The sequence below is a fragment of the Eucalyptus grandis genome, chromosome 1 (genome assembly GCF_016545825.1).
Source record: "Eucalyptus grandis isolate ANBG69807.140 chromosome 1, ASM1654582v1, whole genome shotgun sequence".
Classification (NCBI taxonomy): Eukaryota; Viridiplantae; Streptophyta; class Magnoliopsida; order Myrtales; family Myrtaceae; genus Eucalyptus; species Eucalyptus grandis.
In genome coordinates, this window is record NC_052612.1 from 3,062,374 (window position 1) to 3,206,552 (window position 144,179).

General features: G+C 39.1%; 10 protein-coding genes and 1 pseudogene across 10 annotated transcripts; 8 read left to right on the forward strand and 3 right to left on the reverse strand.

The window, feature by feature from the left end:
* The first annotated feature begins 10,939 nt into the window (after window positions 1-10,939).
* LOC104428048 (probable phosphoinositide phosphatase SAC9) lies at window positions 10,940-27,897 on the forward strand. The gene is given in 19 exon segments (XM_039311184.1): window positions 10,940-10,985; window positions 12,530-12,833; window positions 12,835-13,123; window positions 13,527-13,659; window positions 15,109-15,318; window positions 15,321-15,527; window positions 15,588-16,081; window positions 16,112-16,219; window positions 17,560-17,667; window positions 17,824-17,994; window positions 19,926-20,168; window positions 22,213-22,455; window positions 23,327-24,124; window positions 25,208-25,405; window positions 26,105-26,288; window positions 26,382-26,569; window positions 26,670-26,897; window positions 27,209-27,271; window positions 27,388-27,897. Coding segments are annotated over 19 exon segments (4,479 nt in total). The 3' UTR covers window positions 27,652-27,897.
* Window positions 27,898-37,025: 9,128 nt separating this feature from the next.
* LOC104428052 (60S ribosomal protein L5) lies at window positions 37,026-40,096 on the forward strand. The gene is made up of 9 exons (XM_018865986.2): window positions 37,026-37,160; window positions 37,697-37,766; window positions 37,870-37,961; window positions 38,199-38,325; window positions 38,497-38,576; window positions 38,656-38,772; window positions 38,896-39,030; window positions 39,133-39,302; window positions 39,670-40,096. Exons 1-9 carry the CDS (start codon window positions 37,158-37,160, stop codon window positions 39,785-39,787), a joined length of 912 nt encoding a protein of 303 aa, XP_018721531.2. The 5' UTR covers window positions 37,026-37,157; the 3' UTR covers window positions 39,788-40,096.
* A 1,007-nt stretch (window positions 40,097-41,103) lies between these two features.
* Window positions 41,104-45,431, forward strand: LOC104428018. Its single transcript, XM_010041028.3, has 7 exons — window positions 41,104-41,282; window positions 42,414-42,483; window positions 42,572-42,731; window positions 43,284-43,365; window positions 43,625-43,841; window positions 44,349-44,413; window positions 44,939-45,431. The coding sequence occupies exons 1-7, from the start codon at window positions 41,184-41,186 to the stop codon at window positions 45,191-45,193; spliced, it is 948 nt and encodes a 315-aa protein (XP_010039330.2). The 5' UTR covers window positions 41,104-41,183; the 3' UTR covers window positions 45,194-45,431.
* A 5,391-nt stretch (window positions 45,432-50,822) lies between these two features.
* On the forward strand, window positions 50,823-53,382 carry LOC104428019 (caltractin-like). The gene is made up of 2 exons (XM_010041029.3): window positions 50,823-51,172; window positions 52,942-53,382. Exons 1-2 carry the CDS (start codon window positions 50,861-50,863, stop codon window positions 53,062-53,064), a joined length of 435 nt encoding a protein of 144 aa, XP_010039331.3. The 5' UTR covers window positions 50,823-50,860; the 3' UTR covers window positions 53,065-53,382.
* A 3,853-nt stretch (window positions 53,383-57,235) lies between these two features.
* Window positions 57,236-64,753, forward strand: LOC104453294 (mitogen-activated protein kinase homolog MMK1). The gene is made up of 6 exons (XM_010067814.3): window positions 57,236-57,813; window positions 57,966-58,095; window positions 59,605-59,742; window positions 60,675-61,007; window positions 61,310-61,490; window positions 64,343-64,753. Exons 1-6 carry the CDS (start codon window positions 57,575-57,577, stop codon window positions 64,513-64,515), a joined length of 1,194 nt encoding a protein of 397 aa, XP_010066116.2. The 5' UTR covers window positions 57,236-57,574; the 3' UTR covers window positions 64,516-64,753.
* An 853-nt stretch (window positions 64,754-65,606) lies between these two features.
* On the reverse strand, window positions 65,607-69,728 carry LOC120288674 (protein FAM133-like). Its single transcript, XM_039302761.1, is given in 6 exon segments — window positions 65,607-66,170; window positions 67,184-67,227; window positions 67,305-67,415; window positions 67,418-67,445; window positions 68,249-68,350; window positions 69,470-69,728. Coding segments are annotated over 6 exon segments (696 nt in total). The 5' UTR covers window positions 69,557-69,728; the 3' UTR covers window positions 65,607-65,846.
* Window positions 69,729-72,380: 2,652 nt separating this feature from the next.
* Window positions 72,381-76,165, forward strand: LOC104428021 (histidinol-phosphate aminotransferase, chloroplastic). Its single transcript, XM_039306396.1, is given in 11 exon segments — window positions 72,381-72,437; window positions 72,529-72,767; window positions 73,335-73,418; window positions 73,688-73,842; window positions 73,931-74,028; window positions 74,197-74,305; window positions 74,689-74,771; window positions 74,774-74,845; window positions 74,958-75,100; window positions 75,226-75,366; window positions 75,678-76,165. Coding segments are annotated over 10 exon segments (1,248 nt in total). The 5' UTR covers window positions 72,381-72,437; window positions 72,529-72,539; the 3' UTR covers window positions 75,813-76,165.
* A 1,690-nt stretch (window positions 76,166-77,855) lies between these two features.
* On the reverse strand, window positions 77,856-80,309 carry LOC104428026 (annotated as a pseudogene).
* Window positions 80,310-81,306: 997 nt separating this feature from the next.
* On the forward strand, window positions 81,307-83,766 carry LOC104453287 (sm-like protein LSM36B). The gene is made up of 4 exons (XM_039313033.1): window positions 81,307-81,408; window positions 81,784-81,929; window positions 83,184-83,265; window positions 83,375-83,766. The coding sequence occupies exons 2-4, from the start codon at window positions 81,815-81,817 to the stop codon at window positions 83,457-83,459; spliced, it is 282 nt and encodes a 93-aa protein (XP_039168967.1). The 5' UTR covers window positions 81,307-81,408; window positions 81,784-81,814; the 3' UTR covers window positions 83,460-83,766.
* A 20,070-nt stretch (window positions 83,767-103,836) lies between these two features.
* LOC104428058 (L-type lectin-domain containing receptor kinase IX.1) lies at window positions 103,837-106,220 on the forward strand. Its single transcript, XM_039313020.1, has one exon. The coding sequence runs from the start codon at window positions 104,013-104,015 to the stop codon at window positions 106,173-106,175; it is 2,163 nt and encodes a 720-aa protein (XP_039168954.1). The 5' UTR covers window positions 103,837-104,012; the 3' UTR covers window positions 106,176-106,220.
* Window positions 106,221-135,657: 29,437 nt separating this feature from the next.
* On the reverse strand, window positions 135,658-138,021 carry LOC104457102. The gene is made up of 2 exons (XM_039313029.1): window positions 137,573-138,021; window positions 135,658-136,324 (listed from the first exon to the last, which is right to left on the reverse strand). The coding sequence occupies exons 1-2, from the start codon at window positions 137,959-137,961 to the stop codon at window positions 136,126-136,128; spliced, it is 588 nt and encodes a 195-aa protein (XP_039168963.1). The 5' UTR covers window positions 137,962-138,021; the 3' UTR covers window positions 135,658-136,125.
* Window positions 138,022-144,179: the final 6,158 nt, after the last annotated feature.

The following is a 144,179-nucleotide window of genomic DNA, read 5'->3' on the forward strand; positions in this document are numbered from 1 at the left end:
GATCTAATGACTTAAGGCACGTTTTGTAACGATTCTATTCCGAGGAACAATTTTTGAATATAAATAGTTGTTTTTTTTTTTTGATCTAGGGAACAATTTTTAGTATAAGAATGTGCTTAATAACTGCAAAAATTTCTACTCTAGGAATAAAAATGCATTTGGTAAACTTGTAAATTTTTTGTTTATTTTAATTTTTCAATATTTTTATTATTTTTATTATTTTCTTCTTTCTTCCTTTTGACCGGTCGACAAGGGCTGGTGACCTCGTCGGCCCTCGGCTAGGTGAGCCTCGCCATGGCTAGGCCGAGGCTCGGCCTTGCTGGGCCACCACCAGGTCGGCGTCGCCCAATGGTGGCTCGGCGAGACTAAGCCTCGCCGGTGGTCGTGTGAGCTCGGCCTCACCCAGCTCACCCAGCCAAGGCGAGGCCAGGGGGAGGCTGACCTCGCGCTGCCTAGGCGAGGTCGAGCCTTGCTAGGGACCTCGCCTAGCCATCGAGGCCACCGACGAGGCTCGGCCTCACCCAGGCAGCATGAGGTTGGCCTTGCCGGAGCTGGTGACGCTCCGGTGAGGTCACCGGCCATGGTTGAGGCCGACGACCGGCCAAAAGGAAGAAGAAGGAAAGAAAAAGAAGAAAAAAGAAGCACTTCTTAGAATCGTTCTCAAGAACAAGAAATAATTTTTTACTTTTTATTTCTGTTATAAATTTGTTCCCGGGAACAAAAAAAATAGGTTTTTGTTGCCGGGAACAAAGTGTAATCAAACGCGTTTTTGTTTTTTGTTTTTGTTTCCCAGAATAAAAGAACATAAATTTTTGTTCGAAGAATAGAAACAAAATAAAACAAACACGCCCTTGATCCCCAAATTCAGCTGCTGGAATGGAGATGTCCTTATAAGTTCACTAATTTATCTTCAAAGACCCCACTTCTCCCTTTCTAATTTTCCCTCCCTCTCTCTCGACACCCAAAAAAGAAAAAAAAAACTATGAAGTTTGACAGCCAGGCTTCCTTTTCTATTCTCATGCCACGAGAGAAAGGTTTTTTTCTTGTAATTAAATAGCAGCGCGTACGTGCAAGATCCTTGTTTTCACAAATTTCCAGAAAACAAAATGAATTTTGTGCGATCATCATTTAATCTGCCAAATATCTATAATATTAATTCATTTTAACAACAAAACATTTTTGGTACGTTGCCTTGATTGAATTAATTGTAGGAGCACTCTTAAGCTAATGGCAACCTTTTGGGAAACAAATCCAATTTGGTAAATATGAGACAACTTAGATAATCTGTTTAGTGTATGTCTCGAAGTATTACATTCGGTTGGAAGGTGATTGATCTGAGACATATTTATTAATTTTTAGAGACAAAGTCGTATTATTACATTAATATCTCATTCTTGAAAACAAATGCTTCGAATGAATATTTACACAGATTCCCCGATATGAAAATCAATCACCTTATCTACACTTCTTTGAGAATTACCAAAACATGCAGGGATCAAACTACATTGTATCAATAAACTGTAAGAATAAGGGAGAAGTAATTCCGTCAAACCAAATAAATCGATGAACTATGTTAAAATCAAAACGTCTAATTTGTTTTGGTTGGTCCTATCCATTTGATTTAAAATGTGTTTAGACTGGACCATTATCTTTGTACGAATCATCACTCATGTCAAAATGGTAGGCACGACTTTAGTGAAAGCCGCCAATAAGTGATGACAAAGCATGTTGGAACAATGCTATCGGGTCATATTAGTGAAGTTATCATCACAAAGAATCAAGATTCAATTTCATTTGTGGTCCGGTCACATTAGTTATCATATTGAGAAAAAGCACAGCTGGCCAAAGCATTTTATATGTGTCCCGTGGTCCAAGGATTCGGGCTAAAGTCTTTAGTCTTTGTCTATCCCATTACTTTGCGCTTCAATTTCTTTACAGACATAGTCCGCAAAACAATTCTTTTTGTCATTATATTCTCCTCGGCTCTAATTTTTTTCTTTTTAGTCAAAACATGTAATGTATATTCACCAATTTAATTTTTTTTTAGTTGAATTAAGAATACAGAACCACTGGGGGTTCGCCCCAGTGGCCACCCTTCCAATTTGGAAGGGGGAGGTGAGGGGTTCAAATCCCCACATTCTCAGGGGAGATGGGGGGTAGGGACGCGTAAGTTTCGAGAGTGGGTTGCGATTCCCACGCCCTGCATGAGGCATGGCACAAGTCTGCGAGTGAGTGTAGAGTAGACATAAAGTAGGACGACAAAAAACAAAAATTAAGAATACAGAAAAGTATGACCCTTTTTTTTTCTAAGTGTTTTGCCCGAGTTCTCGTGACAGAAAATGAATGAATGTGCATTTCTTTGCTGTTGTTACTTCTTGCTGGGGCATGGTGGACGGAGTTCAAGCCTATTCAGCTGCCTAATCGAATCAGACTTCAATAAGAGTATAAGATATTGAATTGTAAGCCAACTAGTAAATTCAGTTGTTCATTTTCACTCTAAAAAATTTCGTGTTGAAATTTGACGATTTGATTGTCTTTTAACTCTTCATATTTTTCTTGTGAGACTGACCATCTTGAAATATATAATTTGATGCTCAAAGGGCTAAAAGGACTTGAAGAGGATGATATCTTCCATTGACATTGGTTGCTTCAAAGTACCTCTCATCAATAATGCAATCAACCACCCTTGGTTTTATGCTTGTGTGATAGAATAGTTATCTAGCGTTCTCTTACACATGATTTTAGAAATTACTTTCCAAGTCAGTCTTATTCACAACACTTATAAGGATTATAAAAGAGAGACTTGTAAAAAAAAGCTTAGGATTTTTTATTACTTGTGAGATGATACAAATAAATGGGAGATGACCTTCATATATATAAAAGCCCCTCTAATTATAATTGTTGAGATACATGTGTGAGTTGTGTTAACAAAGTTTCATATCGTAGAATTGGTGCGCTATGGAGAATTGGTGTGTTGTGAAGCTGTTAGTAAATCTTATTTGACTTATAACTAATTAATTTAAACTTTTGAGTAAAATTGAGTTCTATTGGATATGTTGATGGGTTTGGACTTGAACTTCCTCTTGTTGATCTCCATTGGAGAAGGTATCGGGTTTTTACCGTGAGTTCCCAACAACAATCGTAAATTTCCTCTTAATCCAACGATAGAATACTCAAGAGATCTTTGTCAAGACTCGCTTGGTCATCTTGGATAGTTCCTCCATTCAATCTCTGGACTGGGACACTTGTCTGGCCTCTTTTATCTCTTTGCCGGAGAATTGACCGCAAGATGATGAATACTTAATGAGCTGGTCAGATTTACAGCCACGTATCTCACATTAATTCAAGCGAAAGGAAGTCATATTTACTGGACCAGTACGTCCAAGACATTAAACGGAAGCTAGAAGGATCAGGAGATGAAAGAATGTCAAATTCACACTCATCAACTACCCACTATTGTCCTCTGTTGGCCAATCATTTTGTCGGAGAATCCCTCACTTTCCTGAAAATCTTGGCCTTTTGAAAGAACTTCGTGGACTAATCGTGCACATCATCCGTCAAAGGAGAGGGTAAGGGAAAAAATAAGACCTACCTAACTTCGTGCAAATTTCTTTAGAACTACTTTATGGACTCCTTGCCGAAAGGGAAAAACACAAAGGGGTCCGACCTTGCCCAAGTAATATATATCTTGACTCGACCAAGACTTGGTGATGGTCCATGCTCTTCGTTAAATCAATGCAAAAATTATAGTTGGATTTTTCATATATATGACATTATATAATCTCTATCACATCGTTTTTTGTAAAATAGTTGTGCTTTGTAGGGTGGAACGATAAATTACATGTATTCTAAACTAGGTATCCATTTGTTTTGTGGAAAACATTTTATGATGTTTGGTTCACTTGAAAAAATAAGTCAACAGAAAACGTTTTCCCAATGAACAGAAAGCCTATATTTAAATTCAAGAAAATGATATCCTATTTGAAAATTCGAAGAACATTTTTCAAAATATAACTAAGTATCAACGTTTGGACTTGAAACTCTACGCTTGAACATGAGAACCCCAATGTTGTTTCCCAGGTCCACAATGTTCAAGACTTGGTCTCCGGCTCTCAAGCTCGGGTCCAGGTCCATTATGGCTTGGCTTGGGCTCCTGATGCTCACGCCCAAATTTATTGAGGCAAGGCCCAAAGCCTAGGTGTCATGTTCAATGCCTCGGCACTTGAGCCAGGGTCCATAAAAGTAGTGTTTAGGTCCTCGGTACTCGGGGCCTGGTCCACAAAAGCCGTGTGCTTAGACTCGGGTCCTTTGTTAATGAAACTTCATTCTTAAAAAGATATTTTAAAAAAAATCAAACTTTTAAATTTTTTTTCTTTTACTTTTTCCTTCTTCCGGAGAGAACGGTTTAAGTTATCCTAAAAGCAAAGGCTGATCGTCCATCATTATTAGATAGCCTCTATACGTGTATCCCCACTCATTCATCTACTTTTTGAGAGTAATGTCTCATGATTTTTGGGGCCTAAAAGATTCTTTCTTGTTAATCTTTTTTTTTGGTAAAATACTTTCATGTTAATCTTCGTTTCTTGAAATATGGAAAAACTAGAAAAATAGTCTATAAATTTTGGTTTAATATACAATGTCATTCCTATTTTTTTTTTTTTTTTCAATGTGGTCATTGAACTTATAGTACAAATTTAGTCTCTATATTATATAAAAATATTCAATGTTTTCTGTCCATTAATTCAAGTTCATAAACAACATTGAATATTTTTATATAATCCAATAAATATATTGAATATATACCAAAAATTCACAGATTATATTGAATAAACTATAAGTTCAGAGATTATATTGCATTTTGAACTAAAATTCAGAGATTATATTGCATTTTGAACTAAAATTTAGAGATCATATTGAATAATTAAAAGTTTAGAAATGATATTAATAATTTGAATTGTTTGTGTCATTTATCTCTTGAAATTTTAAAGGAAATAAAAAGGCCGGCTTGCTTATTTGTTTTGTTGGTTTGGTAGGATCGCGTGTGGACAGAATCTCCGGAAGGAGATAGTGGATGGAAAAAGCAGGCCCACTTCATGGAAATCATTTTAGAAGAAGTTTATTGACTTTCCGTTCAAAGGAAACGAAATAAAGAGATATGTGTGCCAGAAACTCTAAAATTTATCATAAAAGTATAATTGAGTCTTAAAATTTATAAAAAATGTAATGAAGTCATAAAACTTCTCAAATTGATGGATAATGATAGGAAAGTCATGAACTTCCACATCTACCGGTAATAAACTTGTACTATGTCCAGCATTTATATGCAAGCGTTCTTTGCTTCGTGATAGAGTTGCTTGCTTTGTCCTAATGCTAGGACAAGGGACTACACACTTGCAAATGCGTCGAGAACTAACGAAGTTCTTATAATGCATCTTTAAGGCGGACATCTTTGAGAAATTTGCTTGGAAGCAATTGATAAGTTGGCATCCTTCATAAGATAATCCATTCAGATTTAGACTGATTTAGACTGGTTGATAATCTAGGGTCGGAACTTGGAGTTCATTGCTACCAGATCTAGTCACATTTATTAGCAATTTATTCGAGACGATTCTCTATGGGACTGCTTATGCTTACCGTGTTTCTAACTTTGAATGTTTGAAAATGGAAAATGTTCGAACAGAGTATTCTTGCAAGCATTTGCAAGAATTTTTTGTTGAAACCCGGCTCACCCAGCCTTCATTTTTATTTCTCCCTAATAAGTTTGCAATGATCTACTATGTCTAATCTGCCCATTCTGACCACTTTCTCTTGAAATTTATTCAGTTGACTCTAACAATCAGAACCAACATTCATATTATGATGTTGGTTCTATACCAATGAGACCTTGCGCAAGGCCATGAAAAGACCCAAAAATAATTCTGGTGAGCAAAGCCTCAAGATTGTCAGCACTTCACGCATACACTAATTCTTGGTTTAATTGACATTCATGAGAATATTTACGTCGCCAACTGTTCTAGTGCTTTCTCTCATGCATAGGCTAGACTTTGGCATGAGCTTAAAGCATGAAATTATGTAATTGTAGAGGCAAATAAGGAGTCTGGTAGATTTGGACTCAAGACCTCATGCTCTAATATCATTTGAGATTTTTATTGGACTACTGCTATCTGTTCTAGTAAAAAGCCCTCTACTAAAAGTTATGTCTTAATTTTTTTTTTTAGAACAAACTTGTATAGCTAGAGTTGTTTATACCATTGTGATTGTGTCTGAACCCATAAGAATAAAGTGGTTTAGGGAATGATAGATTTTAATATGTTAAAAATGCGTTTTGTCTTGTTGATTGAAACTTAGTGAATAGTGAAAACACGCCAATTCGTTGTGTCTTTGAGGAAAAAACCGTATCGGCTATTCTTTAAGCTGCAAGTGAAATAATTAAATTAAAAACATAAACTGGAGAACAATTCTCGCTAAAATCAATTACTGATGTTTGGATTAATACAACATAGAATCTTATTCTTGTCATGTTCTTACCGGTTACCATATATCTCAAGCTCTCGCCACAAGTCAAAAAAGAGAGACATAACTTAGGGCGTTAGCTGCAACCATCAATGTGGGTGACATGAACTGCTCAGATTCACAATAGGTCAGATTCATGTTTTTACATAAGCAACTCTTCCATCTTTAAACAACATTTGTAAGAAGACGATCTTTCATTTATTTCTTCTGTTTCTTCAGATCTCTTAGACGAACTCTTCCATAGTAGCTGATGATTCATTCTCACAAAAATACTAAAAACTTTCTGGATAGTTATCCCGATCAGGAAAATTGTCCAAAATGTAAGAAGATGGAGAATAGAATATGCTTCTATTTCTTGACCTACACAGTCCGTAGACAATTCATTTTGTCATTATATTCTCCTTGACTCTAACTTCTTCCTTTGTGTTTTTATAGAACCATGTAAAACCCCAAGCTCTCGTGATGGACAAAACATCAACGGATTAGATTTCACATGGAGCAGAAGTTATCAAATTGGAAGCCGACTAATTAATTCAGTTGTTCACTTTCACCCTAAAAATCCCAATGTTGAAATTTGACGATGTAATTGCCTCTTACTTTTCATTATCTTTCTAGTGAGACTGATCATCTTGGAAAATAGAATTCATTGCTTAAAGTGAGTTAAAAGACTTGACGAGCACAACATCTTCCATCGACATAGCTTTGAAATTCCTCTCATTAATAATGCCATCAACAACCCCTTGATTGGATTTATGTTTGTTTGGTTTTATATCTTATATTAAAAGACTTGACGAGGAAAACATCTTCCATCGACATAGCTTCGAAATTCCTTTCATCAATAATGCCATCAACAACCCTTGATTGGATTTATGCTTGTCTGGTTTTATATCTTATAGAAACTTGACTACAAAATAACGAATATGTTCGAGCTGATCAGATTGATAAATAGAAATAAAATGAGACCCTCTCTCTGAATTCGCTGGAGGTAGGGATTCAATTTTAATGCTAGTAAAATCAAAAAGAAGAACATGTCAGTAAAATGATTTAGCACCAAAAAACAAAAAGTTAATATCACAAAAAAAAATAAAATCCAAAACTAGTATGTTTATGATAACTTTACTTTTCGTTAGCTTCCGTTAAATTAGATTAATATCGTAAAAAATCCCATACATCTATGACAAATGGAGTGTAATACCCAAATTGATACATCCATCAACTATTCAATGTCATCAAACTTAGTAATTTGATGGTAAAATTTAACAAAAACAAATGGAGAGTAAATTTGTCACAGGTGCATCGATTTAATATTTTTTTTTGATAAATTTGTCACAGATATATCAATTTAGAATATTTCGTGATATTAACTCAAAAGCAAATGCTCGAGTGATTTAAAATCAGCTGAGGAAGTTTCCATTATACGTTAGGGGTTGCATGTGACTGGAAACCGTGCCTTTCTTATCTACTCGGTGATTGTTTTAGAGTGGAAAAGCACATCAAGAGTGGAATTTCTTTCCTTGCCTATGGTGTAGTTGGATGCGGCAAAATGCAGTGTGCAAAAATTAATAGGGCACACCCGCCGATGTCCACATTTGTTGGTTACCTAGCAATTTCACCCATATAACAGAAGAATAATGCCGATGAACGATTATTGGTTGGGAGAGTGATTTGTCTATGGCAAGTGCTGAGGAAGTATGTATGCTTTCTGCGCACTTGGCGAAGAATCATGATTTGCCACACATCATATTCAATTCGTCTTCAACCACTACACCAGTCACATTTTTCAATAGACACCTGTTTTGTGAATATAAAACCCCAGGGAGATGGGCCGCCACCGCTAGGACTCCTTAGAAAACCTTGGGCAATCTCTCATATGTTTAGGAAGAAAGAGGATAAAGCAGTCCAAGCACGTGAAAGCATCTGCACTGACCTGACAATGTCGTCTTTTTCCAATGAGAAAAAGGCGTAGTGGGATTGCTGGTCTTCTATGCGTATCGAATTGAGTGAGGTGGTCGGATTTGCGTAGGACCCACATAATCCAAAGCGCTCTCCTGATCTAGACAAGAAATTTCCTTGGCCCATATATATAAGGGAAAAAGGTAAGCAAACAGAAGGAAAAGAACATTCTGCCCTTTATATGGACAAATCCTATTGAGCACGTACAATCTTAGCTTACAAGTCTTATATTTTCCCGATAAATTATGATATGACAGCTAATCGTGTCTAGTTTAGCCTATGATAATTGATGATTGAGAAGTTAAAAAACAAAACAAATAAAAAAATAAAAGAGATTTCTGGTTTGTAGAGAACCTATCGCTACTTGGATTGTTGGGATACAAACATGCTTTTTGGTCCATTTCTTAGGCTAAAGCACAATTTTTGGTGAACTTTTGTCATGTGAAGCAAGATCATAATGGTTGGATTTTACTATTAATATCCTTATTGCATCTTCCACTTTTGTGGACACATGACCCAATGTAAACGTTTAATCGAATCCACTAGTAGTTAAACCACCTTAAGTTGGTTCACAATCGTTTTACGTTTTAGGATTTTTGCATAGTGCTGTCGATACAGATTAGAGAGGAACGTCTTAGTAAACTAAGCAAAAACATGATTTGTAGATTTGTGGTACAAATGGAACGTTCCAAATTTTGTTGTAGTAAGCGTCTTGCTTCAATTCTTTTTACAACTTCGGCTCCAAAATGTTTATGCTTTTGCTCGTCTCCTAATTGGAACCATGATATTAGTACATCGTTAGTAGAGTTAGGATTAACCTATTCAGGGTGAACCTTCTTGTACGAGTTTTTAAATGTTAAATTGAAACTTCTCTAAGGAATTACTTTAGAGATTTAGTGTTGAATATCAATTATTTCTGATCAGACGACTTTAACAAACTTGAAACTTAAGCATGAAAATGCTTGCAATCATATGATAAATACTCACAATCATAGAAATAGGCTTCAAAATTCCATTTTTAAAGTACAGAAGGAAAGTCCGTATGCAGGATTGCAGATTAGAAGATGATATATGTCACAGGTAGAATAGCACAAATAATCAATTTTTTTTGGCCGGAGAACTATAATCAAATTTCATTTCTGATTATCACCTTTAGATAAATTAATTTAGACAACAAAAGTAAAGGTAAGAAGTAAGAGCGAGGCTACCTTAGAATGAAACCGACTCATGAGTAACTCAAGCTCGGCTTCGAAATTGCTCTCGATCAACTCGCGTAATCTAGAGCTCGAGCTCTAGCTTAAGTTCAAACTCCATTAAACTCAAGCTCGAGTTCACCTACAACTCAATTGTGTCTAAGCCGCGTCAGCAAATTACTCGGGTATCTCAATTTATATTCTAGCTCGAGTGGGAAATTTAAGGGTCAGGTGTGCCGTTCCAGTTCCAAGTGATTTGGAACCTCTTCACATGTTCGAATTTCCCTATCGCTCTTCAGTTCCTGGAAAATTCCGATTCCGCCGTGGCATGGATCAGGCTTGTGCATTAGACATAGGGATATCTTGGCTTTGCTCCAACTCGCACTTAATGGTGCGGTGATGACCTACTTGCTCGAGTAAGTCTCGAAATGAACGGATCAGGAATGTGAAACCCTTATGTTAATGTACCGGCAACGTGAAGAGGGCGGTGCTTCTTTCTTCTTCTGTCTCCACACTCTCCTCTATATTAATTCTATTGAAATTTAAACATTTTTACTGGGAAAATCGAAAAAAAGAAAAGAATTTTATATGTGAAATTTTGTGGCATCATTGCCAAGTATTTTAAAAGTTTAAACTATTAGATGAAGACATAGATTATTATTTAAATATTCTAACACTTCCCCTCATGTGTAGTCTGGACTTTTAGATTGAGATATATATAACATTTAAACATTTTTATTGGGAAAATAGGAAAAATAGAATTTTATATGTGAAATTTTGTGGTGCCATTAGTTAAATGCATTGTTTATTATTCTAACATTGTCCCTCACGCGTAAGCTAGACTTTTAGTCTTAACCTAAAGGGCAAAAATATGCAATTGGAGAGGTAATTTAAAATTTAGGCTATTAGATTAATGTATGGTTTTTCTATATAGAGGGAGATTTGATCTCCACATTCCACATCAAGCAGACGATTCAATCTCTCTTGCATCTTCCGTAGACTTCTCCATTCGTCCTTCAGTTCTGTTCAACTATCATCCTCTTCGTTCTCGACTCGTGTGGTTCCATTCTTTTCAAAAGTTCTTAAGGTGAGCTTTCTCTCTCTCTGCCAGTTATGAGTTCACATGCTCTATTAATTCATTGTGGCGTGTTTGCTCGTTGATAGATTGATCACGCCTCCATTCTTGTTTATCGTATGCTTAGCATAGAGCTCCTTCTCTTTCTTCGCTGCTTTGACTTTGGGCCTCTCTAGTCGCTTGCGTGTTTGGCTAATCGGCGATTATGAGTGGTGGAGCTCGAGACGCCTCCTCTTCTGGCCAATCACCAGGTGAGTCACTCAACTTACGTATCTGTTATTTGCTGTGATCAGCTGCGATTTACTGCGATTTGAAGATATTGGTCCTGAATTCTGAATGTGGGCCTTATTATCATGCCATTCCCTATAATGTTGATGTTGAGGTATGAGAGCTATCAGAAGAACTATGCTTCTGACCATTTTATCTGGCTATAATCTACGAACCACGAGAGCGAAACCTTTCATTGGTCTTATACTCTATTTCAACTACCTAAAATCTCTTCATTCTCAGCTTAATACTTGCAGTTGTTGCCAGACATGATCAATATAGGCACTCAATTCTTGTTAGCCTTTTTAAAGTTTATCACCTCTTTCAGGGGGTTTATATGTTGGAACTCGTGGATAGAAATAATTATAAACATAGAAACTGGTGAAATGCTAGTTAATACGAATTGATGATAAGTGGTGTCCGCGAGCCGAGACATGCATTTCTTCTTGAAGTATGGCTGCATCCTTGGCTCCAGCTCAACATCGAGTCTAGAAAACGTGTTTAAGCTCGAGGCCTACTTGATGTGAATTTTGATCCAAACATGAATGGATCTCGAGCTCAACTCTGAGCTTCAAAAGTACAACAAAACTTGCAAAGTATTTCTAGTTAGCCAGGAATTTTAAACTGCACGGGCTGTTTTCCCACTTCAAATTCTTCAAAATGTTTCAAATATGGATTATCCCGGATCTATGGTGTACTTTCTGAAACTAGATGTTGATTTAGTTATATATTGGAGCTCTTTGAACTCAACTCGACTCTGAAAATTATCGAACTGGTCTCAAACATTCTGGTAGTCGAGTTCGAGCAACTTGTGAGTCTTTGGACTCATTTTTCTTTCTTTTCATGTATGCTAATCCTTACTAATCCTCAGTAGTGTTTACTTACTGTACCTTAAAATTTGTTTGTCTTTTCTTTTTGGGATAAGTGTATTGAAAATTATAAAACTTGTCACAAAAATAAAATCAAGTCTTTAAATTTTCAAAAAACACAACAAAGTTCTAAAACTTGTCAAGATTTTTAATCAGGTTTTTCCGTTAACTCCATTCGATTAACATAAATGCTAACGTGGTTTTTTTATTTTATTTTTTATAATTACTTTTTCTGCCTAACATGATAATTCTATCATTTTCTCTTTCAAATTTTACTTAAATTAGATTAAATAAATTAAAAGGATAATTTAAAAAAAGTTCTAAAAAGAAAGAAAGAAAGAGGAATAGGCCCTTGCCGGTCCTTTCCAGCGATGGGCGGGGGCAGTAGCCACCGGCAAGACCTCAGTTTGTGTATTTTTTTATTATTATTTTAACTTTGAGCTTTTTCTCTTTTCAATGGATCTTAGTCTATATTTCTTTTTAATTTTTAATATTTTCTGACGTGGCGCTTGGTGGATGCCACATCGTCACCACGTGTATTAAGAAAGTATAGTTGAGTTCTGGGAAGGACTTGACCTTGTATTGCTAAATAAGCATTCTGTATCGGTAGATGTCTTTTAATTTACTAATCTCTTTCCTGGCATGACATTGTCCCGCAGTAGGTGGTTCGAGGGACACGTCTGTGGTTGTGGTGACTCTGTCTAGTGGTGAAGTATGCATAATTGTCAGCTTGTCAACGAGGGTTGACACTCAGGTCATCTCCATCGATCCAACTACAGGCGCTCTTTGCTACAAGGGAAAACCGGGTTTAGACATTTTTGAATCCGAGGAACAAGCTTTAGATTACGTCTCAAAAGGTGGTGGTTTTAGTCGCGAGAGCACAACTGGTAGGGCAATACTGGGCTATGCTCCGTTGGGAGGCTCCGGCCTACTTCTTATTGCAAAGAAGTATCTCCCACCATTCAGATTTACCTGGTGGGGGATGTGTATATACGGTGACCAAGAGCGAGTGGATCAAGGTTTCACTTCGAAACCCTCAGCCCCAAGGAAAAGATGAACTGCAAAATATTGAGAATTTAATGGGGCTTAACATAGACGGGAAGCACTACTTTTGCGAGACAAGGGACATCACCAGGCCCTTTCCAAGTAGGATGCCTTTGGAGAGTCCCGACGATGAATTTGTCTGGAATGGATGGTTCTCGATGTCATTTAAAACTATCGGGCTGCCACACCATTGCGCGACCCTTCTGCAGGTTTTTCTTCAGACTTGGTTTTCTCCGTATCGATGCTCGTCGTCTTCTTCGAGTTATCTTCTATCATAGTAATTTTGTCTAATACGCTCGTTCTAATTGCTCTCCTTAATTCTACTCTCACCTTATCTATCATTCTTATCTATCATTCGCTCATTTAACTTATATTGACCTATTCATTTTTTATACATTTTACATGGCCCGTGGACTAGTTGGTTAACGGAAGTGATATTTTTTATTAACATTACCAATTTACTGACTTATCAAAAGTAAACTAGCTTGATTTGATCTGTGGCTTGGAGAGGCAAGTCGAGAATCATGAAGCGACACTTCTTTTGCTCTTCTTACTGTGGTTAAAAATGTTCATCTAGTCAGTGCTGTTCTCTTACACAATCCTAATCTACAGGGGTTTGCTGAATGCCGAAGTTTTCAAAGCGCAGGACCAGTACAAGGGATTGTTGCGCTCACAGCTCGCTGTAGCAGATTGCATCCAGGCACTCGTTTTCTGGCTAAAGGGTTAAACTCGTGTTTTAGTACAGGTAAAATAATGCACGAACATGGCAAAGTATTTTGTTTCTTAATGCCTGGTCGCTTGCGCTGTCCTATATTGCTTACTGGGTCCACCAAGACTACCTGATATTGCCAGTGTTATTTTGCTGATGGCTCCAACCAACCTTTCCTGTTTGATATGCGCCGCGCCGATATTCTTCACTGAATTTATCTGACTTATATTATAATATAAGGCAAAATTCACCAAAAACTTCAAACTTTGTCTATTATGATATATTTACTTTAAACTTTTTTCTATGATACAAAAAATCCTAAACTTGTATATTAAGATACATTTACTCCCATCAAGATTCCATCAATGAGGGCCGTCAAATGCGAAAAAGCAAACAGTGTTAAGATAGTACTCATGTGGTTTAAGTGAAATTAAAAAAAAAACATTATTTTGACTGAAAAATCATTTGACAAAGTAAATGTGTCACATAGGTACAAATTTAAGTTTTTTTTTTATTACTAAAATTTTTTTAGGGTAAATGTGTCACGGTGCCATAGTTTGGGGTGTTTGATGTTGAAAAAGTTTCAAGGTAAATATGTTACGGTCGACATAATTTAGGATCTTTGATGGCTTCTTCCCCATAATATATTGCAATGCCTGGTTATTGTAGGGATGGTTATTTTTCATTTCCAATCGATTAATGTCTATGGTCTGTTCTGATTAGATGCTGTAATTTGTTTGATTATTACTTTTTTTTTTTTGTCTATTATTCATTTGACTGCCTTTCTGTTTAAATCCTTAAAATTCTTGATCATGGGAATGAGATGCTGGCATGGAATTCAGCAATACTTTTAGAGTTGCAAATACCCACTGCTTGATGCTTATCATTAGAGTATCCCATGTCGCCTAACTGTGGGTTCAATGGCCCTTATATTCATGAAGTTTTCTTGCAACTAGTCTAAAATTTTGGGTGGATAACTTAACATGGTATTGAAGCTAGGCTATCGTTTTGAGTCTGGTTTGTACGTGAGAGGCTGTGAAGAAGTACATACTTGTATATGGAGTTTTAATGAGCCTTATATTCATACGGGTTCCCTTCACCTATCAGTTGGGCATTTCAACACTTATGAAAGATAATTTCTACATTATGTCTTCATCTGAATATGCATAAGTTGGTTTTAGTTAGTTTTAGAAAGTGGTAGCTGCAAAAAGATTTGTGTCAGTGATGGGGCTCATAATTATAACCTAGGAATTATTGAATAGCCAATATGATGTGACGCGTTTCCAGTTGTCTGGCTTCTGATTTTTATTGGCATGCCCCGGCTGTCGTTAATCGGAAACACATGACCGCCCAATGGGATTCCAAAACTTTGGTCTTTTCTCTTAACCTTGATGGTGTGCAATCAATTTCACTGCTTTAATACGTAGATTCCTTATAAGTGTGGGTGAGTTTCACCTGAAATAGTGCAGAAATATTATATGACAGGAAATGAAGTAGAGTGCGAGCAGCTTGTCTGGGTACCCAAGGAGGCAGGTCAAAGTGTTACCTTCAACACATACGTTTGGCGACGGGGCACAGTCCCGATCTGGTGGCGTGCGGAGTTAAAGTTAGAGGCTACACAAGCAGATATATATGTTTCTGATCAAGATCCGTATAAAGGAAGTCCACAGTACTTTCAGAGGTTGAGTAAGAGATACGTCGCACTGTTGGTGGGAATCAGAGCAAGAATGCTTCTGTCCCAGTTTTTTGTGTGAACTTGGTTAGGAATGGACAATGGGAGTCTGAATCAATTTTAGTTCAGCATTTTGTCACATGTATCAATTACATTACATCAACTGGAGAACTCCCAAGTACTCGAATACAACTAATTAATTTTGACTGGGCTGCCAGTACAGAACCAAAAGGTGGACAGCATTTTTCTAGTAAAATGTGGAATCTTCTTCATGTATCTCCAGTGTCCACAGATGAACGGCAAACTATTCATAAACTGTGGAAACTTCTCAAAGAACCTACAATGTCCGTAGGCATTTCCGAAGGAGATTATTTGCCTTCGCAACAACGTACTAGGGATTGCTTAAGATCACATCAAAATGGTGTAATTCGCTACAATTGTGCTGATTCAGTGGATGGAACTAACACAGCTACTTACTTTGGTGCCCTTCAAGTTCTTGTGGAGCAGTGTAGGCGGCTGGGAATATCACTTGACAGGAACGGGTCACGTCCATGTCCAGCTTGGAAGAGATTTGACGAGAACGTTGATGAATTTAAGCAATCTACAATATTGTCACCCGTTTCTCAGTTAGCTGATCTTTTCCGGCTGGCTGGTGATATCCATTCATTACTTTATACTGGGACCAATGCAATGCCCAGCCAAATGCTCAGCATATTCAATGAAGAAGCAGGGAATGGAGAAGGAGGGAATTTATTAATAAGGAACTTTAAGCGGGCTGCTAACCAGGTTTGTCAGGATTGGGCAACCCACGCAGAGAGAAAATTCAAGGCATTTGTAGATGGTTCCCGCCAGAGGCAACTGGAGATGTTTCTTGGAAGGAGACTTTTTAAGCATCTTCCATCTATTCCAGTCCAACCTCTCAGTGTACGTATATTTAACATTCTTCATTTATTGAACCAAAGCTCAGATTACTTTTCATTTCTGTCCCATTGCTGTTTTTGTCACACGTTCTTTGTTATGCCCACTTCCTCTTCATTTTCTTCAAATCTTCTTTCACACTTTACTTCTTGGATCTCTTAAGCCCCTGAGATTTTTTCCTAAATTGTAATTCCAAATTGTTTCTGGCTGAAATGCCAAATTTCGGGTGCCAAACACGTATGATCTACAAAAGAGAGTCTAGTAACTGGCAAAGAGATGATGTAGAACATAGGTGTGAAAGCTGACAGGATAATTCGCTATGCCTACATTGTCCTGTGAAGGCACAGCTGACGGCACACGTGTATGATCACCCCAAAATGTGTACAATAATCTCTTTTAATCTGTCTAAAAGATCTCATTCGATAAACTCTTCAATCAACACGGGTGCTTTGGGGGCGTTTCGTTTCTTACTCCCTAGTTTCTGTTTGACGAGCTCTTTTCCCAAAAGTTTGAGCTTTCACAAGTGGGCCATTCTGTATGTCAGCTATATTTCATACTACTCCCCTTCGCTGAGGCTGTTATTTGCATGGGAAACACGTGATGTGGACCTAAGTACATAGAGAAGACAATCAAGGCGAAAACACAACAACAGAAATAGGAAACAATAGAACTCTTCTGTGCTTTGATATTTTGTTGAAAATGAGCATTTCATAGCCTTAATGGCACTATCTTGATTGGAGAAAATGAAAAAGTCTAAAAGTTTGTTTGGAGCGTTGTATTAGTTATGGGATTGAAGCTCTGCTTTTGATATCCCTATTGACGATTTTTAAATTTTCACCCTTTTAATAAATTCTAAAAACTAGTTATGCAAAAGGTTCAACTTCTGGGTTTGAAAGGCATCTTCTTCTATACTTCGCCATGTCCTCGCTTGATCGCTTTGCCTTCTGATGGAACCTTTCTGTCCAGCCACAATCCTCAGCTGCTAGTAAGTCACCATTGCTTGGATTTTACGTGACTTTGTTGCACATTTCTACGACAATTCACCGTGATAGTTGGAATTTAGTTTGCCTTCTAGAATTATTGTAGTATAATTCCCTCTCGGAATCCTTATTTATAAAGTACCCAGATGACGTTCATATTAATTGGTTGTGCTGACTTCGACATATGGAAGTTCATATTGTGGCATTCAGATTTTTATGATCTGTCTTGAAGTATCAAGTGAAGTGTTCGGTTGTAAAGAGAAAAACCATTGAGTCAAGCTGATCAACCGTTGGAAAGAAATGGCTTCTATAGAAAGCATATTCACGTATTCATATCTCCATCTACTTCATTTGTGATGATTGCAGGTTCTTTCTCGTCCATCGGGATTCTTTCTCAAGCCAATTGCCAACATTTTCCCGGACTGTGTTGGTAGCGCGAATCTCCTAAGTTTCAAGGACAAAGATGTAATCTGGGTATAAAATTACTTCTCTTTCCTTTGCTTATAATTTCACAAGTAAACGAGTCTCGATGGCTCGTAATGGACAAGGAAGACTTGAAAAAGTATTGACGGTAAAAAAGTGTCGGTTTAATACTTTCTCACTGAAGAAACTTCCCTTCTTTTTTCACAGGTTTGCCCGCAGGCTACAGGTGCAGTTGAACTTCTTGTCTATCTTGCTGAGCCTTGCCATGTCTGCCAGCTTCTTCTTACCATATCACATGGTAAAGATGATTCGACATATCCATCGACAGTTGATGTAAAGACTGGACAGTACCTTAATAGTCTCAAACTGGTGCTGGAGGTATGTCTCATCTTCATCACTCTGTAGTTTAACCTCTTGACTTTTTATCACTATGATGGCTGAACAGATGAAGAAACTACTCTTTCATCACAAATGTATGGGAAGTAGATTTTGATGCTATTGATAGTCCTTGACTGCAGTTATTATTATGATGTTTTGTAAGAAGCATTAACTTTTTTGTAGTCCTTAATGGTTATTTGATGGGAAACACTTGAGAGGATATAACAACTGTGCCGCACATTTAGAAGTAGCAGAGCGATCGAGATTCTGTAAAAGGAGTTTATTATTGGTCTAGACTTGTGTACATTTCCTGCTTAGCATGCTAACTAATGATTAGATTGGGCCCAAGAATACAAGTCCTTGCACGAAGTCTTTTTGGTCTATAAAATACAAGGATTACCTTCTTTCCAGTTCAAACGCCAAAGATGTTTTATCTTCACTCTACTTTTTAATTTATTTATCCAAATGGTCTGAAAGTAATATTTCTGCTATGAAACTGCACCAAGAGTGTTTTCCTTCTCAACAATGTAAAAGAACAGGTTCATGAATGGAAAACAGGGTTCTTTTAACATTTGATCCTTGCAGCCTTTATGCACCCTATACATGCTTGTGCCTCTATCAACTTGTTCATTAATGTTCCCCACTGACCGGCCAAATGGTCCAGTACTTTTATTTTTAATGCACAAAATTATATCATTGAAACTTATATATTGGTAGTTTCCATGCCTATAGTTGTTTATGGCCTGAAGAAGTTAGAATCACCAAATCATCCGAAAACCAGTTGTGGCAAGAGAAACTAGGGCTGCCTTTTTCATGCTCAGTTGAGTACCAAATGGGAACTCACTCACAAAAACCATACTCTTTTATTATAAGAACAAACTCGCACCACTCACGCCGTAGGATATTTCTCTAGACTCTCTACTCTACTCGTGGCATGGAGGCGATGGTAGAGAGAAATAAATGTTGGGGTGGAGGCAGCGGATCTGAGCTCGGGATGGCGGCCGTGAGCCTTGGAAAAAAGAAGGAAAGCAAGTGAAGCACAGAGAAGGGAAAGAAGGACGTGAGAGACAGAGAAGGTGGGACCCAGAGGAGGATGGAGAGGACGAAGAAGTTTCAATGGGGAGAGAGAAAGAGAGTGGGAGAGGGGGAGGGTACCCGGACCATACGTGGCGCCAAATGTCGTGCACTGAATGGTCCCGCCTCATGGTGATGTGGAGGGGCTGATCTACACTATATTTTCTCACGTGCTAGAGTCTTATAGCCGTTGCTAGAAATGTCAAGAAATAATATGGGAAAAAGGAGAGAGAGAGAGAGAGAGAGCAGCGGTTTGCAAAGCGAGAGAGATTAGGTGAAGAACACGATAATATTGGGAAAAAGAGTTGTAATAGTGAGTTAGCTATCCAGGAAGGACATTAATCTCTTCAGCAGCGAGGAACTTTTCCTTAATGGCTGTGTAATCCCACCGCCAACGTGGTTAGTCTCTAGTCCAGCTTATGCCCTCTCATGTAAATGTAAATGGGGAAGTAGAAGGCACGATGGTCAAAAAGACATAGGCGTGGGCACTAATGAAGCTAACACGAGGACATAAGCTAGAAAATTTTTCTGTAGTGCAAGCAAGAGCGGAGGGGATTGTGTGATTAAGTAAGGTCAAACAATTTGTTCTTGTTAAATGCTTGACCAAGACCGCGAAACTGAACCGTACTAGAGAAAAGTAAACCACCTGCAAGCCGAACTGGACTTGACATAACCAAAGTTTTTTGTTTGGTTTGGGTTTTTGGGCGATACCAAGTCCATTAATATGCCTCTTTTATGGCCTTATCAGAAACATACATGTAACATGGCTTGAAAACAAATTTTTTTTTTTTTTTTATCAGAGGCTTGGAATTTGATCATATTCATAGTATGATTATTTCTTGATTTCCTGTTCCCAGGGCGCTGATATTCCTATGTGTGCAAAAGGGACAAATCTTTTGATCCCCTTACCAGGACCAATTAGTGTAGAAGATACGGCTACTAAAAAAGCAGGGGCACGACATCATTCTCAAGATGCACGATCTCTTTCACTACTATATGACTTTGAAGAAGTTGAAGGAGAACTGGACTTTCTTACTCGAGTGGTTGCACTGACTTTTCGTCCTGCTCTCTCGGAGAGAAGCCCTGTGACGCTTGGTGAGGTAGGAAAATCAGTACATTTGCTTAGATTTATTGCATCTGTTCTTGTAAATAACTATTTAAACAATAAAACTAAGCAGGTGTACTGTACGTAATAGTGGTTTTAATTTCCAATGGAGGACTTAATGGTGTTTTGGTATCTCTTTTATTGTTCTTCTGTCATATGGTGGAATGCATTTGCTTAGATAGATCTTCGAATTGACAATGCTGCATGATTTTTCTCTTTGGTTGTGTGGTGAAAATATCTGTCAATTCAAAAGCATGAGAAAGTTCAACTTATAATCTTAACCCATTAGGCAGAGGAGGTGTAGAAACTGTTGATAAATTCCAGGTTCTGTCGCCTAATACCACATCTTGTTTCATTCTCACTTGTAATTAGAACTACTTCTTTTCTTGATCAGGAACTTATAAAAGCAATATCGAACATAGGGCACTGTATTACTGTTGTTAGGCACCATGTGAAGTTTAACTTGTGCATTTGTTGGAATTTGTGATCCAATTCTAGAAACTTCAAGATAGATTTGAGCTAGAAGATTCAAGAAAAATTCTAGAATTGTCTACAAGCTTATGTGTCTAAGAAAATGTAGAAATCTCTAGAAGAACTTCAATCTAGAATTACCTAGATGAAGCCTACATGGACAACATTCTATAGAAATCTAGAATGTTGTACTAAGGTGTGACTCATGCCTATAAATAGGCTTGTAGTTCATTCATTTTAGTGAGTGAGAGGTAAACCCTCCACCTTGTGTGTGAGGTGAACCCTCCACCATGAGAGGTCAAGATCTCTATTGTACCTCCATCAAACTATTTTGTTCAACTAATGAAACTATTTTCCCCATGTCCTATATCCTTCAATTATCATATATTGTCCCTTGTCCATCCTCTACAAACTATACCATACACTTGCACACCTCACTAACCAAAAACTATCATCAATACCAACACTTGCACACCTCACTAATAAAAAACTATCATCCATAACTAAAACCATGCTTCCGCGCACGTTTAAATTTTAACATGGTATCAGAGCCAAGGTTACCGGATGGTTATGGGCGTTTGTCCTCACCATCCTCAACTAAAAGGCCGAGCCAGTGAGAGCCAACGGAGCCGGGCCGGAGCGGAGGCCAAAACAAAAGCCGGAGCCGAGAGCCAGAGCCTACGAGCGAGCCGAGCCCGAGCTAACAACTACAACTAAGAACAATTTGATGCCCCGAGACATATGGGTCATCGTTGAAGAAAAGACATGCACATTTGAAGGCGGGTGCAAGTGTTCCGACAAGAGAATGCAAGGGATTGTGAAAGGAAGACAACTTCCAAAGGCATGGGACAAATTAGAAGAAAAATCTCAAGGTATGTCCGAGACTTTACAACACAAGTCTGGATTATCCCAAAATTGGATCAAGGGGGAGTGTTGGAATTTGTGATCCAATTCTAGAAACTTCAAGATAGATTTGAGCTAGAAGATTCAAGAAAAATTCTAGAATTGTCTACAAGCTTATGTGTCTAAGAAAATGTAGAAATCTCTAGAAGAACTACAATCTAGAATTACCTAGATGAAGCCTACATGGACAACATTCTATAGAAATCTAGAATGTTGTACTAAAGGTGTGACTCATGCCTATAAATAGGCTTGTAGTTCATTCATTTTAGTGAGTGAGAGGTAAACCCTCCACCTTGTGTGTGAGGTGAACCCTCCACCATGAGAGGTCAAGATCTCTATTGTACCTCCATCAAACTATTTTGTTCAATTAATGAAACTATTTTCCCATGTCCTATATCCTTCAATTATCATATATTGTCCCTTGTCCATCCTCTACAAACTATACCGTACACTTGCACACCTCACTAACCAAAAACTATCATCAATACCAACACTTGCACACCTCACTAATAAAAAACTATCATCCATAACTAAAACCATGCTTCCGCGCACGTTTAAATTTTAACAGCATCCCTTTTCCTCCTTCATCTGCCTTTCTTGCGAGTTCCCCTTACTCTCTTCCGTGTATTATGGTGGATATGAATTTCTCATAAATTATTTCACAGATTGAAATTCTCGGAGCTTCCCTCCCTTGGTCTGGAGCTTTCACTGGGATTGGCAGTGGTGCTAAACCTATCGAGCTCAGCAAAAAGTTTGAAAAGGAGAGTAATCCTTTTATGTCTAAGCCCGAGTCTAATCCGTTCTCTGGATCTTGTTCGTCCAATGACAATGTGTTGACCGGTGGGGTTACATCTAATGGTAGCCATCAGTACATCAGTCATCTGAAGAACCTTGCAGGGGCTGACTTGGTACGTTGGGATCTCCTCGTGTTATATCATGGTTCATGTTCCCCTCCTGGTCTTTTCAATATATAATTTTAGAGAGATTCATCTTTCTTTTCCCTTGAAGTAGAGCGCATTCCACCAACGTGGTAAATTTGATGTTTTAATGCACAATCTATATGATTTTACATGTCGATTTTATTTTTTATACTTTTGGTTCTTTATCTAGCTTTAGTTCTCTTTAACCTCGGGAAGCATAGAAGGCATCCGTAGTTTAATCTTTCTAACAAGAAACCAAATTGTTCATTGGAAACTGCCAGTTTCTTTCATGAATTTGTACACTTTTTACGATCTCATTGGATGACTCACTAGTTTTGTATACAATTGGCATATCTTCCCTTGATACTTTTCTTCAAGCCAAGGTCCTAAAACATACTTTCTACGCTAATCTGGCGTTCTTATTGTTTGTAATATTTTATCCAAAATTTTGGTGAGCCAAGGGATGCGTACGGCAAATGTCCTTCCGCATTATGGAGACACCATCAAGTGTAACTGCTTCTCTGTTTCATTTTTAATCTCTTTACGTCTTAACTAATTCTAGTTCATCTATCAAAACAATGTTTATAACATCCTTCCAAGTTACCCACCTTTTTCGAAATGCTTAACTAGCTTAATAAGTTTTTCAGAAAAATGGCTCCAAGTACAATTTGCCTCTTATCCTTTTAGCTTTCACAGTCACCTCATTTATCTTTAGGTTTGTCACAGGTAGATACCCTAAATCCATAGATGCCAGAAATATTCTCACATATTAGTTTAAATATCCCCTTAACAAGTGATTTGTTGCACTTTCTTGTAACCTTATTGAGTTTGTGAGTTGACAACCGATGCATTTTAACAGCAAAAGGAGCTTGACTTCACGGAAGCCATGAAGCTTGAAATAGAACGCCTTCGACTAAATCTTTCAGCTGCTGAAAGGGACAGAGCTCTTTCGTCAGTTGGGATTGATCCTGCTTCAATAAACCCCAATCTGCTGCGTGACGAATCTTACATGAAAAGATTATGCAGAATTGCCAATTCGCTTGCATCGCTTAGGCAAGCTTCATTTGAAGACAGAATCACTGCTGCAATAGGTCTTGAGAATACTGATAATGACATCATAGATTTCTGGAATATAGCTGGGTTAGGGGAAAAATGCTTGTGTGGTATGTGTGAAGCTGAGGTTCCTGCGACTCCATCTTCAACAGTTCCACCAACTTCCGTACAACTTCCTCTGGTATGCTCTCGTTGTAAAAGGAAGGTCTGTAAGGTTTGTTGTGCTGGTAAAGGAGCTCTTCTCCTTGTGAATTATGGTATTGTTCAGAGTCAGGGTGGATCGAGCCCTGGTGGTCAAGTTGATGTCTCAACAAACGGAATGACAGCAATTGACGGCATTATCTGCAAAAGTTGTTGCCAAGGCATTGAGCTTGAGGTGTTGATGTTGGACTATATCAGGGCATTGACTAGCTTAAGAAGAAGTACTCGTGCTGGTGATGCTGCTCATACAGCCTTGGATCAGGTGATGGGATCTTCCTTAATGGATTTTCCATCTGAAAGAAATAGACTTTCTGATCCTAAGACAGCTGTTGAAGTTCAAAGACAACTACTTAAAGGAAAGAAATCACTTGCTGAATTCCCTTTTGCCAGCTTTTTGTATCCGGTAATTTCTTGCATCTTACATATTTCAGAGCTCTCCTCATATTTTCCCTTATTGCTACCATTTTCAGCTTTTGGTGCCTTCATTTTGAGGAGAACTTTTGTGAACTAAAAGTGGGTCTTCTTTGAAAAATATTTATGACGGACCAGCTCCTGTCAGCTGCCTAACTGCTGGAACATGGTAGATGTGCGCGCAATGAACCAAACAGAACCTCCAACAAGTAACTCCTAAACATGCCTACTCGGAGCTGTCATTAATCTGAACTCACAAGACTGTCTCTCTGAAGCAATAGTCATGCATGCTCTACGAGAGTTTTTCTTTATCGTGTCTAGATGAAGCTACTTTGAGGTGCTCAAGACCTGGATCTCACTCTCTCTCTCTCTCTTGTGACAGTATTGAGCTTGGCCTAAACCAGTGTTCATATCACAAACTATCCTGATGCCCCTGATTGTCTAAATTCCAGGCGGAAGTACTTGTATATTATAGAAGTAAAGTCCTTTAGGAAGTAACAGGGATTCATGTTTGAGGTATCCTGAAGCTTCTTTTAATAGCATCCAGTTAAGTTTCCTCTCACTGGTTAGAGGAAAAAGGACGCACCAATTGCTGAACTTCCAACCTGAACATGTAACTCCAGGAATCTTCAATCCCAATAACTATCCACATGGAGCAGGAAATTAACATCAAACTGGGGTGCTTTATTTCATTTGAGAGGATATGTTCATGCTTCCTAGAGCTTGTATTCGAGTGCTTGCAGCTTTGATTATGCTTTTGCTATTGTAGCGTATGGGAGTCATAATTCGTCCAATTGTTAATTTTGGGACTTGAAAGATAAAAAAAAAAAAAAAACATCTGAGCGTGCCGTGTTCCTATTTTTTCTGAACATGCCGTTTGCAAGAAGGTTGGGAAAGCAGTTTCTGCTTCTAGATTCTATAGGTTGACTTTTAAATGGCTTTTACTACCAAGCGTTTGGTGGTTAACATCCAGAAGGAGAAGCTGGAAGCAAAAAGCCCTCCATTACCATCAAATTGTTTCGTTTGGCATTTATATTGTTTAAATTTATTGGTCTTTACTTGTGTGTGATTTTAGGTCCCAACAGCAGTGGGTTCTGCTCCACCATTATCATTGCTTGCTCCACTCGCTTCTGGGTCAGAGCATTCGTATTGGAAGGCTCCTACCAGTGATACCTCTGTTGAACTGGTCATTGCTCTGGGAACCCTTTCCAATGTCAGTGGAGTGATCATGCTCGTTAGTCCATGTGGCTATTCTGCGGAGGATGTTCCCAATGTAAGTGAAGTTATAAGATGTCAATAATCTATTTTATACATAAAAAATCTGCTGGATTCCATCTGTTGGATATATCCTATCTGCCTGAATTGTGATTTCATTTGTTGATGGATTGACCATCCATATTTTCCCCTGAATCAAATTACATTTTTTGCATTGTATGCAAACAAACAGTTGAAGTATGACCCGAAAAAAGGGGAAAAAAAGAACAGTTGAAGAGAAATAATGTAGTGGATAGGTGATTTTAATTCTTCCTGGACTCCTGTGCTCTTCTAGAGAGGAATTGTAGGAGATGAGCATAAGCCATATAAATCTCATGAGCGGCTGCGATAAAGTCTTGTGGAAATGGTGCCGGTCTAGTACAGGAATTTGTTACATCTGTTTGTGCTTATATATGCTTCTAAGTGCATGTGGGCTATGCTAATCATGTGAGGAACGATATTACGAATGAATATATGGTTGGTAAAACTGAAGTGAACTTTCAGATAGAAGAGGACGAGATAACTTATTTGATTTCACTCCCGAGTGGGTTCTTTCCTCCCTCCCTTGAGGTACCATTTTAAAACGAGTGGTTATGAGAATAAATCGCTGTCTGACGAGTTCGGGTGTTTTGGCCATACCAAGTAAGTTCACGTCATTAGCACATGAATAGAAAGTTCATTGCTTACTTTGGGTAGAACTCTTCTGATGCAATGACAGGTGCAATTCTGGGTTAGTAATGAGATACAAAAAGAAGAAAGGTCATCAATATCATCTTCCTCAGAATTCTATGGACAAGAAAATTTGGCTGCGGAAGATGGAGTCCCCAGGCATATAAGATTTACTTTCAGAAATCCTGTCCGGTGCCGCATTCTATGGATTACTCTGAGCCTACAGCACCCTGGTTCCTATTCTGTTAATCTTGAGAAAGATCTCAATCTTTTTTCTCTGGAAAAGAATCCCATCTCACAGCTTGACCAGCGTGCTTCCTCTGCAGGCTCAACTAAGAGGAAACCCTGTATTCATGCCAAAAGAATATTAGTCGTTGGAAGCATGGTAAAAAAAGAGACGAGAGTGCCACGGTCCTTGATTCGGCCAACGAACTGCCGGCCTGTGACACAAGGCTCTGACCAGACAAATTCGAGAAACTGGTCGGACAGAGATCCTCAGTTACAAAGGTTCAAGGTACTACTGATTTCCGAGCATTTCTTTACTCGGCTTCATGTCGAACTTCAAATCGTGCAATTCGCCGATGACCATATTATCCTTCAACGACTTTTTACAGGTTACTTTCCAAGCTGCGAGGCTCAAGGACAATGGTCTTACCTTGGAGCAGGACCTTTCTTCTCTCTCACCTTTGATTGCAGGATTTCGTTTAGACGCTTTTCGTGCATTTAAGCCACGGATCACCCATTCGCCGCTTCCTGACGCATATACGCAGGATGGATTGACATTAATGGACGAGAGATACATCTCTCCAGCTGTGCTATATATAGAAGTTACCGCCCTTGAGGTACCTTTAAAATTTAAAATTGCCATTCCACACCCTTGATGTACACTTTCTTCTCCATTTCATGCGGCATGCTTATGTTTCTTATGTGCTTTACCGTTCGGATTGGCCTGCATTTGGCGGATCTCCTTTTTTTCATACTAGTCTTCAATTTGTGTCCAATTTGTTTACGTGCTTGTTTGGTTCAAAATATTCTTATCTCTCTCTCATGCACACGCTTTTGCTGAGAGATAAAGATTTTTTATTTTTTTTTAATCTGGTCCCATCTTATATCTTTTTTACAAGCCATTGTATGTGCTATGTACTGTGCACAGGTTGCGAAACCTTACTTCCTCAGCTCCCTCACTCACGAGTCGCCACTCCAGCCTCCCGAGAAGGTAGGGAATCCAACTTTTCAGATGATGTCTTCCTTGTACTTTTGTGTACATGTATTTTCCTTTTGTAGATCTACTTCCCCATACTTTCGTTTTAACTAGAGAACGACTTGTTCCAGGAATCCCAAAAAGAGGTGACTGTAGGAAAATATCGGTTGCCTGAGGCAAAACCGGACACTGCCATGTACTTCGACTTCCCTAGAAAGATAGATGCGCGCCGAGTAACCTTCAGACTCCTCGGCGATGTCGCGGCATTTGTTGATGACCCTGCCAAGCAGCAAGACTCGAACTCTATGACTGCCCGACTGGCCACCGGCTTGTCGTTGTGGAATAGAGTAAACTTGTATCACTATATGGCCTTGGGCGACCATTCGGCTGTTTGAATCACGTCATATCTTTATCCAGATTTGTGGTTCCGCTTGCAATTGGTATTCTATTATCAGTTTTCTTGTAAGATTTGGATGCATCAGTGGATTATTCATCGACTAAACGAGATTGTGGGGTCATTTCTGTTGTATGGTCTTTCTTGTATAAGCTGAACATGGTTAAGGATTATTTGTTTCTCTTGAATATTTGACGGGGAGTCTGAAACTTACCGGACGAAGAATATTTAAGTATATTTTGATGAATGCGAGTGTTGTAGGCTTGGCTTGTTTTTCAGCTTCTTGAATATGATGCAAAAGCTATTATGCGCCGGGCACTTCTACAAATGTTCGAGGATCCGGTGACCGATGGATCACCGACCACGTTAGTCGATGTGCTCCATGGTCGCCATGGGCTCGCGCCAGCACGAAGCATGGCCTCACCAGGCTCGTGCGAGCTCTGTGATAGAACTCGTAGTGGTCCGAGCTCGATCTAAACCACATTGGAGGTGGCAACCACCGGCGGCCTCAAACCCGAGGTTGACGACGGTTGTAAAGGCGGTTGGCTCAGCAGATGGTGGAGAAGAGGGCAGGGCCGGTTAGGGTTCGTGGGTAATATTTTAGGTCAAGGCTAGTTTGATTAAAAAAAAAATGAAAATCGATAAACAAGTCAACATTATAGCATAATGCAACTTGAAAGGATGTTGCAATCCAAGATGCGTATTGTAAGTTTTCAAAGGATAGGTGGATATCAAAGAGAGTGAGAAACTCGAGATGGTTTTTGCAATTTTCTCCATAAAATATTATCACTAAAATATTTAAAGTTACTTTTCTGTATAGGGAGTTACGGCGGAATTTTTTAAATTACTACCTATAGGTTGGAAATTACCTTCAATAATTTAAAGTCGCTTATCAATAAAAGAAATACCAAGATACTAATAATGCATATGCCGACATTTTTTATAGAAAAAGTTATTAACTAGGGAAAAGCTACTTATAATTATGAACACAGTGTTACTTGAGTTGTAATAAATTTAAAGTTATTTCTTTGAGCTGATGGTTGCAAACACCCAGCATTTAGCTCTCTAACCATAAAGTTTTTCTCTCCCCCCTCCTTTCTCTGTCCATAGTCTTCTTCAACCTCTAGCCACAGGAGGATTTGAGCTAATCTCCCTCTACCCTTTTCTCTTGTCGATTTTGTTTGTGTTTTATTGTTCTTTTGTTATTTTTTCTTCTCTCCTAATTTAAATTCTGAAGTTCTCTTTTCCCAATCTAATTCTAAATATGAGAATTTAAAATCTCCCAATATAATTCCAGATTTGAGAGTTATCATCTCTCGATCTAAATCTCTAATTTGGAAGTTTAATAAATATACTTTTGAGATTCGATGCCCCTCCGTTGTATACAGATCTTTTGCCTCCATCTTCAATAGTGATTGCAGGAGCTCTGAAGCATTTAATTACACCACGAATATTTGCTTTTCCAAATATTAGATCTATTTTGTTAAACCTGGTTCGGTTGTCAATGCACGACAATTGTATAGAGGAAGCCGAACCTAAGTGTATACTATAAACTAGCAACATTGTAGTTATTGAAAAAGGAATTTTCAACATATGTTCATCACTAATAAAGATAGAAGATCTAATAATCGGCTGCCAATTATTTTGCTTAACATATCCTTTCTTGTGGAATAAGTACGTGCTTAACCTACTGGTGCTCCATTGATACTTTTTTTTTTGAATTTGGCTTTGTTATTTTGGGACTTACTTTGTTTTCGATTTGCTTTGCCACGAAATTGATGTACTTCTCCAAATACAATTTTCTTTCGATTAAAAAAACTACAATAATTGTCACATTATATCCTTAGCCATCACTTTAGCGATTTCTTTCGCCCATTTACTTTAGTTAAACACTAATAGCACCATTGTGTGTGAACATAAATTTCTTTCTCTTGTGTAGAATTGAAATCTATATTTTAGCATAAATTACTCGTTAATTTGTACCTTAATTTACATGAATCTCTCTATTTTGAACAAAATAAAGGTAAAATTTTAACTATATTAAACTAGCCTTCACTCGCATGCTATACGTGCATGCGCGATTTTATATTCACTACTTATTCCATTGAACTCAGGTGATGCAGATATTATTAAAATATAAATTCAGAGAGTGTCACTTTGTTGCACCTTTTTTAAGAAACCGTAATGAAGATGAATTCTATTCACTGGGGCTTTCTAGACAAATTGACATATCCGGTAAATAGGAAAAAAAAAAAAAAAAAAAAAGACGCGTGGAATTGCCATTTAGTGATGCACTAAATTAATGTTTATTATTTACACTCGAAATTAATTATTGTTTACTATTTACCCTCCTTAATTCAAGTTAATAGAGAAGAGACACAAGTAGATTCCGCAGGGAAGAGTTCTTATGATGCAACTTCCTTAAATGCGGCCAAATTTTGAACTCCTGTTTTGTAAATTCACTTTTCTAACATGACCTCTAATTCCTTTTTCTCTACAAGTAGGGGTTCGATTTGGAAATCTGAGAAGGAGAGATGAACGGTGGTTTAGGCAGGAATAAATACATACGAATGTAAGATACATGCCAAAGAGTTAATTTTGAGCAAAGAAAAGTTAATAGGAAGAGTTACTAAAGAATTCTTAGCTTTTTCAATAATTATTACATTTAAAGTTCATTAAAGTAATGTTTTCTTATTGAACAAAACTTAAGGGAAAATTACCCAAAAAGTCCTAAACCTATAGCAATTATGCCAATTCAGTTCTAAATTTATTTTTTGGCCAATTAAGTCCTAAATATTGCAATCGTGTCGGTTTAGTCTTTTTGGCCACAATTGGCTCCAAAAGCATTGACATGGTCGTTGGTCGGTGCCATCGACAATTTTTCAATATTATTTTATTTTTTCAAATTATTTTATTCATTTTTTTCTCCTCCCTCTTTCTTCCTTTGGCTACGATGACCGGCCAAAGGGGGGAGGGTTAGTCGGTCGATCGGATTGAGTGGTCGGGTGAGCTCGCCTTGTTGTTCTTTGGGTGAGCGCCCTCGCCAAATCCGATTAAGGGGGCCTTGCTGCTACTTGGTTTGGCGAGGCGTGCCTTGCCGTCACCGGGCGAGGACTCGCTTCGCCGTCTTTAGGCGGGCAACTCACCCAACCATTGGTGAGGCAAGCCCTTGCTAGATCCAGCGAGGGGGCCCTCGTTGTCGCGAGGCCTAGCGACGGCGAGGTGAGCTCACTCGACTGCCTCAGTTCGGCCACCGGCCAACCCTCCCCTTTGGCCGGTCGTTGGAGCCAAAGGAAGAATGAGGGAGAAGGAGGAGGGAGGAGAAATAAAAAAGAGAAACAAAAAAAGATAAAAGATTAATAAAATAAGTCGAAAAAATTGTCGCTGGCGCCAGACTAGTCAATTTTGGTCGAAGGACTAAACGACACAATTAGAAAAGGTTTAGCGCTCAATTGGCCAAAAAAATAAGTTTATGACTAAATTAGTTTAATTGCAATAGGTTTAGGACTTTTTGGTAATTTTCCCAAAACTTAAGCTACTTAGTTCGAAGCAAAGTGAGTGGAGAGTGTAAAGAGAATATTTTTGCATGGAGAGTAGTCAATCTTTTGCAATTTAGAGTTCTTATATGTCACTTTTAAGAATTTTTTATTATAGATTTGTATAAATTATCAACAACAAAAAACGTGTGCTTATAAAAAAGCAAAATAAGGGTTTCAATGGAAAGTAAATTTAAATGGTTACGAGATAAAAGAAAGATATTTAAATTAAAATTTCAGATGTGAAATATTTATGTGATGAATTGGTAAATAACTTGGATTACTTTTTCTTTGTCAGAAACTACTTTGATTTACTTAAATTACTACTTTTTGATACAATTTTTTCATTTTATCATAAAATGTCATTGTAATATATGTTGATGTAAGGCATAGACAAGAATGAAAATTTGAGTAAAAGTTTAAGGTTGAAAAGTCTCGGTACGTTTGTTTTATGGTAAAAATTGATAAAAAAAAATGTTGATAAAAAAATTGCAGTAATTTTATGATAATCCTTCAACGTACTAAAGTTACCAAAATGACCTCATCATATATCTTCAATTACACCAATGATAAAAACCCTTGCTACTGAATCAATCTCAGCCGTCCATCTAATTTCAAGCGAGATCTTCCTAGGATTCGCTATTGCAGCGGTTTTATACGACTCTCTAACCTTCCTAAACAATCTCTTGTCATTTAGAATTCTATGTCACTCTTAGAAGCAATTCTTAAGAAAAACTTGTTATTACATATTTATATAGATTAGCAAACAAATCTGAAAAATACCCAAACAGTCTTAAATCAATTGTAATTGTGTCAATTCGGTCTAATTTTTTTTTTGCCAATTCAATAATAAATCTTTTATTTTTGTGCCAATTCAATAATAAATATTTTATTTTTGTGTCAATTTGGTCTATCCGACCAAATCGGCATTTGGTATTGATGTGGATGCCGGTTGTTCGGCCGATGTTGACGTCACAATTTTATAAATATTTTTTTTCTATTTTTTTTTTTTTTTTTCTTTCCTTCTTCCTCTAATCGATCGCCGGACTAGCTAGAGTCTAGGGTTGGCGAGGTTGACATTGGTGAGGGTGAGCCTCGGCCACCCTTAGCGAGACTCGCCTTAAGCGTTGTTGGGCGAGGTCGAGCTTGCTCTTGTCATCGTTGGGCGAGGTCAAGAGGGTGAGGCCTTGCTAGGGTGGCCGAGGCTCGCCCTCTCGAGTGTTGACATTATTGACCCTAGCTTGTGGCCGGCGATTGGCCAAAAGAAGAGATAAAGAAAGAAAAAAAAAAGAAAGAAAAAAAAAGGAAAAAAATATTTAAAAATTGTCATGTTAGCATTGGCCACCAAAATTGGCCGGATGGGCTGAACCGATACAAATATAAAATGTTTATGACTAAATTGGAAAAGAGAGAGAGAGAGAGATTGAATTGGCATAATTGTAATAGATTTAGAATTGTTTTGATAATTTCCCATAAAAATCACATTCTTGTGCTTTCATTTAGCATGAAAAATAAATTTAAATGCTCATATGATTAGATGAAAGATTTTGAGTTCAAATTTCAGATATGAAATTTTACAAGTTCAATTGGTAAAATTACTTTGACTACTTAAATTATTACGTTTCGACACCAGTTTTATTCATTTTATTTTAGCACGGCATTGCAATTTATGTTGATGTAAAGCAAGCCCTCTGGAGACAATTGTTTGCTTGCATTAATCTATTCATCGAGTTTTGACTCTGTAATGCGAGCTGTTTGGCCATGCTCTGACAATAATGTCACGATGTTTGTTTTATTCCTTCGTTGATGGCCTAGAGCGTGAAACTAATTTTGTAAATGATGTGCTCTTAAAGACTGCACTCTGAATTCTTGCAAAGGGCTGAAGGTTTCAAGGCCTTTTCACTTGATTTTGATATCTAAGTAGGAGAAGGATTGATATCAGATGAGTCAGTGCAATGGCAAAGAACGCTTATACTCATCTTGATCTAGTAGTTGGATACACAATGGTCACTGACAAAAATTTCTAGATTTCCAGCAGAAGAAATCAGAAGTTTCTTTTGAAACTCAAGCCTGATGCACTTGCACATGGTTTTAGTCAGGGAAAAATGTCAAGAATTGAAATCAAACCATCATCGTAAAAGTGGCTTTGCTTAATTGCTTCAGTGGCCAAGCCCATGGACCTGCTTTTGTAGCATGGAAATGGACCAGAGACAGCCGAGGAGTTGACTCTTCTTATTTATGCAGAACTTCGATTTGATCCTTTTGTTTGACGGAGTCCTTTTTCCAAGCTCAATGGGTCATATTGTCCACGACATTCACACGCGAAAGGCAGACTATTCGGGCAAATCCTGCTGTCATGATGAAACACAACAAATGAAAAAATGTGTTCCTGAGTCGGCGTCAAACAGAAAAATGGCGAGGAATGTACCTCCATTGAGAGCAACAGATAACACAGTGGAAAGTTACATCATATGGCCTAACTGGGATGAAGTTGATTGGCGTCGCTTTGGTTCAGCATCGGGGATGTATGTCGACGACATTCATGTTCACCCATCAGCAGAGGCTTTTCTGAAAATCCCTTGCGCAGTGCAAAGGACAGATGCTGCAACTAGTGTTCATAAATTTGCTGCTATTCCTTTAATCGGCAATCCATCCTTTAAAAGCAATTATTTACCCTGAAAGAAGCAGAGCAAAAAACCCAAATATGTAATCTAACTGCGATGATAATCCGAGCGCCCGACTCGCCACAGCTATTCCCCGCTTTTAATTCTAAGTGCCCATCACCATGATCAAGTATCATCCACTTCCGCGTATGCATCTTCTTTGAAGTAACTACAGGACATTGAAGGGATCCGATTGTTTTAGCAGAAGAGTATGAAAGAAAACTAATATCTCTTTCCAAGCACATATGCAACAGGCTAATTAGGATTTATGACATTATCTTTTGAAAGCCCTCCCCCACCCCACCAAAAAAAAAAAAAACAAAAATCATTTTTTGTTTTCTTCAGGTCCATGATATTGGAGCATAATGTCTGAATTGTTGACCTTTAGTACAGAGTTGAGACAACTTCATCGATGGGACAGGGGACTCAATGAGATGATGTGTGGAAGAAAACTCCCGTTTTTTTTTTTTTTTTTTTTTTGAACAAAAGAAAACTCCCCGTTGATCTAGTCTACTCTCGTCGCATTTCGGCTGGAAAAAGTGGACAGCTCACAGAGATAATGGAGAGTTCAGCTAGAAGAGGAAGTAGGAGCTCCATTCGTCACGAGATACTTAACCTACCACTCAGTCGTCCCTACATTTGCACAAAAAACCCTTTCGACGATTTCACTCGCAAGCTGCACTGCTCTAGTATTTTTTTTTTTTAATTTCTTAGGACGTGCATGTTTGTGTTCTTTTTATCTGTTCATGAACAGATTTTCTTTTTTTGTTCTCGGAACAAAATTGAAATGGAAATGAGAAAAAAAAAAAAGTTATTTTTTTCCGAAACACTTTTGAAAAACATTTTTTCTCTTTCCTTTCTTTTCTTCTTCTTTTTTCTTTGGCCGGTCGCCGACCTCGGCCATGGCCGGCGACTAGCCATCAAAGGTTGGCGACCTCGCCCGAGCGTCATCGGCCCTTGGCGAGGCTCGGCCTCGCCTTGGCCGGGCGAGCTTGAGCTCACCGGATCGGCTAGGCCGAGCCTCGCCCAACCACGGCGAGCCTTGCCGTGGCTGGGGAGACTATTGGCCCCGTCGGCTAGTGAGGCCGGCGATTGGCCAAAAGAAGGAAAAAAAAAAGAAAGGAAAAAAAGAAAAATATTAAAAAATATTAAAAAATTAAAAGAAACAAAAAAGTTATATAAATTTACCAAACATGTTTCTATTCATTTTTTATTCTCGGAACAAGTTTACTAAACGCGTCTTTTCGGTCAAAAAATTTTCCGCGGAACATAAATAATTTTTTCTATTTCTATTCCCCTAACACTTTTTGAATAAACACAAACAAACGCACCCTTAGATGCCCTTGGATTATTGTGTTATAAGTGACACCATCTAGAAAGCATCTATTTCCTTCCATCTCCTCTAGCAAATGATATGCTTCCTAAAGATGAGCGGTTCTAGGTTCCATATAAGTTGCACACAGAACTTTGGAACCTAGCCATTGGAACATGTTTTTTATTTTTATTTTTGGAACACGAAACATTCCATACATATCTAAAACTTGGAATCTACTCTATCTCAGTTCTAGGATCTACCTAAGTTCTACCTATATCATTAATTGAATTATTGCAATGAATTATCGCATTTAATGACTACAACTTGTGCTACAATTCATTTGACCATAACTTATATTAAGACATACAAAATATATGAAATATTAATAAAATAAAAGTTTCAATTGTAAAATGGAAGTTCACACTAGTGATTTTTTATTATACATTCATTATTGAACCCCATAGAATACTGCGGGATTACTCGAAAATATAGACCAAGAAAAACACAAAAACTTGTTCCAAGTTCCACCAACTTAGAACCTAGAATATATCAATTGAAATAAATTCTCCAATTTTTTAGACCTAAAACTTACCCTGCATACTTTACCAAAAAAAAAACTTACCCTGCATACGTTGAGACTTGAAACTAGACAGTTTCTTACCGATGCGATTCTTAGGTTCCAAGTTTTATTTTGGAATAATGTTCACCCCTAGTGCTTCCTCCATGCATGGCAGCAATATACAAGCGCACGTTAGGCTGCAAGCCTCAAGCATGCGGACAATTAAATAACCCCTTAGCATCGTCAAGCTTTCTAGTGTTACACATACCATTTATTAGGATAGCATAAGTCACCACACTAGAGACGGATATGGAATCCTTCACCTTTCGAAGCAATATCATGGCCTTGTCAATTTGTCGCGTTTTACACAAGTGATTCGGTAAAGCGTTCGAGGTATGATGATTTGCAGAGATACCGCAAGATAACATCTTGTTAATTAGCTCCTCCACCGCAACAAAGTTCAAATCCGTTTACAAGAGCGCTGCATGTGATGATGATATTGGGATTTAATAGGGTTGTGCAAAAGAGATTACTTGAATCGGGAACCACCTTAACCAGATCAACCCTCGATCCCTATCCACTGTTATGTAAGGCAGTCCCATATCACTAGGGAGAAGTCTTCTGACCTGTTTGATAACCATTGTAGCTCCCCTCACTTCACAAGACATCATTTGAGGCTTAATCCCCCCATATTGGCATCAGAGCCATGTTAAGGTGGTCTGGGTGCATGTTGATCCCTATTCACTGCTATGCAAGACAATCCCACATCGCTTGAGAGAAGCCTTCTAATCTCCTTGATAACTGTTGCTGCTCCTCTTACCTCATAAGACCACTTTTAAGGTTGAGTCCCCCTACAGCTAGTTCCTAAAAGTGTCGGTCAAGTTCTCGATTCCTAGTTATTAAAATTATAATATTCCCTTTTAATTTGTTAAATTTAGAAAAATTATTATCCAATTTTTTGATCATGTGGACTGTTTTAGTTGAATATCTTACGTGTATAATCTATATGTAATATTATTTTTTGTCTACTCTCCCAACTTACCTAATTATAAGTCAAATTAGCAAAGTCTATTTACTTGAATTAATAAAAATGATATTTTCATATAGTCTACGAATTAAATCAAACAATTACCAAAAGTTCAAGGATGACTTTACCTATTGACCAAAGGTTATGGATTATTTGTGTGATCTTCACATTTGGGAAATTTGCAATAACTTTTATGAAAAATAATTCGACCCAGCAAAGTTACAAAAATGACCTTGTCATGTATCTCGAATTTCATCCCACAACATCCCTACCCTGTGGAATAATCCCAGCCGTCCATCGCGTGGGACGTCTTCTAGGGTTCTTTATAAGGCTCCCCCATCTTCGCCATCGCTCGGCCGTCTCTTCCGCTTCCGCTTCTCCTCCAGAGCTCCGAGCCTGCCGCGGCAATGGTGAGTTCGAGAAACCCTTCGACTTTCGGAAACTGCTTCACATTCGCTCTGCTCTGCTCCGAGGAAGTCTTCTAGGACTGTAGTCGTTTCTGTTCCTCCGAGGAAGTCGAGGAAATCGTGTCGCGCGTGACCGAATTTGGTCGGTTTGAGTTTGAGAGTAGCCTCTTTCGAGCGAGAGCGAAGGATCCGAGTAGTGCCCGGGTGTAGATGAGTGTTTCTCGTTCATTCACTCTTTGAAAGAATGAATTTTGTGAAGGCGTTTCCTTTGGGTAGTTGCTCGTCGCCGTCTCTTCTTAGCTTGGCGTTGAATGGATGGATGTTCTTGTTTTCGTTGCGGCGGCGGCTTTCGATTGATTCGCGATTCGTTCGATTTGGCGTGGGTTTGTGGGATTCGCGTCTTCCCTTAGTGCATCTGATCAGGGGACGTTTGACGAGCGTAGCTTGTTTAAAGATTGGTTTTTTCGAGCGATATTCGTAATGTTCTGTTTCGTGTTCTTTCCGTATCTGATTATACATGCCCTTGCACTGTGTATCAGGCATTTGTCAAGGCTCTGAAGAGCAGGGCTTACTCTAAGAGGTACCAGGTCAAGTACAAGAGAAGGAGAGGTATATAGGATTATGTCCTCAGCTGTGGGAGTTGCATGGGGTTAGCATTATCTGGCTGTTTTTTTTTTTTTTTTTTTGAAATGGTTTCCATGTATCTTTGCAGATGGGAAGACTGACTATCGGGCTAGAATTCGCCTGATTAATCAGGACAAGAACAAGTACAACACTCCCAAGTATCGCATTGTGGTGCGCTTTGTATCCTATAATGTGGTTGGCGCTGTTCATTGGTGTGTTTATTGTAGGAAATATAGTGGCTGTAAAGTCAAACAAAAACCTGAAAGACATGCATTTTCTAACTGGGGCGTGCCTTTGATGTAGAAAGTTTTTGGTGAACTGAAAAAAACCATTAAAAGTTTTCAGTTAAAGGAATTGAATGTCGTGTTTTTTACCTGTCTCATACGTAGCGGATTTGGAACCTTAACCTTTTTGTAGTCCAATAAGTTTATTGTTGCGCAAATAATATCTGCTAGCATTGCTGGAGATCTTGTACTTGCAGCAGCTTATTCCCATGAGCTGCCTCATTATGGGCTTGAAGTCGGTCTGACGAACTATGCAGCTGGTATGTCCTTGTGTGTGTTAGTTCTGCTCTCTCTCTCTCTCTCTCTCTTTCCCCCTTTGTCTGACACATATACTCATTCCCTACTGGCACATAAGCTTGTTAAGCTCTTTTATCAGTATGTACATATTCTGACCTTTTTGGCTAAATCTACCCATCTTTTCAATGGATTAGCATATTGCACTGGACTTCTCTTGGCTCGTCGGGTTTTGAAAAAGCTTGAGATGGACCAAGAATATGAGGGCAATGTTGAGGTACATTTATTACTCATGATTGTCCATTTTTCTTGATGAACCATTTTGACTTACGGAAGTTGCATTTTGTTGTTCTCAGGCAACTGGAGAGGATTTCTCTGTTGAGCCTGCTGAGACCAGGAGGCCATTCCGAGCTCTTCTTGATGTTGGTCTTTTGAGAACGACCACTGGAAACCGTGTTTTTGGTGCGCTCAAGGTATGATAAGTGTTTTCCATGCCTGTATCTTCATGTGAACGTGATATGCTGACAGAGAACTGTCATTATATATGCACCAGATTGTTTGTCTGGAAATATTCACACACATCTTCTTCTTCTCAGGGAGCATTGGATGGTGGTTTGGATATTCCACACAGTGACAAGAGATTTGCTGGTTTCTCAAAGGACAGCAAGCAGCTCGATGTAGATGTTCATCGCAAGTACATCTATGGTGGGCATGTTGCTGCTTACATGAGGGTAACTTGTGCTTTTGTGTGATTCTGATGTTTTATCCCATAATTATCCTCCTTGTTGTGGTTGCGAGCTGAATTTCTCTGGTATGTTTGCATATTTATTTAGACATTGGCAGAAGATGAACCTGAGAAGTATCAGTCTCACTTCAGTGAGTACATCAAGAGAGGACTTGAGGCAGATGACCTTGAAGGGTTGTACAAGAAGGTTCACGCTGCTATCCGTGCTGATCCTATCTTGAAGAAATCTGAGAAGGAGCCACCTAAGGAACATAAGAGGTGGGGGTATATATATGCTGACGAAAAATGACACTGGTGTTTTACATAATGCTGTGGGTGTTGTGCTTTTCAATTCTTTTCTCGTGCCTAAGGTTTCCTGGACTTTAAAATCTCGAGGTTTTTATAATTAGTAATCTTTTTCACTAAATTAACGACTTTTGCCTTACAAGAATACTTATTCTCACTGTATTTAGAAATAATTTCTTGCTGGGTTTCGTTTATCGTGTTAATATAACTGAATTGCCTTGATGGTTTGTTTTGGTTTCCGTGGGAGAGGCGTTTGAAATTGTTGGCATCTGCTTGTTCAGTTGTGTCTTGATCTAGAAGTGTGCTATGTACTGACAGACGAGTCATCTTTTCTTGCCAGATTCAATTTGAGGAAGTTGACGTACGAGGAGAGGAAGGCGAAGCTGGTCGAACGACTTAATGCCCTCAATTCAGCTGGTGGAGCGGACGACGAGGACGAGGACGAAGACGACGAGTGAATGGGTTCCATAATGGACCTGAAGCTTTGAGAGATCTATTTTTGCCCCCCTAGTTAATCAGGCCTTTTAGGATTTTGCTCCCTGTTCTCCTTTTAGTTTTGCCGTTACCATTTGCAGGTTGGAATGTTTTCCGAAGCATATACCGTCTCTTATTGGAGAAGTTAGCTTGGGTATGGAGTTATTTCTTGTTTCGACTCTGATGTTAAATGGACAATAGCACATTTCGTTGTTGTGCCAGGGCAATTTTCTCTGAGTACACGCTGTGCTTTTACTATTACATAAATCTGGACGAGGTAGTGCTTTAGCATCGTTTTGGCTCTCGTTACTATGAATGACAGTTCGAACGTTAATCAAATGCGCCTGTTTGTAACTCAATTTAATGTTATACAAAATGAATTGGCGTTGCCGTCCTGCGATGTTGGATGTGCAATTAAGAATATAACGTGACGACTACTTCCAAAAATAGATGAATGTCAGTGAGAGGTCGTTTGGGCATTGTCAACGTGTCATTGGATCTTCTTTGAGGTGGAAACTCCATGTTTGTTATAATTTAAACAGCGCTAAAAACTTCGTGAGTTGCGCCGGTTCGATGTGTAACGGGGTTAAGGCATGGAAACCAATATTAATGATTTTGGATCGGCAGGCGATGCTTGAAAGTTGAATCAACCCTTAACTTTTTTGTAATCTGTTCTATTTTATCTCTAAGCTCACTAGCAGATTTTTGTCATGCTTTGAACCTCACATCTAGGTGGGTGCAATACCAGTTAATCTCTTATTTAGGCTTTACAAATCTGCTTCTTATTTTCTTTAAGGATTATATATCATATCTATTATTAGGTAAGAAATGATTTGCACTTGAATCACTATCAATATATTGACACATGTTGCGCATATATTGATGAAAGGAGAAAAAAAGTTATTCAACATCAGGCTCCGTTGCTACGGAAAAAATTGATCATTCAAAAGTCATTTTGCAAAAAATAATAGCAGAGTTTTGATTATTAATAAAAATATTTAAATATAAATTATTGTCTACAATTAAAAAAAAATTCTCCTTTGATTAATTTTTTCAAATGATACAGGTTATCATTTTAAAAAAAATGTTACCCAAATCACGTCTCTCCTAAAAAAATAAACGGAGCCCAAAAGAAAGAGGCGTAGCAAAATACTTTTAATTTATTTTATTTATCACCGTATATTCTAATTATTAAACTTGATTACATTTCTAAGCAAAAAAAAAAAAAAAAAGACTCGATTAAATCAATGTTTAGGAGATCGAATTCGAATAGCGACCGCCGTCCGGTCCGGTCCAGTCTTCGTTACCGGTCAGGAAGCTGAACGTTGGTTACTCATCATTTCGTCTTCCTCGGAGGAGAAGAAGAAGAAGAAGGGAGAGATGTTGGGGAGATGCTCGATGCTTCCGTCGTCGAGCGACGTTCAACCGTTGCAGAGCTTGAGCGGGATTCGGCATCTCGCCGAATCGCGTCGCTTCAAGGTATACCCAGAACACCGAATCCGATGATGCTCCGTACAGCATCTGCAAGTTCCTTTCTTTCGGACTGATTACGTCGTGGGTCTTCTTCTTTTCCGAGAAAAAATCGTCGAGCATTGCATCTTTTCTTGCACTTTACATGAGATGATTGGGGAACAAAAAATTTGGCCGAGACCTGTCCAATTTGCTTTTGGGTCAGGACTGTAGGAGCATTCATCGTATGTGTGTGATCATCTGTGGCGAATTTGACTCGCCAGCATGTGCTTGTCAAGAATTGTGATGGGCTGTTGATGGAGAAGAGCAAAGATTGGATTTTGAAGGGAGAGAGGTAGGGAGGGAGGGGAAATGTTGTTGCTATGTAATCTGAAGGGTGTGTTGTCCTCTCTCAACCTGTTCTTGCTCCTTTGGATGTTGGAAAACTAGATGGCCGCCATCATGAGCTCATACCCAGCTCGTTAATTGATATTCCCATCAGCATGCGATCTTCGGTTCCTTTCTAGCTTAGTGCTCATGCGTTAGGTCTGACCTGGTCCACTGCAATTGCCATGTCGGCAGCAACATTCGTCAGCTTTTTCTTGGCTGCTAACAATCTTGGAAATAATTTCCCGACTCAGATGATCCTCTCATGCTTTTAAAGGGTGGGGCTTAGGCCACATGAGCATTGCTTCGACTTTTGATGTTTCTGTGAAATTGAATGATGAGAAATTTACGTCGCAGCGATTGTCCCCTTGTGTGAGTCTGAATTTATGACTAGATCTTAGCTTGGGGGATGATGGTTTCTAAGCCTCTCAAGTTTCAAGCACCTTATTTATGTGCCTGGGATGGTCGTTAGAGTCTTTGTTGTATGCCAGTACATCTTAGATGCAAGCAAAACTTTTACAAGTTAAGCGGCAAATCTCATCCAAATAATTAAGTATTGATGAATTAAGATTCATCAGTGGAATTACTTTTGAAAAGGTTTACAAGTTGAAGTCAACCAAACCATTCATGAGTTATCTGTTGCATGCTTTTCTCTTGCATTTCACTTGACCACTCGGCTCTTGCTTACTGAATATTGAGGTCCTCACAATTGATTTGGGTCACTACACTTGCATATTATGAAAGTCTCATTGGCTTTTACAATAATCTCCTTAGGCCTGGTTCTTGGATCAATTTGGCGTCCTTCATGATGGCAAACAGCCTTATCCTGGAGCAATTTCAACATGTATGTTTCCATCCTCTTATTTGGTAAAGTGATATGCCATTAGTCAGCTGATAGCAGCAGTTGTTAAAAACTTTTACTTGGCTGACAGTAGAAAAACTAGCAAGTAGTGGTGCAAAGATGGTGATCATAAGTAATTCCTCTAGGCGTGCATCGACAACCATGGAAAAGATGAAGCACCTTGGATTTGATCCTTCTCTCTTTGTGGGAACCATCACCAGTGGAGAACTCACATATCAGTACTTGAAGAGGTCTGTTATCCTCTTCTATTACTTTATATTTGTGGTGGACTCCATTGTATGGCAAGTGGAATATTAGCATATGTCTTGAGCACATTAATACTATACTTTGTCATAACTACTGTTTGGATGGCACAAAGTTGATTTACTTTAGCCTGCAGTTTTCTCTGTTGATTTTAACTTCTAGATGTTTTAATAACTTCTGTTCTCTTTTTTCAATTCATTGAGATAAAATCGACATCTGAGAAAAATTTGTATCATTTATATGACTTTTCTTTCACATAAATAACTAGTCATCCATGAATGACTATGATTTGTTTCTTCTAGTCATATTTGATGAAGTTCTGGAAAATCTTTGTAAATTGAATTAGTTTTATGACAAATAGACTAAGAGGAGTTACTTGGGATCACCGTCACACACTCTCTCTCCCTCTCTCTCTCTGTCTCTGTCTCTGGGTATGAATACGAACATCAATGTCCTAACTGTCCATGATATCGTGTATTACTTTTCCTTGGAAGCTTACTCCTGTTCTCAAACTCATAGGAAATTCTTTCTTGAAACAGGAGAGAAGATGCTTGGTTTGCCGCCCTTGGGACATCATGCATTCATATGACCTGGAGTGACCGGGGTGCCATATCTCTAGAGGTTTAGAAACATGGTTGCTTCAGCATCCTTTGCCCACCCCAAGCAATAGAAAAAAATTTCATGAGTGCAGCTCTTCTTCTTATATGTTTTATTCTCAATAAGTAAAAAATGAGAAAATTCTATACTTGAATAAGATTTGAGGCCCGGAGAATTTGTTTATATGACCATAATTCTAGAAAGCCCATACTATGATTGCATCACTGGATATTGGACACTTCTATAAACATATGGTAAGTTTAAACCTGATTTCTTGTTTTAGGGCTTAGGCTTGAAAGTTGTGGAGAACGTTGCAGAAGCAGAGTTTATTTTGGCTCACGGCACTGAAGCTTTGGGTCAGGCTTCAGGTTCAGTACGACCCATGAAATTAGAGGATCTTGACAAAATATTGGAGCAATGTGCAGCTAAAAGAATTCCTATGGTGGTAGCCAATCCTGATTTTGTGACAGTTGAGGCTAGAGCCTTGCGCGTAATGCCTGGTAAGATGATAATGAAATTCTTTTCCAGCATATGAAAGTCTTGACGTATGTTGATTTATTTTCTTGGTTTTAACCTAAAAGTTGTCTTTTTAAGCTTGAATATGGGGCATAAATTTACGTGGTTCGGTCACTTACTTTCAAATACATGAACAAGCATTTTTAGAACAGTGAATCTTTCACCCAAATCACTGGAACCCATAAATCAGAGGTTGTGGTGTATGCACTTATATCTGAGTGTTAGAAAGACTTATTAGCTTTATTTGATACTTAACTCGGGAATTGACTGCTCTATGTTACTGATTTTTTCAAATTATAATAGCTCACATGTAGCTATAGTTTGCTGTCGGCAATTTAAGCAATTTACTGAAGGATGTAATGGTCTGTACCTTATTCAGTGTGAGACGATCTTTTATTGTTTTCCATTGGTTATGGATTCACTTCTTCTAAATTCAGAACTTTCAGTTTATAGTAGCATTTAGGTAGGGTAACTGATATCCATTTTGTCAGGTACGTTGGCATCCAAATATGAGAAGCTTGGAGGTGATGTCAAATGGATGGGGAAGCCTGGTAAGGTGAGGTTATCTTTTGGTGTTGTTTTTGCCAGCATCCTTCATTCACTTTAAAGGACAAATAATATATGATCCTTTAAAGCAGACTCCTAAGTTCTGATTTAGTGCTTCAAAAAAGTTGAAGTTTGGGTGCATGTATGCATGTTCAAAGATATGAGGTACATGTGACATTAATGAGATTACGACTTGATACCATTCAGCTGCTGTGTTTCAGAACTGTGCTCCTGAGTGGGGAAAAACCTGTAAGGATATAGCTTTTATTGTGTTTTATATATCCATTTGGCATAGTGGTGTTCATTTTGCATAATTCTTCCGTGTCTTCCCTTGGTTTTGCCAATTAAGCAACGTAATAATGTGTCATAAACTGTATCTTCAAGGAACTGTTAGATTTTAGGAACTAACCCTGGTCAGGGTCACACTCAATGATGTTCTCTGTGTCAAATCTCTAGGATAAGTTTTTCGTCATCTCCTACGTCTACTTTATTATGATCACTAACGTTGTAGAATGTTGCATTCCTGTTGAACCAGATCATCTATGAAGCAGCAATGAAGATGGCCGATGCAGATGCTTCTGATTCTATAGCAGTAGGAGATTCTCTGCACCATGACATTAAGGGTGCGAATGCAGTTGGAATCCAATCTGCCTTCATCACGTGTGGAATACACACCTCTGAACTTGGACTCAACAGTTTCGCAGAAGTTGCGGATCTATCTCGTGTCTCAGCTTTAGCGTCCAAGTATAGTTCTTGTCCATCATACGTGTTGCCTTCATTTACCTGGTAGGGTAGATTCCAGTGATGATTTTCGTGGTATTATTTTTTGAGTAGAAAATACTTACAGGAAATTATTCACTTTTTGGGGGCACAACTATTAGAAAGCATATGTAAGGGAATGAGAGGAGTTTTGACTCTGATTTACTTGGAGACTACTCATGCTTGAGCAATGGACTGTATCTGTTTGCCGTCCAATGTCCGACCGACATGATTCTTGTGTCAAATGACAGACTTTGGTTCTTACTACCTGTTCGGTTCACATGATGGTGATTTCATTCCGAGACTATTCCTGATAGAACGGTTATTCGAAATTATTGTGCTGGACTCTTTGAACAATGTCAGTAATAGCAGTAGCAGCTACATGATGCAACATCCTGCGGATGCAAGGGCTGTCACTGTTTGCCCCATTTCCCACCCAAGACAGAACTTCTCGAAGAGCTCAAAAGGTAAGACTTTCCTCGCCCCGACACTCAAGCAAGCCACATGGTGATTTTAATGAAGCATAGACTGTAAGAAGATATGCTTGGGGGCAACTAGGGACTTCATTGCCATTGCATCTCGCACGTCGTACAGACAACAAGCTGTGAAATATCTTTTGCTAGTTTAATGAGAGTCTATTTGGTAACATTTTTATTTTGAGAAACAATTTCTTTTCGGAAATAGTTTTCTTCTATTTTTATTTCCTGAAATAATTTGTGAGTAAAAGAATGCATTTAGTAATTACACCAAATTTCTATTCTTGTAATAGAAAAGAATAAGAATGTGTTTGGTATGACCTACAAATTTTTTTGTAAAGTATAATTTCTTTTAATAATTTTTTAGAATTTTCTTTTTCCCTCTTCTTCTTTTTGCTCCTCCTCTAGCGGTGGCAAGCGGTCGGTGACTGGCAGTGGAGGCCGTGGATGGCGAGCGGTGAGGAAGAAGAAAAAAAGAAAAAAATGAAATGAAAGAAAATGACTCATTTCTAGATTTTATTCGCAGGAACAATAAGGCTTCATTTGTCAACGTTTTCGTTTCTTTGTTTTGTTGTTCTTTTGCTCTTCATAATAGAAAAAAATAGAAATTCATTTGATAACGTCAATTAATTATTCAATTCCTCGGAATAGAAAAGTGGCTAAGGAATATGTTTGCAATAGAAACACTACGCAGAAAAAGGTACCTTCTTGCAAATTTTAGAAATAAGTAATTTTTCATTTTCTTCTTCTTCCTTGCCGCTTGCCGCCGCTTGTTGCCGCCGTCGTGCGGTGGCTGGCGTCATCCATCGATCGGTGGCTAGCAATGGACGGCGGTGGCAGCCGATGAAGAAAAAAATAAAAGGAAAAAACTTCTTAAAAAAATTAAAAGAAATACAATGTTACAAAAAAAAAATTGTGAATTGTATTAAACGCATTCTTGTTCTTTTTGTATTCCGAGAATAGAAATTTTGTGTGATTTCCAAACGCATTCTTTTATTTAGAAATTATTTTAGGGAATAGAAATAGAAATTATTCGGGGAATACAAATAGAAAAATGTTTATTTCTGAAAAGCAATTGTTCATCGAAATAGAATTGTTATCAAACAGATTTTTTTATTTTTTGTTTCTATTCAAAATATATTTCCGACTACTTTTTATTTTAGGGAATAAAAAAATTAGTTGATGTTATCAAATAGATTTTTGTTCTTTTTTTTGTTTTCGAGAAAAAAAATAATAGAAATTTGGAGAAATAGGAATATTATCAAATAGAGTCTAAGGATGAGCATGACAAAATTTCTGGAACATAAATTGATTTTTGGCTAGAAATTGAGAAGTTAAAAATTTTAGCTTTTGATTCTTTTTCAAATCTATTTCTAGAATAGCAACTGTTCCAAAAATAGAATAATCAAATTGCGTTCTACCAAACGATTTTAATCCACTGTTAATTGTTGGAACAAAGAAACAGAGAAATGAGAAGTATAAACTTTATTATGCGCGCCCTAAGAAACTAGCGGATGAGCACGCCCATTGCTTGTGCATCCTAAAAAATAAATGTGTAATGCTTTTTTCTTTTAACAATCTAGGATATATAAATTTGGCTATTTACAAGCTCGTGAAACACCCTTGAAGTCTCACATATTGGTTAAGTCCGAGTCTTTAACCTATATGCATTTATGTTTGGTCGTCTGGATTTTTAATTGTGATAGGATTGAATAGGATATGATATGAAATTTTTGGATCTTTTTTTATATCCTGTCAATTATTTGGTGAACACAGTATTAAAGTCGGATATGTTCACATCATATCATGTATATATATATATATATATATATTTTTTTTTTTATATAAACGGCATGCCATTATAAATGAACCTAAATGTTCATAAATAGAGATGGTGAAAATATCTCATAACACTACTCATTAATTTATTTTTATTTTATTTTTCCCCTTTTTTATATTACTTTCTTTATTATTTTCTTTTTTTTTCCTTTCATCATCCTTTAATAAAATTTTATCAAATAATAAATTGTACTAACATACCTAAAATATAAAAATACCTAAAATATATAATGAATATAAATATTTAATTTATAGATTGAATGTTATTATAAGATAGAATTACGTTGAATATATAAATTAAAATATGATTAATTAAAAATAAATGTCCATTTTTTATTTTTAATTTCTTAAATTAGAATGTAAATATTATTTATATTGAAATATAATTTCAATTTTATTAATTTAATTAGTTTGTTATTCGAGAAAATAACTTTCTTATTATGGATATTAGAAATCCTATCCAGGTTTTATCCCACCTCCCCATGGGATAATTTTATTCGTTTATATTCCTCTTATATCCGACTTTATCCCGTCTTAAAGGAGTACCAAACGTAAGATATGATAAATTATATCCCATCCCGAATTTTATCCTAACCGCCAAATGCAGCTTATGGGTAGTTCTCACTTAAAGTAATTTAAGTGCAGGTGAAAACCTTCCAAAGCTTAATTACAGCACCAATTCCCGAAGTTAATTCCAATAAATGATGTACAAACTAACGGGATGATTTGGATAATTACCATGAAGTATGTTATTGTTTATGTGGATGTTTTTCCCAGTGCAAAAGTAATCGCATAATATAGTCAATTGACCTCCATTTCTTAGAGAAATGAATGGCATACATGGAGGGCGAATGCAATTCAATAAGCTTAAAAATGCTTGAATTTCCATGAAGTACAAACACTGGTGTACCATCAAGTTGTGCACTCAATCATCTTTGTCTAGACCTTTCAAAATGAATGTTAAATCCCATATATGACCCATTTAAACATAGATGGGTCATTTCAATTTTGAAGTGCTTATCTTAAATCGATTTTAAATTTAAAGACTAAAATAAATATATCTAAATGGATTGAGTTCTTTAGAACGCATTTCCAATCCACTAAGCTCACACACACTCTCTTTCTCTTCAGCCTTATAAAAATATTTAAAAAAATTGAAATTATAATTAATTCTTTCTTTTTCTTTTTTTCTTTCCTTATTTTTTCTTTCTTCAACCTTCTTCCATCTTCCTCGGCTAGTGGCAAGCCATGGCGATGGCCAGGCAAGGGACAAGCTTGCCGATCGAGCAAGGCCAAGTCCTTATTGAGGTTTGGCACTAGCAAGGCTTGAGATGGCTTATGGCCGGTTGTCGATAAAATAATAAAAAGAAAAAAACGAATAGAAAAAAAATAAAAAATAAAATTTTATATTAAAAAAATGAGTGCACGAAGGAAAATCAAATCAGATTTTCCGTACCAAATGCCATAAAATATTCTCTAATTTATTTTCAGATTTTAGGCAAACATTATAATATATTGTTATTTTCCTAGAAAATGAATTTGTGGAAAACATTTAAAATAAAATGAAGCCTCAAGTTTTTCAAAAAAAATGTAAAAATTATCCACTAGATTTGTATTGTATGAAAGTGTATTAGCAATGCCTTTTAAGAAAAAATCATAAGAAACAAACTTTCCTAGAGTTAGTTAAATGGGTTGGGTTGAGTATGGATTGGTATGGATTCGATTAGATATGGATTTGGTCGGGTATGGGTCGAAAAATTTGTATTATGATAAATGAGTCATAAATAGCTTAAATAAGTTAATTTGGGTCGGATTATTTATAACTTGGCCCAAACCCAATTCAATTCACCCATTTAATTGGTCTATCGATGTCAAAGGCTACGATAGAAAGACTCTGTGCACTACAAGGGTCCAAACCTTTCCTCATCCTACTATCAAGTATCATATATATATATATATATATATATATATATATATATATATATATTTAATAAGATATCCTAAGTTTTCGAATGTGGCTCAATGTGAAGCTTTAGTGCCTTGTCAACTAATTTTTGCTTATGTGTTGGAAAGCTTGACTAGGTTCATGGAAATCACAAAACACGTGATCTTGACTATAAGGGAAACTCTAATTTATGGGAAGAATGATCTTAAATAAAGCAAGCATTAACTCATCAGATTAACACCATTGTTGGTGCCAGAGGTTACTACTCAAACTGAACAAATTGCGTAAAACTGCTCTAGGTGAGGACACTTGTATTGATTAAAGATCTGAATTAATCGTTCATGAGACTTGCAGAATGTTTTATGAACTTTTGTATGGTTGGATGTATGCACTTGTGTTTTTAAGTTATTCATGCAAGAAAAGCAAATAAAATAAAATGTAGATTTTTTTTTTTTTTTTGGGGGGGGAGGTGATGACTCTCCATCCTGCATATCGTGAAGAAGGAAGGTTTCATCTAATCAATGGAGATAGATTACATCAGAACACAGTTTGCAAACCAAGGTCTCTGCAAATTATTCAAGTTAATACCAGCTCACAGTTTGAAAACCAAGCACTCTGCAAATTGTTCAAGTTGATACCAACAAACCGTCTGAAAACCAAGCACTCTGCAAGATATGAACTCCTACATATAGAATTTTTTTCGTTATTAATTAGTAAATGTCAAATATCCAACGTTGTGCTCCTCGATAGCCAGATAGAGAAGAAAGATACCTTGTACCTCGGAAGGACATATTCGTCGCTGATTTGGGGTTCTGATGGTAGGTATTGCTGAGGTTATACACTGACGTACGCGCATGATTCAGCTTTGGAAAAAGTCCTCATGGTTTCGAGAGAGATGAAGCTCATAGTCATCTTCTTGCTCGCGTGCGTACATATCATCTTTTTTTTTTTTTTTTTTTCCCACTATTAATTAGTAAATGTCAAATATCCAACGTTGTGCTCCTCGATAGCTAGACAGAGAAGAAATATACCCTGTACTTCTATAGGACATATTCGTCGCTGCTCTGCGGTTCTGATTGTAGATATTGTTGAAATTATACACTGACGTGTGGGCGTGATTCTACTTTGGAAAAAGTCCTCGTGGTTTGGAGAGAGATGAAGCTAATAGTCAACTTCTTGCTTGCGTGCTAACATGAATAATGATCTAATCATTGAAGACATCACATCAAGCACTCGACAAGTTGCTCAAGTTGGAATATCCTTTGCCACAGAAAAGAAAAAACAAGTCGGTGGGGCACTGTTTGGTTCCTCTCTAGGATCAGCTAAATAGCCTACCACCATATAGACCTGACTAACCTTCCATTTCCTATAAATGGGGTGTCGAGTATAACTTGTCCACACACAACAACACACACGCGCACACACACACAAACACGACATGGACGAGATTCGGAGAGAAGCCATGAACGATTACAAGCAGAGGACGAAGGAGCAAAAGCAACGGGTACTGGACTTTTTCATAGCAATGGACACCGACGGGAACGGGAGCATAAGCATCCGGGAGTTTGTGGCGTTCCTTCAACAGAACGGGCTCTACAGCGACCACCTCGACGTGCTCTTTGCGGAGCTCCAAAAGGACGACGACGGCACTCTCGGCTTGGAGGAAATCATCACCCTCAAATTCATGTTGGACCACGACAAGTACAGAGGTCGCTTCGTAGCAACATCTTCTAATGTCGACACTCATAAGGTAGAACCCTAATTCATAATAAGCGCACTTTTTTCACTTGACAAATATCGAATCTTGTCATTGCTAAAACAGGGCAAAAGTTAATAGGTGGACTGCGTGTATCTACTTTGAGTCCACCCCCTAGCCATGAAACGTGGCACGACCCGTTTAAGACACGGTGCGAATCCACCTGATTTAGTGACCCTCGGCTAGAGGTGTTAAATGGATCATCGACCCATTTATAAACCCATTTATAATTTAATAGGTCGTTAATGGTTTAAGTCTTATTTCCCAAAACACCGATAATAGGTTTTAAAAATAAAGAGGCTGAGAAGTATGGGTCTTAAATGGGTCTAAGAGCATACCGATTTAAGACTCATTTATTAACCCATTAAAAATGAACCCACTTATAGAGAGAAACTCTATATTCTCTATTTAACTTTACAAAAATATTTTTATTTATAAAAACTGAAATTATAATTATTTATTTATTTTATTTATTTATTTTTTCTTTCTTCTTCCTCCGGTTCCGGCGACGCCAAGTTAGCCTCGAGCCTCGCCGATTTGTCTAGCTTGAGCCTTGCTAGATCCGGTGAGGGGCGAGCTCGAGCTCGCCCGACATCGGCAAGCCTCGAGCTCACTAGATCCGGGCGAGGCAGAGGCCTCGCCAACGTCCGGCAAGGGGTGAGCTCAAGCTCGCTCGACGCCGGTGAGCTCGACTCTCACCTGTGGTGGCTGCGGCCATCGTCATGGCGTACGGCCGGCCAAAGAAGAAGAAGAACAAAAAAAGAAAAAAGAAAATTATATTTTAAAAAATAAAGAAAATTAAAAATTTAATTTTAAAAATAAAAAATAATTAAAATTCGATTTTTAAAATTATAAAATATAAAAATATTTTAGTAATACCAATTTTTTAAAACATATATATATATAAGAAATAAGCTTTTAAGTTTAGTTAAATGAGTCGGGTATGGGTCGAGTATGGGTTGGGTTGGGTATGAGTCGGAAAATTTATATTATGCATAAATGGGTTAATGGGTCAATTGGGTCGGACCATTAATGACCTGACCTAAATCCGATCCGACTCACTCATTTAACACCTCTACCCTCGGTATGTGAATTCACTCTCTCGGGCTAGGGGAATAATACTATATGGATGGGCTCCGGCGATGACTTGTGAGTCGTAGTGGTGCGTGTCCTGTCTGATGGCCGGGTGGGTAGCTGGATGGGACGGCCATCTTTGTCGGGGCGGCGAACCAAAGGCGAGAACGAAAGCATGGCTAGGGTTTTATGTTACTCTTTCTACAGATATGAATATGCTTGGTCTTTCACAGCTCTCTTCTTCCCACAAACTATCCTTTCGTATACTACCAAATGCTCATCTTTCTTTACGTAACCGGGGCGTCTACGTTGTTGCAACATACTGATTTATCACTTACAAGAAAAGATGACAATCTCTCGTTCTACGTACAGTGTATAGCTAGTATTATTCCTAAATCATAGTTAGAAACTCTTTATTTATGTAGGTAAGAAAAGATGCTTCTCACCAAGTAAGATATCTCTCTCTCTTTCCCTCCAAAACCACATTACTTATGAGCATATTTACCTTCGAATGATCAAATTACAACAATCATTACAAGAGGTTTGAGTTCCACGGACATCTCGTTGGCCAAGTGAATAATAGATACGATATAATTGGGTTACACAGATTCTAAACATTATCATTTGCCACGATTCTGATTCTATTCACGGATAATTGCAATGTCTAAGTCACGTTATTGAAATTTCAGCACAAAGGTGGTGAACCTGATCTTAAGGAAATTCTCGAAGATTTCATCGAGGGTGTCGATCTTGGGGTGAATCTCTGCATTGTAGCTCAAGCAGCTGCAGCAGCTGGATGTTCCATTATGTAGCCGGAGGAGGTATTTTTGCCGACGGTCACGTTGCAAGGTAGTGAAGAGTAGCGTGATTAGTTGAATGAAAAAGGAATGTTTCGAATTCTGTACTTAAAATGTTTGTCAGTATGCATGTTACATAAATAATGTGATTAGTCAGTTGTCCCAAATCGGCTATGTAACCGATACATTAAAATGCTTTGTCTATATAGGCAACACATGTTGATGGTTTGACAGTCTTCGTATCATCTTCGCTTAGTCCTTGTAAATGGTGTTATAATGGCAATGCTATGTTGAACAATTGGAATAAATGCGGGGGTATTTAGTGACTCGGCACACGACTATGTATAATTTATTATGTGGTGGATATTATCAACAAAAAGGTCATTTATGTAGGCATTTTTACATGATGCAGCTACAATTTGAAAACTCGAGCAATTGTCCAAATCAATAATAATGAATGTATTTTGTATGGAGTGCATGGTTGGATATTCATGTGATTCAAGAAATTCGATCAATGCTAAAGAAAAAAAATACATGAATGTTGTGATTTAAGAAAATGATTGGACGTCGGATCACTATAGTGTGAACTATCTATGTATATTTCTGGGTTAAGATAGTTGTCCTACATTTCTATTGATGGTCCATCAGCATGGGCAATGAAATCCCTTTCCACCCGTGAAGATTTCTCTATCTCCATGATCACACCCATTCTTTCCTTCAACCGTATCTCTCTTATCAATAGAAATAGCATCACTTATGATCTATCAGCTGCATGGGACAAATATTAATGAAAGTAAACCAGTGGAGGCAGCGACCATCACTAGCGCTCAATCCATCCCTCGCCAAATAATACCAAATCCGTGGATAGGAGATAACAAATAAGATTAACACCCTAGAAAACTTCAAATTGGTACACGTGTGACAAATGTACTGCAAATGACCACACAAAATTCAAAACTAATACACTTGTAACAAATTTATCACAAACTAATTTGTTTGACCGCAAAAAACCCAAAATGGTACATTTGTGAAAAATTTGGATTAATGCTACAAAAAACCAAAAAATATACAAGCGTGGCATACGAAGAGTAAAATCCCAAAATGATATACTTGGTTAACTATCATGTGTCATCAAACTTAGTAATTTGATAGTAAAATTTAACAGAAACTAATAGAGATTAAATTTATCATAAATGTACTAGTTTAGGGTAATTTTGTTGCAAAAATACTAGTTTTGGATTTTTAGTAATCAAAAAATTAGTTCGAGGTAAATTTGTCACATTTGTATTGGTTGGGAATTTTTCAGGGTATTAACCGTAACAAATAATGGACAAGATAAGATATGCAAGTACCCAATTTTATTATTGGGATTCACCAAGTAGTTGATGAAATATAACAAAATCCGTGGATCTCATGTCTCATTCTATTTAGTATTATTTCGATTAGAAATTCAAAAGAGTACACACGACTTCAAGGTTGATGCTAAATTCACACTCACACTGACTCCATCTACACCAAAAAAATTAAATCCCTCGATATTCCCTCTAAATCGCTTAAAGTACGACCTACGAAATTAAAGAAACTTGAGAAGATATTGGACCGATGTGGAGCCACAAGAACATCTATGGTGGTCGCAAAAACTGGTTTCATAACAGTTGAGGCTAGAGCCTTGTGCGTGATGCCCGGTAAGATGATAGTGAAATTCTTTTGCAGCATATGAAACTCCTCGACGCATGTGGATTTACTTTCTGGGGTCTACCCTAGAAATTGTTTTTTGAAGCTTTTAGATATGGTGCATGAACCTCCCTGGTTTGGTCACTTACTTCCAAATACATGAAAAAAACATTTTTGGTGCGTTGAATCTTTCGCCCCCAGAACTTCAGTAGCACCCATCAGAGTTTAGGTTCATGCACTTGTATCTGAGTGTCTACAACTTAACTCTTTATGACACTGGATTTAGGAATATGAAAACTTCAACCATCATTCCTCGAGGCTCCTAGGTGCAGCGATTTTAAGCAATTTACTGAAGGATGGAATGGCCTGTAACCTTATTCAGTCTGAGATGATCTTTTGTTTTTTCGATTGGTTTCCACATGTAGGACTTCCACTTGATTTAAGCTTTTTAGGTGGGGTAAGTCATATTCATTTTGTCAAGTACGATGGCATCATATGGGAAGCTTGGAGGTGAAGTAAAAGGGATGGGAAAGCCTGGTAAGGTGAGATTATACTGTGACGTTATTGTCACTAGCTTCCGGTATTCACTTTAAAAGGCAAAAAGCACGAACCTTGAAGCTGACTCCTAATTGCAGCAGACAGGATTCAAAAAAGTTATTTTTGTGATGTGAATGAGATTGTGACTTGATCCTGATCAGCAACCGTGTTTCCCAGCTGCACTCCCAAGTGGGAGAAGAATCTAGCTGAGTTATGTAGCTTTTGTACTGGGTTGTAGAGCTCCATTTGGCATTGCGGTGTTCATTTGGCATAACTCTTCTGTGTCTTCTCTTGGCTTTTTTGCCAATTGAGGAGCGTGATAATGATGTCGTAAGCTGTATCCCCAAGGATGATTCTCTCCGTCGCGACATCCAAGGGCGCGAATGCAGTCGGAGTCCAATCGGCCTTTATTGCGTGTGGAATGCATGCCTCTGAATTTGGATTAAGGTTTGTAGAAGTTGTTGATATATCTCGGGTAGCGTGTTTAGAGTCCAAATATAATTCTTGTCCATCATATATGTTTGCCTTCATTCTTAGTTCTTCATGGGGTTAAGTACCAAAAAAAGTCAACTTGTTATATTATTGATACTAATTTAGTTATAAAATTTTTAATTGTGTTAATTTAGTTCTTAATATTTTTATATTAATATCAATTCAGTTTATTCGATCAATTTAATTTGAAATTTATTGATATGAATACCGACCATGTATTAATTTTTAGATTTTTTTCATTTTTTATTAACATTTTAAACTTTTTTTCCCTTTTTTCTTTGTTTTCCATTTTTTCCTTTCGTTTTCTCTTCTCTTCCCTTGGCTTGTGGCCGATACTCGCTAGATTCGGTGAGGGCAACTCTCGCCTATAGCCATTTGCTGGCCATGTTGAGTACCAGCCACAGCCACAGGCCAATGAAAAAGAATGAAAAGAAATGAAAAAAAAAAAAAAGAAATTTTAAAAATTAATAATAAAAATTTGGAAAAAAATTAGTTAAAATTTATTAAAAAAGCTGTCTACATTAGTGTCACGTAAGATGTTTAGCGTTCACGTCAGCAGTTCCCGTCTAAATTAACTAGATGGACTCAATTACATTAATGTAAAAAGATTTATTATTGAATTGATTTAGTTGAAATGTTTAAGATTGATTTAGTATCAATGCATTGATTAAAATTTTTTTTTGATACTTTTCCTCTTCTTTCATGATATCATTTATTAGGAGACAGTACTTATAAAAAGGTTCATCAATTAGAAAGTATTTGGAAGGGGATTGATTGGAGTATATAACTCTGATTTACCTAGAGACCAATTCCAAACCATCAACTCTATCTTCTTTCGTCTGGTGTCCGATTGACATGATTGGAGCCATCGACCCAATGACCCATCTCTCTCTTACTATAAATTAGATTCATAAATGCAAATTGAGCTTTCACTATATGTAACTAGAACAATTTACACAAGTGATTAAGTTATAACGAAGTGACAACAGAATATATCATAAATCAACGACGACAACTTTCGAGAAGTCATTTATAACTCTCCTGAAACTCTGGCACCAATACAAAATTAGCCCTCAAACTTATATCTATCGCAGGCAACGATCTTTCCTCAGGATGGATGGCAATTTTAAGTGCAATCCAAAAACAAACCTAAACTCCATCCTTCTCGACCGAGTTCTTCTTCATCGGGAGACGATCAGGCGAGACGGCCCGAGAGGAATATTCGAAGACAAAGTACGAGCGAACAAGATGACGGTGTGGCCTCGGCCTGAACAGTCATTTCGAGAGGTGGATATGGAGCCGCCCCTAATCCTTAAATTAGCATCTTTTTTCGGATGGACATTCTTTTAATCAATTAAAAAAGTCAAAAAGAAAGGAAAGAGAAAGGAAGAAGGAAAGAAGAAGGGTAAAAAAAAAAGAAAAAAGAGGGGAGAAATACAGGTGGTGGAATCATCACAGGGCAGATGAACAGCAGCAGCAGCAGGCGCAGCAGAAAGGAAACAAAAACAGGGAGGAAAGGAAAACGACCTTTCCCACTCAAAAGCTCCTCCCTTTTTCATTTGCATTTCTGCATCCACACAGGCACAGGGAGACAAGGGGACCGAGTCAGTGAGTCGGAACGGTTGACCGCGGAATCTCCCCCCCCAACAAAAAGCCATCGCCCAACTCAGGCCAACAGTCAAAACCCACCTTAACCGAATTCCCCCAGATCAATCCCCTCTCTCTCTCCTCCACTGTAACGGAATCGCGACCCCCAAATCCTAGGGCTTTCTTTGTCTCTCTCTCTCCCTCTCTATTTCTACCACCACCATCACCACCACCGATGGACGGCGGGGCTCCTCAGCCGGCGGATGCCGTTATGTCGGAGGCGGCGCCGGCGCCGGCGCAGCAGCAGCAGCAGCCGCAGCAGGCGCAGCCGCAGGGGATCGAGAACATCCCGGCGACGCTCAGCCACGGGGGCCGCTTCATCCAGTACAACATCTTCGGCAACATCTTCGAGGTCACCGCCAAGTACAAGCCCCCCATCATGCCCATCGGCAAGGGCGCCTACGGCATCGTCTGGTAGGTGTCGGAAGAAGCTCGGGCTTGGCTGCTGATATGCATCATCGACTCGAAATAGCTGCTTCTGTTTAATTCCTTATCATATGCGATGCTTAAAGTTTTCTTTTTTATTTGTTTTTGATTGGGTTGTGCTTCCTTTTTATTGGTTTCAGCTCGGCTTTGAATTCGGAGACGAACGAGCACGTGGCCATAAAGAAGATTGCTAATGCTTTCGATAACAAGATCGATGCGAAGAGGACTCTCCGTGAGATCAAGCTTCTCCGGCACATGGACCATGAAAACGTCAGTGAATCCCTATGCGTACAGAATTTTGTTCGTTTACGTTATTGAGAATGGCTTTCTGGGTCGTTTAAAGTGTGTTGTTTTCTTTGATGGTTGGCTTATGGGTGTGGGCGGTGCCATCGATATTGTGCAATGGTGCATTTACGTTGCTCTCTGTCTCAGTTCTAAGTCTAACGAATGTGCAGTACAGGTGAATTAGCATTTCCTGCTGTGGACAACGAATTAAGAGTTAGTGCAGCAAATAGTAGAGCTGTTGAATCTTCTATTTCACTAGAAGGGGTATTGATTGCTTAAGAGAATCTAGCCTCCCATGTTATTATTATATGGTACCATGTCTAGCACCAGTTGTTAATGAGACAGAGAACATACTGAAACGCCAGGTAATTTATTGTCATCATGCATCAAGATATAGAAGGTCTTATTGTCACTGTGCTACTTACAGAGTTGAACGTCCCTTCTTTGAACTTTTCAGTTCATATGTCTTTTAAGTGCTGTTGCTAGGAAACACGGGAAGATCTCTGAAAGATCTAGTGAGAAAGACTTTTGCTATCTGTTTCAGTAGTTAAAACTTAACACGATCGACTGTCAAGTATAGCTGGCTAATAATGTCTTGTTTGTTGCATCTCTTTTTCCCCACATCACAAACCTTTTGTAGGTGAAAAATTAGAAATCCTCAAGCCAATGATTTGTTTTGTGATGGTTTTAATTGAAATTGCTTTTCAATGAAATTTTTAAATCTTTATAGTTTGAGCTGAGTAAATGTTGATATGGTGTACTTGTGTTGAATTATAGCTTTTGTGGTTAGAAAGTACAAGCAAATTGGAAAGGAAGTTTTACTTATGGCTAAAGTTGTTATTTTACTTTGTTTGACAGTTTTTAATCATTTCTAGAAGGCTACCGTCGTTGTTTTTAACATACATGATCAGAATTTTACCTCCATTCTCTCTCTTTTTCTCCCTCCCTCCTTCCCAAATGCCAGAAGAAAAGACCTTTTCTTCCTCCACTTTATTTTCCTAGATAATTCACATTTCCTTCTGCTTATTTTTGGAACGAAACGCAACCAAAAATATCATAAATTGGGGTACGATCCCATTTCAGTTGAAATAAATCTTAGACATGTTATTTGGGTATCATTGATGACTATTCTTATGTTGGAGGCAAAAATTCTCAAAAGTTTAATTTCTATTATACTGATATAGAAGGGCAATGATACTCATCATTCTTAGAGATGGAATAGGTGGTTATATCCTGACTGGATGCAATTTGTAATGGTATGAAAGTAGTTCTTGTTGGTATAAAGAACAAGTTTTGAACTATGATTGGTGGGAATCCACATGCACGTGGACCTTAATGAAGCTACATTTATTTAAGGCGTGGCTATCCTGCCAGATACAAAATAAGCTGTTTAATCAATGCAGAACTGGTATTGCATGCAATTTTAACAGAACTTGCTTTTTCAGTTATTATGATTCTTGTATGCTTATGTGAGGTTCTGTTATGTTAATGCAGGTTGTGGCAATTAGGGATATTATTCCACCGCCACAGAGAGAGGTGTTCAATGATGTTTATATTGCATATGAGCTTATGGACACTGATCTGCATCAAATTATTCGTTCCAACCAAGCATTGTCTGAGGAGCATTGTCAGGTTTCATTTTGCCATTTACTGTACGATATTGGCGCTTCCTTCTAGATGGGATATTGCTTTCTTGTCAGTTGCTGGTTCTTAATTATGCTAGTGGGAGTTGCCATCTGCTGCTTTCTTGTCATTTGCTGGGTCTTAATTAGGTTATTGGGAATTGACCAAAAAAAAGTTATTGGGAACTTTCAAATAAAATCTGTATTATAGTAAGAAGCCAAGAGAGCAAAGATATCATATGATCTTTAGCTGTCAAATTTCGAAACGGATATTACAATTAAATTTTTTCTTGCATTGACACAGAAAATAAAGGGGGCACTAAATGATGCTGGGAGTACATATTAACTAGTTATTTCATATATGTAATGTTGGCTGGAATTTCATTCAGCCAATCCTGGGATAAAATATTGAAAGTGGCCTTCTATGGAAATTATATAATATCGTCAATTAAAAGATATTAGAGCTACGGAGTAATGAATTGGAGACTTATCTCACAGGAATATGAACCAAGACTTTATGGTTCTTATCAAAATGATTATTTGATAGTTTAGTTGTAAATAAGTACAGGCAGATCATTATTTGTAGACACGATTTAAGGATCTTTTATGGAATTTATTAGGCCAGAAATAATTTGAACCATTGGGGTGATGAAGAATAGTAAAAGAATGGTGCCAGCTTCTAGGTTTGCTTATTTATGGGAGCTTGATGATATGAGACTGGTTTTCCCATTTCGTCTACATGGCATTGATGGCAGTATCATTGATTTCTTGCTTGGATAGAAGATGCATGAAGGTTATCATCATAAATGCTCCCTCTTTGCTACAAACACTAGAAATTGAATGCCTGCACGGTGCTGATCATTTAGCAGTATACTGCTCATATAATTTATACTCAAATCACTTGCATTGTGGCTGATGACTATCCATTTGTGTCTTTTGCAGTATTTTCTATATCAGATCTTGCGAGGATTAAAATACATACATTCTGCAAATGTTCTGCATAGAGACTTGAAGCCCAGCAATCTTCTCCTAAATGCAAATTGCGATTTGAAAATATGTGATTTTGGACTAGCTCGTGTCACTTCTGAAACTGATTTTATGACAGAATATGTTGTCACAAGATGGTACCGTGCACCAGAGCTATTGTTAAATTCTTCAGACTATACGGCGGCAATAGATGTATGGTCTGTAGGCTGTATCTTTATGGAACTAATGGATCGGAAACCCTTGTTTCCTGGCAGAGACCATGTGCAACAGCTGCGTTTGTTGATGGAGGTAACTTTTAAGAAGTTGATTAGTTGTTGAACAGTTCTCTTTGGAGAAGAGTTTCTTTCCATGTCGCGCTCTTGCATTTTTTGTTTTCTCGCAAATTTTGCCGTTGGGAGCTTCTTCTTGTATTTGCTAATCTAAACCAAAAAAACTGCCACCTAAGATCGTTCTAGATAGGCGTTCTCTAATTTACACTCTTTCTTCTTGCACCATTAACTATTATTGTGTCTTCACTGGAGACGGATTTGATCTAGCTCTGTAGAGGTTTCGATGTGACATCTGGTAGTTATGCTTGTGTGACCTTGCAGCTGATTGGCACCCCATCAGAGGCAGAGTTGGGGTTCTTGAATGAAAATGCTAAGAAGTATATCAGACAGCTTCCTCTGTACCGTCGGCAATCTTTCACTGAAAAATTTCCGCATGTCCACCCGCTTGCAATCGATCTCGTTGAGAAGATGTTAACGTTCGATCCCAGGCTGAGGCTCACAGGTGCGAAAATGTTCTCTGATACTTTCCTGTAAGCCATTTCTGCATGGGCTCTAATTGCTTTCCTAATCTATCACGAGTCTTGTGTAAATTGACTGGGTCACTTGCTGATGCAACTGTCATTGATATTGGAGAGGTAGATATTTGCACAAGGGATTTGCTCAATTCCTCGTTTGAACTGTGTATGTTCTTCCATACCTGCATCTGCTTGCTTTATTTTTTTGTGTCGTATTCATTTGTTTTGAAGTTGGTAATGCTTTTAGGCTGTAATAATCTTCTGTCTATCTCAGGGGATCAGGTTATGCTAAGGTTGTAAGGATGTATGCAAAAAATAGTGGCCTGTTATGTGAGCATGTGATAATGATCTGGTTATAGTTTGAGAAACTCTTTGTCGGTTAAAAGATGAGTTGGGAGTTATTTCCTACTTAACTTCTCGTCTTTTGTACGGTGCTATGAAGTTATTTTACTTATGTTTATCAATTTGTCTCGGTGATAATTACTTAGGGGTCCTATCATTTCAGAAGAAGTGAACTTCTGAAAGATGTCAATGCTCCTGCCCCGTCAGGTTAGTGCTTGGCATGTGATTTGCCAAGTGGCCGAACCAGACTGCCCCTATTTAGTTCCTGAACTCTGGCAATGAACAATAAATGATGAGTATAGAAACAGGGTTCAAAATGGAGGTTCATGCAGATCACTTTATCTCATTTGTCTTCTAACTGGTAGAATGCTTGAGAGAGATTTTCATTTAAAAAAAAAAAAAAACTGAGACAACCACATTTGCATTCATATTTAATATGGAAACCGCATCTTCTATAGTCTAATTGGGTCATGTGCTAGAGCAAGAGAGAATCCATGCTGATGGCTTTGCCAAGTCGCTTCTGGGGTATGATTGGGGAGGTGACTTGTCTCTGTGCTCATCCTTTGGCCAGTTTCTTGTCATTAATATGTTCTCGAGTCAGAATTGATTTTCTGTTGCCATACAGTCCTATTTTGAACACATGAAAACCGATAGACAACCAGTAATGTTTATCTTTTATTCTGCTGAAAGTGCAGAACGTTAAGGGCTCTATGTCAGACACGGAACCTAGGACCGGGATTGGGGACGTGAATAGCAAAGAACCATAATTCTTTGTTCCAAATTACCCACAGAAAATGTTAATCCAAAACTTTTGTCCTCTTACATTTGAGGATCAATATTCATGGAACTTGACAATTGTATAAAAGAGTATAACAACTCCAAAGAATGTCAAGCTTCTATCATGCAATCAGATACCAATCTTGTTGATATGGATTGCAGTCAGTGTTCGAAGCACTGTGAATGTGTCAGTCTAACAGCAGTGTAAGCAGTCTATCAACCTAGTAAGTGATCTACAATCTCAATGTGGGGTTGGACATTCCAAAATAACATAAATATAGACATCACTATAGTGAATTTTATGCTATATAAATTTTCATGTACTTCCCTTAAGCTAGTGACTGCAAAGAATTGGTATATATAGCATAACTTGTTTGAGATGATAGATGCATATCTGGCTGCTAGGAGCCAACATAGTGACATATGATATGGATGACTAGTATACAGACAGCAAATGGGGCCTTATAATGAAACTTAAATTAGTCATTTATTGATAGTCACTAGCATAGTAAACACTACAGAATGCATAAGTTAATTCATCTGCCTGAGAGAATGTCATGTCGCAAATTATATGTGCTATGCTAGAAGAGGTAGAGAAATACAGCCTCCAATCCACAACTTTAGTCATCTGCTTTCATTTTGAAATAGGAGCACGAAAGCATAGTATTTACTTGATCTTTCCAAAATAAAGCATGATTTATACTGCCACCAAAAATTCAAAGTAGAAATTTTAATTTTAATTGCTTTGACTTCCTATGCTTCTCCAAACTTTTGGTATAAGCTTGTTCCATCTTGAGACCACACCGTCAGAACTGCAGGAGCCAGGAGCCTGTCTCCACGAATTTTCCACCTTCACCCATCTTAGTCTCATCAAAAGCAAAAAGTGGTAGCCACCATTTGCAGACATAGATGGCCAAAATCTCTAGTGAAGAGATAATGAATCTTGGAGTTTGAAGTTAAGCTCTAATCTAGTCAGTGGGGTATAAGAAAGAGTATCTTGCAGGGTTTTGTCAGGGTTGATGTATCTATCCTTAGTAAAGGAGAAGCCAATTTTGTTGACCATCTGTCTGCTGTACATTGCTCTGCTATGAGGGAAGCTTTTGAACTTGTTAATATCGCCATCGAGCTGTTCTTTTCTGATTCAGAAAACCGATGCTTGAACCGCAGAAAGAAAAGAGGAGAAGTTACCTGATGTTTGGACTTTTGTTCATATGGTAATTATTGGTACTAGTTTCCCCAAGTTTGCAAATAAAATGATTGATATTTGGTAATTGGCCTTGTTATATGCTGAAAATAAAAAACCACTTGGCTTTTCCTAACACATGGGAGATGTGATGAGCATTTAAATATGCTTTTAAGCGTGAGTCATGATTCACAGCCTTAGAACATGTAAATTATGCGTGAGTTTCACGAAGCTGCATCAGCTATCTCATGATGTAATCAGGCTCAATTAGGGAATAGTCCTGCATATATGTTCTGCTCATTTACTGATTGTGGCGTGTATGCTTTTGTCATTGGCCAAGGTAATGTGATCCTTGGCTGCTCTTTTATACAGGGCCATTGTAGGTTATAGATTTCTTCTGTGATAGGACAAAGGGATCTTGTAAATTTCCTTCCTATGTTTCCCCATAAATTCACTTAGTGGTGCTTGTCTCATGACGGGAGACATTCCTGTTTCAATGAGATTTATATCTCTTAACATTTAGTTTCTTTGGTACAGTTGAAGAGGCATTGGCTCATCCCTACCTAAACTCACTGCACGACATCAGCGATGAGCCAACTTGCATGAATCCATTCAACTTCGACTTTGAGCAGCATGCACTCACGGAGGAACAGATGAGGGAGTTAATTTATAGGGAAGCGCTTGCATTTAATCCCGAGTATCTACAGTAATGGAAGTCATGCTGTTAGTATTTGGTGGCTGTTCTCAAGTGTGATGCCCGCGCTTTAACATGGCGATGATTTATTTCTTCATGTACATATGGTTTATCCTATTGTTGGATGGCTCTGCTATTGAATTCTTTTCATGACTTCGAGAACCATAAGAATTTTCAAAGACTGCCTGTATTAACTGTTTTGTTTTCTTATTGCTCCACCTGTTAATTGAGCCAACTTCTGCTGATTCTCCTTGCATGCCTCTCTCTCTCTCTCTGAAGGAGATGTTGATAATACGACTGTGGCTCATAACCTTTGTATAGACGGCACCACCAGGATATGAATGGGTTAAAAAAGCCTATTGACATGTGGAATAATCATCAGAGTAATAGGGGAGTAATCAGGGATATTAAGACGAGGCGGATGATGATATTTGACATTATGACACTAATTATCTCTTGAATATTTTATAGCCACTCTCCATCATTTCGTTCACCGGGGACATGGTTGATGATTCGAAGTCCATTCTGCGGTGTTGACGGGACAGTTAACGTGGAACGATTGTAACAGGAATTGTTAAGGTTGCTCTGCTACTTTTGACATGTAGTTTCGACACGGGTAATTCTGCTGTATTATATGGCTCTCTGGATAGGACAAGCTATGCATTCCTTTGTTATCTTTTGGTACAAACCAAGTAGGGTATAGTGAGGACATTCCTGATAAAATCCTTTTGCATATCTGATGCAACTGAGCCTGATAGAATCTCGTTTATGATGACCAGTGCATAAGGCACGTAACGCAGCTTTTCTTTAATTAGAAGGGAGGAGAAACCAAAAGGGAGGTGAGGTGCAGATAAATGATATGGACGCAACAACGAAACTTAGAAAAGGGTTCTTAGCCGCGTCGAGACTATCCAAAGAGAGTTCGCAGCGCATGGTTGAACTATCTCGTTGCAGCCAAGGATCAGTTGGACTATCTTGTTAATAGTCACTGAAATTGTAGTTCTATACGAGCGACTCAACAGCGAGACTAAACTTATAGGTTAGCTCTCACATGGACAAATCCACACTCATTAAAGAGCCGTTCACATTTCATACAAGCGTTCCTCATTTAGCTCTGCAAAGCTCCGCAGCCATGTTATTCTAATTCCAATATAAAAGTTTCAACCATTCTTACATCCCATTAAGGAAAGGCTAGAAGTAGAACTTGAGGTGCAAATGGGATATCGATGGCTGATAAAATCAGGATTAACAAATGCATAAGTGAAACAATCAAGTCATCAACTCCTCTCCTGTTTTAGGAGGATAATCTTTACAAGTACAAGGCATGCAGGCTACGCAGCAAAACTGCTAACTCTTCACACTTTCGAAGAATCTGGAGAGTGGTACAGGACCGGTTTCTTCATCAACGCTGCCACTCTGTTTTCTTGACCGGTGCTTCTTCTCCTTTCTATTTCTTTTAGACCTGGACCTGGACCTTTTAGATTCTCTCTCTTCTTCGTCATCACTTGAATGATCAGAAGATGAGCTTGAGGAGCTAGACCGGTGCTTCTTCTCCTTTTTATTTCTTTTAGACCTGGACCTCGATCTTTTGGATTCCCTCTCTTCTTCTTCATCACTTGAATAATCAGAAGAGCCTGAGGAGCTAGAATCTGAAGATCTCCTCCTTGACCTCTGCAGAAAGAATCAACAAAAGAATTCAAGATCATGAAATAATTGAGGTACCCTGGACTAGATATACATGTTCCCCAAAGGTGAACCACTTCTCAACTTCAGTTTGACAAAAGAAACCCCCTCCCAAAAGCAAACGAAGCCTGGAAATGTGGGAAGAATGGAGAACCAGTCGTTCTTCCTTCATCATCTGATGGAACAAGAAGAATCCTTGCCTTCTCTGAAGAGAGGAAAAGGCTCACTTTCGATTTTGAAGTACCCAAACATACTGTTGAAAAAATTGAGTCCTCACTAGGTGCATCCTTCACATTGTACTTTCTGATCTTTCGTCACTCTTTATATGTTAGCAACCCACTTTAACATGAATCAGGAATGTGAGCCAAGCTAGCTCCACAGAAGTCAGAACTAGGCGTAGAGAAATGGCCTCCGTTCCAATAGTGGAAAAACCGCTTAAGAAGGAGAATAAGAAAGAAGAAAGAGCAGTATTTTTTTTTTTTTTTTGGAGGGGGAGGGGGCCTTGCATGTGGGCACAATTGTGAGAGAGAGAGAGAGAGCAATACAATACTCACTTCTCAAGTGTTTGGTGTCCATCTTATATTAAAAAAAGAACAAATCCCCATCCAAGTTCTAAGCAATAATTAGAATAGCTATTGAAAGCAATACTAAAAAAGCAATGGACAGCAATAATAAGCACATCTAGAGATCCCATTTTAAAAAATGATGGCACTTCCCACGATTTTTCTAGACAAATGATATAGTCTTAATGTTTATCATCCACTCATGGACACAGTCTAGCCTGATGCATAAGTCCATTGGAAAAAAATACGTCTTCCACAAAAAAGAAAGTGCCTAAATGCGGAATTTCATGAGCTTTTATTGATCTTTTACAAGGTGGACTACAAAAATGAAAGGTGAACTTACGAGAAAGGACTAATCCCACTCAGAGAGACTAAAGACCAATCACATGTACAAGAAACAGAATAAGCATTACTAGCATTAAGAAAAAGGATAGGCACCTTTCTCTTGCTGCTGCGTTTCCTTTCATCTTTCTCCTTTCGATCTGCAAAGACATTTCCGATTTAATAAAGGAACTAAAACGTGCATAGAAGTTGCAGGGCCCCAGTGGTTGTTACATACCCTTTTTCCGCTTAGATTTACTACTAGAGTGGTTTCTTCCATGGGCAAGCTTGCATGCCCTTTCAGCATCCAGCTGCGCTCTGTACTCTCTCATCATCTTATCTTTGTCTTTTCCACTTGCCCCTTCTTGATCTCTTCTTCCTAGTAAATATACAATCAGTGACAAATTTAAATTGACCATTTGAATTTTGAAAGCTCACACCCAAACAAAGAGATTTAGACCCAAGATATGATCAAGTAAACCAATGTATGAATTAAGAGTCCAAGTACAAGCTTACGCATGCAGCTTGCCCAGATCAAGATAACACAATGCACGTCTGCTCCATATTTAAAACTCAAGAACAAGGTCCAATTAGGATAACACTCTTTATTACTTTAAACAATTAATCTTAACAATTTGTTACCCTTTAGTGACTACAAGAGTTACTCTGCATAACAACTTACACGTGGTGTACTAAGGAGACCATGCACTTATATATATAAAAGTGAGGGCCTTTAGATGTCCACAGCATAATTCAGAGCTAATAGAAGATTAGAAATTTGCATGCATGGAACTGGTATGGAATATCAAGCATAAAACCAGATTACTGACTAACAAAACTGAAACAGATTCATTCATAATGCCTTCAAGAAAATAGGCAGTATGTGATGCCTCCATGGGGGAAAAGTTACAGGGAAAAAACAAGAATATGGGAAAAGATATGAAAAAGAGCAAAATATCTTGGCTATACCAGAAAGAGTTCTGTCAGTATGTTTAGTCTTTATATAAGTTCTTGGACAAGATTAAACAATCATGCACCGGCTATTAGTTGTATTCTTGAGAGTATCTCCAGAATGGGGAAAAAAGACATATTTCACTGTGATAAAATAGCAAGAATAAGCCAATATTGAAAAGTGAGAACAAGAATTTAGTTCTAGAGGTATAATTAGTTTCAACATATTACCTTCTGCTTCTGTTTGAATTCTTCCCAAGTGACTGTGTGAGAGGTATTAAGGCTTGCCAAACGAGCAGCATGCCAAGCTGGTGAATGAAATGAACCATCCACCTGCGACTCTCCTCATCAATGACTGTCCAGGAAGCATAGTCTTCCAAGAAAAAAGAAAACAAACAGCACTGGCAACGAAGCCAAATCTTGCAGTCGTAATTGTTTAGCCGATGAGAAATCTTGTACTAACGATATAAACCTCCACTAAATTTTTCAGAGCATAAAGCATCACAAAAAGGCACAATAGCATGTTGCTTGGGACAAGAAAATTAAATTTAACCCTTGAACAGGGTTACAACACCATCCTCAGGCTTCTAATAAGAATAACCACGGCTTGAGACAAGATGACCACACAGGCCAGGACAATCCATATTTGACAACACAAAAACCTAAATGACCGATATTTAGTTCTAGTGCATCTATGATGGCCAAGGAACTGAGCATGTCTTGGATTCACCAGATAGTTCTGCACCTTGGGGCTGTGAAGACGGGCATATGCTATATGTACCAATAGACTTTAACCAATTCCTGAATTATCTAGAATTCAAACTCCCGCAGAACTAACATCATTGTCATTCCATTCCATTAATAATGCCGCATTTTTGCACAAAAACAAATTATGGAAACAACAATTTCAAAAGTCCCTCCTAAGTTTATAAGTAAGAACGAAATTTTAACCTATGCTATTGCGTACTGATCACACCCACTGAAAAGCAATACCATCCTACAAAATCACTAAATTGAATCAGTACATAAACGAAACAGCACCATATCTGAGAAGGGGGTTTACACTCGAGATCAATTCTTAAAAGACTTAAGTGCAAAAAGGCACCAACGGCTGCGGAATTTCAAACGAACAATTACATTTGAAGAGTCCCGGGCGACACTAACCCAGTTCACCCATCAAGAAACCCAAAAACGAGGACTTCGAAATCCTCAGCTGCTACAAAAAACGACCAAGAAACTTCCCAAAATCAGGTCAACCATTTCAAGATAGCAACCACATCGAGCACCCCAGCAAGCCAATCACTCAACAAACTTCCCTGGGCATACAACAAAACGCCCCCCAACCCGACAGAACCCGCCAAGCCGATTTCTCCATACCAATCGAAACAAATCAGACCAGCACGAGAAAAACGGAGTTTCAATTCAAGAAGAATGGTATGGAAGGGTACGAACCATGCCATCCTCAATCTGGTCGGGAACGGCCGAGCTGGAGCCCACCCGGGCTCTCTGCATGGCCTTGTACGCCTGGTTCTTCCCCATCTCCGGACGAATTCGGACAGGGTCTGGTCCGGGAGAGCTCGATTTCGAGCAACCTACGACGGGTCGCGGATGCGGAAGGGGGACAGGAAGTCTTCTAGGTTTTCATTGGTGAGAGTTCGTCGGAACGGGAATTACAAGAACCGAGCCGATCAGATTTGGACGCTGCTGGATCGAGAGAGGTAAGGGCAGGAATCGCAACCCGCCAGAAGCACAAGGCTAAAGGGCCCTCTTTGAAAAACAAGGCTTTTGAGCCCAGGAAGAAAGGATGCTTTGGATGGGTTGCCCAAGAGTATGTACAGTTAAGGATGATCGGTTTTAAGGTGGATCAGTTCCGATCTAGAACCGGAAACCGGTTGGGTTATCGGGAATCAAACTAGTTCTCTCTAAAACTGACCTCATGCCCGTCGGTCCATATTGATTCGATCTTATTATTGAATTGAACTCGAGTTGATACTCACTCTAACTATTAGTAATCTTTAGGAAAAGTATCAAAAAAGATATAAACCTATTACACTTATGTCAATTAAGTCATAACCTTTTCAATTTGATCACTTTAGTCTTTAGCCTTCTAATAATTTGCTAATTAAGTAATTTCGGCCAATTTTGGCTGAAAATAGTTAACGTGGGCACCGATTATCCTATATGACATGGGTGATATTATTTTTTTAACTTCTTTTTATGGCTACCTGTGTAGGATTTACCTAGATGGGGATGGGTCACCTCGTTTGCAGCCAAGGACATGAAGGCCATCGCAAAACTTGGGTGACGAGCAAGGCCATGAAGGGTTGAGGCCCCTTTCCCAAAACTGAACCAAACGCGGTTGCGCAAATGAGCTCTAAAGATTCTTGTACAAAAGCTTGGTCTTCGGTAATTTTGTTTTTTTGACTGCTTTAGGAAAATGTCAACATTGACAAAGTTGAAAGCCGAAGCAGGTGGAGACCTCATTCTATCTTGGGCTTTTAGCATTTTCGGAAGATTTCAAGGTTGATGAATTTTTTCCTTTCAAAATTAATCCCACTTATATATATATATATTTTATTCAAGTCTTGCCCTCATGATTGTTCGTCTTCAACCTGAATATCTGGAGTTGGAAAAATGCCGATGTAGGGTTGCCCGGTTTGCGCGATGTCCAAGTCAAATTTGGTGCCAGGCTTGCGCAATGCTGAAATCTAGATTTGACTTGCTTGAGGTCATGTGACCATAGTGTCACTAGGGTCGTACGACTTCGGCAACCTTCATCTATGGTTGTGTTGACCGTCAAAGGTCAGACCTGGGAAGCTTAAGGTCACGTGACCCTGATGGCTAGTTTCCTTGAGGTCACTCAAACTTGTCGGCCCTCACCCGAGGTTGCCACCTCGATGAGTCATGCCTTAGCTTTGCTGAGTTTAAATGATCTCCATCACCTGGTGTTTTCGTTGGGCTTTGACAGGGGCTGCAACGAGAGGGGCCGATCGACGCTTGCTTGGTTTTTACGATAGCCTCTAAGGACTTGAGCTCGTATGTATCTCTCACGTGCTACTTTCACTGCCTGATCTTGCTCGGTGTCAAGAATTCACGGCGAAGTGTGAACCACCATTCCGACCAAAAAAAGAAAAAAAGTGTGAACCACTATACCGACATCACCTACTATCACTCTTCCATCTAGTGCTTGCGCGATGACGCCGATGGCCATCCTTTCTCTTCTTACTTGTTGCTATGGCCGCCATATCCCTTTCAGTTGAATAGGTAAACATCAAGTTTCTCTTACCCCCTCTTTGCATGGCGGGGGAGGTTTGTTCTCACTCACCTGCTTTGAATTTGTCCTCTTGCTTAATATTATCTTTGAGTAGGAATGAATCAATTTATCAAGAGAAGTCGCACAATGGTGGAGTCTCCCAAGTCAAAAAGACATTTACTTTTTGTCTTCTCTTCTCTCGAAGTCAAAGATTGGGAATTTCCTTTTGTCTATAACGTCGACGAAGAAAGGGAAGACGAGTTTGAATTCCTCTTCTCTTACAACAACTGTGATCGCTCAGCAAATTTCTCGTGGAGGCCTCGCACTTCATCTTTTCTCCGGCGACTTCACCGGGTGCAGAAGAAGGAAAAAAAAACAAGAAAGAAGAAGATGAACATAGAGAAGAAGAAAGAAAGAAAGAAAAAAAGAAATCCTAAAAATTGACATGTGAGAAGGACATACGAGCTAACACCTTTATTTGAGACTAAATTAAATTATTGTTTACAAAAATAACTCTACTTTAAATCTTTATTTAAATCTTGGGATAACGACCAGCATCAAAGTGAAGGTTCATATAACCTTGTTGTATCCATCGTCGTAGAAGATCTGAAGAAATTTAGAAAGTGAATCCTTCAATTAATTTAAGTTTACGGGCAATATTAAACATTAACATATAGTTTAGAAATTAAATTGAATATGTATAAGAGGTTCACTAATTACATTAAATAAATTGAAAATTTAAGGATGCCATTACTTATTGAACTAAATTTCAAATGTTATATTCTATATTAAATTAAAGTTCAGCACTATCATTTTTCCTTAAATTTTCCCAACTTGAGTCAACTTTAATTGCGATGAGACGGATACGCCGGGCACAGAGAAAATAAAAAAGTCCATCAAAACATGGACAAAAATATCAAAGAGATTCGATACATAAACCGCATTTGTCGCCACTCCTCTGCCTCCAACCTCTGCTCTGTCTTCTCTTCCATTGTTTCTTCAACTCCTACGTCACTGTCCGAGGCTTGTTCCAGCCCGTGGGAACGGACCATTTCCCTCCGTCTCCGGCATTTTCACAAACACCTCGCGGGCGTCTAGGGTTTTTTCCCTCGGCCGCGTCCCTGCTCGGACCGGACAACCGGACTTTTCGCCCAGGAAAAGCCGCCGGTACGCATGGACCGATCTCCGTCTATCTTTCTTGCCCGCTTTTTTTTGCGAGTTTTTCGTGCCTTGATCGTTGAATTTGAACACCATGCAGATTGATTTTTGATGGGTGTGGTTGAAATAAGCAGCTTCTCCGCTCTTTGGTCTGCCAAATTGAACGGCGCCCGGCGACCCGTTTGCTCGCTCGAGGGAAGGCGGAGGGGGGTCGTCGCCATGGCCTCCACCGTGGACGTCCAGCATTTGAGCGAGGCCAACCGGGAATTGACCGGCGACTCGTTCATTCGGCCTCATCTGAGGAAATTGTCTCCTTACCAGCCCATTTTGCCTTTTGAGGTTAGTGCTGAAGCTGGTCCTTTTGAACTTTTTAGTGTACTCTTGCAAAAGGTGTGAGCTTTTGCTTGATGCTTTGCTTTAAATGTCATTGTTGATGCTTAGATGGGAGAGTGTTTCTGGGTTAATAGTTTTGGAGTTTCTTGTAAGTTACCCAAGTTGATTTATCTAGGCGCCAAGGATTTCGCTTCTCAATCTTGGGCTTGCCTGAGAAAATTCAATCGTTATTACAATCTCCTACTGCAGCCTCTTGGTTCCTAGGAATATAGATTAAGGTGAGGAATTGATTCTTTTAAGTCTCGTTTATGCACCAAGAATTGAGCCAAAAGTAATTCTCCTCCCATTTTCCAGTCTGAATGAATGTCAACTGATTGTGGAAGTCCTCCTCCCAACCATTGTACACCTTTGAACTCCCGCTCCATGGGACATAATTTTGTTTATGCTACGGTTGTTTGGTTCTCCTATTTTCATTAATACATGAAGCATGGCACTTCATTTGCAATTGTTAATGCACAAACTGGACATTGTCACGAGTTCTATGTTGATGTTGGCGTTGTGTATCTACTGCAGGTTTTGTCTACTCGTCTTGGAAGAAAACCAGAGGACATTATCAAATTAGATGCAAATGAAAACCCTTATGGTCCTCCTCCGGAGGTAAGTTTCATAAATGATTTGACTGTGCAAAATAATATATTACTGTTTCTTTTTCTTAATAATTACGAATAAATGAATCTTGTTCTTTGTTAAAGCTTCGGTTAGCTACTTATCCAAACAACAACAGCAACAACAGTAGTAGTAGTAGTAGGAGGAGGAGGAGGAGGACGAGGAGGAGTGGTAGTAGTAGTAAAGCTTCACTCGTTTGAATAGACCATCTGTTATTAAGTTTTCTTGTGTCTCCTCTGTTAAATCTTCGGAATTTGCAGGTTTTTGAAGCTCTAGGGTCAATGAAATTCCCATATGTATACCCTGATCCAGAGAGCCGCCGGCTCCGCGCTGCTCTTGCTGTGGATTCTGGCCTCGAAGCTGATTACATTCTTGCGGGATGTGGAGCAGATGAACTAATCGATTTAATTATGCGGTTAGACAAAGCATTTCTTTTGGCCCTTAAAGTTATCTTGACATTAGTATTGCACATGTCCTAATCAACTTGTAAATATGTCATGCAGATGTGTTCTGGATCCTGGTGATAAGATTGTGGACTGCCCTCCAACATTTACAATGTATGAGTTTGATGCTGCAGTTAATGGGGCACATGTTATCAAAGGTGATCAGTTGCAGATGAGTTCTTTTTCTGTTCTGAGTGACAATCTTAATAGATGTATTTAATATTGAATCTGCTTTTATCTTTTGTTCGGTATGTATTCTTCAACTTAACAATGAAACATACCGCAACTTTTGAGCTTATCATTTTCTTTTCGATCTTCTTCTCCAGTTCCTAGGAAGCCAGACTTCAGCTTAAATGTGGAACTCATTGCTGATGCTGTTGAGAAGGAGAACCCTAAATGCATATTTTTAACTTCTCCTAATAATCCAGATGGGAGGTATCTCTCAATTCTGAGTACTTGTGCTTTAAACTTATATAATATATATATATATATATATATATATTATGTTCTGTATGACACTTGACTTCGAATCGTTAAGATGTATGAATTCAACATCTAAATGAGTGAGTTGATTGTCGGTTTTTCTACTTACTATCGCATTAAAACTCACAATAAAGGTCACTTTTGTTAATTGCCATTGCATCTTGCGTCGTAATTTTGTGCAATTCACGCTATAAAGATGATACACACTTTTATAGTTGTGATTTCCTTTATATAATATAATGTGGATCTGCTAATCTGATAGTGTAATAGTAGTTGTTGGTATTGTAGTGACAGAGCTATCTGCCAATTCTTGACTCAGTGTACTAATACTGCAGTATTATTGGTGATGAAGATCTCATTAAAATCCTGAAACTCCCAGTGCTGGTCGTGTTGGATGAAGCATACATTGAGTTTTCGGGATTGAGTCTAGGATGAAATGGGTGAAGAAGTATGAGAACTTGATTGTTCTCCGGACATTTAGCAAAAGAGCTGGTAAGCACACAGTGTCGCAGTTTCTGGAGATTGACAGATTATGCTGGTGCTATTTCGATTTGTTTGAGGAGCTTTTAAATTCATGGATGTCGGCAAATTTATGCCAATGTAGCTTTAGCTGGACTTCGAGTGGGTTATGGAGCATTTCCCTTGAGCATTATTGAGTATTTGTGGAGAGCGAAGCAACCTTATAATGTATCTGTTGCTGCTGAAGTTGCTGCATGTGCAGCATTGCAGAATCCAACTTATCTGGAGGTAATTCTTAGTTAATTATTGATGACATTCTCCATGGAATTCTACCTTTAGTAATCTGAAAGCAAAGCATCAATGTTCTTAATTCTCAAAGCCCTATCTTTGAACTGTTTGTTGATTATTACCAGGATGTTAAAAACGCTCTGGTACAAGAAAGGGAGAGGCTTTTTAAACTTCTAAAGGGAGTTCCATTTCTCAATCCATATCCTAGCCATTCTAATTTCATTCTTTGCGAGGTTACATCAGGAATGGATGCTAAAAAGCTGAAGGTAAGTTAGGACTCTCTCATTTTAATATGCATTGAGAGTTTAAGACAGACATTCAAGGATTCACCTGTAAAAAGGACAGACATTCAAGGATTCACCCGTAAAAAGGACATTCAAAAATTATTTCTTTGATGTTATCTTTGTTGAGTTCCTCTATTATACCGTCATCTGTTATTATGGCCACTAATATTTACATGTTGCAAGGATTAGATGATCTCTTTTGATGACATATTCACTGAATTCCTTGAATCCTTGAAATTTTTCCCCCTCTTCCTTTATTTTCCACAAAGTATTGCTTGTCCAAATTGATGCAGGAGGACCTTGCCAAAATGGGTGTCATGATCCGTCACTACAACAACAAAGAGTTGAAGGGTTATGTCCGTGTATCAGTCGGGAAGCCCGAGCACACAGCTGCTTTGATGGACGGCCTTAGTCGCCTCTCACAATGACTCTGCAATTCCATGACTTTTTGTTAAGAACAAGGTGGAACAGGAAATAGATCTCCCTCACATGCTATAATGCTAAAGACATTCCCCTTGTTTTTGCAGAATTTCCTCAAGACAGGTTTACAAAATTTTTGTTATAGTTGCTGAGGTATGTGTAAGTGTACCAGGGGCTATTCTGTTTAGGTTAGTCATTCTGGATGAATCTGTGTAATTTATTCCAACGATTCGCTGTGTAGCTTTTATTGATAGTCCCATGTCTCATCTCTATAACAAATTGATAAGGCTTTTCTAGATTCATGCCATTAATCGACTTTGAGCACTGGCATCAATAAAGATCCTCTCCTTGCTTGATGTCACAATGTATGAATTATTTGTTGTGTTATGGTGTGCCGATATCTGAAGTACAACAGTCATGAACAGTTTTGTTAAGACATTTGTACTGACATCTGTACTGGACTTGACTTAGTATTTTTTCTACATTTGAGGGTAGGTGTACTTTATTCTACATATAGTGGTGGGTCTACAAATTAGTTTGCAGTGAGTTTATCGAAATTATTCCATGTCCGTCACTCTGTATTGTTGGAACCGTGGTCTGAGGAGCGGTCACATAGTGCTAAATAAAGCATGAATAGTTCACGAAGTTTGGGTTAAGCATCTTCCTATTACAGGTGTAAGTGTTCTCATGAATGCCATTTAGACCGAGCAAAGTATGTGTATTGCTAGATGTTTATGGGAGAATCATGACCAACTAGGCAAAGTTCTGATAATCTTGAGACTTTGCACGCCATGACTCTTTTTTAGGTCCTTTCATGGCCTTGCGCAAGATCTCTAATTGTTATAGATCTCAAATTAATAGTTTGAGTTGGATTTGATTGTTAGAGGTGAATAAATAAATTCTAAGAGGAAATTGGTAAATTGAGCAGATTGGACAAAGTAATTATTGGAAACTTCGTCTGGGAGAAATAATAAGGATGGCCGGGTGAGCCGGTTCAAGAAAAATAATCTTGCAAATGCTTGCAACAATAGACTGTATTCTAACCTTTTTCCCATTTCCAGTCATTCAGGGATAAAAATATGGTGAGCACAAGTGGTCCCACTTCAATGACCGGCCCTCGGATGATGGCTGATAAATTGGAACATTACAGAGAATTGAATCTAATAAATGGCTAATGGACAGGCGACCAGATCTGGTGCAATGATCTACCAAATTCTGACCCCAGATTATCGCGCCAATTTAAATCCGAAAAGGTTAAATTGCTTCCAAGCATGTTATTCAAACGAATTTCCCAAAAGAATTCCACCGTAAAGAATCCTTATCATAAGAACTCTCTTATTCGACGCAACAGCAAGTGTGTAGTCGCTTGACCTAGCATTAGGACAAACCAAACAACTATGTCACAAAGCAAAGAACACTCACACATGGACTCTGAACATAGTACGAGGTTATCACCAGCAGATGTGAACTCTTGCTATCCATCAATTAGAATCAACGATATGTTCAGTCCCATGTCTTTCTGAATAAGCAGGAGTTCTGATTTCTCAACATCATTTTGCTTGGCGTCTTCTAATTCGTGCAGTGAGACTATCTCAGAAGTAGCATAGAACTGGACTTTGCAATGCTGATACGTTTTTGGTGGGATAGGCACCTGTTATGTTCCTAACTAGACTGGTGGTCTGCTGTCCACTCTTCGCTTTTTACGTATCCATTTCGGCCCATTTGAATTTTATCATGTTCACGACCATTATGTTCTGGGATGGTAGATCAAGTTTCAGGGGTCCAAAAAAGGTGGGAGTAAATAGGAGATAAATGAAGCCCCAAAGAAATGGTAACCACAGCATCCTTTAGAAGTTCTGAGTCAGAGTTGATTCTCTGTTTGAAAGGATCATCAAAATTTGCTAAAAGAAAATGTAACACACATGGGCTGCTCGTACCTCGCTTGACCTGAGCTCAGGTTGCATCACATGAGCCACAACTTCGACATCTGTCAGGGGTTCAGCTGGAATGTCAAGCTACGTATACAGGATGCAGCATTTGAGGCGGAAAAATTACCAACATCCCAAAAATAATATCCTTCATATTATGATCTTCCACTTAACAGATCCATAATTTTACTCATATACCTCAGACTGCAAGAGTGAAGGCACATGTGCGACCATCGCTGCTGATTGCCACGGTTCCCCACTCAGCCAGCAGCTAAGTCATGCAACAGCATCACCTACACTTACAAATACATCATGCGCAGGATGAGTACCCACCGGTCTCAAGAAATCAACATGGTCAACTTTAACGGACCGGGGTGCCACACCAGCAAAGGCATATGTGCTTGAAAAGGCCAATTTAAAAGCCCTTCGCATTAAAAATCCTTCAAATATTCTCCCATGGATATTCCTTTGCTGTGGCCGGCATATTAGCGAGTTCTCAAAACAAGTATCTCTTTATCAGAATGCTATCTCTGTCTGCCAGAGCTGGCATATCACAGAAGACACGACCTTCTGCAAGTAAAGCCTGCAGCCTGGACAAGTCATCTACGTTACCATATTTGTTACGTTCTTCTCTCTTCTTTTTCCTCATTTTATTCCTCTTTTCTGCCTCTTCCCAAAGTAATTTTTCTCTATCTGTCACTGGTGAGATAGGTTTAACTGGAGCTGATTTCCCAGTTCTAGAATCACGAGCCACAAATGTGAAACTGGCGGTAAGTGCAACTGAATCTGAAGAATCCTGGGTTTCTGCATGGAATTGCCAGTTTAAGGTAAACAGCAGAATGGATCAATAATAAGACTATATCATGGAAATGATAACTTTATGAAGATCTGATATCTGAATATTGTGCTCGACCAACATGTCAGGATCCTTCACAAACCAATACTTCTTGGCAAGAGGATGTTGATTAGCAAGCTTCTCTATAGTATGGACGGGTTTACTATTTTATTTATTTATTTTTGGTAATAAGGGAATGGTGGATGGAGAGAAAATTAGCAAATTTCTCCATAATTTTTACAAGTAGAGTACCAAAATCATGGAAGAGCAAGTATGGTTTGTGAAGAATAAACATATACTTAAGGCACGGCCATCAAAGTGACACCATCCTGCAATTGCTTAGTGGCAGCAGATGAAAATGTATGATCTTGTCCAACAAGCCAACAAAGCAATGTCATCAACTCTAGGAAAGAAAGTAGCATACTATCAGTCATTTGGAAGCACTGTTTCATATAACACCTTCTGTGGACTGAGTTACTTCCAGTTGGATCTCCATTGATGAGCACCCAACCCATTTAACAGCTCCCGCTATTTGCAAGTCCATGTCAATATGGATTGGCCTCTTGAGAACCATCCTGTCTACAGAAGCAGTGACTAGTAATAGAGGCCTTGTGGTGCCATTGTCGCTGGAGCAATGCTGGTCCAAAAGAAAAGGCTAAATAAAACAGGGGTTCTTCTGTTATGCACAATTTTAATGATGAATTCCACACTATATGAACTACAACTGATCACTTGAGAACTTAAGCATTAAGCCTCTGATCGCAGAACCTGATACGGACAAAGATTGATGAGAAATTAGACATGCTCTTATACGAATGATAGAGACAAGGTACTGCTTACAGCAAATAAGAAGCATGTTGTTCAATCTTTCCGTCAAAGAAATGAACTCCTCTCTAATACCAAATGACTGATTCTAGATTATTCAAACAAGGACTTGACATTCAAACGACTAATAGCAAGATACTTGAACTGATTAACCACCAACTAAGCGCCGCCATCAGTCAGTTTTACATCAGGAATTCATCAAAGTACCAGTTAACTGTATTACTCTATTAGTGTCGATGACATCACATGCAATTCATCTTCCGCAGGAAAAGCCCATTAGAATATGCATCGAGAAAACTTTAGCATGAAAAGCATCGCAGAGTACATATGGCACCACATCCAGATAAAGGAAATCAAGGCATCGCCATCCGATAGTCGTTCAAAGCTCGTTCATTTACCTTATAGCAAATGGTCCCGGCGAGAGCATCGAGATCTTCCACCAGCTTCCCCATCCTGATCTCGTTCCAAGGATTCCTGTACTGCTCCCTGAGCACATAATCGCTCGAGAACTTGTAGAAAATGCTCGTCCTGCTCCTGGCCGGGCTCCGCGGGACCAATTCGCTCTCCGGCGGTGGCGGCGCCGCCTTCCCGCTCGCGCCGGCGCCGCCGACCTCCTCGAACATCTTGGATCTCGCTTCCCACAGGGCGTTGGTGACGGGGAGAAGTACATGCCGGGCCACAGGCTGATCGGCTTCCGGATCGACGATCCGGCGTCGATGGGCGGAGAGCTCTCGTGGGGCGGGGGAGCGGCGGCGGAGGACGGCGGAACGGGGGCTCCGCCGTCCGCCGTGGCGGAGAACCGGGCGGCGCGGGGCCATGATGGCCGGAAAGGAGGGAGCTTGAGGAGACGGTTGGAGAGCGTTCGGTGGAGGGGCGCCATCGGAGTTATGGAAGGTGGAAGGTGGATTGGAGTGACGTTGGACTATATGAATTTAGTAGAAATTATTGTTTTAACAAAAAAATTTTTTTGATAAATTATATGAATTATAGTAAAAACAAATATTTGGAATTTTTTTTTCTTTTAAACAAAACGTGGTGCTTGCGCCTCGAGTATAGGACATTAAATTAAGAAAGCTATGTAGAGAGATGGAATGCATGTCCTAATAATAATAATAATAATAATAATAATAATAATAATAATAATAATTTCTTTAATAATAATCTTCATTGGAATCTGTCAAGGCAAAAAAAATAAAAAATAAAAAATAAAGAAGGAAAGAAAGAAGAAAAGAAGAAATAGCAATCGAATTTTTCATGGAAAGACATCCTATAAGTATAATCCTCTCGTGATTGAATAGTAGCATCATCTTTTGTAGCATTTACAAATTTCTCAAACAAATTCAAAAAATGAAAAACTTAATTCAATTTATGGAGTTAAAACAGAATTACTGACTCAAAATTTACTAGAGGAAAAAACTCATAAAAAAAAAAAAAAAAAACTTGAACAAATCCCAAATTCCTTCCCACCTTCCCAAATATCAAAGCACCACATAATTCGTATTATGTCGAACATTTTAGTGTTGATGTCCTTTAATTTTCTTTTTAAATTCGTGACATTTGGAACTTTTGAAAATCGAAATGTGGGGCCCTATTTGCTTGCCCTCCCAGGTCTGAATTAGCGCGAAAAATCATAATCCATAAAATACTCCTTCATAAATGATTATTCACATTTTTCATAAAAACGAATGAACAAAATACATTTTCATTGTTAATGAAATATCTAGATATATATTGTAAAGTGAAAATACCTTATGTTGATAAATTTTTGTAAGATAATAAAATGTCAGGAAAATAATTTTGAAATTACATTTTTCCCGAAACATTTTGTAACAAATTACGAAACTGCCATTCAGTTTTCCTTCCAATTCTACCCCTCAAAAGCCCACTATTTCACAATTTTGACACTCGGTGCTGATGTATGTGATGCAGAGCTCGGGCTAGGGCTCGTTCTTCTCAATTTCTCTGCAGCGCGCGCTCTGCCTTCGACCCAGCATCGAACCAGGAACTTCCAGCGAAGTGAGTTCAGCTTTAACCTCTTGCTCTTCAAAATTTCTCGCTCCCTCTTCGTCTTTCCGTTTAGGGTTTGTTTCTCTTGGTTCTTTGAAGGGTTTCGTTTTGGTTTCCCCTCCGTAAAGTCGTTTGAATCGCTGCATTTTCTAGTCCATCTTCCATTCTAAGTTCCTTCAATTTGCTGTAAAACGAGGGACGAGATGAGCACACAAGAGGGTCGGCTGCGTTTTGTTGTGTGTGGGGTTTATTATAGGTGGAGGTCAACATTGGATTTGTCGCAGTTTTGTTTGTTCATGAACATTTTTTTTTGGGCCTAAATTAGCGTGCAATTTTGTTTCTTTTCCATTGATTAAATTACGATTGTGGGTATTCCTGTTTCAGGTAGAGGAAGCAGTGATTGAGGATTAGGAGGATGAGCGGAGGAGGAGAGAAAGGGTCGGCCACCACGAAGACCCCCGCGGATTTCCTGAAATCGATTCGCGGGAGACCGGTTGTTGTCAAGCTGAACTCTGGAGTTGATTATCGAGGTACTTCTCTCAACATGGTCTCTGTATTGGGAGAGTTATTCAGCAAAAATTGTCTCTATGTAGCCAGATCTTGCTGAGTTTTTGATTATTTCTGTCCTCGTTTGTTACCTATTGTACTGAATCCTATGTGCTGTTAACTACTTGTCTCAAACTTTAATTAGTTGGGGATGGTTTATCGATTGAATTCTTGGCGGCTCATATGAGTTAAGTGGCCGCTTACTGACCTCAAAATTCAAACAGAAGTTTAAGTCAACCGCAATTATGAACCAAATGAACCTTACCTGAATATTGCTTTTGTCAGAAAATTCAGAGTCATATTGTGACCCTGCATCATGGGCAGTTAAGTTGGTCTTGCCATGTACATTGTGGTCTTGATGTAAGTCATTAAGCCTATTCTTTTATTTCATCAGGAGGGAATATCTCTTCAAAATATAATAGCCGTTTCTTTTTCTATCAATGTCCGTGGTATTCGTTGTTGAAAAGAGATCTGTAGTAAAATTGAGGCTCTGATGTTAAACTCGTCTTACAATGATTAAATGGGAAGTTTTGCTCATGAAATCAGTTAGTATTATAGATATTTAGCCAATAAAATGATGGTGGAATAACAGCCTTTTTCTTGGGAGAAATTGTAAAAATAAGGGTCATGCACATACATGCTGCTATTCAATTACAAAGTACAAAAAACCTTTCTTTGATGGCATGAGTATATATATCCTGGCTTTCAAATTTCACAGCTTTTTTCTTTTGGGTGTTGAGAGAGAGAGAGGAAGAACAAGCGCAGATATAGAGAAGGGCAGAAGCAGGGCCTTTGGTGATAAATTAGCAAACTTATATGGGATTAAGAATTGGTTGCTTGAAAGCCATTTGATCCATTCCAATGGCCTTATCATGAAAATGAGAGGATAATACCCTTTATGTGGGCCTTATGGTGTCATTTTCTAAAAATATCTGAATTACAGTTTGTAGTAAATCCTAATAGAGGAAAAGCTGTGTCTGTGTGGTATGTGCCTATGACCAAGCTTTTTCTTGTCAACTTCTTGTGATTTGTAAACCTTAGTGCTTGTGGCATGAGACCTGGATGGGAGTTGAGTTGGATGATACTAAATTAATGAATGTGGAATGTTTCTGACAAGCATGTTCTCCTTCCCATGCTATATGCAGGCTATGCTGATGATTAGTTTAGAATCACAATCTTGTGCTGTCTGAACTGGTGTGGTATTCTTATATGTTCTGATGCGTTGGAATTTTATGCAGGTATTCTAGCCTGCCTGGATGGATATATGAACATAGCAATGGAACAGACGGAAGAGTATGTCAATGGACAGCTGAAAAACAAGTATGGCGATGCTTTTATTTGAGGAAATAACGGTAACAATGTGTACAAGATTTCTGACTTTTTAGTTTTGTTGACTTGGACCTTTCCTAACTGGTATGATTTATTGCAGTTCTGTACATCAGCACTTCAAAGCGGACTCTAGCAGATGGGGCTTAGCGTTGATTGTTCCATGTAATGTAGCAATGCGGAGTTAATGTAGCCATAACTTTTGATGGGTACATTCTTGGTTGCTCTAGAATCGTGGAAAAGTTAACATATTCCAAAATTTAGAGCTGATTTGTGATTCCTACTGATAATTCTGCATCTCATTAAATCGGTCTGTGAATTGCTTGAAAAGGACTTATTATGCCCTGGCTCTTCCTTAAGTAGCATGTCATCATATGTATGTGGCTGTTTGTGTATTGCCAAATGGCTTTATGTTGTCCTGTTTATGAAGAAGGCGAATTGCATTTAAGCATCAACCTTGAATGCCATCTATCTATGTCTGTATAATTGTTTCTATTGCAAAAGCTCATCGAGATAATTGATATCATGTCTGTTGGCATAGATTATTGCCGTGACCCTCCCGAATGAGTTTGAGGATTGCTAAATGGGCGCGAATGGTCCCTCTTGCAAGACAATGTTTACTCTTGACACGGGTTCTCCCAAACCCTATCGATCGTTAGTTGAATTTCTCATTATAATTATGGCCTTTGTTTTGACTTTAGGAGCCACCATTAATATATGATGAGCCGATTAAAGATCGAATAAAACGTTGGAGTTTGTTTTATTTTTGTGAGTTAAAAATTCAGGAGATTTGACTACGCTAAACATATTACCTAATGAGCAATGTGTTAGCTTAGCTCATTTAGGGATTTAGTTTTATGCATTCTTTCACACATATTTTTTGTTTTTCCTGAGACATGTATATCTAAATGATCATGCAAAGGTACTCATACAACAAGATTTAAGCAAGACAATATCCAAGCAAGATATAATAATATCAAAGCAAGTGCACAACAACCCGAGACGCGTCGGGCAACCTTAAACATCGCGTTGTTATCAAGCAACGGTAAAGTACCTATAAGGACTAATGAGGCTAACCCGAGACTCATCGAGGATTCAAAACAAAGCCAATTGACGACTGAGCATCCCCTACCCAGCATGTCTGAAGTCTGGACAGCGTGCGGTGGATGCCACTCCATGTGCTAAACGACACCGAAATGATAACTAAAAGGCCTCGATGCATCTTTGCAAAGCCAACCCGAGACATGTCAAAGATGCAATACCCAAACAAAGGCCCACCAAACGTCTCCTATTAAGCATGCATGAAGTCTGGTAGCAGGCGTGTCGCGTGGTCTTAGGACTGAAAAATGGCTTAAAATTATTCAAAAACAACATCATCACATTCTCGAGCCATGGGGACCCCTGAGGGTTGGCCCGGTGCTTGTCGAATGAACCAAACAAGACTGAACGCTCGCTGTCCACGGTCTGGACAGTGCTGCACAGCCCTCTAATGAAAATCCATCATCTCGGCATTAGTCACGAAGATACACAGACTATTAAATTCTATTCGTACGAACACCAGTAGGAAAGCCATGAGGATGGTAAATAAGATAGTTGATGCGGATCAATTACTCATTCTTAATCAGAGTGGGCATAAAAGTTAATGCCCAAATGAGGATTGTAGACAACCGAAATGAGCCATCAACAGCCACATAAAAGCAAGAAGCTCTCCACCTTTACTCAGCACCTGCACATGTACTTCTCCTTTAATATGTTGCTGCATATGACAACATCTCAACCCAAACTCCGCTCATTATCTTCCACTTCATTTCCCGAGCTCTTTCATCTTTTTAGCTAAATCGGTCCCCTTACTGAGCATGGATTTCGAATGGTATACATCTTTCAATGATTCTTCAGATTTCAAAAACAATTGCTTGCATAGCTGCTCCACATCCTGGGTCGCATCATTCATGTGGAGTAATTCTAGTAACTCCCCCAATGTCTCCCCTATTGTGATTTGGGCAATGCTTGCCACAACAGACATCACATTAGGTTGATTAAGTAACAGATACAACATATAGTTAGAGAGGATCTTGCTAAATTCCCTTTCATCTTTTTTTTTTCATGGATTTCTCTTTGTTGTACCAGATTTCAGTAGCAATATGCCATATTATAATATTGTCATCATAAGTACCCACAATGAAATCCTTTAGAAGATAAACAGATTTGTTTCCATCAGATAAACTCTCGAGATACAAACGACCTCTGGCCTCATATACCTTTTGCGCATCATATTTAGGACTCGATTTACGTCTCACCTCCTCAAAGATAAAAAGCCACAGCTTTTTAAGAAAAGGATTCTTGAATACGTACTTTGTCTTTGTAATCATTAATTTTTTCCCTTTGGTGGTCCTCAGGCCAAAACGTCTGGTGATTGTCTCATCGGCTTGATGGAAATAAGAGAAGATTTTCTCAGCCGTATGGAATGGAAAATCAAAGAGATTAGAAGAAGCAATGCTGCCCAAACTTCTCAGACTCTCCTTCAAGCTCATGGATAAGAGGTTGCAAACTGAGATGGATTCTGACCACCTTCGAAATATTAATGGTGTATGTAAGGCCTCGTAAGTAACAATAGCATTAGGCTCTACTTCACATGTGACGTATCGGGGCTCCCTTAGCTTATACTTGTCATATGCCAATTTGTACATAAGTGAATATAATCTAGATGATTTGGAGTTGTTTTGCATATTTTCGGCAAGGGTCCAATCTGAGAAAATGAGCATAAATAGAGCTACTGCATCGAGAACAATCCCTCCAAAAAGAAGGATATAAGTAATTTTGACATCAAGTTTGGAGAGTTGATGCTTCTTCAAGTGATTGAAGAGGACGAAAGCCACCACAACACCCATGAAGTTTACGAAGCGGAAAAAGTAGCTCAACCTGGAACGTGTTGCTAACGTTTTTGTGTATAGCACTTCGTAAATGAACTGAAGTTCAACTGACATTGCCTCAACGCCTCCATTGCAGAAACGAGGCGGAAATATTCTAGGCTAATATTGCGTTCTTCAAATGTGAACATGAGATCTCCGAGGAAAATCTTAAAGATTTGAAAGAAGTAGTACGATAGCTCTACCACGGTGCTCTCACTAGTCTTTGCTTCATCTTCCTTATGATACGTTGAAAGGAGCGTCCTTATCATGGGAACAACATTAGCCAATAACGGACGCGCTCTGTGAGAGCACCCATTCCTTGAGCCTTGGGAGGCTTGAGAGATTAAGTGCTACTATTCTCTCTGCATTTTTTATGACCCCAACAAGGAAAACCAGCATTGCTGGGATCATCAGCGACCTGTCGCTGGGAAATATCTGCCCAAATACGTAAATGGTAGCACCGATTTGGAAAATGAGACTAAGCAAGTGTCGTCGCCAAAGTGAACTATCATCTAGAGAAAAGGCAGTGATAGTGTCTGGACCACCAAGATGTAACAAGAGAAATGAGGCCCAAAATGCCTGAAGTGCTTTGTCTACTTCAGTTGCATGAGTGCCCAAATTACCTTGGTTGTGAGAGATGAGCCTAATTGCAAATGCGGCTACCCAGTTAGCTAGCAAATAGGCCAACCATAAGAGGAAAATGATGTGATCGTTTCTGTTTTCTTTCTAATGGGTGAAAATATAATAAGAAAGACCTGAAGTGAGAGGCTTAACAAGACAAAACCTTGGATGTTTCATTGGTTCAACAGATCTGAAATGGAGCTAAACACCATGTTCTTGCTTTGTTTGAATTTTATCGCTCCTATCCAATATAAGATTGATGAGAAGTTGAGAACAATACTATTCTCTCAACAATCCATCTAGAGAGTTTACATGCATCAAGAAAACAATGCTTTGCAGACTTTAAAAGGAAGCCTTGAAACTTCCAAGTAAGTGTGGAGTAGAGCGTAATAATGAAAAAGGGTATATTTGGAACATCCCCTCCCTCTCGCTCTCAATGTAATAATGCGTATTATTATTTTTAATTGTTAAGACAATTGGTTAGGAGGCGGCGACGTTGGGGAGGGTCAATGCTTGGGACTTTCGGCCTTGGGAGGATGAAGCAGCACGTGCAGAGCACTGGCCTTGCTCTGCCCCTGATTCAATGAGTGGTGCGGGTGCTGTCGTTTTTGGGGGACAGGTTCAATGTGTTCCTGAGGTTGCTGAGGGTTCGCAAGAATCTAACCTTCTGCCATGGTTTTTCCTTTTTCCTCCGTTAGATTAGATAGTATTACGATTCTACCATCGTCATGAAAACAAGTTATTTGCAAAGCATTTTTTGTTGATTGAAGGTTGAGTTTTCAATCGTACGTAGACTGACAATTAGAGTCGTATAAAAATTCCATCATATTTATACAAAATTAATAGTAGTATATTATTATTACTTGGGACAACTTGACCTTATTTAAAGTTGCCCGAATCAGAAATAATTACTACTCAATGCTAAACATCTCAAATTCTTTCTTAGAAAAATTTCATCTTAGTGGACTCAATATAAGTCACTAGGGTTTGCATGATAACATTTCTGTTTCTCCCAATTTCTAATCTTTTGTTCCTCGGAACAAAAAAAGAACAAAAACTTGAGAAGGAGTGTTGAAAGATATGATTCATCAAATCGTATCTAATTGTTGATAGGTAGAGAATCATGTTTATTTTAGAATTAGAAAGATAGGAGAATATTTCTTTTCCTTTATTAATCTCTTTCTTTGTAATTAAATACACTTTGTACACAATGGAAAAGATACAGTGAATACAAAAATTTCTTCTCCTACATTCCTTCTACCTTTTCTCAATACTTTTCTTGGTCTTTTGACATTAAACAATTGTCGATCGAAAAAGAAAAACATAGAAAGACAATATCTAGTGACATGATCTCTCTTACAACTATTTTATGAGCTAAATCATTTTAGTAACAAGTTCTTTTGTCTTATCTGACTAGCATTGAATTTATCCAACTTAATTCTTCCTCATCCACTTTAATCGAATTTTAACTCAAAATTTGTAACATCTCTAAATAAATCATTCAAAACGAGCCAAGACCTTAGGGATCAATGCCATAAATATGGATTATTAACATCAACATTTTGGTCCATTACGATAAATCTAATTTTCAGCCAAATTGTTTTTATGTTCCCCGGAATAGAAAGTTAGCCCGGGAATAGATTTGGAGTAGAAACGAAAAACAAAAAAAGGTTGCTTCTTGTTCCCGAGAACAATTTCTAGAAATAAGGCAATTTTCTTTTTATTTTTCTTATGTTCCTCTCTTTTGCTACGGCCACCTCTAACCGCTTGGAGCCACCGCCGACAACCGCCGCCTACCGACCGCCGCCGGCTGGTTGATTGCCGCCGCCGACCATCGGTCGCCGCCGCCGCCGTTGCATGACCGCCGGGCCGGCGGTGGGGGCCGTGGGAGGTGGCGGCCGATGGGCTATGCGGCGGCATCATCGGTGATGGTCGGCGGCGGCGATGGTCGGCAGCGGCGGGCGGCGATTGGTTGTCGGCGATCCGTGAGCAAGAACAAAAAACAAATAAATACAAAAAAAAAACTATTTCGTATAAAACGCATTTCTATTCTTTTTATATTTCTGGAATATAAATTTTGCGTAATTACCAAACGCCTTATTTTACTCAGAAATTGTTCCCCGAATAGAAATAGAAAAGAACTATTTCTGAAAAAAAAAACTCTTCCCTAGCCAAGAAATGTTGTCATGCGCAGCCTAAGCCAATTGTTTTCCTTCACAGATAGGGAAACTAAATCTATTCTTTCAAACATAATAACCGTCTCTTTTCTCTAATGATTTTCATTGTATTCATTTATGAAAAGAGATCAGCTATAAAATTGAGGCTCTGATATTAAACATGTCTTCTTATCTATTAACAATGACTAAATGGGAAAGATAATGTAAGAAAAATGTTTCTTCGTGAAATTGGTTATTATTTTCTACATTTGGCAGATTAAATAATGATTGCACAAGATATTCAATTTGATTTTGGAAAAATTATAGCCATCAAATAGCTCAACCGCAAATGAAAAATGATACGATAGTTCACTTTTTTTTTTTTTTAAGGGGTGCAAGTTGAATGAGAAAGACTTGAAACAAGAGGTTTAGTATGCCAAAGTATGGGATATTCCATATATTCCACGGACCCGAAATAAAATTAAATGCCATATTTTTCCCTAGTTTGAATTTTTCTCTAAGGCTCCATTTGTTTCGCGGAAAATAATTTTTGAGAAAACGCTTTCCAAATTTTTCAGCGTTCGTTTTATAGAAAATGAATTCCTTGAGGAAAATGTTTTCCATGAAAGGAAAAAAGTATTCCAAATTAGGGAAAATGTTTTTCACTTTGAAAAGTGAAAACATTTTTCTCACTTAATCTCTCTTATTTCACACCTCTACAAATCCTCACTTCGTCCTCCCCTTTTTTCTTATTCTTTTCTTTTTTATTCGAATTATTCTTTATTTATTCTTTTTCTTTATTTATTCGAATTATTTATAATTTCCTTTTTCTTTTCTATTTCTTTATTTATTTTTCTTTATTTATTTTTCTTTTCTTTGTTTCTCATCTTCTTCTTTCTTGACTAGTCGTCGGCCGTTGCCGGCAAACCTTGAGCTTGTTGATCTTAAGCTCACGCTCGTTGATCCGGCGAGCCTTGAGCTTGATGCTCACGCCGCCAACTGGGAGCGGCAAGCCTCGTGCTCGTCGGTGAGCTCGAGGCTCATAGGTGGTCGGTCACGGGCCATCGCCGTGACCAGCGACCGGCCAAGAAAGAAGGAGATTGAAAACAAAGAAAAAGAAAAAAAAAGAAAACAAAAAAAATTAATAATAGATTTTAAAAATAAAAATAATGAAAAATCAAATTTTAAAAAAATGAAAAATCCAATTTAAAATATAAAATAAATGAAAAAGAGTATATGAAGGAAAATATTTTCCTTACCAAACAGTGAAAAATATTTTCCACTTCATTTTCAAGTTTCATCCGAACATCGGAAAATAATTATATTTTCTTAGAAAATGATTTCATGGAAAATATTTTCAAGAAACTCCACATTTTCCGCGAAACGAATGGAGCCTAATATAATTTTGGTTATTCAACTATCCATCAAGATTTTTTCCTGGCATCAAGAAAGCAGTGCTTTGTAGACATTCTAAGGTTGGGGAGAATTGTTAATTTGTGGAAATGGGAACCGACCCACCTAGGCTTGGAATCGGATTGACCGGTCTAGTTCCTAGGTGGATTAGACCGGTGGTGATATCTTTTTTTTTCTCCCCCAATTACCTGCAAAACTACAAGTGTTGCATAGTCCAAGCCTCGTTAATTTACTCAAAACCATGAACGATCATCGAGATAATTTATTCATAATGAGGACAAATGTTAACCAATGCGAGGTGTCTCCGACTCTCCTTACCTTTGTCTACAAGCAATATCTTTTTAGCTCGATCGATTTTCAAAATCTAATATATGAATGATAGTTTTTTTTTTCCGAAAAAGTACAGCAAATAGGACTACATAAAAATAGAGGGACATTAATTAAGATCCACATTTTGTTTATAGCCTAAATGATTTATAATATGACCAGACCACGAATGAAATCGAATCCTTGATTCTCATTAATGACAAGTTAAATGATATGACACAACAACATTATTTCAATCACTTTCTTGCAATCTCGTCATTTGTTATTGCTATGCAAGTCCTCGCATTTTGGTTCTTTGCCATGCATACTTCCATGCTATATTTTTGAACATAAGGCATTCGCAAATATAATGAATGTTTAGATTGCTGATCTCTTACATGGAGTTGAGTATGTGGGTATTGATTATGATTTAGTTTGAAATACATAGAATTAATTTTTTGGCCCTACAATGCATAAATATATTAAATAAAATCATATGATAGAGTATATATAATGTCTTATAAATGAAAATGTAACTATATTTTATGCATCGATTTGATGAAGAGTATCTCAGAATATACTAGTTTAGAGCCATCACTAAGTCTTGATTGAGTCAAGGTTTATGTATTATTTGGGTAGGATGGACATTTTTCCCTCATTTTTCGACAATTAGTCCATAAAGTTCCTTTAAAAAGGTTTCCATGAAGTCAAGTAGGTTTTCTTTTCCCCTTACTATCTACTTTAAGAGATTCTGTCCACAATGAGTCCATAAAGTACTTTAAAAAAGACTAAAGACTTTTAGGAGAATAGCCACCAGCTCTTTGGATCTTATGTGTTTTGTCAGATGACGAGAGATTCTGGGTAATTGTTTGGCCAATAGGGGACCTTTCGTACGTGTGAACGTGACATGCTATCATCTCATGCGTATTCTTCATTTTTTTGGTCAATATTCAATGAGAGATAAAAGAGACTAGACAAGTATAAATCGAATGAGGACGTAGTTGAATGCACTATTGATGAGACGAATTTGGAAGTACTGTCAATGGAAGATATTCTCCCCTTCAACTCTCTTAACCCTTTGAGCAGTGAATTCTATTTTCAAGATGGTAAGTCTCGTGAGAAAAATATGAAAGGCGATCGCATCCTCAAATTTCAACATGGGATTTTTAGAGTGAGAATGAATGACTCAACCAATTAGTTGGCTTACAATTCAACAACTTACGCTCTTAGTGAAATCTAATCAAATTATGCAATTTAATAGGCATAAACTTTGTCCACCATGCCCTAATGAGATAAAAAACTTCTTCATCTATTTACATTATTGTTATCTCCGATCTCCTTGTGTTTCTTAGAAGTCGAAAATGTCTAGTTCTTAATTTCCCTTATTCATCATTTTCATTTGTTATATCATTCACTGTCAAGAGCTTGGGCAAAAATAGTTATAAAAAAATGATAGTTTCTTCTTTTGAAAAAGTATGACAAATGGGACTGCATAAAAATAGAGGGACATCTAATTAAGACATACCTTTTGTTTATAGCCTAAATGATTTCTAATATGACTAGACTACAAATGGAATTGAATCCTTAATTCTTGTTAATGACAAGTTAAATGATATGACACAACAACAATATTTTAATTGCTTTCCCGCAACATCGTCATTTGCTATGGCTAGGCGAGTCCTCGCATATTGGTTTTTTTCCATGCATACTTCCACGCTATCTTTTTGAACATATGACATTCGCAAACGTAATAAATGTTTGGGTTGCCGATCTTTTATTAGGAGTTGAGTATGTGGGCATCGATTATAATTTAGTTTGAAATACATACAATTAATTTTTTGATCCTACAACACATAACTATATTACATGAAACCATGTGATAGAGAATATATAATGTCTTATAAATGAGAATGCAAATATATTTTATGCATCGAATTAATGAAGAGTATCTTATAATATACTAGTTTAGAGTCATTGCTAAGTGTTAATCGAGTCAAGGTTTATGTATTATTTGGGTAGGATCTTTTTTTTCCTCTTTGGACAATTAGTCCATAAAGTTTCCATGAAATCAAGTAGGTCTCTCTCTCCCCCCCCCCCAAAAAAAAAAAAGAAGAAACTATCTCCTTTAAAAGATTATATCCACAATTAGTTCATGAAGTACTTTAAGAAAGACCAAGACTTTCTAGAGAATGGCTACTACCTCTTCGGATCTTACATGTTTTGTCGGATAACGAGGATTCTCGGTAATTGCTTGGCTAACAGGGGACCTTTCTTGTGTGTGAACGTGACATGCTATCATCTTCTCATGCTCCAGCATCTGTTTATATCTCAGACGTAATGCTCCAATAGATATGACTTCTTTTTGCTTGAACTAATGTGAGATATGAGGTTGGTTGTAAATTGGATTAGCTTGTGTGTATTCTTCATTTTTTTGTCAATGTTTAGTAAGAGATAAAAGAGACCAGACATGCATAAATCCAATGAGGATGTTGTTGAATGCACTATTGATGAGACAAATTTTGAAATACTGTCAACGGAAGATATTCTCCTCTTCAATTATTTTAACCTTTTGAGAAGTGAATTCTATCTTTCAAGATAATAAGTCTCATGAGAAAAAACATGAAAGGCGATCACATCTTCAAATTTTAACGTGAGATTTTCAGAATGAAAATGAACAACTCAATCAATTAATTGGCTTACAATTCAGCACTTACGCTCTTAGTGAAATCTAATCAGATTAGGTAGTTTAATAGGCATAAACTTTGTCCACTATGCCCGAACGAGACAAAACACCTTTTCATCTTTTTGTATTATTGTTATCTCTGGTTTCCTTGTGTTTCTAGGAAGTTGAAAATTTCTAGTTCTCGAATTTCCTTTATTTGTCCATTTAATCTACTATACCATTCACTATCGAGAGCTTGGACAAAAATAGTTATACAAAAAAATGATAGTTTCTTCTTTTGAAAAAGTATGGCAAATGGGACTGTATAAAAATAGAGAGACATCTAATTAAGATCCACCTTTTGTTTATAGCCTAAATGATTTCTAATATGACCCGACTACAAATGGAATCAAATCCTTGATTCTCATTGGTGTCAAGTTAAATGATATGACATAACAACATTATTTCAATTACTTTTTTACAGCATCATCATTTGCTATTACTAGGCGAGTCCTTGCATTTTGATCTTTTGCCATGCATACTTCCATGCTATCTTTTTGAAAGTATGACATTCGTAAACATAATGAATGTTTGGATTGCTAATCTCTTACTTAGAGTTGAGTATACGGGTATTGATTACAATTTAATTTGGAATACATACAATTAATTTTTTGGCCATACAACGCATAACTATATTACATAAAACCATGTAACGGAGAATATATAATGCCTTATAAATGAAAATGCAATTATATTTTATGCATCGATTTAATGAAGAGTATCTCAAAATATAGTAGTTTAGAGCGATGGCTAAATTTTGATTGAGTCAAGGTTTATGTATTATTTAGGCAAGATGGACCTTTATTTTTATTTTTTCCCTTTGGACAATTGGTCCATAGAGTTCTTTTAAAAAGGTTTTCACGAAGTCAAGTAGGTCTACTTTTCCCCTCACTATCTACTTTAAGAGATTCTGTCCACAATTAGTCCATAGAGTACTTAAAAAAAGACCAAGACTTTAAGGAGAATGGCCATTACCTCTTTGGATCTTGTGCGCTTTGTCAGATAGTGAGGGATTTTCAGTAATTGTTTGGTCAATAGTGGACCTTTCGTATGTGTAAATGCAACATGCTATCATCTCCTCATGATCCATCATCTGTTTATGTTTTGAATGTAATGTTCAAGTAGATGTGACTTCTTTTTTACTTGAACAAATGTGAGGGATGAGGTTGGTTGTAAATCGGATAAGCTCGTGCGTATTCTTCATTTTTCGGTCAATGTTTAGTACAAGATAAAAGAGACTAGACAAGCATAAATCCAATGAGGAGATTGTTGAATGCACAAGTTAAATGATATGACACAACAACATTATTTCAATCGCTTTCTTGCAGTGTCGTCATTTGCTATCGCTAGGCGAGTCCTCACATTTTGGTCTTTTGGCATACATACTTCCACGCTATCTTTTTGAACATATGGCATTTGCAAACATAATGAATGTTTGGATGTTGACCTCTTATTGAGAGTTGAGTATGTTTGTATTGATTACAATTTAATTTTGAATACATACAATTAACTTTTTGGCTCTACAACTCATAACTATATTACATAAAACAATGTGATAGAGAATATTTAATGTCTTAGAAATGAAAATGCAACTATATTTTATGCATCAATTCAATAAAGAGTATCTCTGAACATACTAGTTTAGAGGCATCGCTAACTCTTGATCGAATCAAGGTTTATGTATTATTTGATGGACCCTTTTTTAGTTGGTCTTCTTTTTTCCCCACTATCTACTTTAAGAGATTATGTCCACAATTAGTCCATAAAGTACTTAAAAAATGTCACGCCCGATCCTCCGAGCGCCCGAACATCCCACTCTGGTCGATACAAATGCGACTTCCCAGGACGCGTCGCCGACCAATTCATTTTTATTGCACATGCGGAAGCGAAACAAATCCCCTGACAACATTTAACTTAGGATAGAAAAGCAGGCAATCAATCACAACCAAACAAGCTTTCTATAAACACATAGGTTTATATACAATATTGGATGTCTACAAAATAGATAGGCTCAACAAAAAGGGAACTATCCTATGACCAACTTGTCAGACACGTTCGCCGATTCTTCAGCCTCCACCTTCCGAACTCCAGGACTTTCGGTCCTCCACGACCGTCATCTAGGGACCTGAAATATTATCCCACAACCGGGATGAGACTACGTCTCAGCGAGTCCTACCCTCTAAAACTCAATTAGGAAGAAAATACGCCTCAGGGCGCTCTAGCCACACAAATAGGTTAGAGAACTTACCTCGCCTCAATTCCTTCCTACACGTCAATTTAATCAATAAATATTGACAACCACATCATCCAAACAATTCAATTACTTGGATCGATTCAGCGATCAATTGACTTAGTCGATTACATGTCATCGAAATCATCACACGGTCATTCTACCTATTCATTCTCGACTCTCAATCACGGCCTTACAGGCAAGTCTATATGTAGTGGCATTACGGCCCCACTCGGCAATGCTATATGTAGTGGCATTACGGCCTCACTCGGCAATACATATGTAGTGGCATTACGGCCCCACTCGGCAATGTTATATGTAGTGGCATTACGGCCCCACTCGGCATAATTTAGATTTGATGACTTTCTAGGTTCAACTCACAACCTCTCACAGTCATTTTCTCATCAAAAACCAACACTAATCAACTTTGGGATAAATCCCCACATAAACATCCATTCAATCAATCGATACAAACTGGACCTACCAACCAATTACGGTGCCAAAAGCGAACACCGGGTATTTTCAAGTTAAATACCAAAACTTCATCAATATCACTCAATTCCACACTTTTGGAATAATTAACCATAACCATCAATCACTCAATTTCTCAATTTAAGCTTACAATTAACACAAACCGACCGCACTGCTGCGATCAGCGCGAAATTCTAACGACCGGCCATTCCGGCAAAATTTTCGAAATGATTAAATAATTAAATTTAATTCCGAAAATTAAATAATTAAATATTATATTATAATAATATAATTTAATAAAATAATATTTATAAATTCGAAATAATTATTTAATTAAAAATAATTAATTAGGGCTTAAACTAGATTACACTAATTTAATCATACAATTAGCCCTAATTAAACATCCATTAAGCTAATCATACAACTAATCTAATTTACATTAAAATAATCTAATCTAACCACCTAAACCTAATTAGACTAATCTAAACACCCCTTAAGCGTCATTAACTCACTAAGCAAGAATTAGAGGATAAACTCACCGGATTAACATTCCGGCGAGTCCACGGCGAAGGCGACACCAAGGCGGTCGATAAACCCCAAAGCGGCGACACCAACGGAGGCCGGGAAGACATTGAAAACGGGCCTCGAAGTCTCCAAACCTTCTTTGTCTTCGCTTCGATCCGGACTGAACTGCAGAGAAGAAACCAAAGAACTTCAACGGCGAAACGGGCCGATCGGAGCTCCGGCAAAGGTGGTTGGCAACCAATGGCTCCCGGGGGTCTTGGGGGCAAAGGAAGGGTCGGAAAGGGGCGAAACAGCAAGAAAACGCGAAACAGGCGGAACCGGGCGGGTCCGGACGGTCCCGGCGCGAGCGGCGGCGGGCGGCCGTACGGGACGTCCGGAGAATCGTTCCGGCGAGTGGCGAGGTGCTCCGGAACGGTCTGGATGTCATCTTCGCGGCGATGGGTGGCTCGTTCGCTGATTCAACCGGGAAGTTAACTTTTTACTTGGATATTTGGCAAAAGGTCGGCTGGAGCGAAACCGGAACGAGGGGAAAACGAGAGGAAAACGGCCGACGATGGCCTTCCGGGCGTGCGACGATGGAGGGGCTGGTGAGCTCGGTTTCCTCTGGTTCTCTTGAGCTTTTCCTAAGCCTCAACCATGGAGAAAGCCATGAATAAAGGAAGAAGATGGTCTGCTGAAGAGGGGGCCTCCTTGGTGGCTCACTAGAGCTCAACACTTGTCTAAACCTCATTCGCTTTGCCCCCACCATGACATCATCCACTCTCTCTCCTCAATCTTCCTCCACAACCTTGCCAATAGGTGCAAAATAGCTCTCCCCCCCATGGTATACGAATTTCATTCATTTGTACATCAAATTCAATCAATTCTCATTCAATTCCATCCAATTGAAGCTCAATTAAATCAACCCATGTGTCCTCGGCCTTCTCATGACATTTCCCCGCCAAATGATCCAACTTGCATCCCGAAGATTCGATTAAAAACGGCCCTCTGACAATCCCGAACAAAAACGGCATTACTTTGCTTTTCCGCCAAAAATCTCGGTTTGTAGAAAAATCTTCTGGAGATGAGTCGACATTCCTAAAATGAATTGTGACTTGACAGAACTTCCAAATTCTGTAATCGGGTTCAATTTCACGGTTAAATTCAATCCGGCACGACTTTAACGCGTCCTAATCTACCGGGTAGCTTTTAGGAATTTTCGGCAATTGACTGTGGTTGATTATTCTCAAGCCACAAAGTGCATCTTCGACGCATTGGCGACTCTTGATTGTCGTAGAAATCTCGAGGTTTCAAATACGGACACGGGGTACCAAACGATAGAGAAATCGGTCTAGTGCCGATCAACAAGAATTGTGCAATTAGATGGAATCACCCATACTGAATTACATGGTTCGTTGAATCGACCTATCTCCGGGTCTCTAATCGGGCATCGTGCCGTAATGACCTCGTAGATTAGTACGGTCGAGCGATCGTTTCTGGTCAAATTCTCAAGTCTATTGCGTTTAGATTCCTTAACGGCTTCACCTGATAGACTAGTTATCTCGTGAGTGATCAGCTCAGAGAAGAAAGCTATAGACGCGAAGATGAAATGCCCGACTTATTTAATTGAAACCAGAATTGGAAAATCGGGATGTCACAAAAAAAGACCAATAATTTTTGGAGAATGGCCACTACTTCTTTGGATTTTACTCATTTTGTCAGATAATGATGGATTCTTGGTAATTGCTTGGCCAACAAGGGACCTTTCATGTGTGTTAATGTGACATGCTATCATCTCATCATGCTCCAGCATTTGTTTATGTCTCGAACTTAGTGTTTCAGTAGATATGACTTCTTTTTGCTTGAGCTAATGTGCAGTATGAGGTTGGTGGTGAATCAGATCAGCTCATGCGTATTCTTCATTTTTTGGTCAATGTTTAATAAGAGATAAAAAGAGACTAAACAAACGTAAATCCAATAAGGAGGTTGTTGAATGTACTATTGATGAGGCGAATTTTGAAACACTATCAATGGAAGATATTCTCCCATTCAACTTCCTTAACCCTTTGAGCAATGAATTATATTTTTCAAGATGGTAGGTCTCACAAGAAAAACATGAAAGGCGATTAGATCCTCAAATTTCACATTGAATTTTTATAATGAAAATGAACGATTCAATCAATTAGTCGGCTTACAATTTAAGAATTTATGCTCTTAGTGAAATCTAATCAGATTGCACAATCTAATACGCATAAACTTTGTCCACCACGCCCCAATGAGACAAAACACTTATTCATCTTTTTGCATTATTGTTATTTGCAATTTCCTTGTGTTTCTTAGAAGTTGAAAATGTCTAGTTCTCAATTTTCCTTTATTCGTCTTTTTTATATATTATACGATTCACTGTCGAGTGCCTGGTAAAAAATAGTTATAAAAAAATAATAGTTTCTTATTTTGAAAAAGTATGGCAAATGGGGCCGCATAAAAAAATAGGGACTTCTAATTAAGACCCACCTTATGTTTATGGCATAAGTGATTTTTGATATGACTGGACCACAAATGGAATCCAATCCTTGATTGTCATTAATGATAAGTTAAATGATATGACACAACAACATTATTTCAATTGCTTTCTTGCAGTATTGTCATTTGCTATTACTAGGCGAGTCCTCACATTTTGGTCTTTTGCTATACATACTTCCACACTATCTTTTTAAACATATGGCATTTGCAAATATAATGAATGTTTGGATTATTGATCTATTACAGAGTGTTGAATATGTAGGTATTGATTGCAAGTGAGTTTGGAATACATAAAATTTATTTTTTGGCCTTACAACACATAACTATATTACATAAAACCATGTGACAGAGAATATATAATGTCTTATAAATGAAAATGCAACTATATTTTATGCATTGATTTGATAAAGAGTATCTGAGAATATACTATTTTAGAGCATCGCTAAATCTTGATCGAGTCAAGGTTTATGTATTATTTGGGCAAGATGGACCTTTTTTCCCCCTTTCAATAGTTAGTCCATAAAGTTCCTTTAAAAAGGTTTCCATGAAGTAAAGTAGGTCTTCTTTGCCCCCCCATTATCTACTTTAAGAGATTCTGCCCACGATTAGTTCATAAAGTACTTTAAAATAGACTAAAGACTCTCTGGAGAATGGCCACTAGCTTTTTGGATCTCATGCATTTTGTCGATGATGAGAGATTCTGGGTAATTGCTTGGCTAACAGGGGCCCTTTTGTACGTGTGAATGTGACATGCTATCGTCTCCTCATAATCTAGCATCTATTTGGGAGAAGTACACTATTAGTGCCAAAAGTTGAGTCCGGCGCTCACTTTGGTGCTAAAATTTTTCGTTGGATCACTTAAGTGCCAAACCGGCGAAAAAATGATTACTTAAGTGCCTCCGATGAAAAATTCAGGCCAAAAAATGACGTGGCTTTTTTAATTAAAGATTTAATAGGACTGGGCATTTTTTTTAATTTATTTATAGAAAATCAGTCCATGTGGACTTTCTTGGCTACTGTCCAACGAAGAAGAAAGAAAATCAGTCCATCTTCTGCTTCTTCTTCTTCAATGTTCACACCTATCGTTCTTCCTTGATTTTTTTCTTCTTGACGTGAAACGCCAAGGAGGAGGACAAGGTCGCTGTTGCTCCCTTCTACTAGAGCTCCTCCACAAAGCTTAGGTCCGTCTACAAAGGATTGCCCCACATCATTTGACGATCCACCCTCCGCCACCATGCACGTGCGGTGAGTGGTGTCCGAAGTCCCCGACTCAAGCTCGAGCCACAGCTCGGAGCCCCGTTCCCCCAACTCGGCCAAGAGGTCGTGGCTCTATGAAGCTAGAGCTTCGGGTCATGGGTCGCATTGCTTCCAGGACCTCTGCGGCGTGACCTATCTCCTCAACCCTCTGACTCGAGACATCTTCTCATTGTTGAGCATTGAGCCATCGCACAAGTGGTGGCGTTAGGCATAGAATCGGAATCGAGTCAACCGCTTGACCTACCAGTAAAAGATCGTGCAATAAGGGAAGAGGTCCTCAATCAGGGCTCGAGGTCATGAGGAGACATCGTGAGCATCCCCCCTAGGCTCCTCAACCCCGTGTTCGCCGTTGGATCTGTCCATTGGAAAGCCGCCGGTGGAGGCGGCATCATCATCCCATCCTTCGATTACAGAGGAGGAGGTCGAGACGTCCACTTGGCGCACGTCTGAGGAGTTATGGGCTTGTCGACAATAATCAAGGTTTGAAATTGGGGATTTCTTTCAATTTGGCAAATTAGGGTTCTTATTTGTGGGGGAAATGCAACTAAACGACGTCATTTCTTGCTTTAGATGCTAATTGGACTCTCTGGCGAGCCACATCAGCATAAGAAATTAATAAAAAAAGGCCACGTCGGATTTCCGGCCAACCAGATCGGGGTTGGCACCGAAGTGAGCGTTTTTCAAACTTTTTGGCACTTAAGTAATCCGACAGAAACTTTTTGCACCAAAGTGAGTGCTGTACACAACTTATGGCACCGATAGTGTACTTATCCCCATCTATTTATGTCTCGAACATAGTGTTCCAGTAGATATGACTTCTTTTTACTTGAACTAATGTGAGGTATGAGGTTGATTGTAAATCGGATCAGCTCATGCGTATTCTTCATTTTTTTGGTCAATGTTCCATAAGAAATAAAAGAGACTCGACAAACATAAATCCAATGAAGAGGTTGTTGAATGCACTATCGATGAGGCGAATTTTTAAGCACTATCAATGGAAGATATTATCCCCTTCAACTCTCTTAACCATTTGAGCAGTGAATTCTATTTTTCAAGATGGTAAGTCTTACGAGAAAAACATGAAAGGCGATCACATTCTTAAATTTCAACATGGGATTTTCAGAGTGAAAATGAATGACTCAATCAATTAGTTGGCTTACAATTTAACAACTATCTTAGTGAAATCTAATCAGATTTTAATAGGCATAAACTTTGTCCACCATGCCCCAACGAGACAAAACACTTCTTCATCTTTTTGTATTATTGTATTCCTTTTCTTCTCTTTCCCCACCCTCTTGCATTTTGTCATGTAGGGAAAATTTTTATTTTCTTCTTTTTCCTCACCAAATTGTCATGCCTGGAATCCAGTAAAGGTTCCAAATTCATAATTATGTAAGGTTACATTCAAAGAAGATAATCACGCTAGGTGCATTTTCTCATCCTTTTGAGTATAAACATTTGACAAATAAGATGGCTCAAATTATCATTATAAATAGATTACTCTCAAGTCATTTATGAAAAGAGATCGGTTGTAAAATTGAGGCTTTGATATTAAACTTGTATTCTCTATTAGGATGCACATGTGAGTTGTGTTAGAAAAGTCTCATATCGGAGAATTGATGTAATGTAGAGTAATTAATATTTCTTAATTGGCACATGACTCATTAATTTAAATTTTTGAGTGAAAGTGGATCCAACTGATATATTGATAGGCTTGAATTTGGGCTCCCTCTTGGTGATCTCCCCGAAATAAGGTATCGGGCTTCTGCTACACGCTTCTAACAAATGATATCAGATTCGATGGCTGTGGTTTTTGGGCAGGTTGGCATTGTGGTGTTGCAACACATGTCCATAAGTGATGCAAAAAGACACCTAAATTAATGGGGAGCGGGCTAACACTGAGCTCACAAATGTGAGGGGGAGATTATTGAAATGCACATGTGAGGGCATTGTGTTAGAAAAGTTTCACATTGGAGAGTTCATATGGTGTGGAGTAGTTAATATATCCTAGTTGGCTTATAATTCATTGGCTTAAGCTTTTGCGTAAAAGTGGATCTAACTGGATATATTGACATGCTCGGATTTGGGCTTTCTCTTGGTGATTTTCCTGAAAGAACATATTAGGCTTCTGCTGTACACTCCCAACATTCTCATCTATTAACAACGATTAAATGGGAAAGTTAACATAAGTGAAAAGTTTTGTTCATGAAATCAAAGATCATTATTGATGTTTGGCAGATTAAATAATGATCATACAAGGTATTCAATTTCATTTTTGAAAAACTGTAGCCATCAAATAAGTGCGTAGACTTAACAAGCAACTACGGAACAAGGACTTTTATTATTAACAAGCAACTACGGAACAAGAGGAGTTTTATATCATGAAGGCATGTGCAAAGGCTTAGTTTTCTCCTGCTGGACGTGACCTTCAAGTGGGGAGGGGTTGGGTGTTTATAGCCCTCTTCCACGGCCTTTTCAAGATAAAATAATCTACGGCAACTTGCATGGACTTCCACATTTCACATGACTTTTCTAAAATATCTTAGATATTTTCTGAAACTCTTCTAGATATATCTTTGATATTTTTTACAATTCTCTGGACTATCCATCCAAGTATTGTTTTTTTTTCTCTAAATATCTTGAGCATAGACTTCCAGAAATTGGGTCATTGCTTCAAAATTCTCCCTTGTCCATATAGTATTTAGCAGAAACAGTGGAGAAATTGTCGATCTATTCACCGTGTCCAAAATGCTTTTTGGAACATTTGGTCCACTATAAAGCACACCTTTATAGCACCGATCTGGCATGCAGCTTGCGAACTGTTGCTATCTTTCTTTTCTCGCTCGCTTAACGGTCTTCTTCCTTGTTTGCTACCCTATTATCCCCTTTGTCAGTCCCGTTCAGTTCAATATAAGTAGCGACTTCCAGAAATTGGGTCATTGCTTCAAAAGTCTCCCTTGTCCATATAGTCTTTAGCGGAAATAGCAGAGAAATTGTCGATCTGTTCACCGTGTCCAAGCCGCTGTTTGGAACATTTGGTCTATAAAGCACACCTTTATAGCACCGATCTGGCATGCAGCTTGCGAACTGTTGTTATCTTTCTTTTTCTCGCTCGCTTAACGGTCTTCTTCCTTGTTTGCTACCCTATTATCCCCATTTTCAGTTCCGTTCAGTTCAATATGAGTAGCGACTTCCAGAAATTGGGTCATTGCTTCAAAAGTCTCCCTTGTCCATATAGTCTTTAGCGGAAATAGCAGAGAAATTGTCGATCTGTTCACCGTGTCCAAGCCGCTGTTTGGAACATTTGGTCTATAAAGCACACCTTTATAGCACCGATCTGGCATGCAGCTTGCGAACTGTTGTTATCTTTCTTTTCTCGCTCGCTTAACGGTCTTCTTCCTTGTTTGCTACCCTATTATCCCCATTTTCAGTTCCGTTCAGTTCAATATGAGTAGCGACTTCCAAAAATTGGGTCATTGCTTCAAAAGTCCCCCTTGTCCATATAGTCTTTAGCGGAAACAGCAGAGACTTTGTCGATCTTTTCACCATGTCCAAGCCGCTGTTTGGAACATTTGGTCCACTATAAAGCACCCGCTATAGCACCGATCTAGACCAATGGACAAACGAGCATGAACCTCGTCCTTGCACTTGTAAAAACCATGTGTAGCATGCAGCATGCGAACTGTTGTCCTCTTTCTTTTTACGCTCACTTAATTGTCTTCTCCCTTGTCTGCTACCCTATTATCCCCTATGTCAGTCCCGTCCAGTTCAATATAAGTTACTTTGACGACAACTCAAATGACATACTCTACGAAGGAGTTGCGCATGCAACGTATGGCTTACTTGATCTCACCCCACAAGACCCCGGAGAACAGCTTTATAAGGTAGGCCGCATTCAGTATTCCAAACCCATCTATATTAGAGATCCTATTACTGGGAGACAAGCAGACTTCTCTACCCATTTTTCTTTCACCATCGAACCTTTCAGTCCCAACAAATACAGTGACGGCCTGGCCTTTTTTCTTGCTCCTATTGGCTTTCCAATACCACCCAACTCGGCTGGTGCGTTTCTCGGATTGTTCAATGACAGCAGAGTCGATGATGGGCCTCGGAACCGAATTGTGATGGTTGAGTTTGATTCTTTTGCGAACAAAGAATTTGACCCTCAAGAGCTGCACGTAGGAATCAACAACAACTCGATCATTTCAATTGTTCATTCCCATTGGGATATCGAATCTCACAGCGGAAATGCAACTAATGTCGTGGTGACCTATAATTCTACTAGCAAGAATCTTAGTGTGTTCTGGTCGTTCGCTGGAGACCCGATTTCTGTGGACAAGAAAAGCCCCTCGCTTTCTTACCAAATCGACCTTGCTCAAGTTCTTCCTGAAGCGGTCGCAATCGGCATTTCAGCTTCTTGTGGCGGCGTTGGGGAGAGGCACATCATCAATTCATGGGGGTTTACTTCGGACTTGGATGCTGTACGCCCCCCGTCGACCAATTCACCCATCCCGTCGACCAATTCAACCGTAAAGTGGGCACACTACAAAATCTATAGGTTGTTCACATTTATCACTGCCCCTTTAGCAAGTCTAATGCTGATTGTTTCAGCGGGGTCTTGCCTGTTTATGATCAAAATGAGGAAAAAATACGAGCATTGTGCTCTGACTGACATGGAGAAAGAGATAAGAGCATTGCCGCTCAAATTCTCATATCAAGAGTTGGTTGAAGCTACAAGTAGCTTCTCACAAGATCGAAGACTCGGCCAAGGAGGGTCTTGCCATGTTTATAAAGGACTTGTGAACAGTTTAGATCGCCAAGTTGCTGTCAAGAGAATCTTCACGGAATCCAAACATTCCGAGAAGGTCTTCATCAATGAAGTGAAGATATTAAGCTGTGCGATACATCGAAATCTAGTACAATTCATTGGATGGTGTCAAGAGAAAGGTGAATTTTTGCTCGTTTATGAATACATGCCTAATGGTAGCCTTGATAATCATCTCTTTGGAACTCGAAAGGTTCTTCCTTGGGATATAAGGTACAAGATAGCTCTCGGGCTGGCATCGGCCCTTAATTATCTTCATGAAGATCTAGAGCAATGTGTTCTTCACAGAGATATAAAAACGGCCAACATATTGCTAGACACAGATTTCAACACTAAGCTCGGTGACTTTGGAGTATCTAAGCTCGTCGACCCCCAATTCAGGACTCAAACAACCGATGTGGTGGGGACATATGGTTATCTGGCACCAGAATATCTCAACGAACGGAAGGCTACTAGAGAGTCCGATATGTTCAGCTTTGGGGTCGTGGTTCTAGAAATCACTTGCGGTAGGAGGACCTATCAGGATGGAGAATTTCATGTCCCACTGTACAAGTGGGTCTGGCAGTTTTACCTTATTGGAAATATGCTCGAAGCAGTGGACCAGAAGCTGGATTCAAGCTTCGATAGGAAGGAAATGGAATGCTTGATGATGGTGGGACTGTGGTGTGTGCATCCAGATCCCAGGAGAAGGCCAAAAGCAGGACAAGTTATCAGGTTTCTTCAGCTAGAAGTCCCTGTGCCCGAGCTTTCACCCGCTGCATATGAGGCTCCCACTTTTTATCAGCCATCAGCACCAAGAATAGATTCTTCTTCATCTTCTTCTTCAAGTCAAGAAATAGTTCATGTAAAGCAAGATGAAACATCGGTCCCAAAGCCACACAGCAGCACGTTGAGTTTGGGATGGAGGAGGACAAACTTGGGAGTCAGTGAAATGGTTCCTCATGCACGGTCCTTTTACTCTCAATAAGATTCGGGCATTGACCATTTTTGCTCGTTCTTCGTTCATTCTGTATTCCGGTAATAACTAGTTTTATGTTGTAAATGCATTGTTAGCCGATCTCCTCACTACACAAGCTTTTGGGGGAAAATGGTTTGTCTAACACCTGGGACATATATTTTCTCCTGCATACCAATTCGTAGCTAGCAGTTGATGATATAGACAAATCTGTAGGTTTGTACAACAGAACGTTTGCATAGACATGGATGGGCATTCTCAGTTTTCTGATATTTCGAATATTGCTTATTGAACTGATCTTGCAGCGTAATCCTTCAAAGTTCGTTCACTTTGCCGAAAAAGGCATGAACAGGCCCGGTTCCGTGCGTAGTGTTTAATATTTTTTCTGTAACAAACATCAGAAAATGATTTTCATATTATTTGCAACGTATTGCCAAATGTAGTCATTTTCCTTAAAAATAAGTTTTTTTGAAAATACTTTAAAGAAGGTTCATTTTTCGTAGAACAACAAACGAAGCCTAAAGTTCATGTTATATTAAAAGCACGCCTACTAAAAAAAGAAACACACCAAAAAAAAAAAAAAAAAAACATTAATAAGTAATCATAATAAATACCTCTAACCATACCACTATTTAGTGAGTAATAAGTTAGGAACATTACCCATATATAAATTTATAATGTGCCATTAGTAATGTTCTTCACGGTTCACTTTTTATTTATTTATTATAGGTGTTTTTAACTTAAATATATATTTTTTCATTATGATTGGTCTACAAAAATAGTAGACTGAGTGATGTGTCATACTACCCTTGGTTATTGTTTGAAGGTCTACCCACAACCTGACACATAATTTAGTAAATTTGCTTTTGTAGATCGATATTAAAAATACCTTTCATTTTGCTTTTTATTTTCACCAATTTTGCTATCCTCGTTGAGTTTGCCATGTGATTCAAACTCTTTCATTTGGAGCAAGACCATGTTTAGGTCAACTCTTTCTAAGTAAGCCCATTTTCCCTTTTTCATGAAGTAGGCTTGAGTCTTTGGAGTATCAAGGAATTTATGTCATAGTAAACATAGTTTGGGATTTTTTGTGATATTTACTGTATTGTAATTCTAACTTCAACTTGGTCTAAGATTTTTTAGGCTTACCCCGATTAGGAAAGTTTCGATATTGAAAATCTTAATAATCAAGAATTTGAGCTAAGGATTTTTCATTATTGTGATTATGTTTATATCCTAGTTTGGATTGAGGTGACTATTTGATTATGTGGATTTGTTATATTGCATGTTATTAATTTAGTAAATTCTCATATTATAAAAAATAAAAATAATAAAAAATTGCATTACGTGTTACGATAAATTTTTCCTTGTTTTGGATTACATGTCTAGGAGCCATGCAGTAATTTCGGAAATTTCATAATTCAGAATAGGATCTAATCTAAATTATTTCCTAGTTTGAATTAGGTAATTACATATTTACATGGTTTCTTATTTTAATTTTAAAAGATAATCACAATAATAATATGCATACATCATGTAGAATTAGTCGAATTGGTTCCATATCATCATTGCCATGTCATCACTTGTAGCGTCATTAAATGCCATGTCACCTTTGCCACATCATTATGTTACCAAATCACAATTTTCATGTTATTTTTTCGACTCACATAAATTAGATTGCATGTCATATTGGAATAGTTCATATTAATTTTACTTGTCATTGGAATTGAAACATTTAGATCGCATGTTATGTTGAATTAGATCACATAGTTATAATTTAAAATTAAATACATCTTATAATTTAAAAATAAGAAAAACACAAAAAGAAGTATTTAATTGCATAAGCATTTAGAAGTCGTGTTTAGGCTATGCACGTTTTCTTTTTATTAACATCTTGCAAAAATTAAATATGGTTATGCTTTTCTTTGCATTGAGGTATGCTCTATTTCTAGCAATTTATTTATTTATTGCTTTGATTATTGAGTGTTATATTATCTGATTATGCTCTTGCATGATCACCTCTCGTGTGTTAGTGACTTAAGTTAAAATTGATCAATACTATCTATGCAATATTTTTAAATAAAGAGAAAAGATACCGAAAAGACGTTAGATTTATTTAGAGTAATCAATACCCCATATCCATTTCATTTTCAATTGAGGAGTTTAACATGGTATGGCAAATCATGTGCGCAAAAAGCAAACTTCCTCACGCTTGCCATAGACTAATCATTCACACCACCACTAAAATTCATCAATGTATTCTTTTGTTATATGGTATAAGGTTTCACGCGAACGACCCCTTTGTAATATCTCGAACTGGGTTAGGTAACCAAGTAATGTAGACATCAATCATTGTGCTCGGTCAATTTTGCACACTTCCTCACACTTGCCATATACTAATCATTCACATCACCACTAAAATTCATCGATGTATTCTTTTGTTATATGGTCTAAGGTTTCACACTAACAACCCCATTATAATATCTCAAAATTGAGCTAGGTAACCAAGTAATGTAGACATTAGTCGTCTTTTTTTTTTTTTGTCTAAGACTTTAGTCGTTACTCAACCAGCCGCTTCGTCTCGCCCGACGGGCGTAACCGTGTGGGTATTTCTAACACTTTGTTTGGCCCGTTTTGGTGGCCTTCCGACCCCGCTTTGGAGTTTGTCGCTCCTCGTCGCGTCCTCATCGTTTTGATCCGAGCGGATCATTAATCAAGTGAATTTAACTCACTAATCCTTGCTTAGTAAGTTAATGACGCTTAAGGGTTGATTAGTTTAGGTTAAGCTAGGATTAGGTGGTTAGTTAGAATGGATTAGTGAATTAGTTAATCCTTGATGCATGTTAGGTGGTTAGATTAGTGTAATTAGCAAGTAATTATGCTCTAGTGTTTATTTAGATATGTTTGGAAATTTTCCGAACTTGTTTCGGCATTTAATTAGGCATTACGGGCCTAAGTATGCATTTTTGGTATTTAATAATTATTTTTCATAATTAATTTTCGAAAATTGGATTGGAATAGCCGGTGACCAAAATTTATGTCGATTGAAATGATGTGATTGATTTATTTATTTGACTGCTAATTTGTGCAAATTGAGTGTGATTTGTAATTTTGGGATATTTATCCCAAAATCTATTAATTTCAATAATTGATTGGAAAATAACCGGGCGTAGATTTACAACGCCAAAAATATTTTGGTGGACCATATTAAATAGTGGGATTAGTGGAAAGGAAAATATTGTATTTTAGCTAAGGCCAACCGTATACTTACACACGAGTATTTTTATCAGGTATGATAAAAGTTGAGAAATCATTGGTATATTAGAATGGTATACTATATTAGTCTGCGGGCTTGATACCTTAGCTTAGAGTGAATAGTATACCCTAAGTATCACACAGTTTCGGTGAGCAATTAAGATTCATATAGCTTCGGTGAGCAAGTAAGGATCGCATAGCTTTGGTGAGCATTGTTAGTATATTATCTCTATGGCTTTCTAAATCTCCTCTTCTTCTCTAGCCCGGTAGGATCCTCCGAGAAATGCAGCTTGGGTAGGTTAGAAGCGTTTCCATCCTGGCATCTCTGAGTGTCTCTAGGCTCTAAACTAAAGGGCGAGTGGTTCTCTGCTAAAAGGCTGTCCCTGAAGGGCTTGAACGAGAGCTGTTCACCCACTGTGGGAAGGCATATCTGCAGAAAACTTACTCTCCTTCCTTGGTTCTAAGTCTAGGTCCATTCATGCTGCAGAAAACTTACTCTCCTTCCCTGGTTCTAAGTCTAGGTCCATTCATGGTATCAGAGCCATGGTTTCGTTTTTAATATTATCCATTCCATGCGCTTGGTAGGTGAATCTAGTGTTGAGAAGATCTCTTCTCTTCATGTCTACAGAACCAAAAATCCTCGAAGCACCTGTTTCTCTTGCTCCATCTCCCTCATCTTCCACCCCCCTAGAGTTTCGTGTTTCCAATGCTTCTAAGATAGACTATCTCTATGAAGTCTCTCTTAGTGATGAAACCAAGATTTCTGAAACCCAACTTCCACTCATGAACCCTTACTCAGCTTTTGCTAAACCCACTTCGTCTTTCTCACCCATCTGCTCAATCCGCCAACTTATTCACCAAACTCCAAAGCAAGTAAAGGAGTACGTCCAGTCCTCCAAGTTCGACCAGCATCCTATTCCTGCTACTGAAAAGGAATATTTTGTTACTCTCCAGATCCCTCTAGAGTTTCTCAGGCAATGGGCTCAATAGGGATACACTCATGTCCACTATGAAGCTGTTCGTCTTGCTCTTACCTTTCATGGTCGTAAAGGGTTGCCAGTCGTGGCAAGAATTGCTTTGTTAGATACCAGATTTTTACAATACCAGCATGCTTGTATTGGTACTGTTCAGACTACTTTGAATGCTGGAACAGTCTTTGTGACTTTATACCCAAACTTCAACATCGCTCTTTCAGATCCCCAGCTACTTTCTTTCTTGAAAGTCCAAGTTCAGCTCACTGGAGCCCCTCAAACTGCTGACTCTGTAGCTGCAACCTTGCATTACCAGATGGTTTATCGAGTGCAGAACCATGCTCTAGATCTCAACTTTAACAATGGTAATGAAGATGCGTTATTCATCTCTATGCAGAATGACCAGGCGTCCTGTATCCATGTCCCTAGACAGATCCCGAAGGATACGTTGGCCAAGCTTCTTCCAGAAACCTGGATTACCAACTATGAAAAGCTACACCAGCACAACAAACCCATCCAGTCTACGGACTCAGAGTTCGTTCGGAAAAAAGATGGAACTGTTTCCATCAAATTTGGCAAGGAAAAGGAAGAAAGCCCTTCTATCTTCCAGACCCTCTTCATGATTGAACCATGCGTTCCTCAATCAATCTCCGAGCCAGATCCAAAAAAGCATGTTCGACATTTTGACGGTGATGGACATCTTGTCCATTACTACAAAGACAACTATGGTCATTGTTTTTGGGATCCTTTTTGCCAGTGCTCCTATTGTACAAACTCCCCCGACGAGGTAGATCCTCTGGCAAGATCTCCACCTAGAAGAAAGAAACCCAAGGATAAGGTGTACCAAAGGTACTTAAACGGAGATCCCTCCGTTGATACTCTTGGTGAGTGTGATAAATACCAGTTCATGGTTTCTTATGCACCACCTCCACCACCAGAGTTCAGTACTACATTCCAAGCCTCGCCAGATCCACCAAAATCACCTCCACCATCTCCTCCTCAGAAAAAACAAGCTCTCTCCCTGTTTTACAAGCCAATTCTCAAATGGGCTAAGAAGCATTCTTACCCACTTGAAGCCCCAGAAGAAACACCACCCACTTCCTCTATTGCTATGTTTCATGATGCTGATTTTCCTCCCCTTGCCAAAGAAGGATCAAAACTACCGTTTCCTGCTCTAGAGGAATTCATTGATCCTCAAAACAGATATCGTCATATCCCAAAAATAGCAACCCCCACTGATGTGGACGAACATGGGAGACAGAAAAAAACCCTGCTGCTGAAGCCGTTCTAAACTGGCAATCAAAGACTCTGTTGGCACAAAACAATGCCTTCAGGGCAATCGATTCCAAAATCGGAAATGTGCAACAAGATCTCCGAAGGTATGATGAAAGTACCAAGAAAATACTTGCTGAATTCCAGAAAAGGCTTCACGCCTTGGAATCAGGACAACATCTTGGGTATCATCATCTTGAAAGTCCAAAGCCAGAAATAGAAAAGCTCAAGAGGCAAATCCAACTTCTTGAAGAAGGAAGGTTTAGACCTTTCGATCCACTAGCACCTCCTCGTCGAAGCGGGTATTTACCCCCACATCCCTGAGACGTCTATTTTTGCCACCATCCCAGAAGAACCCTACAGAAAAGAACCAGACATGGCAAAAATACGAAATCGCTTCAAGGCCCTACAAAAGGAAAAAGACAAGGAAAAAACACCGCTTACAGAATCAAGTTCAATTGTCATAAGAGAAAGGCCAGATCGATGATGTTATCAAATCCATTAGAGTCTTTTCTAAAGGATTTAGGAACTCAAGAACCTAACCCTGTTATCCAACAGCCTGATCCTGCCATCCCAGCAAAACAGATTCTGTTTCCAGCTGAACAAACTTCGTTTGATACTAAATCAGATTCAACATCTCTTTCTTCTTCATCCTTCTCAATTCCTACAGTTGATTCACCCCCCATTCCACCAGTAACTTCATCCATATTCATGGTTGATTCTCCAGATGATGAAATGGAATCAAACTATTATGATCCAGAATATGGTCAGACAAGCAATCCTGCTAGAAGCAATCCTGCTAAACATGTGTCCATGGCATCAAAACAATTCTTCACCCTCGATGATATTCCTTATCCCAAATGGCTAGAAAGACTTGAAGAATTTCATACTTGGTTGAATACCCAGTCCATTACCAACCATGATATGAATGATGTCCTTTACAATTTTGTTACAAGGTTTACAAGAAGCCTCAAACTCTGGTGGCAATCAATTTCAGAACAAGATCAGATTTTGTTTCTAATGTCGGTCAATTTTAGCCATGCCATTACTCTCTCATATCATGTTTTTGTGGGAAAACCCGGAGATCTCATAGAGATAAAAAGGAGAGATTTTTTTGAAAGAAGATGCTGCTTTCTCCAGGAAAAGCATCTTGATAAGCATTATCGAGTAATGCTTCAGCTCTTTTACCAAGTCGGTGCAGATCCGAATCTGAAACATGTCTTCCTTACATCCATCCCTAAAGAACTATCCCAGATGGTTGAAAGATCTTTTTTCTCAAAACAAAGAAGAGTGCAGGATATTCCCTTGGGGGAAATACAACAAGAAATCCATCTATGCCTTGAAGAATTATGCTTAAAACGCCAGATGGTCCGTACCTACATCATAGATGACAAACGCCTTGAATCAGCTTGTTCTCACCAGAAGTTAAAGATAAAATGCTCCAAACAAGACTGTGATGGTACTTGTGGCAAGTATTCTCGGAAGAAAAAGCACTACAAGAAGTATTGGATGAATAAATCCAAACATGGCTCCAAGCATTTCCGGAAAAAGAAGAAATGGCGATACCTACGCAAAAGGAAGGATCGCACCGGCCATAAGAAATCAAACCGTTGCTACATTTGCAACAAGACAGGACATTTCGCCAAAAACTGTCTTCAAGCAAGAAAAGGTTAGAATCATCATATTGAGAATGAGATAGGTATTTCTCTTGAAAATGATGATATTGAATCCCTATTCTCTGCTGATGAAGAACCATCTGAACAAACTCTTTGTGTCATTCCCTTTTACCAAACTTCTAGTGAAACTAAGTCAGACTCAGAATCTGAAGATATTTTTCACATATCTCCTACATCTCCAGAACCAAACCTTGACATATTTTCAAGTCAAACTCACTGTCCCCATTTCCCAGTAAAAATCCTCACTTCGAAGTTTGCCAAACCAATCAATGTTATTGCTCTCATTGACACATGAGCAAGTTGTTCCATTCTTGATACTAAAATTCTGCCTGAAGAATATTGGACTCCCCATGTCCGATATTTCAACTCCGCCTCTGGAGATACTTTCTCCACAAATGTCAGGACCGCCCCCATAACGGTCCAGTTCTTTCCGCAGTGTTCCATAACTGCAAAAATCTTTGGATCAAATCTCCCCAATAAAGATCTGATAATTGGGTGGGACATCATGACTCAAATCTCTCAGCTTCGCATTATTCCTGGAAAAGGTCTTAGGTATAAAGATCAATTCTCTGAGTTCGTTAATATCCATAGACTCTTTTCCATTCAGATGAGTCTACTAGATCCAATCATGCAAAAGTTACTAGAATCTTGTTCAGAATCTCATTTGGAATTCGCTCAAAAATGTTCTCATCCTTTATGGGAAAATCCAGAATTCTTTATTCGCCTTTCTTTAAAAAAAAATGAAGACATCAACCCAACAAAGGCGAGCCATGTGGGAATGAAGCCAGAACATCTGGCTTTAGCCCAAAGGGAATGCTCAGAACTCTTGCAACAAGGCCTTATTGAAATCTCCAATTCTCAATGGGCTTGCGAAGCCTTTTATGTCAATAAGCGCGCTAAGCAAAACAGGGGAAAAATGAGGCTAGTAATCAACTATCAACCTCTCAATCTTTTTCTCCAAGATGATAAATTCCCTTTGCCATCCAAAGATTCTCTCTTCAGTGGTCGAACCAAGGCCCATATCTATTCCAAATTCGACCTTAAAGCCAGATTTTGGCAATTGGGCATCCATCCTGAAGACAGATCCAAAACAGGATTCTATATCCCAAACTAGCACTTTCAGTGGAAAGTTCTTCCTTTTGGCCTAAAAGTAGCACAATCCCTTTTCCAAAAGGCCATGTGTCGTATATTTCAACCAATTTTGTCAAGTGCAGCCGTATACATCGACGATATTCTGCTCTACAGTCCTGACGAGCAGTCACACTGTCAACTCCTTGAGCAATTTGCACAAATCGTGAAGAAGCATGGTATTATGTTTTCTCAGAGAAAGATGAATATTGCCCAAACAGAAATCGAATTCCTTTTTATGCACGTTAACAAAGGGACATACTATCCAGGGCCTCATATTGCTCAAGAATTATTGAAGTTTCCTGAAGACAACTTCACCACAAAACAAGTTCAGCAATTTCTTGGGATAATCAATTATCTTAGGGTTTTTGTCCCAAATATTGCAAAGCTTCTAATTTCTCGCAATCCATGCTAAAGAAGAATTCCCCACCTTGGGGAAAAACCTAGACTAAAGCAATTGTTGAGGTTAAGGAGGTTATGCAGAATCTCCCACTATTGCAAATACCATCAACAGGAGAAAGAATTCTTCAAACTAACGCCAGTGATGATTACTGGGCAGCCATCCTCTTTGAAGAAATTGATGGTAAGAAACACCTTTGTGCTCACAAAAGTGGAAAGTTTTCTCAAGCTGAAATGCATTACCATTCCACTTTCAAAGAAATCCTAGCAGTAAAAAATGGAATAAAAAAATTTGAGTTTCATCTCATCGGCCATCACTTCTTGGTAGAATTAGACATGTCATCTTTCCCTCAGATGACCAAGTTTAAATAGAAACAAATTCCAAATTCCCAACTGCTTCGATGGGCTGAATGGTTTTCGAAATACTCTTTTGAAACCAAACACATTCCTGGAAAAAAGAATGTACTTGCTGACTTCCTGTCAAGACCCAAAGCACCAGCTGAAATCAACATGTACATCAAGAGGCCTGCTTTCCATATGCTCAATTATGCCGTGAAATACAAAATTGAGAATATCAGGGATTTACAAAGCTGGAAATACCCCCAGGAGATTATTTAGCAAATCCAGAACGACAGTCTTACTGAGAACCTGGAGAACCTCATGTGGCAATGCCACACAGACCTATTCCAGATTCAATGGAGGTTCGATTCTTTATCCTTTCGGGTTAAATTTGAATTATCCTTTCATTCATCCTCTTATCTGGAAGGAAGATGATTTCCCTGAACAGCTCAAAACGCTATTGTGGTACTTAACCAATAAGTACTTGATAGCCATTGAAATTCCAACCAGAAGATTCATTGCCAATCTCACTAGGATATTCTTACTCGGAAGAAATTTGGAAAAAGAAAACGATAAGAATCTCTTAGACTTTCTTAATTGGTTCTATCATCCTACTTGTTGGAAACAAGACTTGGAAAAAGAACTGAGAACCATGACACCATATCCTGAAGTCCACACCATCCTGTTTTTCCGACGACCATGGAATTTTTTCAGAAATAATGGTAATATTCTCGATTCACCACTAGAAATAGGAACCGCATCCTATAAACCTCATTTGAACAGTCGAGAAGCTCAGATTCACAAATATTATCCAAAGTCTGTTAAATTTTGTGAACATGAGTATCGAGAACTCCAGAGGATCTTATGCCAAGAAAATAAAACCGTTCCTGAAGACATTTGGAATAATGTACCTACTACGTGGGATCATTATGACCTAGCACCAGATGCTAAGGAAGCGCTCATGCAATACAGACAAGCTGAATCGTCCCAAGAGCATGAAATGACAAGTGAAGATGACATTGTCCAGTCTACTCAAGACCCCTATGCACGTTTTGGAGGTCCTTTGTCCCAGAATCCCTACGAACAGGGAACCTCATCCTCATTTCAAGATATGGATACATCCTTTTATGCAGAACCATCCAATTGGCCTTAGCCAAGCATTCCTGCCAATACTACCAGTGAAAATACGAATTGGGCAGAAGAATAAGCATCCCATTGGGCGCATGAACAAGCATCCTCATCAAGAAGGCTGAATCAAATCCTCTCACCTGAAGATCTTGAAGCCCTTAAGCAAAAGTACGAGGCACATCTCCTAGAAGACAGCTCGGATGACTCAGTATGCAGCTACAATGCCCATGACGGACGAGACCGTTCAGTTCGTACAAATTCACTGTAGCAAATCACTGTTCATTTTTACTGTAGCACTAGGCTAGGGAAAGTACTGTTCACAGTACAGTTACTGTTCATAGTACGCGAATAATTCCCTCTCGAAATTTTTCGGTGCCTCTGTTTGTACCCGGACCCATGTGCTTGGTCCTTGTTTGTTGGTTTGTAACCTCTTATTGTCTATATAAGGCAAGGAGGGTGTAATGTGTTGGGCAGAGTCCCTTGAAGTTGTGGCATCCCAAAATTCAATGACAAGCTATAAGGTGTGTTAAAGTCTCTAATTAGGTGATAAAATTTCCCATGGCTTATGCTTTAGCCATTAGTCTTTTAAATAGATGATTTGTGCATGTGCTTGTGAGAATTTAAATTTGATAGATTAATAATCTATGCTTGGCCATGTACTTTATAAATTAAATTTCAATAAACAAAATGTCACAAGACTTTGGCCATGTTGAAAATTAAAATTTTAAAATATTTATAGAAGAATTTCAAAAAAAAAAAAAAGAGGGGAAAAGAGGGTAAAAATTCGATTGGGCCTTAAGCCCAAGAGTGGAACTTTAATGGGCCAAGTTGGCCGGCCCATTGAAGCCCACAAGTGGGCTGCCATCGAGCAAGGGGAGGGCCAAGATTGGCCGGCCCAAGCCCAAGCCCAAATTCAAAAGCTCATAAGACAAGTGGCAAAAGACTTTCATGTATTGGCTTAGAAAAGAAGGCCATGCATTGGCCATGGTTAAGGCAAGTAATGATTATCAATGATGAGAATTAGGGGGGTATAAAAAGGGAAGAGAGAGAGAAGGGTGGCCGGTTTACCTCATTCACCCAAAGAGAGAGAGAGATTTCGCGAGAGAGAGGGAGAACGGCCGAGAGAGAGGAGGAGCCGAGGAGGAGCCCGAGATAGCTAGTATAAACACCTAGAGGGGGGTGAATAGGCGCACAAACAATTTGTTGAAATACGGAAGCAATTCTTAACAAAATGAAATACGATCGAGGTATAGAGAGAGAGAATTGAACACAGGATTTATAGTGGTTCGGCTTATTCCAAGCCTACGTCCACTCTTCCGCACCGATGACCCCACCGGCTGGATTTCACTATGATCAAAAAGAGAAGTTACAGCACAGCTTTGCCTTGATTCCACGGTGTAGATGTTCTACCACACCTTCTCAAGGTTTCTCACAAATATAGACTCTCTTTTGTATATAAGTATTCGCTCAAAGGAATTGTCTAAACAAATAGGAGCTTCAGACTTTGGAATTCTTCTATCGCGCACACCTCGAACAACTAAGAACGTCTTCCTTATATACTCCTTTATGCCATCATACCCGTTGGCACTTACCAAAGGAATTCCTCCAATCTACCCGTTGGACGGAATCAATTAGGAAGATTGTTCGAGCTATTAAAGGAACGTGTTGATAGCCCATCAATCTGTTTGCCCATACAATCGGGATCTCGGTTTCCATAAGTAGAACCTTCCAATAATATTTAGACAATCATCGAATCTTCAGTCATTGAATCAATCTTGATCAATCAAAGGATTCTTATACGTCTTCTCCAACCACGAGATCTTCTCCAGATGATAAGGTTAAATCCTGAACAAAACAACCAGTTCTGAATAACCTTTCTTCAACGGATTAGAGACTGTCAATGAGGATAGACTTTGAGTCTTGAGTCAGGCTGTCCGGAAGTCTTCGAGACTTTAACCAAGAGTCCCGCAGACCTTCGAGACTAGCGATGGAAACGTTTTGTCAACTTCAAAACACTTCACGAGGATTTCTCCAACAATCTCCCCCTTTTTGATGGTGACAAAACCTTCCTGCAGATTTGGATAACTTTGACCTGCAAAACATTTCTCAAACACATATGCATATCTTATAATGGAGATGAATGGCTAAAAGATTAACACTAGAATCTGCAACCACAGAAAATAGGTTAGTCTAGTATATAATAAAACCATCCATAAGATATCAATACTTGTGAATAGAAGCAGTCAAGTCCAAGTCTAGTTTAGTTCTCATCCAGACACAAAACAAAGTCAAAGTCTGTCAAAAACAGTTTAAACAACAACACAATCCAACAAACAGTTAAAAAATAATGATTGAAAGTTTTCAAATCATGCATCTCTCCCCCTTTTTGTCATCATTAAAAAGGATGAGATGAAGTCAAGATTGCTTGGGAACGCGGACAAGCCGGAAATCTTCCATAGACCGAACGATGCCTTCCGGCCTTTTAAAGTCTTCCTTCATTTGAGTAACCTCCTCACTCTTGGCATTGGCCTGATTCGAATAGAGAGGGCTTGCATCTTATCATTCAATGAACGGGAAGAAGCTTGACTTTCATTCTTCAAGCTTTGAACGTCGCATCCCAAGGCATAAATTTGACCTCGCATTTCCAAGAGAATATCCATGATTCTGCGAAAATCTGCTCCATTATCGGTCCGAGTGCTTGCTTCGGCTCGATCTCGATGGAGTAAATGCGAGACGACGGTAGATCAAAGCATAATCTCGCAGGTTTGGCGATGAAGCTTCATGACCTTCCTCTGGAAATTGAGATGCATAAACATCCTCTCAGGGGTCCGGGCAGCGAACAGCGACTCCTTCACTTGCATCGGGATGTGAAGACTTCTCCCGATCTCCTTTCTCCCGATCTCCCCGTTTCCATGCCTACGGGTGGAGAAGAGATTTCTTCAGTTCTCATTCTTCGTTCTTTCTTCTTGAGTTCTCCTTCTTCTCTTCTTTCTTCTTGAGGTCTTTCTTCCTCTGCTTCTTTCTCTGCTTCTCTTTCTTCTTCTTCCTTCTCCTCGCTTCTTTAGTCATTTGTTCCGATTCTTTACGTGGAACAGTCGACTCAAATTCTTCAAAGCCATTGCAGAGATGGTGATGTCTTCGTCATCATCTTCATCCTCAACGAGGAGAGCTCTTCTTCTCTTGGATGAAGCAACCATGGGCTCCTTCCCTTTTCTCTTAGATGCGAAGAGATTTGATGAGATTTGGCAGAGTCTTCTCCTTGAATTTCTCCAATTCCTTGCTCGGTTCCTTCGGACGCATTTTGGTCACCATTTTCAGTCCTACCACCATATGATCGCATGATCGAACACAAAAGATTTGCGGAGGCTGAATATTCAGATGTCTGAATAACTTCGTAACAAGGCTTGGGTAAGGGAGTTGACCTCTGTCCTTCATCACTGCTCTATACATGTGAAACATAACGGTATGAGGAGAGAAAACTTCTTCCCACGAGAGGATGGCATACATCAACTTTGCCTCAGAGCTTGAAACATCAGTTTTGGAAGTTGATTTCGGTCGAAGGCAATTGATCACAATCTTGTGAAGCAAGATGTTGAATGCATTCATCCTTGAGTAGGTGATCTTCTCATCTGTTCTCCTGTCCTTCACCGAGTTCAAGTGTGGCCCGAGCAATGGAAACTTTGATTGGTTGATATCTACCTCTCTCAACTTCTAACACATCTCGCAAACATATTCATATCCACAACATAGTCTTGATCTTTAATTTGAAGGAGAATCTATTCGCATCTAAAAAGCTAAGATTTGAATAGAAATATGCGAGTCAATTCAGCATAAGCCTCGGTTGAGTCGAAACGGTACTTTTCAAGTTGAAGATAACGAACTTTTCCCTCAAGTTTACTTTCACGAGAATCGGAAAATCAAAGTCCACACTTCTAGGGTTTATTACCCTACGCTTCAGCAATTTCGAGTACAGATCCTTTTGTTCCTTTGATCGAACAAATCTCCCCTTTTTCCTTGAACCTCGGCCACAATACCCATTTTCGGTTGAAATAGGCGAACAGATTGTCATCGTCATTCCCATCTGAGATTTGGCCCCGATCCACGAGGATCACTTGGGATATTCGCAAGGGTTTCCTCAGCCACCCCTTTACGAGCTATTCCCAAACTTTCCATTTTCCATGAGAAAAATGTATTCGTTCCCATATCCTTTGTCTTTAAGGAAGTCATCAACATAGTTTAAAGGAGTACGAGTTCCTTTTAAGGCACGATATAGCTTGTAAATAAAAGCGGGCTTTTGAACTCTTATGGGGTCTGCATCCTCGATGATTTCTTGCTGTTGTTGATGATCAATGCCTTGAGGACTAGATGGTGGAGAGTGACGCTGCGAGAATGTTGTGGGCTCGCTTGCGATGCGGAGTAACTTCATCTTGGTAAGATCGAAGTGCGTAGGCCCCTCACTCATTCTCTGTGGTCCCCCTTTGCGATTCTTGAGGACTTTCGTGAAGATGACATCTTTCTCGGTGTTTGGAAGATTCCTTGCTTGACTTTCCCGAGAAAAGATGACAACTTTTTGAAGATTGAGCGAAGAAGACAAGCGGGAATTGAGGATCGATGCTTTCTAGGGTTTTTGAGAGAAAAGTGAGTAGAAAAGTGAAGAGAAATCGACAGTGCACAATCGGTTAAAGAGGAGTAAACGAACCGTCACAAAGGAAATAAAAATATGCCTTTTCAAAATAACTGTCGTTTTCCACAAAAATAGTCATTTAAAAAATAACTTCCTTTTTGAAAATGAAACGATGCAATATTTGCGTCGATTAAATATAGCAATAATTAAAACACAGTCTGACGATCGTACCTTTTCAAGAATAAATTAGAGAGAAAGACTTACAATCTGACGGTCGAGCCAAGACTATAGATAAAGTCTTGTAAGCCTGAGTCTGAAAGTCTTTAGACTTTGATATCCTCATACCTCAAAATGTTGAGTCAGTACGGATAGACTCAAATTGATTTTCTCCAAAGGCTTTGTGAATATATCCGCCGGTTGATTCTTTGAGTCAACAAACGAATTGAAATCTCTCCATTTTGAACATGATCTCTAATAAAGTGATGTCGAATCTCTATATGCTTTGCTCTTGAATGGAGAATTGGATTATTGGTGAGGTTGATAGCGGTGTTGTCGCAATTAATCTCCGTGCATGAGTCTTCAATTTCAAAGTCTCTTAGCTGTTGTTTTATCCATAGAATTTGCGACAGTAGCTTCCAAGAGCTACATACTACTGCTTCGTTGTTGAAAGAGACACGGTGCTTTGTTTCCTTGAAAACCAAGACGTCACGCTTCCAAGCAACGGCAAGTTCTGAAGTGCTCTTTCTATCAACTCGCAACCGGCCAGATCTGCGTCGAATATCGGAAGATTAAAGTCTCCCTTCTTAGGATACCAAAGACCGATGCTTGATGATGAAGCAACGTATTTAATGATGCGTTTCGCAAAGCACCGAGATGAGATTCTCTAGGATCGATTGAAACCTAGCACAGATGCAAACACTCAACAAAATATCAGGTCTAGAGGCGGTAAGATAAAGAAGTGATCCAATAATGCTCTGTACAGCTTTTGATCAACTTTCTTCCCTTCTTCATCTTTGTCTATCTTTAAAGAACTTGACATTGGTATGTCGGTCTTTTTGCACTTTTCTGTCCAAACCTTTTGACAAGATCATTAACATATTTTTCTTGATAAATAAAAGTTCCTTCCTTCAATTGTTTTACTTGAAGACCGAGAAAGAATGTTAATTCTCCCATCATACTCATTTCAAACTCATCCCGCATAGACTTAGAAAATTTCTTGCCAGACTTTCATTAGAGGATCCAAAAATAATATCATCCACATATATTTGAACAAGCAAGAAACTTTTGATTTCCTTCTTGATAAATAAAGTCGTATCTACTTTACCTTTGACAAAACCATTTTGTATTAAGAACTTACTTAATCTGTCGTACCAAGCCCGAGGTGCTTGCTTTAAACCATACAAAGCCTTTTCAGTCAAGACCGAGTCCGGCTTCTTTGGGTCTTCAAACCCTGGTGGTTGTTCCACATAAACTTCCTCATGGATAAATCCATTTAGGAAGGCGCTTTTGACATCCATTTGGAATAACCTGAAATTCTTATAACAAGCAAACGCAAGTAATAGTCGAATAGCTTCTAACCTTGCTACTGGAGCGTAAGTCTCATCATAGTCTATTCCTTCTTCTTGCGTATATCCCTTGGCCACGAGTCTTGCTTTATTTCGTACGACTTTTCCTTTTCGTTCATCTTGTTTCGAACACCCATTTAGCTCCAATAACAGTTTTACCTTTTGGTTTGGATGTCAATTCCCAGACATCATTAATGCTGAACTGCTCGAGCTCTTCTTGCATAGCTTCAATCCGACTTTCATCGGATAAAGCTTCTTCTATGCTCTTTGGTTCAATTTCGAAACGAGTGCCACGGCACTAGACTCTTCTCGCCTTTTGGATGCAGTGCGAATTCCTTCATTAATTTCGCCAATTATAAGATCTTTGGGATGATTTGGACTTATGTTTCCAGTTACTTGTTGATTTAACGGATGATGATCTCTTTCTTTATTTGGATCTTCACTAACAACCGATGCTGGTTTTCAGTCCGAGATGCTTCTTGAGTTGTAGACTTTGGAGGGTGCAGGGGCGGGTTAGGACTCTTCTTGATGAGTCTGACTTGATTCATCTTGCGTTGAGTCTTGAAATTTGACATTCATTGACTCCTCCATAGACTGACTCTTCTTGTTATAGACTCTGTAAGCTTTGCTTGATGTAGAATATCCAAGGAAGATACCTTCATCTGATCTTTCTTCAAACTTACCAACTCGATCTTTTGCATTTTTCAATATAAAGCATTTACAACCAAATACATGAAAGTATGAAACAATAGGCTTCTTTTCTTTGAATAACTCATAAGGGGTTTTCGAAGAATAGATCTTAAGAAGACTCTATTGATGATATAGCATGCTGTTGAAACGACTTCAGCCCAAAATCGAGAAGAAATTTTACTTCAATTAAAAGAGTTCTAGCCATTTCTTGAAGAGACTGTTTCTTTCTTTCCACAACTCCATTTTTGAGGAGTATATGGAGAGGAGAACACATGCTTAATGCGAGATTCATCACGGAATTTTGTAAAATCTTGATTTTCAAATTCACCTCCGTGATCTGTTCTTATACTAGAGATAACACATCCTTTTTCATTTTGAACCTTTTTAGCAAATTTTTCAAAATACGAAAAGGTTTCGGACTTACTTGCTAGGAAATATACCCAAGTAAATCGTGAATAATTGTCAACAATTACTAGGCAAAATTTCTTACCCCCAATACTCTGTGTTCTGGTTGGTCCGAAGAGATCCATATGCAGCAACTGTAGTACATGATTAGTAGAGACATGATTTATTGGCTTAAAAGAATTTCTTACCTGCTTTCCCGGAATACATGGAGTGCATGAATCGGTCTTTTGGTATGGCAACCGGGTAGTCCTCGAACAAAGCTGTTTTGAAGAGATTTTGGCTAATTGCTTCATGTTGACATGACCAAGCTTTTTGTGCCATAAGCTTGCTTCATCTTGAATTGAGATAAGGCATTGCGATTCATTTGGTTTCACATCCGGAAGATAGATATTTCCATGTCTTTGACCCATGAAAGACCGAGTAGAGTCTTTGATTCGAACATGTTCCTTCTTGAAAGAAGATCTTGAAACCGAGTATCACACAATTGACTAATCCGAGAAGATTGTAATTGAGTCCTTCCACTAAGGAAACATTACTTATTGTGAGAGTTCCAATTTTCACGGTTCCAAATCCCACAATACTTCCTTTTCTTTGTTTCCTCCAAATGAAACTTTTCCACCATTTACTTGAGCAAGCTTTATAAAGCAATTTGAGTCTCTGTCATGTGTCTTGAGCATCCGCTGTCAAGATACCACTTTACTGTTCTTGACGGAGACCCGCATTTAAAATAAAGTCTCAAGCTTTCTTTGGTACCCAAATTTTCTTAGGTCCTTTGGTGTTAGTAACATAAGCGGTATTAGCCCATATTTTCTGAATAGGTTTCCAAACCTTAGGACACTCTTTTTCAAAGTGATCTCGATTGTTGCATTTTGAACATCCGAGAGCATTTCTACCTACAGATTTTACAAAAACTTTCTTGAAATGATTTTTGTAATCCTCTCTCGAGGGTCTTTTCTTAATCCTTTCTTTTACTTTAGGAAAATCAATTAAGGGAATTGTTTCTGCTGTCATACCTAGACCGGACTTATTGAAGTAAGGTCTTTGAGTGAAAGAATTTTTCAAGTTTCTCAGACCCTATTGAAAATTTCTTTGAAATATTTGATAAGTCTGTTTTTAAAAGATTATTTTCTTTTAAAAGATTATCTTCATTTTCTTTAAGAGTGGAAACTTGGTTAAGTCTAGACTTTTAACTTTTTCTACTAAAACATTTTCCTTTTGTTTTAGAGCTGAGTTTTCCTTTTCGGTTCGGAAATTCTTTTGAGAGAAGTCTTAAGACTAAAACACGGTTCATCAATGTATTTAGAAACTTTGTGGAATTTTGAAATTACTTGCCTCAAATTCACTGTCCGAGTCGATCCAGTCCGAGTCGATTGTGCCATCAGACATAGATTGTCATATTCATTATCACTTTCTTCACACTCGTATCACTCCCGGTTTCGGCTTTGAGAGCTTTTCGAAATTTTTCAGCTTTTCCTCTCTTATTCTTGAAGAGGACAGTTGGGTACGATGTGTCCCTTTTTCTTGCATTCAAAGCAGACTACATCTTTATTTGGTTCCTCATCATCAGACTTGACTTGGTCTGCTGTCTTTGAAAGCTTTGTTTCTTTGAGTTGAACCTTCTTCCTTTTCTATTCGGTTTTCGAATCTTCTTATCATGAGAGCAAGCTCCTCATCGTCCATATCATCTTGAGAATCGTATCATCGAATCATCATTTGATTTTAATGCAATGGATTTCTTACCTTTTGGATCTTCATCTTCATTGATCCGTTCCACTTCATAAGACTGAAGAGTTCCAATCGGCTCGTCGACGGATAGTGGCATAATTCTTTGCGTCTCTCTTATCGAAGTCTTTATGTGATTCCAATCCTGGAGAGTCCACGCGGTAGCTTGTTTACCTTCATGGGATCGAAGTTGGTTGACCTTGATTTTCAAGACCATTCACAATATTTGTAAAACGACTAAACATGTCGGATATTGATTCTCCCGGTTTCATTCGAAGGCTTCGTATTGACCGAGAAGAATGTTGATTCTTGTTTCCTTCACTCGATCTGTTCCTTCATAGGTGATATGCAATATGTCCGGACTTCTTTTCTTTGTACCACGGGAAGATATTCTATTATATTCAGTTGGTGACAAAGCACAATATAAAGAGTAAATTGCTTTTGCATCGAGTGTTTGTCTCTTGTTTATCTCCTCCCGAGTCATTCCATTGGTCTCAACGGTTTCTTTCCCTCTTTCGAGACTGATGCAGGTTTGTAGGAGTAATTCATTTTTCTACAACATCCCATTCCGGAGGATCCTTTGATCGTAGAAAAGCTTTCATCTTGTTTTTCCAGATGTTGTAATCCTTTCCATCAAAGTAGGGTGGTGCGGGTGTTGCTTTGCCCTTCCATCGCCCGGTGCTAGCATACTAGCCATGGATCTTTAACTCTGAAGTAAAACACTTCAAACAAAGTGAGTACACAAGCTCTGATACCAATTGAGATAGCTAGTATAAACACCTAGAGGGGGGGTGAATAGGCGCACAAACAATTTGTCGAAATACGGAAGCAATTCTTAACAAAATGAAATACGATCGAGGTATAGAGAGAGAGAATTGAACACAAGATTTATAGTGGTTCGGCTTATTCCAAGCCTACGTCCACTCTTCCGCACCGACAGCCCCACCGGCTGGATTTCACTATGATCAAGAGAAGTTACAGCACAGCTTTGCCTTGATTCCACGGTGTAGATGTTCTACCACACCTTCTCAAGGTTTCTCACAAATATAGACTCTCTTTTGTATACAAGTATTCACTCAAAGGAATTGTCTAAACAAATAGGAGCTTCAGACTTTGGAATTCTTCTATCGCGCACACCTCGAACAACTAAGAACGTCTTCCTTATATACTCCTTTATGCCATCATACCCGTTGGCACTTACTAAAGGAATTCCTCCAATCTACCCGTTGGACGGAATCAATTAGGAAGATTGTTCGAGCTATTAAAGGAATGTGATGATAGCCCATTAATCCTGTTCGCCCATACAATCAGGATCTCGGTTTCCATAAGTAGAATCTTCCAATAATATTTAGACAATCATCGAATCTTCAGTCATTGAATCAATCTTGATCAATCAAAGGATTCTTATACGTCTTCTCCAATCACGAGATCTTCTCCAGATGATAAGGTTAAATCTGAACAAAACAACCAGTTGGATAACCTTTCTTCAACGGATTAGAGACTGTCAATGAGGATAGACTTTGAGTCTTGAGTCGGCTGTCCGGGAAGTCTTCGACTTTAACCACGAGTCTGCGCAGACCTTCGGACTAGGACGATGGAAACGTTTTGTCAACTTCAAAACACTTCACGAGGATTTCTCCAACAGAGCCACCGTCCGTCCGCCGTGCTCGCCGCCGTGTACCGCCGTTCGTGAGGTTTAGAGGCAAGTGGGAGTCCTCTAGCTTCTCTTGCATGTTTGTATGTTACTTGCATGTTGAATTTTTGGGTGTTTAAGTGAGAAAAACCGAGGTATGGTTGGCTTATTCTTGAATGGCATGACTGTTCTTGCTCGTGCCGTGTGAGTCAGAATGTTGTTTGAGGTTTCTTGTGTGTTTAGAGTCAGATTTTGGCTTCAATTTATTCATGAGAGTTGTAGCTAACATCTTGAAATACAACATAATAAAATTTCGTGGAAAATTATGGAGATTTGAGGGGTTAAAGTCTCATCCTACGAAGACCTCAGATCTGGAAAGTTTTTACTGAACTTTTGTTGGATTTGTGGTTGCATGTTGGTTTGTGTTAAGAATATCTCTTCTATTTCTTCATGAAAGTTGTAGGTAACATCTTAAAATACAACATACTCAAATTTGAAGTGAAATGAACAAGTATAGCCTAGTAAATCGACTAGATCTTGAAGACGGTGATTCTGGAGATGTATTTTGGGACACCCGAGACTTCATGGACCTAAATGACGACCATAATATGGTTATTTGACTTATATATCTTCATGAAACTTGTAGAGGACATATTTTTGTATAAAATATCCAAATTTCAGAGGAAACGAAAGAGAATAGGTAGGTTAAAACTCGATATTTCAAAGAAGCTGGCACTGGACGATGCGGTAACGGATCCAGAAGCTTCGTGAGACTGTATAAAATAATATAAAAATAATCTGGTTTGGAAGTCTTCATGAAAGTTGTACGAAAATGTCTTGGCTATCACTCGGTAAAATTTCGTAATTTTTGGAGGCCGTATGGATATTTTAATCGAATTTCTTCGGAAACCGTGCATTCTGGTTTCATCCGAAAATCATATGATGTTTTGTGAAAATTGTGAGATTGTGTAAAATTCTATTTGGCCATGTATTTTGCATGTAATTATCATCCTATTGGCTTGTTTGATAATTGATTTAATTTTTATAATTTTAGGAATTTATAGATATTAAATTTAATATTTATGAAAGTTGCAAAAGTTGAAATTTAAAAATAAATAAATAAATAAAATGGATTATTTTATTGGCCATAAATTCCATTAAATTTATTAATAAATAATTATACATTGTTGCATGTATGATAAGGTCTTGGTGTGTGCATGACATTTAATTGAGATGCATGTGTGAATTCTATGCCAAGAATGATTTGTTTGATGTCATGTCATATGCCATGCTAAATTAAGATTGAAATTGGTAAATGTGGATAATGATAAGTGAGGAGGTGGTTGTGGTGGAGGATGATGGTCAGAATGTATAGAGATACATTGCCGGATTGCCCTGGGAGATTTAGGATGCCCGAAATGTGGGGGGCCGGAAGCCCTGTCGGAGGTTTTTGCCCGAAGGGAATGCCTCGTGATGCTAGTTGGGATGCGAGATGCCCGGAATGTGGGGGGCCGGATGCCCGGTGGCCTGGAATGGCTGAATGCCGGAGGTTTTTCTCGCATGGGATGCGAGTGTATAATGTGAGATGAAATTGATGATCCGAGGAAGGATGATGTGGTGATCAAATTAAAAATTAAAAGTGGAAATTGACCCATGCATGATGTGATATGGCATGATGATATGCATGATGATGATATGCATGATAATGATGATGATGATATATGATATGGCATGATGATATGCATGATGATATGCATGACGATGATGATGATGTCATGTATGATATGATGATTCCATGATGATGATGACATGTGTGATGTGGTGATGTCATAATGATGATGACATGTATGACATGATGATGATACACATGTATGTGTTATAATTTGTGATGATGATGCATGATAGTATGCGCATGGCTTCAAGGTAAACGCTTTGCAATGCATGTATGACTTGTATGATGCATTGAGTGGTTATTGGATTCCTTATCTGCTGAGTGATTGTACTCACCCCTTCTGGGGACCAACATTTCAGATTAGCAGTATGCCGCTTCCTGCCGTCGCGCGGGGTGCATTTTACGGGTTACCGTTCGACGTCGAGGTAGAGTGTGAGGAGTTCAGCTGTCCTTACGTACTTTGGACTCACCTACATACGTGTGCGCTATTTTGTCTCATACGACATAGGCCTGGCTGGGGGCTCGATTGTCCAGGAGTTTGTCTCCGTCCACGTTCGCCGCGATGGGGTGATGAGAGGGAGGCTGCCACCGCTGCCGCCTGACGCATCGGACTGGGTGTGAGACCTATGCGTGACGAGTAGGAGCTGGATCTTTTTGGGATAGTTAGCCGACACTTATGATGGGGGTTGTGCACATGTGATGTAGAGGGTCAAGGGTTCTTTTTGAGGTTTTAGGCTAGACATGGCTGAGTCCTAGCTTTTCCTTTTTGATGTACCGACCCAAAGAAGTCCCATCTTGAAAATATATGTAAATAAAGTGTCTTGGCTTGTCTATAAAAATCATGGTGATTAGTGGTGTGTATTGGTATCATGGTTGGTAGGGGGAGAGATGGTGATGCTTTATTCTTCTTCCGCTAGTGAGTCGCGTTGGGACCGCTTTTTTATTTTTATTTTTTTATTTTTATTTTTTATTTTATAAAAAAAAATGCCTGTGAATAACGACGCTTCTTCTAAGTGTAGAACAAAAGGGTAATAAGATGTAACATCGGTGCTTGTGGCGACCTTCGAAGGGTTCGGGGTGCTACAGAAGTAAAGTGAGTGTTTATGCAAACTCTCTCTATGGCTTTCTAAATCTCCTCTTCTTCTCCAGCCCGGTAGGATCCTCCGAGAAATGCAGCTTGGGTAGGTTAGAAGCGTTTCTATCTTGGCATCTCTGAGTGTCTCTAGGCTCTGAACTAAAGGGCGAGTGGTTCTCTGCTAAAAGGCTGTCCCTGAAGGGCTTGAACGAGAGCTGTTCGCCCACCGTGGGAAGGCATATCTGCAGAAAACTTACTCTCCTTCCCTGGTTCTAAGTCTAGGTCCATTCATGTGGCTCGATATGTCAGCTTAGAGAGAGAGAGAGAGAGAGAGAGAGAGAGAGAGAGAGAGAGAGAGCGGTATACTATTTATTAGCCTTTGAGGCAAGCTATACTACTTATTTTCAGCTTAGGGTGAGCAGTTCTTGATGAGATCGGACTTATAGATATTACTGATTGGGTTAACCGTGTGATGGTTCTGATGACATGGAATCGACTAAGTTGATTGATCGATGATTCGATTTGTTATGATAATTTGATGTGATGAGGTGATCCCATGAAATTGTGAATTATATTGATTTGCAGGAAGGGAGTGAGGCCAAGTAAGTCTTCTAACTCGTGATTGTGCTTGGGTAGCCCTTAGGGTGTATTTTCTTCCTAGTCGGGGCTTAGGGGGTTGAACTTATTGAGACGTCGTCTCACCTCATTGTGGGATAACATTTTTTCAGGTCCCTAGTTGATAGCTGTGGAGGACTCGAAGCTCGGAGTTTAGGAGGTGAAGCCCGAAGGTTAGTCATAGGACAATTCTCTTTTGTTGAAAGCTGATCCCTTTTTGTTGGCTTTTGTGTATAAACCTGTGTGTTTATAAAAATGCATCTTTTGAGAAAAATTGGCCATACTTTTTTATCCCATCTTGTTGTTGTCTGGGGATTTATTAATTGCTTCTGCATGTGTATTCAGATGAATGGGTCGGCAATGCGTCTTGGGATGTCTCTATTTAATCGACCAAGCCGAGATGGGCACACGTTCAGAGGATCAGAGCGTGACATAAACATTTTGAAGCCAAACTTGAAAAAAACTTGAAGTGAGAGGCTTAGTATGACAAAACCCGGTATGTTCCATTTGTTCCATAGATCTGAAATGGAGCTACATACCATGATTTTTCGCTGAGCTTGAATGTGATTGCTCATCTCTAATATAATTCTAGCTACAACAAAATGTAAAAGGAGGAATAGCAGGGAATGTATGTATGTGTTGAGATGATTCCTCTTACTTGTTAGGATACGGTATTTACGCAAAAATCCTAAAAGGTTAAGCAATCACGGACTATCCATTTCGCAAATGAAATGGAGTCCAAAATAGATCTAATTTGAGGTGGTTTAACTACTAATGGATTAAATTAAATGTTTACTTTGGGTCGTGTGTCCACAAAATTGGAAGACGGTATTAGGTTATTAATTGTTAAACACATCGAGTGTGGTCTTGCTTCATGTGACAAAAGTTACCCAAAAAGTCCCATTTGGTTCAACTTTGGGAAAATGGCTTTGCATTTCCCCAAGTATCTTTAGAGGGATGGACATTTGATGAAGGCAAAGGTGTTTGGGTACTCTATTTTTGTGTATTTTACAAAGTAGCTTTGAGGTGAAAAGAAAAGGAAAAAAGAAAAGGAAAAGGAGGAGGAAATGCTAAACCAGAGGGGAACGAAAGGGAGGGCAGCTGGAGTTGGTGGCAGTGGTGGTGGGGAGGTGGTGGGTTGCGCGACCCGGGCGACGGCGGTGCGTGGGTCGTGCGACCAAGGCAGTGTCGCCGAGGCCACGCGACCCGGCGGCGGCGGTGCGTGGGTTGCGCAACCCCCAAGCGACGTCGCTTGAGGCGCGACCCAAGCGACGATGGTGCGTGGGTCACGCGACCGGGCAACATCGCTAAGGCCGTGCAACCCACGCGACAGCGATGCTTGGGTCGCGCGGCCTCGGGCGATGTCGCTTGAGGATGCGACCCCGCACCGCCGTCGCCAGGTCGCGGCCTCAGGCGACGCTTCTCGGCGACCAGCTCCGGTCGGCTGAGCTCTGCTGGCAAGTCCAAGAGGAAGAAGATGAACAATAAACTTTTAGGGTAAAAGAGGAAAACGCAATTATCAGTGATGGTAATATTGGAAGAAAAAAAATTCATTAAACCCCTATTTAGCATTCCGAAAATGCTGAAAGCTCTAAGTAGGTCCCCACCCGCTTTAGGTTTTTAGCATTCCAAAGGTCAGCATTTGGCCAAAGACACCTCCAAATGCTGAACCAAACAACTAAAATTTTTCCAAATGGGTTTTCGAGGCTAAAAGTCCATTGGGAATGCTGAACCAAACGGGGCTAAAGTGTGCTTTAGCTAAAGAAATGGGAAAAAAGAATACCTTCCCGAAATAAGCTGTAGCCAAATTGGAGTAATCATGAGTGGTAGGCTTCAAAAAGGTATCTCCCACCACAGCAGATAGGTATTCCGCTGCAGAAATCTCCCTATATCTTTATTTATTTAATATTTCTAAATTATGAATTTCTATGGCCCGAAGTGGTTCCCTTAATTTTTTTCCTTTTTATTTAGACAATATTAGCTCTCATAGAATGAAAAATTATAGGATTTATATAAAATTTGTACCGGAATTACTATATAGTATTCTCATTCAAGATTTTGTTGTATTTTAGAGGATTTTTGCCAGTAGCTGTTAGCAATGTTGCGGGGGTAAATAACTCCTTAAAAAGAAAATCATCATTGTTCAAATGTGATGATATTATGGGACAAAGACCATATCATCGAGTCAATTACATGCTTTCACATGCCTGGATTGCTTAATCTTCCTTCTTCCTAATTAAATGAGGATACTTAGCCATGCACTCTGAACATAGGAAAAATTTCAAAAAAGGACCGGAAGTGCCTTTATTTTCTCAAATAAAGGCTCGAAGTGGACTTTATTTCAAACAAGGACCTAAAGTGGTCTTGGTTGTTTCAAATAAGGACCCGACCTCATGGGTTGTTGGCCGGCTAAATTTTCGCTCGATCAAGGGTATTTTCGCCATTTGGCATTTTTCCTTTTTTTTTTTTTTTGGCGCTTCTTCTTCCTCTTTGCTGGTGGCCGGATACTTATAGAGGGCTAGGCGAGGGTCCCCTACGTTGGCGAGGGCCACCCACGTTGGCCACAGGCAAGGGACGGCCTCGCTTAGGCATGGCGACCCTCGCCAAGGGGCCATCCACGAGGGCCGCCTTCGCCGCCCCTAGGCGAGGCTAACCCTCCCCACGGGGTGGCCTCACCCATGGCTCTTTGGTAAGGGCCGGCAAGGGCCTAGCCCTCATCGGCCGTGGGCGAGGCCACCCTTTCTAGAGCTTTTGTCGGCCGCGGCCAAGGCTGACCCTCGTGCCTGGGGCTGGCAAGGGTTGACCTCGCGAATGGCCCTTGGGCGAGGGTGGCCACACCCAGGTAAGGTCGTCCCTCGCCTAGCCCTCTGTGGGCATCGGCCGAAGAAGAACAAAAAAAAAAAAAAGGAATTGGCAAATGGCAAAAATACCATTGACTGTCGGAAAGTTAGGTCTTTATATGAAATAGACATAACTACTTAATGCCCTTATTTGAAATAAACATATTCACTTCAAGTCACCATTTGAAATAACATCCACTTCAGGTTTTTATTTGAGAAAGTGATGGCACTTCAGGTCCTTATTTAAAACAAGATTCACTTCAGGCAATTATTTGAGAAAATGAGGGTACTTCAGATCCATTTTTGGAATTTTTCACCTGAACATATATAGATTCTCGAGGTGGTGATGGTGGCGACGGCCCTTCTCCATCTCCTTAGGGTTTTATATTCACGATGCACATTCTCGAGGTGGTGATGGTGGAGACGCCCATCCGTAGATGTTGCCCATCATAAAACGCTTCATCATCTTCTAGCATTACTATTATCTCCGCTCTCCTTGTGTTTCTTAAGAGCTAAGAAAAAAATGACTGGTTCTCAATTTTCCTTTGTTCATCCTCTTCGTCTATTATACCGTTCACGGTCGTGCCATCACGAGAGCTTAGGCAAAACATCTAGGAAAAGGAGTCCTACGTTTCCGTATTCTTAATGAAACGAAATTAAGTTTTTTTTTTTTTTTTTAAATTTTAATTAATTAATTTATTTTTATTTTTTTATGGTGAATTACGTGACATCTTTTGATAAATAAATGGAATTAGAGCCTAGGGGATTACAATGACAAAAAGATTTATTTATGGACTCTGTATAAGAAATTGAAGCATAGCTCCAAGCAACAGTAGAGACAAAGACTCAAGACTTTTAGGCCGAATCCGGGATCACGGGACACATACATTGTTCATACATTGTTGTGGTCAGTCGTGCTTTTTCTCAGACTCCAAACCTGACTAAATACTCGAAACCACGAGCAACCATCGATATAATTAATTCACAATGAGGACATTGAGGTGTCTCCGACTCTCCTTACCCATATTTACAAGCAATATCATTTAGCTCAACCGATTTTCAAAATCTAATAAATGAATGATAGTTTCTTCTTTTGAAAAGTATAGTGAATGGGACCCGCATAGAAATATGGGGACATGTAATTAAGACCCAACTTTTGTGTACAGCCTAAATGTAATTACTGATATGACCGGACCACATATGGGATTGAATCCTTAATTCTCATTGATGACAATTCAAATGATATGACACAAGAACATTATTCCAATTACTTCCTTGCAGTGTTGTCCTTTGCTATTGCTAGGCGAGTTCCTGCATATAGCTTCTTAGCCATGCAAACTTCCACCCTATCTTTTCCAACATATGGCATTAGACAAGCAAAAGAGCCGCAAACATAATGAATGTTTGGATCAGTGACCTCCTACTGGTAGTTAAGTGAGTGGAAATAAAGTATTTAATTTAAATACATATAATTTAATATTTTGGCCCTACAGGGCATAAATATATTGTTGGTTTTTTTGGGTAAAACAAACAAAATATTACTTTTTTTTATCACACATAAAAAAAGTTTGGAGTAATTGGGCCATTCCATAAGTGTGGAAGTCTTCTAACTTGTTCAAATTAAGATGACTGGCTCTAGGCTAGACCCCATAATACCCTCATGCGAGTGTGCAATTAGTACTTTGCATGCTCCCCGATCATAATTAGCGTCAAAAATCATTTTTTTTTTTCGTGTGGTTATTTTGCTAATTTTAATAGGCGTGTCATGACCTTTGAAAAGTTCTATTTGTTCAATTGATATTTTACTGGGATTTATGAAATTTGAAATAAAATGTTATATCATCATCATTAATATCATCATCATTTGGGTTTTCAAATTTTAGAGCTGATTTGTGATTCTGACCGGCGATAATCCTACATCTCATGAATTCCATTTGTGAATTGCTTGACGAGGGCTTTGAAATGCCCTAGTTCTTCCTAATTTAGCAAGTCGTCGTATGTATCTGGCTCTCTATCTGTGTATTGCCAATTGGCTTAATGCTGTCCCAATTATGAAGAAGGTAAATTGCATTCAAGCATCAATTTTCAATGCCATGTATTCAGACAAACCGCATTTGTAACAGACTAGAATCCACCATTCCTGAACCACTTTGTTGTCATACGGTGACTTCATAAAAATTCATTTCATTATGGGGTTCATTCTTGACTATTAGGGGCAGACTTTAGTGTTCGCCAACTAGGTGACCAATTCATTCTTGTTTCTCCGTTTGAATTTTATTATGCACGATCAGAGGAGCGGAATGATAATAAAATTTGCTAAAAGAAAATGTAACACACATGGGCCGCTCGTGCCTCGCTTGACCTGAGCCCAGGTTGCATCACACAGGCCACAACTTCGACATCTATCGGGGTTCAGCTGGAATGTCAAGTTACGTATACAGGATGCAGCATTTGAGGCGGAGAAAATTACCAACATCCACCAACATCCCAAAAATAGTATCCTTCATATTATGATCTTCCACTTAACAGATCCATAATTTTACTCATACATCAGACTGCAAGAGTGAAGGCACAAGTGCGACCATCGCTGCTGATTGCCACGGTTCCACACTCAGCAGCTAAGTCGTGCAACAGCATCACCTACACATACAAATACATCCTGCGCAGGATGAGTACTCACCGGTCTCAAGAAATCAACACGGTCAACTTCAAGGAACCGCGGTGCCACGCCAGCAAAGGCATATGAGGTTGAAAAGGCCAACTCAAAAGCCTTTCGCATCAAAAATCCTCTGAATATTCTCCCATGGATATTCCTTTGCTGTGGTTGGCATATTAACGAGTTCTCAAAACTAGTATCTCTTATCAGAATGCTATCTCTGTCTGCCAAAGCTGGCATATCACAGAAGACACGACCTTCGGCAAGTAAAGCCTGGAGCCTGGACGAGTCCTCTACCTAAGTATCTCTGTTACGTTCTTCTCTCTTCTTTTTCCTCATTATAATCCTATTTTCTGCCTCTTGCCAGAGTAATTTTTCTCTCTCTGTCTCCGGTGAGATAGGGTTAACTGGTGCTGATTTCCCAGTTCTAGAATCACGAGAGCCACAAATGTGAAATTGGCAGCAAGTGCAACTGAATCTGAGGAATCCTGGGTTTCTGCATGAAATTACCAGTTTAAAGTAAACAGCAGAATGGATCGATCATAAGGTTATATCATGGAAAGAATAACTTTATGAAGATCTGATATCTGAATATTGTGATTGACTAACATGTCAAAACCTTGACAAACCAACACTTCTTGGCAAGAGGATGTTGATTAGCAAGCTTCTCCACAGTATGGACGGGTTTACTATTTTATTTATTTATTTTTGGTAATAACGGAATGGTGGATTGGTAGCAAATTAGCAAATTTCTCCACAATTTTTACAAGGAGAAACGAAATCATGCAAGAGCAAGTATGGTTTGTGTAGAATAAACATATACTTAAAGGCATGGCCATCAATGTGACACCATCCTTTGGGACCAGGAGCAACGCGACTCCTGCAACTGCTTAGTGGCAGCAGGTGAAAATGTATGTTCTCGTCCAATAAGCCAACAAAGCAATGTCATCAACTCTAGGAAAGAAAGTAGCATACTATCGTCATTTGGAAGCTCTGCTTCATATAACACCTTCTGTGGACTTACTTCCAGTTGGATCTCCATTGATGAGCGCCTGACCCATATAACAGCTCCCGCTATTTGCAAGTCCATGTCAATACGGATTGGCCTTTTGAGAACCATCCTGTCTACAGAAGCAGTTACTAGTAATAGAGGCCTCATGGTGCCATCGTCACTGGAGCAATGCAGGTCCAAAAGAAAAAGGCTAAATACAACAGGCGGATGTCCTGTTACACACAATTTTAATGATGAATTCCACACTATATGAACTACAACTGATCACTTGAGTACTTAAGCATTCAGCCTCCGATCGCAGAACCTGATATGGACAAAGATTGATGAGAACTTAGACATGCTCTTATACAAATGACGGAGCCAAGGTACTGCTTACAACAAATAAGTAGCATGTTGTTCAATCTTTTCGTCTAAGAAATGAACTTCTCTCTAATACCAGATGACCGATTCTAGATTATTCAAACAAGGGCTTGACATTCAAACTACTAATGGCAGAATACTAGAACTGATCGCCCGCCGACTAAGCACTGCCGTAAGTCAGTCTTATATCAGGAATACAACAAAGCACCGTCATTGACGTCATATGCAATTCATTTTCCGCAGAAAAGACCATAGAATATGCATCGAGAAAGCTTTAGCATGAAAAACATCGCAGAGCATAAATGGCACAGCATTCAGAAAGAGGAATCAAGGCATCACCATCCGATAGTCGTTCAAAGTTCGTTCATTTACCTTATAGCAAATGGTCCCGGCGAGAGCATCGAGATCTTCCACCAGCTTCCCCATCCTGATTTCGTTCCAAGGATTCCTGTACTGCTCCCTGAGCACTTAATCGCTCGACAACTTGTAGAAAATGCTCGTCCTGCTCCTGGCCGGGCTCCTCGGGACCAATTCGCTCGGCGGTGGCGGCGCCGCCTTCCCGCTCGCCCCGGCGCTGCCGACCTCCTCGAACATCTTGGATCTTGCTTCCCACAGGGCGTTGGTGACAGGGGAGAAGTACATGCCGGGCCACAGGCTGATCGGCTTTCGGATCGACGATCCGGCATCGATGGGCTGAGAGCTCTCGTACGGCGGGGGAGCGGCGGCCGAGGACGGCGGAGAACCGGGCGGCGCGAGGCCATGATGGATGGAAAGGAGGGAGCTTGGAGAGGAGACGGTTGGAGAGCGTTCGGTGGAGGGGCGCCATCATGGGGATGGAAAGGTGGACTGGAGGGACGTTGGACTACATGAATTATAGCAGAAATTATTGTTTTAACAATTTTTTTGATAAATTATATAAATTATAGTAAAAACATATATTAGAAAATATTAGAAAATTTTATTTTATTTTCTTTTAAACAAAACGTGGCACTTGCGCCATGAATAGGACATTATATTAGAGAAATGGACTGCATGTCCTAATAATAATAATAATAATAATAATAATAATAAGTAATTTTTTTAATAATAATCTTCATCGGATCTCAACTATGGTCGAGGCAAAAAAAAATAAAAAATAAAGAAGAAAATTCCTTTTCTGAAAAAAGAAGAAGAAAAAACTAGCTATAGAATTTTCATGAAGGACATCACCAATAAGTATAAATCTCTTGTGGTTGAATAGTAGCATCCTTGTACTTACGAATTTCACGAACAAATTCGAAAAATGAATATCTTAATTCAAATTATGGAGTTGAAACACAATTACTAACTTAAAAAGCTCGACGGACCCCTTCTTCACCTCCCATCTATAACATCCCAAATATCGCAACACCATAATTTAGGAAGCACCGCCGCTTATTCGTATCGTGTCGGACATTTCAACACGTGTCCGACGCTTTTCGACACTTTTGGATACTCTCCGACACTTGGTTAGCATGTGTCGAAAAATTCGACATCTAATTAACTTTCTCGAATTCTCCGACACTCGAGTTGGAATTTCGACATGTGGGTTTCCGACACGTGGGATCAATTTTTGTTTTATTTTTGTGAGTAAAAAATTCAGGACATGGAGATTTGACTCATTTGTTAGCTTAGCTCATTTGGGGATTTAGTTTTATGCATTCTTTCACACATATTTTTTTGTTTTCCTGAGACATGTATGTCTAAATGATCATGCAAAGATGCTCATACAAGAAGATTTAAGCAAGACAATATCCAAGCAAGATATGATAATATCAAAGCAAGTGCACCACAACCCGAGACGCATCGGGCAACATTAAACATCGCCTTCTTATTAAGCAACGGGAAAGTACCTACAAGGACTAATGAAGGCTAACCCGAGACTCATCGAGGATACAAAACAAAGCCAATTGGCCACGACGCATCCTGTACGCAGCATGTCTTAAGTCTGGACAGCGTGCGGTGGATGCCACTGTCGCGACCTCTTTTTTCCGGCACCCGCAATCGGGTACGAGCGCCTAAAGGAGGCTAATGGCTCGGCTGAATTTATTAAGCCCGGACTCTCCCAAGTCCACCAATTCACGACTTAATGGTTCAAGTTTTTTAACCTGTAAATCAATTTTTAAAATGGAGTCGCTACTAATCGATTTGGGGTGGGTTGATTAGAAACCCAAGTGAAGTATCGGGAGAAATACTTACTCCTGCGCAACCAGAGAAATTAGGATCGGGGACTTGATTACACTAGTTAATCACTAATGCCCTTTCGGTACCTAATCTTGTTTAAACCTTGAGGTTTTTTTTTGGATGTTTGAGAGATTTTCCATGCATTTTGTGGAGGAAAAACATTTTTGGGACCTTTTTCTATTTTTTTGAAAGTAAAAGGGATTTTTGGATTTTTTGCTATTTTTTGGAAAATAAGTCTTTTGGCATTTTTGAATTTTTTTGGCTTTTTCCATGAATTTTTGGTTTTTTTGGGGATTTTTGGCATTTTTGGAAAATATGAAATTTTTTTTTTATTTTTATTTTTTTTGGAAAATAATTTTTTTATTTAAAAATATTATTTTATATTATAATAATATAAAAACGAACCGGGTCGGATCCCGGGTTGGGTCCGACCCGGTTCGCAACCCACGAGACTCGGACGGGCCCGCGTTGCGGGCTCGGCCCGAAATTCTTTTTTTTTTTTTTGCTTTTCTTCTTTTTAAAAAAAAAACTCAGCCCATGCGGAATTGGGCCTATTTGAATTAAATAGAAAATACCCATCCCGAGTTCGAAACCGGCCCAACGAGTGCGGTTCCGACTTGGGAAACCCTACCGGAAGCGGGAAACCGGGTCGGACGGACCGCGAGCTGACCCGGTTCCCGCCTTCTTTCTCCTTCGCTCGCTCGCCTTTGGTGAGGGGGAGAAGCGTAAGCGACGACGATAGCGGCGATGGAGGCCACAACGGCGGCGACGACACGACCGATGGCGGTGACAAAGCGGTTACGGCGAGGATGAGTGAGGACGGGTCTGTGCCGGTGTGGCCGGCGGCACGGTTCAAGGGGGAAATGCGACGGCGACGATGCGGCGAGCCCGGCCTTTACCTGTCGCAACGAGGGCACGGTAAGGCTCTGCTGTGGAGACGTCTTCGTCAAGTGGTGAGCAGCAACGGCGATGGTGCGGCGACGTCGGGGTGGTCGGGAGTGTTCGGTTTGGCGCAGGAATGGCGTTGGGCAGCGTCGACGGTAGCTCTGTCTCCTCAAATCCGACCTTCCCTCCTCGATTCCTCTCTCGCTTAGCCCCTTCACCCGCTCGGATCCCTCTCCCTCGGGCTCGCTTGCCGCCGGCCTCCCCCGAAGTCTCTCGGAGGGAGGTCGTTCGAGCTTCGCGACCCGATCTCTCTTTCGTACTCACTCGTTGATTCTCCCCTGAAGTCTCTCAAGGGAAGATCTCCGAATTCGCCGTGTCCTTCGACGGAGGTGGTGCCTCGCTATTTATAGGCGAGGGGCGGCGGTTGACGGGGATTCGACTGCCGGTCTTCGCACGCCGAACGGACGCCCGCGGCTGAACCGCGCCCCATCCTCGCTCCTCCAACAAAGCATGCTCGGCATTGAAGGCAGCCATTAATGGCGCCTGAGATTTGTCATCTCCGGCCGACGTCGGCCTACCCTCCTCGGCCATAGGTTGTCTTCGAGCGCGTGAGTTGCAGAGGCATAGGGGGAAGAAGGGAGAATAAGGAAAAAGAAGGAAGAGGAGGAGGAGAAGGGGGCCGGGCTTTGGGGGAAAAGGCTAGGCCCTGGGCCTGTGTGGGAAAGAAAAAGAAGAGGGGGCTGGGCATGAAGGCCCGATTACGATGGGCTGCTTCTTCTTTTTTATTTATTTGTTTTTTATTTGTTGTTTTTGTTATTTGTTTGGTTTATTATCCGAAAAAAAAAGGAAAGATACATAAATAAAGAAACTAAAGCCAAATTAATAACCTAATTAAAATTTTAGGTGTCAACAGCTGCCCCTCTTTGAAGGTGAGTTCGCAGAGGTTGCATTCAAAGATAAACCTGATACCTAAATTTTGTCTATACATATGCAATAGATTATATGATATTTAGGACCTAGCGTCCTATGCAGAAAATGAGCAATATAACATTAAGTATACTAAGACGAGATAAGAAGATACTTGTAGTTACTTATCGGGAGTGAGTGAGATAGGGTGTGAACCACGAGTTTTGGCAAGCATCAAGGCGTCATCTTACTGTTGCATGAGGGGATTGCTTCTCAAGGACTCGAACCATTCTTCGGTCGCCTATTGGAGCAATAAGTGATTTGTCTAGGACCCGAACCTTTCTTCGGTCGCCTTGACGGGGAATTGCCTTCCCAGGACTCGAACCTTTCTTCGGTCGCCTGTTAGAGCAATAAGTTGGTTTGTCTAGGACCCGAACCTTTCTTCGGTCGCCTTGACGGGAAATTGCTTTTCTAGGACCCGAACCTTTCTTCGGTTGCCTTGACGGGAATTGCTTTTCGGGACCCGAACCTTTTTTTCGGTTGCTTTGTTAGAGCAATAAGTTGTTTGTCTAGGACCCGAACCTTTCTTCGGTCGCCTTGACGGGAATTGCTTTTCCGGGACCCGAACCTTTCTTCGGTCGCCTGTTAGAGCAATAAGTTGTTTTATCTAGGACCCGAACCTTTCTTCGGTCGCCTTGACGGGAGATGCGCCGACCTTTCTCAAGGCATCTGTTTGTTGGGAGATAGTACTTGGATGATCACAAGTACAAACTCTTGGGAGATACTTGGATGATCACAAGTATCGAAGGGGTACCTGGACGATCACAGGTACAAACTCTTGGGGATACTGGATGATCACAAGTATCGAAGGGGTACTGGACGATCACATGTACAAACTCTTTGGGGATACTTGGATGATCACAAGTATCGAAGGGGTACCGGACGATCACAGTACAAACTCTTTGGAGATACTTGGATGATCACAAGTATCGAAGGAAATTTGGACGATCACGGTACAAACTCTTGGGGATACTTGGATGATCACAAGTATCGAAGGAGTACCTGGATGATCACAGGTACAAACTCTTTGGGGATACCTGGATGATCACAAGTATCGAAGGGGTACCTGGATGATCACAAGTACAAACTTTGAAGGAAGAATCAAGACATACCTGAGATATTCGTGTGGAAATATCGAGGATGGGTCTTGCATATACATGAAGGTTTCTCACCTCCTGGTAGTGGGAATATCGAGGACGTACCTTGAATATTCATGAAGGTCTCTCACTTCCTAGTAAAGGGGAATATCGAGGATGTGCCCCGCATATTCGTGAAGGTCTCCCACCTCCTGGCAACATAAACTTGAATGTAGCACAAGGCTTACCTGGATGGCCGCAGGTGCACAACGCAGTGGAATGCTTGAATAGCTACTAGTATTTAACGATGCAATTTTGAGGACAACTCGAACAGATCGAGTGTCACGGAAAGGGAGTATTCGAACGGTGGCCGATACTAAAAAACAAAAGGATACTTGGACAATCACAAGCATCCAAACTCAAGGGACGACTCGAATAAGCCGAGTGTCAAGAAGAGAGTACCTAGACAGTGGTAGGTACTTTAAGACAAATGGGGATAGAGATATGCTTACCTGGCAATATCTCTAATCTCTGAGAGTATGTCTGCTATTTGCACAATATGCACACATGATTGTATATGCTGTAAATTCATGAGTTTAAATGTGATTTATGCATGACAATTTTGTCAGTTTTGCATCATCTGAGTTCCACTGGGGAAGATTTTGAAAGACAACCTTTATTCGGAATATAGATGTCTTGAGCATACTAGATGAGGGACTTTGATCGAAAAGGACTTTCCACTCTCTCTCATGGAAAAGGCTATCCCGACCATTGATGCGGGATTTATAAGGACCACACTTCTCCGTCGTCATGTCGGCGGGGGTGCAGTATTCTCGCAAGTGGTACGACTTTACCAACGTGAGAGGTCTTTGTTGAAATTGTGATGAAGACTTGGTCAATAGTTCATCAAATGGGACCGTCGAGGTCAAGGCTCATGAATGAAGTGCCGCACGATCATCTCCAGGTTTGCAAGTCGAGTCCTGCGAAAAGAGATAGAATAGTCTTGCTCGTACTTCTTCGAGCGATGCTTATAGACATATGAAATCCTACGTTAATTGAAGTGCCCCTAGTCTGAAGAGACTTTTACAATGGGATGCAATGTAGGCTTGATCATGTGTAAGAGGGTGAGAGCTGGTGATTGCCTTGGCATTTGTCACCGGTCTTTCTTCTCACTTTCAGATGGAGGCTTTATCACAACATCAACTTCTCTTGGGAATACAATTGACTGTATTTTTCTTTGGGGCATTGGCCTTGCTTTTACCAAGCACACTGCTTTTTCATGCCCCTATTTTTTTATCCCAACTTTCATTTATGGGCATTTGACGTTACTTTTACCAGGTACACTGCTTTTTTATGCCCCTAGTTTTTTGTTTTGTTGCTTGAGGAACTGATCTAAGCAAGTTCAATCGAAGCACCATTATTTAGACTCTTGAATCTTCTTCTTCAGCCGGCGCTTTAGGCTATGGCAATAACTTCTGCTTTGTCTCAATGTGAGGGTAAAATTACAGACTCACTTGGGTTGTACAATGCATATAAGTGCATAGAGAAGGAATTGCTTTTCGTCATTCTAAGACACTTAAATTAACACGAGTGTTCATATGCAATAAAGACACTCGGAGATTGATGCAAGTGCGAGCAAGAAAATTTCTATTTCTCTTCTCACCTTGTGATGCTGCTTTGTCTTCGATCTGCCCCAGTGTGGGGTGGTTCTTGACGGGGATAGGACAAAAATTTCATCAGTGTATGAGACTCAATGGGGTGAGCAATGAAATGCCTCTCACTGCTTTGGTTATCGTACCATTCGCGAGAGAACTCTTTACCCTGCAGTCATGGAATCTTCTGCACTCATC

Coding starts and splice junctions, on each gene's coding strand:
- LOC104428052 (XM_018865986.2), top strand. Junction 39,031..39,132: donor ATGTTGCTGCTTACATGAGG/GTAACTTGTGCT, acceptor ATATTTATTTAG/ACATTGGCAGAAGATGAACC. Junction 39,303..39,669: donor CCACCTAAGGAACATAAGAG/GTGGGGGTATAT, acceptor TTTTCTTGCCAG/ATTCAATTTGAGGAAGTTGA.
- LOC104428018 (XM_010041028.3), top strand. CDS start 41,184: ATGTTGGGGAGATGCTCGATGCTTCCGTCGTCGAGCGACGTTCAACCG. Junction 41,283..42,413: donor CCGAATCGCGTCGCTTCAAG/GTATACCCAGAA, acceptor TAATCTCCTTAG/GCCTGGTTCTTGGATCAATT. Junction 43,842..44,348: donor AGCCTTGCGCGTAATGCCTG/GTAAGATGATAA, acceptor CCATTTTGTCAG/GTACGTTGGCATCCAAATAT.
- LOC104428019 (XM_010041029.3), top strand. CDS start 50,861: ATGGACGAGATTCGGAGAGAAGCCATGAACGATTACAAGCAGAGGACG. Junction 51,173..52,941: donor CTAATGTCGACACTCATAAG/GTAGAACCCTAA, acceptor TTGAAATTTCAG/CACAAAGGTGGTGAACCTGA.
- LOC104453294 (XM_010067814.3), top strand. CDS start 57,575: ATGGACGGCGGGGCTCCTCAGCCGGCGGATGCCGTTATGTCGGAGGCG. Junction 61,008..61,309: donor AGCTGCGTTTGTTGATGGAG/GTAACTTTTAAG, acceptor GTGACCTTGCAG/CTGATTGGCACCCCATCAGA. Junction 61,491..64,342: donor TCCCAGGCTGAGGCTCACAG/GTGCGAAAATGT, acceptor TCTTTGGTACAG/TTGAAGAGGCATTGGCTCAT.
- LOC104453287 (XM_039313033.1), top strand. CDS start 81,815: ATGAGCGGAGGAGGAGAGAAAGGGTCGGCCACCACGAAGACCCCCGCG. Junction 81,930..83,183: donor CTCTGGAGTTGATTATCGAG/GTACTTCTCTCA, acceptor AATTTTATGCAG/GTATTCTAGCCTGCCTGGAT. Junction 83,266..83,374: donor AATGGACAGCTGAAAAACAA/GTATGGCGATGC, acceptor GATTTATTGCAG/TTCTGTACATCAGCACTTCA.
- LOC104428058 (XM_039313020.1), top strand. CDS start 104,013: ATGAACCTCGTCCTTGCACTTGTAAAAACCATGTGTAGCATGCAGCAT.
- LOC104457102 (XM_039313029.1), bottom strand. CDS start 137,961: ATGGCCTCGCGCCGCCCGGTTCTCCGCCGTCCTCGGCCGCCGCTCCCC. Junction 136,325..137,572: donor CCGGGACCATTTGCTATAAG/GTAAATGAACGA, acceptor AATTTCATGCAG/AAACCCAGGATTCCTCAGAT.